This window comes from Antechinus flavipes, chromosome 5, assembly GCF_016432865.1.
Source record: "Antechinus flavipes isolate AdamAnt ecotype Samford, QLD, Australia chromosome 5, AdamAnt_v2, whole genome shotgun sequence".
In the NCBI taxonomy this organism is placed as follows: domain Eukaryota; kingdom Metazoa; phylum Chordata; class Mammalia; order Dasyuromorphia; family Dasyuridae; genus Antechinus; species Antechinus flavipes.
This window is the reverse complement of record NC_067402.1, coordinates 200,271,214-200,415,392: the sequence shown is the minus strand read 5'-3', so window position 1 is coordinate 200,415,392 and position 144,179 is coordinate 200,271,214. Positions and strand designations below refer to the sequence as shown.

At 34.9% G+C, this 144,179-nt stretch overlaps 1 protein-coding gene across 2 annotated transcripts; it reads right to left on the bottom strand.

Annotated features, from left to right (window-relative positions):
* Nucleotides 1–52,442: 52,442 nt before the first annotated feature.
* On the bottom strand, nucleotides 52,443–135,410 carry NET1 (neuroepithelial cell transforming 1). 2 transcript variants are annotated; one of them, XM_051962909.1, is made up of 12 exons: nucleotides 135,117–135,410; nucleotides 107,426–107,492; nucleotides 102,288–102,347; nucleotides 63,321–63,428; nucleotides 61,213–61,380; nucleotides 59,345–59,407; nucleotides 58,991–59,087; nucleotides 58,817–58,893; nucleotides 58,055–58,312; nucleotides 57,653–57,823; nucleotides 55,596–55,782; nucleotides 52,443–54,812 (listed from the first exon to the last, which is right to left on the bottom strand). In XM_051962909.1, the coding sequence occupies exons 1-12, from the start codon at nucleotides 135,275–135,277 to the stop codon at nucleotides 54,409–54,411; spliced, it is 1,821 nt and encodes a 606-aa protein (XP_051818869.1). In that variant the 5' UTR covers nucleotides 135,278–135,410; the 3' UTR covers nucleotides 52,443–54,408. The 2 variants fall into 2 exon arrangements, with proteins under 2 accessions (XP_051818869.1, XP_051818870.1); XM_051962910.1 differs by lacking the exons at nucleotides 102,288–102,347; nucleotides 107,426–107,492; nucleotides 135,117–135,410 and adding an exon at nucleotides 71,804–72,066.
* Between the last annotated feature and the right edge of the window lie 8,769 nt (nucleotides 135,411–144,179).

Below are 144,179 nucleotides of genomic sequence, written 5' to 3'. Positions count from 1 at the left end.
TGACAAGACTAGGGAACCAACCTTTGTGTTAGGGTCTTGCCAGGGACAAGAACAGAGAACTCCACTAAGAAAGCCCCAGGGAATAATAGCAGGGTGTGCTACAGTTTTCAGTCCAAGAGCACCCAAGCCCACAAGCTTTGAAGTCTCTACTACTTTCCTGAGACGCCAGTGAAGGCCCTCAAGATCCAGTCTCTTCATGGCCCAACTGAAGCCGTCTTTCCCTTCACACTCTCCCCAGATAAAAGAGGCTTCTCCATACTATTTTTCAAAGCATAATGCCTTGAATACTCCTTTGTTCTCTTCTCATTCTCCTTTCTATCACAGATATTTTTGTACTTGTCATCCACCCCCGTTCTCCTCCCACTGGATCTTAAGGTACTAGAAAAACAGGATTTGTGTCATTTCTTTGTATCTCTGTGTACAAGACTTGTGTTTATAGTAGGCATTCAGCTGATATTTATTGAATTAAATGTTAGAACTTCAAGTCCTTGAGGAACAGACTTATTTTTTCATCTTTCTCTTTGTATTCCTTATATGTCCGGGATATGGTAGGTCCTTAGTAATTGCTTGTCAGCAGATTTATTGGAAAGACTAGAGCATGTCCTATGCCCCCCGGGGTAAGCCTGGAGACAGAGGGCATCAGAGGGGGCAGATCTTGGAAGCAGCCAGATGAATAAATAGAATATGAGCCGATACCAGACCTCTAAGGGTCAGGGAGTGTCCCTTGAAGATGGAATCAGACCAGAGGCACGAGAAACACAAGAGCAGTGAGAAGAAAGCTGGGTGCTCCACAGTTGTGCCTGGGCTGTGCTCCTGCAGCCCTCTCAAGCTGCCCTTTGAAGCCAGGCTCAACCAGAGTGCTAATAATGACCGTGCCCTCAGCAGAGCCACATACAAAACAGCACAAAGGCAGTAGGTGGTGCTGTGAAGCCCAGAGTGCTGGACGCAGAGTCAGGAAGACTCATCTTTCTAATCAAAATTGGAATCAAACACCTGCCACCTGTGTGACCCTGGTCAAGTCACTTTACCCTGTTTGTCTCCATTTCCTCATCTGCAAAATGAGCTGGAAAAGGAAATGGCAAACTGCTCAGTGTCTTTGATAAGAAAACCCCAAATGGGGTCAAACATGAGTTTAAAAACTACTGAACAGCAATAACAATGGTATTGATCTGTGTGGAAAGAAGCTGATACTGCCTTGTGGAGACTAGTGGCCACATGCTACTAAAAAGCCTGAGGCTGATCTTCCAGTGTGTTTACTAGTTATTTTGTGGAAAATTTAGGGAAAGGCAGAAAGAAGCCAGGGGCAAATGCATTTAAATTACAAAGAGACCTTGGAGATAATGAAAGCTGAAGAAATTTATTGAATAGGAAGGAATATTGACTAGATGGGGACATGGTCTAAAGTGCATGTTCTAGATTACTTACAGAGTATAATGGAGAACGGTTTGGAGTGGGGAGAGAACTGAAATAAAGAAATCAAAAAGGGTACTAGTATAGTTCAGATAAGAGCTGATGGGCTAATGCAACTTGGTAGAAACTGAGTAGAAAGTAAAGGGTATATACCAGAGGTGTTGGGAAGATAGAAACAATAAGATTTGGCAACAGAATGGATTTATGGGATGAGTAAGAACAAGAAGTGGAGGATGACATTGAGTTTGTAAGTCTGGTGACTAGAAGGATGGTTATGACCTTGATATGGAAATATGGAAGAGGAGAAAATTTGTGGGGAAAGATAATGAGTTCAGTTTGAGACATGTTGAGTTTGAGATGTTTAATAGTGATGTGAGACTAGATGTCAGGAAGAGGTAGACCTGGGTAAAGACCTGTGAGAATCATTTGGATAGAGATAATAATTGAACTCTTGGGGACCACCTTGTGAGAGGAAGGAGAGGACAATTCTGACAGTTAATGAGCATGATCTAGAGAAATAGCCTTTAGAAGAGACAGAACACAAACATTGGATATCTCATGAGAAGGAGAACAGGTCTGAGAAGTACCATAAAAAATTAGAGAGGCAAGTGTATCCAGAGCACTTGACAGTGTCAAAGGCTAAGGAGAAGTTAAGAATGATGAAGATTGAGAAAAGGCCTTTAGTTTGGCAATTAAGTGACCAAGAATAACTTTGGAGAATTTGCATAGTGTGTTATATATTAACCTAGGTAAGAAATAAGGGCAGCTTGTCCTTAGAGGTAAGAAGAAAGAAAACTGGAAGAGATGAAGCTAATGTGTCAGACATTTAATAAGTATTTGTCGAATTACATTGAAGGAATGAATCTGCAGGACCTGAAAACTGAATGGAGTTGAGAAGTAAGAGAGGAAAAAAATCAAAAATAGCAATACAGTTTCAGACATGGGTAAATGAATTGTGGTACCACTGAAAGAAATAATAAAATTGAAAAGGAAAGCCGAGTTTAGGTTTTAAATTTGTTGAGTTTGAGGTGTTGTTGATACACCCACATGGAGATAGACTGTAGTAGACAAAGGATTCTTAACCTAGAGTCCATGAATCATAGGTGTTTGGATAGATTTCAGGAAATCCATAAACTTAGATGTGAAAAAAATCACCTCTTTATTTCGATACAATTGGTTTTCTTTGTAATCCTGTGAATTTTATTTTCTGCATTTAAAAACATTCTAAAGGGTTCATAAGGTTGAGCAGACTGTCAAAGGAATCCATTACATGCAAAAACCGGTTAAGGACTTCTGTTATAGCCAGCTGAACATGTGAGGCTAAGGCTCAAAATAAAAAAGATAACGTATAAGGTTTGAGGATCAAGGGCAGAATCTTGGATTCATCCATTGTTCCACCTACCTGCCCCATTATCATCATCATAATCATCACCAATTAATTACCAAATTCAGTTAATTATTTATCCAAAGTGTTTCTTGCTTCCATCCCTTTCTTTTCATTCCAAAAGATTAATGACACAGAAATAACCCACATTAATGACTAAGAAGAAAATAGCAAAAGAGACAGAAAAAGAATACTTAAAAAAAGGAGAACCAAATAGATAAATGTAATGTCTCTGGAGTCAAGGAGAGTATATCCAGAAGGAAGAAGGTGTTCAGCAAAATCAATTATTGCATAGAGGTCAATGAAAATAAAGACCGAAAAACAAAGCTACTGGTTTAATGATTAGGATTTAGGTGACCTTTGAGAAGCTAGTTTCAATAATTAAAAGCCTGGTTGGATGGGATTAAGGCAGATGATAAGGAATTGGAGCTTGTGACTTCTCCCCTCTCCCCCCCCACCCCAAGAAGTTTAGCAATGAAAAATATAAGAAAAACAGAGCTTAATGGAGGAAGGCTTTTTTTTTTTTTTTTAAATAAGAACTAAAGTGATCCCAGCACCTTTATAGTCAGATAGGAAGGAGTCAGTAGAAAGGGAGAGACTGAAGCTAAATGAGAGGGGGATGATGTCTGGAAGAAGATTTTGGAGTAAGCAGAAGAAGGCATGATCAAGGTAGAAGTATTAATCTTTGAAAGGAGTAAGGATACCTTTGAGACAGAAGAAGGGATACTATTATACATCAATACAATTAAATTACATACAGTAAACTTGGGTGAGTAAATAATAGAATTATTAATTGAGTCATTTTAGCTAAAAGACAATATGTTCTTGTGGAAAGAACACAATATTTGAAGTTAAGAAACCTGGATTTGAATTTTAGATTTGTTTACTTAGTAACAAAGTGACTTTGGGAAAATGATTTCATCTCTCTGGAACTCAGTTTTCTCATTTCTACATGAGGGAGTTCCAGATACAGATCCCATAATTCTTTTGCAGACTAGTGTAGCCACATTCTCATCAGTTTTCTTTCCAGTTTCTCATTTCTACAGTTCATCTTCCACACTGCTACCAAAATAGCCTGCTTAATGCACGTCTCATCATGTTACTTCTCTCAAGGAGCTTTATTGAACCTTGAGGCTAAATTCCCCCTTACCTCCCTGCCTTTTGCCTCTGGGTTAAAATGCAATCTTTTTTGCATGGCATTTAAAGCAACTAACTATCTGGCTCTAGGCAACTTTTCTACAATTTTTAAAATATTTCCCTTCTTTTCCCTTCTCTATACATTCTGTATTCCATCTAGCCTGACCTCTTTTCTATTCCCAAATTTGGTCTCTCCCATCTAAATTCCTGGAATGCACATCCTTACCCATTAAAAAGTGAAATTTTCCAAAGCTTTAAACTAGTGATCTCTAATTTATTTTCTCTTTATATACTTACAAAGTTTTTTTTTTTTTTTGGTTTGTTTTTAAAGTAACAAGGTCATCTGGATGATTCAGAATCTCTAAGTAATTCATATCATTCACATTTTCTTCAAGAGCTATTGAAAAGTGTCAGAAATCCCATGTTAGATTTGACTCCCTTTTTCTAAACAGTAGTTCTGCAAAGATCATCAAACATAGCAAATGAACCCATTTATCCAAACTAATAGCAAATAGAAAACAGAGAAGTTATACTGATTAGAAAATTACATAAAATATGCAGAATAAATTAGTTTTCCTACTGGGAAATATATACTTCAACTCAACAAAGAAAAAGCAAAGAAAGAAGGGATGGAGGGAAGGAGAGAGGGAAGAGTGAGAGCAAGAAAGAGACAGAGACAGACACACACGGAGAGAAACAGAGACAGAGAGAGCAGAGCAGAGGAGAGAGAGAAAGACATAGAGATAGAGACAGACGACGTAGACAGAAAGAAAGAGAACCAATCCCTAATTTCACCCAAGGAGAAATTATCCAAAGTTTCTATTGAATTAAATTGAGGAAAAATAATTGAGGCAGCAGATCTTCCACATACTGGCTTCTTTTTTTCCAAGTACCTCCTCTGAAGAGAATGTAGATCCACATTAAATCCCTTCTCCAAGTGGAAAGTCATAAATTCAATCATCTTTCCTTTCCCAAACTCTCACCAGTCCCAACCTTTACATAGGCATAGGTCATTGAATAATCATTCTCTATCTATGAGGAGAGTCTTATGCAAATGAATTTGAACCCAGGATAAACAAGGAATGCTGCAAGTTGACTCTACTGAAATTTGGCAATGGTGGTTAAGACTCTTGCACCAAGGGGTACAGCAAGGTAGGGAAAAGGGATTCTGTCTCTTCCCTTTTTTCATTATCCATGGCATCTGGTCACAGAGCAAGAGACATCTCTTCAAGTACATCAAAAGATGTAATTAAAGGAGCAGAGACACAAGGTCCAGACATTCTGGCATACAGAGAGATATTTATCCAAAAGAGAAAACAGCTTCAAAGGGTACGATCCCTGGTCATTAAGAGTCAAGTCTAAGAGAGAAATAACCCTGAGAATTCAGTATGAGGAATCTACAAAGAGAAAGGACTTCCGATTCTATAATACTAGAAATTGTAAATTTTCTTTGGCATCAGTATATTCTACAGATATTCTTTACTATAACTATTCTCTAAATTTGAGGCTACTCTTCCCATTAACAAGGTATATATTCACAACCCAAGTGTATGGTGAGGGGACTATTTCAGAGGTACCATTTTCATTATACATTTGAATAAATACATTTAATGAGATCTAAACGAATCTCTCACCTAATTGTTCATGGAAAGAATGTTGGTAAGTATTCATGGGCTATAGAATAGGAGTGGTCACCTATAAAATTATACCTAGAACCTGATATAGCAGCTACTCTCTGAGGACTGAGAAAGTTGAGGAACCACTGCGCAAGAGATACTACATTTGTACTACTGTGGAGCTGTGAATTGATCCAACTATTCTGGAAAACAATTTAGTATGATGTGAACAGAATCATGTCCTTTGACTGAGTCATTTCACTAATGAATTTAAATTCCAAAGAAGTAAGAGATAAGAAGAAAGGTGACTTATGTCAAAATATTTATAGTAGCTCTTCCTAGGTAGCAAAAACAAACAAACAAAATATCCCCCAAACCCACAATAAGACAAAATGACAACAAAAATAAGAACAACCAAGAAAACAAAAAACAAATAAAGTAGATATGCATTGACTGGGGAATAGCTAAACAAATAGTAATGTATACATGTGATGGATTATTATTGCATTGTTAAAAAATATGACAAGTATATGGGCTTTAGAAAACCAAGGAGAGATCTATATTAACCGAGAAAACAAAGAAAACAGGAGTATCTCTCTTTTTCTCTTTCTTTCTCTGAAATATCTATATGAAATGTCTATAATAATACATGAAAAAGTTTAAATTTAGCTTAAATCCAATGATTTAGGTCATGTGATCAAGAAGATGGAAATACATAAACTAAGCTACTCAGAGAGCTTAGCTAGAGAACTGAAGAAAAGAGGAAATTGGGACAGAACATGTATTTGGTGAGGATGGGGTTTCTATAATCTTAAGGAAGAGAGCCCAGCAGCTTTCTGGGGCCAGTTCCATACTCTCCCAAGTCACTTAGGATGAAGACTTAAGTTTAGCCAACTGAATTTGTCAGCATTGGAAGAGACTTAGAGAGCTTTAAAGTCAAGCCCCCAGGGAAACCAAACAAAAGTGAAAGAAATCAGATGGAGAATTATAATAGTAAATAATAATACCAAAGACTGAAATGACCAAAATCTCAGGTAAAAGAAAATTCATTTTACATGAACCAATAAATCAATGAGGGAGACAATTAATAACAAAATGGATTATTGATTTCCAAATCAAGCAAAATATTATAAAATGAAGCAAAATCAACACCTGATAAAGTAGAGAACCCTCCCATCTTGTTGATCATATGACCTAAAAATATGTGGTCACTGAATTTAATTTAAATTCAAGTTGCCTTTTTAGAATTTTTTTCATATGTTATTGTAGGTTGTTTCTGAATGGTTTAAAAATAAAAATAAAATTGTGAAAGAAGAATTTAAGTTCTCCATGGCACAAATAATTGAGAAATTAAAAAAAAAATCTAAATCCACAATAGCAAGTCTTATCAAAGAAACTAGAGAGAATAATGGATTGGGAATACAAATACATGGCACTGAAAGATAATCTGAAAAAAGGGGAACAAAAAGTAGTAACATTTTTAAAAAGCATGATCATCATAAAAGCAAAATATATTGATCTCAAAGAACTAATGTGTAGAGACAATTTAAAGTTTATAAATTCCCAGATAAACACATCAAAAACAAAAAAACAAAAACTGAAACTATAATGCAAAAAAAAATTCAAGAAAACTACTCAGAATTTTTTTTAACTTGAAAAATAAAAGATCCACATATTTTCTCTAGAAAAAAATCCCTTTTTTACAAATTTCAAAACATTGAGTGGTTAAATTAAACAATTCCACTGACAAACAACAAGCTGCAAGAGTTTATTGCAGGAAATGGATAGGACACTATGGGGAGAGTGTGTGGACAGCTAACGGAACTATATAGTATTAAAACTAAGCCTTAGTAAAAGTACAGCACTGAGTCAGGATCAATTCTTTTCTCCTAAAAGTCAGTTGGAACAAAGACCTATGTTGGCAAAACATGATTTACTCAGTGTGAGAGAAGACTGAGACACTTTGAGATCCAGTCCCCAGGGAAACCACCATTAGAGAGGAGGGAGTTAGAGAGTGAACAATAGGGGAAAATAAGGGAAAAAAGACTAAAATTGCCAAAGATCTCAAGAGGAAGAAAACTCAAGCAAATAAATCAACAGAGAAAACCTTAACAACAATAGGAAATAGGGTTTCTAAATCAAATAATAGACCAGGTATCTATGAATAAACCCAAGGTTGCAAATTCCAAGACACATAATGGTTAAATTTACAGTTCAGTTCACAAATAATAAATTCTGCAAGCAACTGGGAGAAAAACCTTCTAATACAAAGGAATAAACATTTAAATAATGCAACTATTCTGCACTTATTGGAAAACACAAGAAAGAAAGGAATAATGTGTTCTAAGAGAAATAGAGTTTAGGGTGCAGCTCAAGGTAATTTACCCTACAAATCTGAGCTTAACCATATATGAAAAAAAAAAAGATGTATATAAAGAAGTATGTGAAATAGAGGTATTTGATATCATTAGAAAGAAAATCAAACTGAATAAATTATTTGCTTGTCGAGTACCCCAAATAATAGAAATGAAAGAGGGATGAATGAATGCAACAGCTAAGAACAGCAACAGGAATGAAGAGAGAGAGATAAGAGACAAGAAAAGTACTTTTATACTGAAGGTAAAAGTCAGATGGAGATTGTGGTAGAGAGGCAGGCTTGGGGCATTGTAGACATAACCTTGTAACATTTTGCCTACAAGCAAATTAGTATTTTTATTTTTGTGGGACTACATTACAAAATGGGAGAATGAATGGAAGGGAAAGGGGAAGATAGAAAAGAATATGTGATATTCCTAGGTCAACTTGAGGGTTAGCAATGAAGGAAAGTGTTATGTTCTCTCAGGAATAGAAGAGCTAACATTAGAGTGAATGAGGAGAAAAGGAGTTTGAAAAGGAGCAAAAAAGGATGGAGGCTTTATTTGAGGGAGAGGGTTCTACTGATAAATCTTCTGTAGATGAAAATAGATGTTCTGTGAAGAACAGAGGGATGTTGTACTAGGTGCTATCCGAGGGATGTGGCACATGAAAAGACCATTCATTGTATCTGAGGTATGTATTTTGGGGCAGGAATTTGGAGCTCTTGGGGCCAACTAGTACCTGGAAAAGTCAGAAGGTGTAGACTCAGGGAGGAGATTTTAATACTATAATGTAAGAAATAATAAAACTTTCTGAATATAGAAAATGAAATTCTAATGGAAAGAATTCAGATTGTCTTGAGAAAAACAATCAAAGGCTGCAAACTCCAAGATAGGGGTTAAATTTAACAATTTAATTATGCTAGGATCAGGAGAAAGACCTTCAAATACAAAAGAAAAGAAATTTGAATAATTTAGGATAATTTTGTATTCACCAAAAAACATAGGAAGGGATGGAACAATGTTTTCTGAGGAGCAATAGAGTTCATAATACAATCAGAGTTATCTAGTTTGCAGATCCAAGTTTAATATGAAAACAGATGGACATTCAATAATAAACAGCATTTGAAATGTTTTTTAGAAAAAAAGCTAGAATTGAAGAGACTATTTGTTTCTTCAACATCCCAAACAACAAAACTATAGGAGGAGTTAATAAATGTAACAGGCAAGTACAGCAATAGCAACATAATGATGGCAGAAAGAACAGTAAGAGGTTTGGCTTTTTTTTTTTTTTTTTCTCCGCTAACTATACTTTGGGAGACAAGGGTAAAGGCAGAAAGCTGGTGGTCATAACTGAAGAGATATATAGAGGACATTTATAAACAAAATCTGGTAGTACCCTACCTGCAGGAGAAGCGATGTTTGCTTTTTTTTTTTTTTGGGAGGAGGGGCTGTAAATGAAGGATGAGAAGTGATGCAAGTGGTTGGAAAAGAGTGTGTAATGTGCCAAAACAAAATCAGGATCTAGAAAAGAGGAGGAAATAACTTCTGGAGCCTCAGAAAGAGAATAGCTTTCAGGAGAATGGGTTAGAAAAGGAATAGGATTGAATAGGAGGAGAAAGGAAGAAGACTTTACTTTGGTGGTGGGAAGGGGTTCCACTGATGAGTGTTCCTGTGGGTGAAAAGAGATGGTCTATGAAGAGAAATGGGGACCAAACATTGGATTTGATTTTTGAGGATTTTTTATGACCTAATTAACATTTTTGAGATTAGTTAATTTTTTCTACTTTTGTATTAATTTCTTTTATTTTGCTTTTTATTTTCAAAATACATGCATTGTTTTCAGCATTCACCCTTGCAAAAATCATGTGTTCCAAATTTTTTCTCTCTCTCTTCTCTCCACCCTCTCCCTTAGATAACAAGTAATTCTTCTATACATATTTCCACAATTATCATGCTGCACAAGAATACTCAGATGAAAAAGGGGGAAAAAACCAAGTGAGCAAACAACACATTCAGTTCTCAAAGCTCTCTGTCTGGGTACAGATGGCTCTTTCATCACAAGTCTATTGGAATTAGCCTGAATCACCTCATTCATCACCTGAATTCATTCTGAATCACCTCACATTCATCAGAATTGATCATTGTATAATCTTGTTGCTAGGTGCAATGTTTTCTTGTTTCTACTCACTTCACTTAGCATCAGTTCATATAAGTCTCTCCAGGTCTTTCTGAAATCATCCTGCTGACTGTTTCTTACAGAACAATAATATTCCATAACATTCATATGCCATAATTTATTCAGCTATTCTCCAACTAATGGGCATCCACTCAGTTTCCAGGGAGGATTTAGTTTTTATTCAACCTATTTCAGCATGGGGCAGATGGAATCCCTGGGGTAAACCTGGGTGAAAGGTGAGCTGAGTAATTAGGGGATGTGGTGGGGAAAGAACCTTACATAGAACAATGTTCTCTTTAACATCTGCAATAATTGGCATTGTTCTGGAGTGAGGCACAATGGATCAGGGGAATTCATGGGACAAGCTCTACAAAGCAGTGGCCTCTATAAAACCTCGAGAGGATAGCCTAGAATGGTTTTCTTGGAAGCTTTGATTTCATGAAGAAAACAGAGAAAAGAGAAAGTCTAAATAATTATAAGGGGCATGAATGAGAGAAAGAGGGTCTAGAGTAATAGGAAGAGGGGATGAATAATTAAGAGAGTGAGAGAAATCCTTTTTTAAAAAGGGTGTAAAGAATGAAAAATTTAAAAATAATCAACAGAACTAGTTGAAGGGGAGGAGAAGAAAGGGGCAAATATATTTGAATAACTGAGAAGGAAAAAGGGAAAGGGAAAGAATTATATAACCAGATATAAGCAGCAGAGAAAAAAAAAGAAATAATAAACAAAATCCTAAAGGGAAAGAGATAAAAAAATGATAAGAGTGGATCAGGGATGAGGATAAAAGAACCATTAGGAACCATTAGTTACCTTAAAAACAAAAAAAAGATAAAAGTAATTGAAGTAACATAATACTGTGTTTATAAAGGAAAAAGGGAAAGAATAAGTTAAAAGAATTAGAGACAGATGAAAGAAAATATAAACTCCTATAACTTTAAATGTGAATGGATTAAATAATGCAATAAAATGAAAAAGAGACACTATGAAAACAAAAACTTTAAATCTGTTGCTTACAAAAACATTAAAAAAAAACAAAACAAAGACAACTGACAGAAGGAAGCTATTACTATACAACAAATGAATCTAAAAATAGCAGGAGATGCAATCATTCAATCTGGCAGGCCATTAAAAAAATAAAATAAAAAGGGATAAACAAGTTAACTCTATTATAAGGTCTACTGACTGATTGATAGTGAGGAGAAACATACAAAATGAGAGCTTAAGACAAAGAGTATCTTAGAGTTATCTCTAGAACCATAAAGGGAGCAATTGTCAGTCACCTTTTGGGGACCCCATTTGTCAGTGCAAGTTAGGGTTAGGAGAATGAACTCAGTACTCCATATTTATTTTCTCTTTATTTCCAGGTGCAATGACAGTATCACTTTTATTTCTGTAATTTTCATATAAATGTTCTTGATCATGTTTGCTTCTCTGATCCCTAAATATGAGTATGTCTTCTCAATAAATAATTTTAATTCCCTCCCTCCTTTTTACTTATACTAATCCTTTATACTTCTAGAGCCGTATTCCAGTCATGGGCGTTATCATAGCAAGTGCCAGTGATATTCATGAAAACAAATGTTCTTCCTTGTATCAAGATCTTTAGTTTACTTTGCTTTTTACCTGTACTTGGTAGACTCACCATGCATAAACCTCCAGATTTATAATCAGATTATCAGAAGATTAGAACGGGAAACAAACTTTGAAATACTTTAAGTATAATCTCCACATTCCTGTCTGATGAGAAAAACCAAGATTCAGGAAAATTATAATGTGCCTCAAGATTTCATAAGTAATAAATAACAGAACTGAGATTTGACCCTAGGGTCTTTATCTGCGCAATACTTCATCTACCATTTCCCACTTTTGCTCAGTTTCCTACCTTATGATGAAGGGAAAGTTAGCAAAACTAGGAAAAAACAGAAGAATAAAGCTGCTTGTATAACATATATTGGATTGCTTAGAGGGGGTGAGAGGAAGAAGGGGAAAATTTGGAACACAAGGCTATGCAAAGTCATGTTGAAAAATTATCCATTCATATGTTTTGAAAATAGAAAACTTAAATTTAAAAAAGAATAAAGTTGCTTTCTGTATATAGCAACAAACCTTTCAGGGGATTCACTATATGTTAACAATATGTAGTCTAGTTTCTATTTTCCGAGAAGTACTTTGGGATGCTTGATAATGTTACTGAAAGCCAAGACGCTTTTGGCATATCTTGACATGCATGACGATCATTGTGAAATGGGCATTTGATGGGGAAATCAAATCTTTGGATATATACCTTGGAGCACTATTTCATTTAAGTGATGGAGGTCAAAGGCATAGCTTGAACCACAAATTTATCTCACTAGATTAATAATATTTGGGTAGAAAGATGAATATAATTATAAGCTTGATAATCCTTCTCCAGAGACAGCGAAGCAGCCAGCTTCATAGCTCATCGCTTGCTCTTCTCCTGGCAGGGATTAAGGTTTCTTTTGGAGAAGGTTGGATTAAGGAGCCTAGAAATATCAAATTATGCCCATCTATGTACCCACCCACTCTCTCTCTCTCTCTCTCTAAAAAAAAAAAAAACAAAAAACTGGGGACAAAAAAGATTCTGATGTATTCCTCCAGCTCGCCAATGTGTCCTTACAAGTTCACTGAGAAGCCTGCAGGTGTGTCATAAACTATAAAGGGTTGAGAAATACTTTTCACAATTATGCTAAATAGCCCTGGCACCACTGTGGGCACTAAATAAATACGAAACTACAACAACAACTCTGACTAGTAGGGGAAAATCCTTGTACCACACTCTAAGAATATGTACATCTATCCAACATATGTTTTTTAAAATTTCTATCTGTGATTTCATTGGTTTAGGGAACTCATGGGGAAAAAACTTTCTCTAATAATGTAGATTGGCACCTCCTCTGCAATTTATAGTATTCGAGAATTGTGTAGGAGGTGCTGAGAGGTTAAGCAACTTTTCCCTAAGTGGGTCACACATCTGGTACCCTATGCGTTTTCTGACTCTCCATCCACTGAGGTCAACTTTCCATCCACTACAGAATGCTGCCTTTCTAGGTAAATCTCCTTAAACAAGAGCTCCCCTGGAAAAGGACCCACATTGTTTCCTACCCTTAATGATGTGTCACACTAATCTGTCATCCTTGCACAACTCAGAAAAAATCATAATCACACCCCTTGTGAAAATTGAATTGGATAGAGATCTGCTACCCATCTTGAGAAACTAGTGCTAATTCACTCTGAGCTACTGTGAAAAAGATGATTTCCAAACTGGGATGTTTCAGGATCCTAAAAATATCCCATCAGGGACTGCTTGAAGTCTTAATCATTCTTCAATTACTGACTTCTGTATGGCACCTTCCCTGCCCTGCCCCTGTCTATGTTTTTTATTTTCTATCACAGGATCTCATGTAGCACTTTCTATTTTTCTTCCACATTCATCACATTTTATTTTGCCTTATAGTTATTTATGAATGTTTATACCTGATCTTCCCTCCCCTCCCCTTATACACCTACCCATTTTCACACAAAAACTATAGGAGGATGGAAATCATTTTATCCTTGTTTTACTATGAGATGGTGGAGGCAGCTACTCCCTGATGTCATATGTTGTTAGGATGGAAGCTCTGAGTAAGTGTGATACTTTGGTTTACCAGAGTCTGATTCATTCTTTTCTTAGTCTGCCTTTTACTATGGAACTTCCATGTGCAAAGTCCTATTAACTATGCATAGTGACAGCTCTCTTTTAACTCAGTTTTAAAGTTGTTGAGGCACTGAAAGGTTAAGTTGCCATGGGTCACATAATTAGTAAGTGTCTGAGACCTGATTTGAACTCAGGAAGAGGGAGTTTTCCTGTCTCCAGGCCTGGCATTTTAATCACTGCACCATTTAACTGCTTTTTATCAAGTACCTCCCATGTACCTAACTTTCTGTGGATATAATATTCCTGCCTGTTATTTTCAATTCCATTAATAAACTAGCCTTGGTCCTGCTACTAATGATCTGTGTGACCATGAACAAGCCATTTTTACCTTTAGACTTCAATTTCTGTATCCTTAAAAAGACTAAACTAGACTTGATTCTTTTATGATTCTAAAACTCTGAGTCTGATTTGAATAAACTAATAATGAATGGTTTGTCTGATGCATTTACAAAATTTCATTTATTGAGTATTCCAGAGAGAGGAGAAAATTCCAAGTTTGTTGTATACATGAAGTTATCACTCAGGTATTTCAGGAACCATCTCAACAATGAAAGGAGAGGCTTTCATATGGGTGTGTGAAGTTGTTTCATAAAAATAAACAATGAGATCCTCCTTTGCCCAACACACTAGTTTGAGACTGGTTTGTCTAGTTTCTCAGATAGATGCTATCCACAAAAAGCATTTGTTAGTATGAGTATTGAAGCACAGAGCTTAAATTGATAGGAAGGAAGATTATATTCTTCAGCCATTAGGCCTCCAAATATCTGCATAGGACAGTTAGTCATCTTCTCCTCTCACCTCCAATTTCTAATACATATAAGTGTAATAATACTATTCCACAGAGCAAGCAAAAAAAAAATGTATGTATATACACACATATGGATATATATATAGTCTTTCACTGAGTAGAAAACAGTAGACAAAGAAGTAGCCTACTATATTTATAAACCTTTTACTCCACTGTAACATTTTGGAAGCTTTTCTTAGGGAGGTTATCTGGCTGGGCACCCAATGTTTGCAACAGGCTTTATTTATCTTTAAAAGTTTTATGGGTCACTTTTGTTTTCATATTAGTCATTTGTAGAGTGCTTTGTAAATCTTAAAGAACTATGTAAATTATTAAACTGTGGGTACAAGTTACAAAGGAGGCAGATTTGGGTTTATTTTAAAGGCAAGCTCTCTAATTAGAGATATCAAAATGTGGGTACTTTAGAAGTTCATTGGGTTCCTCTTTCTGGAGGTCTTAAATTATTAAAGCTGTGGTTAAAAGTTATAAAGGAGGCAGATTTGGATTTAATATAAAGACAAACTCCCCAGTTAGAGATGTCAAAATGTGGGGTGCCTTAGCAATTTATTGGTTTCCTCTAACTGGAGGTTTTCAATCGAAGTCTAAATGAACATTTATTGGAATTTCATTCAATTTTATGTTAAACTAAACTAGAGGCCTCTGAAGTTCTTTTCTCATCGCAGAGATTCTGTGATGATCCTGATTAAAGAGGTGAGGATTAAGGCATTTGCCCTATTTGTAGGTTTTTAAATTAGCATCTTTTGTTTTGTAAGTTACAGATATTTTATCAGTAGAATCAAGGAAATTTATAATAAAGAAAAGGAATTAAGTAAAATCAGCTGTTACAGAGATCACATCTGATTGTGTGCATTGCTGTACATAGTTGTACACTGTGGAGTTGTAGTCTGTCCATCTTTCTAGAAAGACTCTGGGACAAAGTGAATAGAATTCTATATTTTGGTTCAAATTCTACTTCAGGCTTTTAACTACTTTGGACCCTGAGCATGTCACTATTCTCTTCCCTTTCTGTCTATTGTAGATTTTTATTCTTCATGACTTATATGCTTATTTGGTCCTTTAGTTTCTCTATTTCTGATGTAATGAAAGCTTCTATAGAACCTGTTTTAGGTTCCTTCTTCCAAACATTTTCTATTTTACTGCCATGTAGGTCTTATGTCCCCAATCCTTTTTCTTTTTTTAAATTAACTTATATTGATATTTTCTTTTTTTCACTGCAATTATCCTAAATATTCCTTCTATTCCTCCACTTAGAGAGCCATCCCATATGACAAATAGTATTTTTAGTGAAAAAAAAAACAATTAGCATAACATCAGTAGATTGAAAAAGTTTGAAAGCGTGTTATTTGAAACACAAAACCTTAATAAATAGGTAGGTTGGGGCATCTTTTTATGTGTCTTCATTTAAGTCCTACTTAATCTTTATAATTTTGTCAGATTTACTTTTGATTGGGGGGGGGGAATGTGTATTTGTTCTTTTCATTTACATTGTTATAGTTACTGTGTATATTGTTTTCTTGGCTCTGCTTACTTTACTTTGTATCAGTTCATATAGATCTTTCCTGATTCTTTCTGTTTTTCACACATGTTATTTCTCACAGCACAGTAACATTCCATTACATTATGTATTATAATTGTTTATCCCTATTACACATTTAAAATTTTTTAACATTAATTTTAAACAAATTCTCTTCCTTCCTCCTACTTTTTCTCCCTCCTTGAGAAGGCAAACAATATGACACTGATTATACATGTAAAGTGATGTAAACATATTGTGGAAGGTACTTCCAGTGTAACAAGTAGTTCAGGGTGGGGTAAGCTTCCAGGCTGAAGAGGTTTCTGTTACATAGTAGAAAAAGTCCTATGGAAATGAGTCAGTAGCGTTGCATGGAGAAAATGTAAAAATATAAGAATACACAAACAAGGAGGAAGAGGAGAGGGAAGCAAGTAACAGATGTTATCTCGTTTATCTGAAATGGACAAAGGAGAGTTAAGCAGACACACACAGAGAACTTGGGAAGCAAGCAGGAATGGGTAAATAGTAAAGCTAATACTAGTGAGGGAGCAGTCACAAACAAAACATATTTCTTGATCCAGATATTTAGATATTGAGTCTAGAAAGGGAAAAAAAATGAAAAGAACTAGAAGCAAAGGGTCACCCATTATTTAGGAAATGGCTAAATAAATTATGGCTCATAAATGTAATCACATTGTCTTTATGAAAGACAACTTCAGAGACTTGGGAAATAGAAACTGATGCAAACTAAAGTGAGAAGAGGAAAACAATTTATGCAAGAACAATGATGTAAAGAAAAACAATTTTGAAAGACTTAAGAATTCTGAACAAGCAGTGACTAAGCATATCTCTAGAAAGCCTATGATGAAGCATCCTACCTATAGACTTTGAAGGAGACATACATGTTTCAATATGGGTGATTTGTTTTCTTTGATTGCTTATTTGTCACACACACAAAAATCTCAGCCTGTGTTTGTAAAATAAGATGGAACAGGAAGTAGAAGGGATATTGATGAAAAAGAGAACAAAAGAACTGGAGGGAAGAGGACACTGTAGAGTTAAACTGGTTTACAATCAGTCAAGACTTGGAAGGAAGGAAAATATAGCCAGTGTAGGATGATAGTCTAGAAAAGAACTCAAGGATGGAGAGATTGAAGGTCAAAGTGAGGACAAAGAATAGGATTTGGGGATGTAAGGCAGAGAGGCAGAAGTGAAACGACAACAAATTGCAATTTGATAAAGAAATTTAAGAATTCATGAACATGGAAGTGAAACTCTTGTTGGGGATGGCAAGATTAAGATAATCATATCTACACATAGCCGAAATGGGGTGAAATAGGTCATGAGTAAGTCAAGAACTGGGAAGTTATAATGTTTGAGGGAGTATTAATAAGTATGTTAAAATCCTCTAAAATGTGAGAGCAAGATTTGGAGATGAAAGATTGTGAATTAGACACTGGATTCATGAGGAAAGATGAGGATTGTACTGGTGGTCATTAGCATACCAGAATTTTGATTGAGTAGTAGATCTAAATTTAATTATTCTCAAAGGAAAATTACTCAATGATGGTAATGGAAGGTGAGCTTGAAAGTGGTTATCGGGAACAAGAATAAATAATAGTGTGTGACTTGTAGCCAAGGAAGCTACAATAAAAGGAGGAAGCCAGATTTCAATGAGGGCAAGAAGTTGGAAGGAGCTGGAAAGGAAAAGATTTAGGATGAAGCCACGTTTGTTACATATAGAGCAAGCATCCTAGAAAGCACAATGGAAGTAGCTTTAAAGAGGGACATTGAAGTATTGGATTAAAAGGAATAGGAATAAAGGAGCAGGAAGTAGGAAACAGAATGGAATTTAAATAATGACAACCAAGTATTTATATAGGATATATAATTTAAATGGATATATAATTATCTACTTATGTATATGTTAATATTAAGGGAAGTAATGTTCTATCTATTTAATCAGAGCAATTTCTGAGAGGGGTATATATCATATACAATATATTATAAAGCGTAATCTTAAATGGTAGTTAACTGAGATCCCTTATTATTTCCAATATTTAGTTTCTCTCATTAGTTCCCTATTCCTCACATTACTGGAAATTCCCTATTTTCTCTTAGATTAAAAAAAAAATCATAGATTGGATATTAGTAAAAAAGACAGAGAGATTTACTTAAAATAACAAGTGTTGTGATGTCAAGGAAAAACATCAGAAGATACATTTCCAACACTTTTCTAAATTCCAATCCAACTCCTCCAACTCCAACTATTTACAAGAACTTTAGCTTAGTCCCATTTCTTTCCTTAAGCTCAGTCCCTCTCCTTACCTCTTGAAGTAAAAGGAAACTGAGTAGTCAATGTTTCCTCAAAAAACCATTAGTCTTAACATAGAGGAAAGAACGAGATTACTCATTGTACTTTTTAATACTGAAAATACTCAATGTATTATCTAATCTAACCCTGAGGAACCCCTACTGGGGCCAAAGGCTGGGGCTCTTGTCCTAATCTGTTCTAAATTCAATGCTGGACCAAGTTTAGTCCTAAAAGAATTTGCTTCTCGGAGGGGGATCCCTTTTCTCAAATTCTTTGGCTCTTTAAGTGCCCCAACCCAGTGTATCCTGAAATGATTTTATTTATTGATACTGCTTAGAGTTTCTCTAAGAAGTGAGGAATAAGGAAGTCATTGTGCAATATGAATTAGGTATGAACAGGTGACTTACTGAACAGTTAAGATATGCTAACCATAAATGACTCATAGTTCCACATTAACAGAACAAGATTCCATAACTTGCTTTATAGCTCCTATGAAAATCTGCAGATACAATATGCTTTATCAAGGAATAAAACAGTTTTCAGGACTGCTAATGAAGCATTTCACATGTCATTTTGGCTCTACATTGTTCAAACAACGCCTTTATTACATCTACCATTCAAAAAGCCAGGCGTGGGTCAGTTATCCTGTTGGTGACTATTTTCTCTGATTCTTCTCTTGTCAGACACCATTGTGCTGATAGACACTACCAGTGCTGTATTCACAGACTTTCAGACTAAACTTCTAAGGATACCCCCCTCTCAAGACTGCTGCTTGGCCACCCACTCAAGAAAAGAAATTCAAAAGACAAAAAAACTAGACAGGGGCCCAAGCACAAGCTTATTTAATTGACTACCTCTGAATTACCTGCCTCGTAGGTATGGTCACCAAGATGCCAAGATGGAAAAAGGTCAGTCTTTCCTCAATCCTCACTGGCTACAGGAGAGTTGAAGACTGAGTTTGAAGCTGTCTCTCTCTTTTTCAACTGATATAGCATCCTGCCCCACCTTTTGCTGTCAGGATAAAGGCAAGATGAGTAACATCCAGGAGCCACTCATAACAAAGCAATGACACCTTTAAATGCTGAATATGGATGAAAGGTCCCAAATTCCAACATGATCCCTTGGAACCAGAAAAGGCACCTCTGAGCATGACCTTCATTTTTGTGTTTGCTGCTACAATGTTCTCTTGGTTCTGCTCATTTCCTTTTTTTCATCACTTCAGATAAGTCAAAAACTACCCTGAGGGTCATTTCTTACAGCACAGTAGTACTCCACAATCCTATACCATAATTTTTTCAATCAGTTGATGGGCACCATAAGTCTCCAATTTTTTGCCACTGTAAAAAGTTGCTGTAGATATTTTTGTACATAGAGATCTTTTTCCTTTTTGTTTGATCTCTCTGGAATACAGATGCTTTTGTCATTTTGAAGTATATTTTTAATGTGGAAAGCATAGTCAAAATCATTCCACTCATTTTAGTTCTGATGCCTTAACTAGCTTAAAATACGTCTCAAACTATTCACATCTATGATCTCTAAGCTTGGGAAAGAATACTTTGTACCTTGTATCACTATAGCAAATACCTCTTTCAAAAAACTACTTAAGTCTAACTGACTGAATAATTCACAAATGATAATTTGGGGGAGTTATACTGGTTGAGCATTAAATTAATGGCTTTAGAGATATACCTCTGAGTCCTCAGAAGTATCCCCTAGAACCATGAATGGAGATGTAGTTATCCAATATTTGGAGTCCCTAGTCTCCAGAGTAAAAGTTGGGATAAGGATCCTCACAACTTACCTGGACTATAAATATTAAATTGATAAAGTTGCTTTTAATTGGATTTTTAAAAATTTAGGAGTGCTTGTTGTATGACAGATCTACAATTTACCGACTGATCATTGAAGAAGTCTTTGAATGTTGGAGTTGGTTGATGGAGAACAAGAAATTTCCCAAATATAGGATAGGGACTAAAAATAGATGCTGCATTCTAAATGTTTCAGAGTTGTAGTTTACCTTTCATTCCCTAGCTTAAATTCAGACCCTAAGCAATAAGTTCTATTTCCTTGAAACCAATAATTTCATTGAATTGGGCCATGTACACATCCCTAGAGAATCTTTGTTTGAGAGGACCACTGTACTGGTGGCTGAGTAGAATGCCTCCTGGTGAACAAAATGATAAACTATCTATATAACCTTGACAGATAATGTTAAGATACTCTGCTTTCTGGAAGTGTACAGCTCCAGCCTGTCCTATTGTTTCTGAACCTGAAGTGTAATCAGTGAAGGAAATCATTTTGAAAAATATAACTCCAGTCAATGCAGTGACAGGCTAAATTAGTGACATGCTTTCTATTCCTTGGCAGGAAGGGGATGGATTAAACAATAGAAAAAAAAAGGGAGGAAGAGAAAGAAAGAAAATAAGGAAGGAAAAAGAAAGAAGGAAGGAAGGGAAAGAAAGACAAAGGAAGAAAATGACACAGTGTGGAAAATCTAATGTTGACAAACAAGTTACATATCTACAAATCTTGATGAATGTCACAGAGTACACTTAATACAAACCAAATTTTCATCACCTTCTTATCTCTAGAGAAGGATTGCAAACAAATTGTAATATTATTTGATCTTCTTGCACTTTGTCCTGGGGTTTGGTATTCCTCTCTTATATTTCTGGACGTGCAGTGCTGAATACAACTCATTTTGCCTAGTCTCAGAATCATTAGTGAAGATAATACTGATTAAATTCTTTGAATGGAGAACCTAATGAATATAGCTCTACTTCCTGGGAGAGGAGGTATCAGAGTCCACTATGACTGGGAAGCAGGAAGGGATCCTTATGTTGAAATGCTTTTGCTCATTTAGATTTTCTTTTCTGTCATACTTTGAGAGAAAAAGATTTAATCTTGTAATATCAAAAAACCTCCCCATCTTTTAAGGAATGCTTTTCTCTTTTGATAGGATCAGTAAAAAGATAAAACTTCATATCATTTATGCCTAAAAATATCTTCCCTGTGTACTGTATCATTGTCTGAAATTCCAGCCCTATAAAGTCACTTCTTCAAGTTAAGGCACTGCATATCTAGAAATGTTCTTCTAAAGGGGAGTAATCTACTAAACCAAGGGTTCTGAAACCTGCAATCCGTGAATTTGAAAGGGGAAAAAAAATTACATTTTTATTTCAGTAAAATTGGTTTCCTTTGTATAAAAAAAAAAAAAAAAAGGAAGGAAGAAAGAAGGAAAGAAATAAAGAAAAAAGGAAGGAAAGAAGGAAGGAAAAAAGAAGGCAAAGGGAAAGGAAAAGAAAAGGATATCAATTTTTTCAAATCTATAAAAACCAGGGGCAACAAAGTGGCACAGTAGATAGCACACCAGCCCTGAGTAAGGATGACCTGAATTCAAATCTGACCTCAGACGCTTAATACTTTCTACCTGTGTGACCCTGGGCAAGTCACTTAACCCAATTGCCTCAGCAAAAGACAAAAACAAACCAAACCAAACATGTGTGTGTGTGTGTGTGTGTGTGTGTGTGTGTGTATGTATACCTCTCGCAAGGGGTTGACTTACTACAGGGACCATGGGATTATAATTCTTCCCACTTTGGGAAGAGGAGACATTTTTGCCTTTGGTCTTATTTTACTGATGGTCATGATGGAACTTTGTGTTGTTGTTCAGTAGTTCAGTCCAACTCTTTGTGACTCCATGGACTTTGCACATCAAGTCCTTCTCTCCTCCACTATCTATTAGAGTCTGTCCGAATTATTTATCCATTTTATCTTCTGCCACCCCACTTTCCTTCTGCTTTCAATCATTCCCAACATCAGAGTTTTTTCCCATTGAGTCCAATCTTCTCATTATGTGGCTAAAGTATCTAAGCTTCAGCTTCACTATTTGACCTTCCAGTGAATAGCTTGGATTAATACTTTAAGTTTTGATTAATTTGACCTCGTTGCTCTTCAAGGAACTCTCAAGAATCTTCTCTAGCACCATAATTCTAAAGGGTTAATTTTGCTGCACTTAACTTTCCTTTTTGTCCTACTCTCACAGCCATTCCTTGATGCTGAGGAAATCATAGTTTTGGGACTCTTAAATAGAAAAATGACAGGCAGCATAAGTATCTGCCATATCTGCAATTTTTCAAGATCATGAGAAATGACTTCTCAATGGACAAAGAGAGATGTATTTGACTGTGTGTGTGTGTGTGTGTGTGTTTGTGTGTGTGTTAAAATTCTGTTGAATAAAACATTTGTCAGATTTAATACTATTTCTCACCCTGTCCTTTTCTTTTTTCTGGTTTTCCTTTATTTGGGACATGAAGGTACAATGGAGATAGTTGTTAAAGAGTTTATTCTTTAACTGGGTACATAAATATAAGTCATATCATAACTACATAAGTGCAGAATTACTATGAATGAAAGTCATAGTTTATAAATCTGCCCAATAGACATGAGTCAGTATTACACTGTGGTAATCTCATCTTGGGATCTAATTTTTTCTTGTTGTTTTTTCCATATTATGCAAGAACCCGTAATACCAACATTACCACGATTTATTTCTCATCTTGATTTTAAGATGAATTTTGTTGTTATATTTTTTATTATTGTTGTCACTATTATTTATCACTTGAATTGGAAGCTAACCTAATTTTGAGGAAAAATTTGTATATCAGTTATCATGAATGCTATGCTGTTTAGATTTTTCTGAGATAATTTTTTTCTTCTGGTTTTGGAATTGATATCTTTTCAGATTTACTTAGTGGGACCCTCATATACTAGTCAATCATTTATAAATATTAATGATTGATATTTGATGTTGCCAATGAGAATGTCATCTGTGTTGTGACTGTCTTTAATATTATAACTGTTAGAATGACACTTGCTTATGACCAAATTATTTCTGCTGCTGAATTATATAAGATTTGTCTAATTGCTTGGTCAACCGTATATTGTTTTTAAGTAAGTCAGCTGTATATTTTTTCTTTAATAAGTGGTTAAATATTGATATTATAGAATGGCATTTTGATTCTCCAAAAGAGTTCTTGGCAAAATATTTCTCCTTAAAAGTATTTACATGTTTTACTGATGTTTGTAATAGGCCATGTATATGAAGTGAAGATTTTATACAAGTTTTAAAATAATTGTAAGTGAATTAGGAGACAAGAGGATAATCAATCCAGGATCTTCCTAGGGTTAGGACAAACTACTATGAATGTACTATATGTAAATAGTCTAAATCATGTGAATATAATAAGTTAGAAAAAATTCAGATAGGGAATGACTACTAGATAGTGATTTGGTATATCCCCACTCCTTCATGCCAGGTAGAGGAGGCCTTTAATAAAACGAATATAACTCTAATGAGCAAAGGGGCAAACAGAACACAAAAATTCAGCATCAAGCTTAAAAATACTGGATTTTTTCCTTGTTCAAGAAGTTAAGGAAAAAGCTTGTCCAGCGTCAATAGAAAACAGATTGGTAGTGATGGTAAGGCTGTATTCCCTCAAATAAAGAGTTTGTTTCTACTTGTATTCAGAAGTCCAAGATAGGATATTTCCCTTGAGAATGATGTCAGTGTGAGATCAAGGGAACAATACAATGCCAGGTCCAGTCAGTCAATGGAAGACAGATGGATGGAACCTGATAGGGGGTAGTGTTGGAGTTGAGCCAGTTCCTTTGAGACCCACAATGAAACCTTTTCTAAAAATAAAAAAATGGAAGAGCCTGCTGGATTAGCCAGAAAAGCTCCTCTGATGGCAGGTATATCATAGCAGAGAAAGGCCAGAGATCCAAGTTAGAAACTTTCTCAGGAGAAGACTCAGACCCTTTTTTGGAGATAATTCAGGTTCAATGTTAGGATAAAAAGAGGCACATCATAAATTTTTGTACATTTACAAAAGATTTACTTTGCATTCACATGGCAAGGACATGCAACAGTGGCAGTTTCTGTAGACCTGGTCCCTGTCATTTCCATATAGAAATGAGCTTCAGAAATCTACAAAATGGGGCTCTAGATTCTGTCTCTGGGACTTTTTTTGCCCTTAGATGACCAGAAAGCTGCATCAGGGAAGCCAGAGATAGCTTTGTCCTAGGTTACTCCATGTTGATTGGGAGGTGAAGACTAGTAGCAATAATAATTACTAAGACTAGTAGCAATAATTAATGATTGGAAAAGAATGGAAGATACTTTCCTTGAATTTGAAGAAAATAGGAGAGATCTAGCAGGGAAAAAGAGATTTAAAGGTTATATAAGAAAAAGCAAGCAAGCGTTGTAATCAACGTTGGAAAATAAGTTCAAGGTTGTTTGGAAAGATACCCTGAATGCCCAATGAAAGATACCTAAAGTAGTCCAGGAATGCATGTTAAAACAAGGACCAAAAGTATGAGCAGAGGAGTGACATGGAAGCTAATAAGAAATCTTCTGAAGGAAAATGCCAGAGACTATATCGTTCTTAGAAGAGTCCGAGCCTGAGGGAATGGAGACCACGAAAGACTGATACACATGCACCATAATCTGGAGAAGTTCTAGGAAGTAGATTCCATTTTTGCCTAGAAAATGACTCTATACAACCTGAATATACTCAAGAAGAGAATGGGACCTTAGAATTACAGAAGCTAAGAATTACAGGACCCGTTTTAAGGAAAACAAAGTAGGACCAGGGAAGGAGTTTGCACCAGACCCACGGAGGACTGACAATGATTTCGTTGGCTATTTCTACTTGCTCTTTTCTATGTGGATTTGTACAACCTTCCACAGAATTGTCTAAAAATTGGAAATGTGGATTATATTGCTATTTGAACAATGGAGATATGGGACCATTATGTTTCAGTCATTCTGTGACAAACAGTTACATACAAGAAGAACCTAGTCAGACCTTGAATTTTTAAGCTTGCAGGAATGACAGGGAGAACTTCATGGTTCTATTTTCTTAGAGAAAAGCTGTTAGTGTCTTTGGGCCCTGATGTGTATGTATGTATAAATGTATATGTTTGTTTATTTGTACATATACCACACACACAGAAACACAAACACACATGACATCTATATATTAATACAGAGAGATTATATATATTTGTGCCATTATGTTCTAGAAGTACAATATGGTAAGTCTGTGAATAGGTGAATCAGGAACCCCAATGCTTGAGAGAAGATGTGAAAGCTGAGGAGAAAAGCACCCACAAAGCCAAGTTCACAATAGGTCACTTTTTTTTTTTAAACCTTATACAATGGATTGTTGCCTGATTAGTCTCTAGGGGGAGCTAAACCCAGTTTTTCACCTAATAGGTAAAAACAAAACCAGATACTCTACTGTGACCCAGCCCAACCACCCATACAGTATCTTTGATTTTCTTGTAATGGGGCATAGGGATTAAACCACTTTACTCCTCTCAAGTTCTCTCTTTCTTCTCTAGAGGTATCTACCTCCTTTCAATGGCTCTATGGTTTTTGGAACTTTCTCTTTGTTACAGATGGCCTCAACTCCCAAGGAAATTGGAATTATTCTCCTCTTCCAATTCCTCCCACTTACACCTTCACAAAAAAACCCAAACCCCAAATCCCAACAGCCATGCCCTCCCCATGAGTTTTAGTCTATATATTTTTTTGTCCTTGAAAATTTTGATATGCCAGATACTCCTCATTCCCATTCTTGTCTCTCTGGGCAGATCAGCAGAGTATTTTAGGGAAATATTCCAGGTGGGTAAGCAAAGAGCTTTCCAGATTTCCACTAGCCTGAGGGAGGAGGTTCTACCATTTGGCCAAGCCCAAATCCTGTTGTTTTGGAGCAAATGATGAAATTATCTGGTTATATGCCAGCCTAGTTTGCCCAACCCTGCCACTCCCTTTGCCTCCTAGAGCTACACTTATCCCAGGAACTGCTCTTCCTAGCACTCACTAGCCTTTTAGCCAGTCTAGCCTTTGAACAAACTAAATTGCCCAGCTGGGTGGCTTATTAGGTTTGGTTTGGTCAAGAAGTCCAATTCTCCCTAAAAATGAATTATAACTTCACTATTCATTTGAGTCTACTATATTTATAATTCAGGGATCATTTTTTATTGATTTTTAAAAAATTTTATTATAACTTCTTATATACAAAACATATGCATGGGTAATGTTTCAACATTTTCCCTTGCAAAACCGTCTGTTTCTACTTTTCCCCTCCTTCCTTCCACCCCTTCCCCTAGATGGCAGGTAGTCTCAGGGATCATTTTTGACACTTCTTTCTCCCTCAATTATAGGTTGCTAGGTGAAACAGTGGAGAGAGTGGTAGACCTGAAGTCAGAAAGACTTATTTTCCTGAGTTCAAATCTGCCTTTACTCACTAGCTGTGTAACCCTAGGGAAATCACTTAATTCTGTTTGCCTCAGTTTCCCATTTGTTTTATGAGATGGAGAAGGAAATGACAAACCACTCCTGTGTCTTTGCCAAGAAAACTCCTAAGTGGAGTCATGAAGTGTCAGACATACCTGAAACCTTTGTACAGACATTCACTCATTCAGTTATTCACTCAGGAAGCACTAGCCTACTAGACTCTAAGCAAATACTATCTCTGTAGAGTTCCATTGTTAGATGAAGACATAGCCTAGTCAAGATTAAGATAACAAAGATATAACATTTGAGACTCTTGTGCCTTATAAGTGATACAGATTATGTTACATGAGCACCCAGTATGGAAGGATAATCAGGAAAGGTATCCTGGAAGAGATGGCATTTGAACTTTTAAAAAAGAGCATCTTCATAAGGACAGATGTTCAGATAGAGGAATGGCATTTTAAGTAAAGAGAATGGCATAAAGAAGAGAATAAAATATATTCTAGAAAAAAATCAATAATCCTATATCACAGGAAAGTTATCTGGGTAGCAGATTGTGAAAGACTTTGAATAATACCTAATAACATTATATATAAAATTATATATAAATAACATTTATATAGCACCAATTGTATGGCAGGCACTTTAAAATTATTATTTTATTTGATCTTCACAACAACCCTGAAAGGTAGGTGCTATTATTATGCACATCACAGTTAAGGAAACTGAGACAAATAGGGTTAAGTGACCTACCCAGGATCACATACCTAGTAAGTGTCTGAGGCCAGAGTTGAATTCAGGTCTTCCTGATTCTAGTTCAAGTTAATTGCTGTGTCACCTAGCCACCCCAAGCTAAAGAGTTAGAACTTTCTTCAGTAGACAATTTATTTATTTATTTTTTTGGAGGAGAGTGACATAATATTAACAAAAATAACTGACTTTTTTTTAGTGTTCTAAATTTATAAAGTGCTTTACAAGCATTATGTCATTTTATCCTCACAACAACCTTATGAAGTAGATATTACAAGTATTATTTACCCCCACTTTATATATGAGCAATTTGAGCTTTAATTTTCTTATGCCATTTGCCTATGTCACACAGCTAGGGAGTGTCAATAGCAATATTCAACCCCTATGGCTGAAGCTCTGCCCCTTTTACTACATCTTGCTGCTCCATGGCTAGACATGAGACATAATTAAACATGACACAATCAGATCACACATTATCTCATGAGGTCAGAACAGCTGTGATTTAGGAAGATTAATCTCAAAGAAGAGTAAAGAATAGATTGGTAAAAGACAAAATAAGACCATAAATTAGAAGTCTTATTTTTATAGTCTAAATATCCTTCTAATGGGTCACCTTTCCTTGATATCCCCTCTAATCCATCCTCCACACATCTGCTAAAGTGATTTTCCTAAAATACAAGTCTGTTTCTCTCTCCTACTCAATAAACAACTTCTAGGATAAAATTAGGCAGTTAAATGGCACAAGTGAATAAAGTCCTGGGCTTGGAGTCAGGAAGCCGAGTTCAAACCAAGCCTCAAACCCTAACTCGCTGTATGACTCCAGGCAAGTCACTTAACCCTGATTGCCTCTGTTTACTCATCTATAAAATGAGCTAGAGAAAGAAATGACAAACTTCCAGCATCTTTGCCAAGAAAACCCCAAAGGGGTCACAAAAAAATTGGATGTATTCTCCCTGTGCAACAAGAGAACTGTTCGGTTCTGCAAACATATGTTGTATCTAGGATATACTGCAACATATTTAACATATATAGGACTGCTTGACATCTAGGAGAGGGGGTGGAGGGAGGGAGGGGAAAAATCGGACCAGAAGTGAGTGCAAGGGATAATGTTGTAAAAAAATTACCCTGGCATGGATTCTGTCAATATAAAGTTATTATAAAATAAAAATAAAAAAAATTGGATGTGACTGAAAACGATTAAACAGCAAGGATAAAATTTAATTGTCTTGTATGGCATTTTAAGCCCTTCATAACTTGGTTCCAATAGGTCTTTTCCCCAAATCCTGCCTCTCTAAACTTCCCTATTATTGTTGAGAGCACCGCCATCTCTTCAGTCCCCAAGGTTCAAAACCTAGATGCCATCTTCAAATTCCTCCTTATTTCTCATCTGCTCCTCCCACCCCCCTCTCCATATCCAATCTGTTGTCAAGACTTTTGCACCATTTCTTGCACATGCCCCCTTCTCTCCTCTTGCTCTGTCACCAGTCTGGGGCATGTCCTCATACCAGGATTACTACAGTATCCTGACAGTGAGTTGCCTGTCTCAAATCTCTTCCAATTCCATTCAGCCAACAAAGTGATCTTCCTAAAGCACAGATCTCACTGTTACCCTCCCTACCTCCCCTCAGTGAAGTCCAAGATCAAAGACAAAATCCTTCAAAGTCCCCCCACCAAGTATCACCTCAACATTTTCAGTTTTCTTGCTCTGGCCTTCCCTATCCCCAAGCATCCTTTGTTTTAGTGACTTTGACTTCTTCATTCTTCCATGAAGAAGACATTTTGTCTTCTTCATGGCCTCTGGCCATTTCCTTTGACTCTATATCTTAGAATCCTTCCCTTTTTAAACTCTGCTTTCTGGCTTCCTAGGTTTCCTTCAGAACCTAACTAAAATTCCCCCCCCCCTTTTTTTTTTTGCTTTTCCCAAATCCTCTAAATTCTAATTCCTTCCATCCTTTAGTTATTTCCTCTTTCTTCTGCATACAGTTTGCTTATAAATATATTCGTTTGCTTCTTATATCCTCTGTTAGACTGTGAGCTCTTTGAGTCATGATTGAAAATGCCTGAACAAAAACTCCTACTTTGTAAAATCACATTTAATATTAAATAGTTAAAGGCCTCATTTCCAAAATATATAGAGAATTGACTCTAATTTATAAGAAATCAAACCATTCTCCAATTGATAAATGGTCAAAGGATGTGAACAGACAATTCTCAGACGAAGAAATTGAAACTATTTATAGACATATGAAAATATGCTCCAAATCATTATTAATCAGAGAAATGCAAATTAAGACAACTCTGAGATACCACTACACACCTGTCAGATTGGCTAAGATGACAGGAAAAAATAATGATGAATGTTGGAGGGAATGTGGGAAAACAGGGACACTGATACATTGTTGGTGGAATTGTGAACACATCCAGCCATTCTGGAGAGCAATTGGGAACTATGCTCAAAAAGTTATCAAACTGTGCATACCCTTTGATCCAGCAGTGTTTCTACTGGGCTTATACCCCAAAGAGATACTAAAGAAGGGAAAGGGACCTGTATGTGCCAAAATGTTTCTGGCAGCCCTGTTTGTAGTAGCTAGAAGCTGGAAAATGAATGGATGCCCATCAGTTGGAGAATGGTTGAGTAAATTGTGGTATATGAATGTTATGGAATATTATTGTTCTGTAAGAAATGACCAGCAGGATGAATACAGAGAGGACTGGTGAGACTTACATGAACTGATGCTAAGTGAAATGAGCAGAACCAGGAGATCATTATATATCTCAACAATGATACTGTTTGAGGATGTATTCTGATGGAAGTGGATCTCTTTGATAAAGAGAGCTAATTCAGTTTCAATTGATCAAAGATGAGCAGAAGCAGCAACACCCAAAGAAAGAACGCTGGGAGATGAATATAAACTGCTGGCATTTTTGTTTTTCTTCCTGGGTTATTTTTACTTTCTGAATCCAATTCTCCCTGTGCAACAAGAAAACTGTTCATATATGTGTTCATCTGCACACATATATTGTATCTAGGATATACTGTAACCTATTCAACATGTAAAGGACTGCTTGCCATCTGGGGGAAGGGGTGGAGGAAGGGAGGGGAAAAATCAGAACAGAAGTGAATGCAAGGGATAATGCTGTAAAAAAATTACCCTGGCATGGGTTCTATCAATAAAAAGTTATTTAAAAAAATAATATTAAATAGTTAAATGAAACTGAAGGTGGTAATCACTGGCTCCTTCACAAATGGGGAAGTTGAGCTAGTAAGGGCTAAAAAAGAGGCTGCCTTTTGCCTTTTTTTTTTGTATCTCCAGTGTTTAGCACAGTGCCTCACATAGTAGGCACTTAATAAATATTTATTGACTGATGGATTGACTTTCCAGACCTTTTAAAAAGTACTACCCTTTGCACACTTTATAGTCTCTCCAAGTTGATTTTCTTGTTTCTCACTCACAATTCTCTGTACTGGATAAACGGTTGGCCTGGAATGAATTTCCTCTTTATTTCTAAGAATCTCTCTCTTTCTTCAAAGCTCCGATTAAGAGTACCTTCTGAATGAGGTTCTGTTCTCCCAACTGCTAATGTCTTTCTCTCCTCTTTCTCCCATTTCCTCATATTAATTTTGTATATAGTTAAGATAAATACATGTAGAATGTAAGCTCCTTGAGAGTAGGAACAATCTCATTTTTGGTTTTGTAACATGACATGCTCCAGTTTGTCAATGTATTTCATAAAAGATAGTACCTATATATAGACAAGGACAGAGTATATAATTCTTATTTTTTCAACAATCTTTCTACCTCAATAATGCAAACATAAGCAAAATGAGTTAATTTTTTTCTGCTTTCTTATCACTCATTATTATTCTATCCACCTTGAACAGCAGTCCTATGCCTTGTTTCCCTGGCATTGCTAAGAACAGACCTCTTGTGTTGTCCTTACTTCATTGCCAGTTTTAGCTCTTTATAACACTATTCTTTTTTTTTTGTCTTAGTTTTTTTTTAAATTTAAATGACCTTTGGTTACGTAGTACATAGAATATTGTTTTTTTTTTTAATTATAGCTTTTTATTTATAAGATATATGCATGGGCAATTTTTCAGCACCGACAATTGCAAAACCTTTTGTTCCAACTTTTCCCCTCCTTCCCCCCATCCCTTCCCCCAGATGGCAAGTTGACAATACTTGTTAAATATGTTAAAGTATAAGTTAAATACAATATATGTATACATGTCCAAACAGTATAACACTATTCTTAAGGGATAATGTTCCTCTTTTTTCTTCCTTTGCTTCTCACCTTTGCTTTTGCCATCTGATATTTTTGTATCTGGGTTGGCTAAGGAATAGAGAATCTAGGAATGATTCCTACTTTTCTTCTGTAATGGAGGTTTTCCATCTCCCCATATAGATATGATGGGATCCCTGATTCCTACTTCTGGGAGAAATGTAAGGAAAATATCTTCAAGAAGACTACAGACTACACATTCTAGCCTGGTTCTGATAAGGGAACCACATGGTAAGGAGGAGCCCCTTTCACTGTATGAAGAATCATTCATAAAAGGCCTGTCAACTTAAGCCTCATTTTCTGACTCAGCACTCTTGGGGGAGTTTGGCAAGTGATGAAGGGGGTGGAATCTAAGACCTTGTGGGTTTGAAAGGTCTAAAGGGATCTTTGTTATCCTGGTATTCCAGGATCTGGGTTTCACAACTGGCTCAGAACTGAAACCATGAAGAGCAAGGAAGGATTTGGGGAGTGACTTTTGACATCCTATGGCAGCAGTAAGTGAGATCCAGGATCATTCATCAATCTTGCCTCATTGGGACATGAATTTGTTGAAAACAAATGCCATGAAGGAAATGAGCAGCATTTCAAGTTTACTCTCCCAGAGACTGAAGTAGTATAGGGGAAATTATGCCCCTAACATGTCAGGGGAAGAGATAATGCTCATATGCTTATATTTTTGATGTTAAAAAAGAAATCACTTTGTAATATGGGAAAGCTAGTTGGTGCAGAGGACAGAGTGCCAGCATAGGAATCAAGACTATCATCTTTCTGAATTCAAATCTGGTCTCAGACACTTCCTAGCTGTGTGATCTGGACAAATCACTTAATCCTATTTGCCTAATTTTCTCATCTCCTAAATGAACTGAAGAAGGGAAACCATTTTAGTGTCTTTGCCAAGAAAACTCCAAATGGGGTCATGTCTGATTCTAACATGATTGAAAATGACTGAACAAAAACTCCTACTTTGTAAAAACACGAGCTAATATTAAATAGCCAAATGAAACTGAGGGTGGTAATCACTGGCCCCTTCACAAATGGGGAAGTTTAGCTAGTAAGGACTAAAATGATATTATTAGAGAAGTTCTCCAACCACAACAAGGATACAAAAACCTGGAAATGGGTTGGAGACAAACACAAAATAGTGGCTTGGTCCTGAGAGATTAAGGCCAGAATACACTTGTTAGTTCCTTATTTGAATTTTTGTATTTGTGTGATCATGATTTATACTTTTCAGTATGACTTTTCCTGTAGAACTTTAGGGAACAGTAAATCAGGCCAGGACCATGAGTTCTACAGGGAGGAGAAAAGTCTCATTCAGACATAGATGATTTTTAAAAAGTCTGGTGTCCCAAATAAAGTGCTTCCAATCAGCAAGGTTACATGGGTCATGAGGTTTTTCATCAATGAAGAGTTCAAGCAGAGAAAATTCCAGAAAACAAAGGGACAAGTTCTGGACACAATAAACAGACATATTTAGAACTATGGAAGAAATACAAAGCCAAGAAAACCAGAGAGATTTTCTGCATCTCTATAACTAGTATCAGAAAAATAATGATGATCTATTTGCAAAGAGCCCAGTTCTGGGCCAAAAGACAAGTTCACAACAGATGTCTGGATATGGGGTGAAAGCTCAGTCTTTTTTCACTGATCTTAGACAGTATCTGATTTGGTAAGCGTTACAGCCTCAGGGAGTGAAATGAAGAACGAGACAAGCTGTTCCCTCCACCACTACCACCAACCTAGAAGAGCTGATGTTACTTTTTGCCTCACTCACTTCCAGGAAGGAAAAGTGATGTCAGTCCCATCATGTGCAGGCACACTCAGTTCGATCTTGGTCTTTCTGAGTCATTCGGTTTTCTAGGCTCTGAAGGCACTTAGAAGACTTTTCTAAGTCTTGTAGCAATAGCTCTTAATAATCATGGAGTGAGAACAACTCCCTAAAGTTTCCACATGGATTAGTGGGAGAGAAAGAAAATTTGAACATGACGCTACAAGAACTGGGTCTTCATTGGCCAGATCCTGCCTATTACATAAGGAAAAGCAACAGGCTCTATTTTATATATGATCAGTAGTGGGAAATGAAGATTGGGAAGCTTTGTGTGTTAGGAAGAGGGATTGCTTGGGAAAATATCAGGGAGCAGGGAAGGGATAGAATGATGGATAAATCAGTATTTCAATAAAATTAGTCCTTTCCCCCCAAATATTTGACATATCTTTGTCTTTTTCATAGACATACACTTAGATTTATAGATTATTAGATCTGAAAGAATTTTTTAAATTCCCAGATATAGAAACTGAGACTCTTTTCCATTCAATATCATTATTTAATATTGCTAATAAGTTCCTATAATTTTATCTATATAACATATATTGTATATAATACATATCTATATAATCCACATATATAATCATATATATATATAATATTAGACATGGACAAAAGGAAGATTAATCATAATATAATAATGAAAAAATGGCTAACATTTATATAGCAACAACTATGTTACTTGATCCTCACAACTCTGGGAGGTAGAGGCTATTATTATTATTATTTTCATTTTAAAGAGGAAGAAACCAAGGCAAACAAAACCTTTTCAAAGTCATACTAGTGTCTGAGTTATTCCTAATCCCACCTCTAAAGTTCTATCATCTGTATGATTTAGTTGCCCCCAACCTATCCCAGAAGAGAGTCCTTCACTTTATTCTGGTTTGGTGACTGAATCAATCTGAGTTTCTGCAACTTTGGTAATTTTTGAGAAAATTCTAGTATATGATATATATTTTGAGAAAATTCTAATCTGCTTTTGTACCTATAACAAGACAACTAATAAGGATAAAAGCCAGTAGTGAAGAGCTAATGAACTTGTCTCTAGATTGCACCCCAATGACCATCTCCCTATTTGCTTACAATATAATATACTTTAAAAAACCTTAGTGAATCAGTAAAGAATCTCATTGAGACAATTTTTTAAACAAAATTGAAAGTTACAAAATATGTACAAATACAACAATTGCAATATTTTAATATAATAAACCCAAGAAAGAAAAAATCTTGTTCAAAATAGCTAGAAAATATTTGGGAATAAATCTATCAAAGCACACTCAATACTTGGATAGATTCAATTACAAAATACTCTTTAAAGAAATAAAGAACAACTAAATAGCAGAAAAAATATTCAGTGCTCAAAGTTAGGTCTTCCTAATGTAATAAAAATGATAATACTACCAAAATTAATTTCAGTCATTTATTTAACCAATTAGTAAGTACCTACTCTTGCCAGGAATTATGCTAAGTTCTGGGGATACCGAGAAAGGCTGTCAAATGAGGGAAGCAAACACATATAAATAAGCTGAAAGGAAGAAAAACCACCACAAACTTATGGAAAATGACTGCTGTCAAATTATAAATAATAAATATTGTTCTAAAGAAAAGCTATGAGAAGACACTTCCCCCAACTACTTCATGAGGTAAAATAAACATGATGTGAACACCGCATCTAATTTTTTTAAAATGTACTTATTAGTTTTGATGATTTTTCCCCTTTTCTTTTATTTATTTTTTTTATTAATTTTTTTATTTAATAATTACATTATATTGACACTCGTTTCTGTTCCGATTTTTTTTTTCCCCTCCCTCCCTCCACCCCCTCCCCTAGATGGCAAGCAGTCCTTTATATGTTGGATATGTTGCAGTATATCCTAGATACAATATATGTTTGCAGAACCGAACAGTTCTCTTGTTGCGTAGGGAGAATTGGATTCAGAAGGTATAAATAATCCGGGAAGAAAAACAAAAATGCAGATAGTTTACATTCGTTTCCCAGTGTTCTTTCTTTGGGTGTAGCTGCTTTTGTCCGTCATTTATCAATTGAAACTCAGGTCTCTTTGTCAAAGAAATCCACTTCCATCAAAATATGTCCTCATACAATATCGTTGTCAAAGGGTATAATGATCTCCTGGTTCTGCTCATTTCACTTAGCATCAGTTCATGTAAGTCTCGCCAGTCCTCTCTGTATTCATCCTGCTGGTCATTTCTTACAGAACAATAATATTCCATAACATTCATATACCACAATTTACCCAGCCATTCTCCAATTGATGGGCATCCATTCATTTTCCAGTTTCTAGCCACTACAAACAGGGCTGCTACAAACATTTTGGCACATACAGGTCCCTTTCCCTTCTTTAGTATTTCTTTGGGATATAAGCCCAATAGAAACACTGCTGGATCAAAGGGTATGCACAATTTGATAATTTTTTGGGCATAATTTCAGATTGCTCTCCAGAATGGTTGGATTCGTTCACAACTCCACCAACAATGCATTAGTGTCCCCGTTTTCCCACATCCCCTCCAACATTCATCATTATTTTTTCCTGTCATCTTAGCCAATCTGACAGGTGTGTAGTGGTATCTCAGAGTTGTCTTAATTTGCATTTCTCTGATCAATAATGATTTGGAACACTCTTTCATATGAGTGGTAATAGTTTCAATCTCATCCTCTGAAAATTGTCTGTTCATATCCTTTGACCATTTATCAATTGGAGAATGGCTTGATTTCTTATAAATTTGGGTCAGTTCTCTATATATTTTGGAAATGAGGCCTTTATCAGAACCTTTAACTGTGAAAATGTTTTCCCAGTTTGTTGCTTCCCTTCTAATCTTGTTTGCATTAGTTTTATTTGTACAAAGGCTTTTTAATTTGATGTAATCGAAATTTTCTATTCTGTGATCAGTAATGGTCTCTAGTTCATCTTTGGTCACAAATTTCTTTCTCCTCCACAAGTCTGAGAGATAAACTATTCTATGTTCCTCTAATTTATTTATAATCTCGTTCTTTATGCCTAGGTCATAGACCCATTTTGATCTTATCTTGGTATATGGTGTTAAGTGTGGGTCCATGCCTAATTTTCCCTTTTCTTTTAAAAAATTCTTTCTTATAATTTGTGGCTCTCTGGGAGAAGGAGGAAAAGAGATACCTGGGGAAATGCAGGCAATCTAAAAATTAATGTATCAGTAAGAATCTGTTTCTAAAAAGTATGGATTATACTCCTCAAGAAAAACTGCTGATAACCTCTGCAGCTGTATTTGCTCTCTTATTTGTGATTATTCCTCAAGAGCAATAGTCAATTCTGTTTTGGTCTTTGTACCTTCAGCACTTAACACAGTGCCTGCAAATAGATTCAGTTAATACTTGTTGCATGGAATGGAAGTGAACAAGTCACTAGAAAGCTATCTCCCCTCTCCCTTAATTGTGATACTCGAGCCAAACTTTTCTTATCCATTAGAAGCCTGATCAACATGACCTTAGGAAAAGATAAGCGAAATCTTCCAGTGAGATTTAGAGAAATTCTTGAAGAGCCTTGGTAAGAATTTCTGACCTAGGAATCTATCACCACCCTCACCATTGTTTTGAATTTCTTTTTAAAAACAAATTACAAGCATTTTTTCCTTCTACTCTCCCTATCCAATTGAACAACTTTAAAAAGAATGCATTATATAATTAAACAAATACCCATATTGCCCATATTCAAAAATGCATGTCTCATTCTTCATTTTAATTCTTTAGCAAGAGGTGAGTAGTAATGTGCTTCATCTTCAGTCCTCTGGAATCAATTTTATTATTGCACTGATCAAAGGCTTTTTTAAATCCCCTTTTATAATTTTATCATTGTATAAATTGTTCTCCTAGTTATGCTTGCTTCACTCTACATAAATTCATAGAGGTCTTTCAAATTTCTTTTGAAATCGTTTCATCATTTCTTATGTTGCAACAATAATATTCTATTACATTCACATAGTGTAATTGTTTAGCCATTATGCAGTGGGCACTTCCTTTGTTTCCAGTGTTATGTTACTATGACAAAAGCTGCTATAAATATTTTCATATATAGGGGTTCTTTTCTTCTTTTTAAAAAAAATCTTTTTAGAGACATATCCTAGTCATGGTCTTGTTGGGTCAAAGGATATGGACAGTTTAATATTTTTGGGGAAGTAGTTACAAACTGCTATTTAGAATCTCATTATCCTTGACTATTTGCCTTATAAATTTTAATCTGTATATACACATATATGTAGATATATGTAGCTATCTACATATACATATATAACACCTTTTTTGAGACCTTTATCAGAGAAACTTGTTGTTAGATACTTTTATTTCAGTTACAGAGTTCATTTTCTACTTCTACATCTCTCAATCAATCAATAACCATTTATTAAGTGCCTACTATGTGCCAGACACTATGCAAAGTACTGAAGATATAGAAAGGAGGACAAAGACCGTCCCTGCCCTTAATGAGCTTATAGCCTAATATAGGGGCAAAAAAAAAATGCAAATATGTACACATTAACTATATACAGGATAAATAGAAAATACTCAACAGAGAAAAGGCATTAGAATAAAGAGAGATTGGGAAAGACTTTCTATAAAAGATGGGATTTTAGTTGGGACTTAAAGGAAGCAAGGAAGGAGTGTAGTTGAAGCAGAAGATGGAGATCATTTCAGGCCTGAGGGACAGCCAGGGAAAATGCTGTGAGCTGAGAGATAAATGTGGAACAGCCAGGAAAGAGTTTTGAGAAGAAAGGGGCAGAGTAAGGTTTGAGAAGTCTGGAAAGATAGGAGGGGACTAGGTGACGAAGGGCTTCTAATGCAAACTAAGACATTTTGTATTTGATCCCAGAAGCAATAGGAACCACTGGAGTTTGAGGAGAGGGAATACATGATTGCACTTAAACTTTAGAACAATCATTTTAGTGGCTGAATAGAGTATGGATTGGAGTGGGGAGAGAAGTGAGATAAGCAGACCCACAGCAGGCTATTGTATTAAACCAGGTGTGAAGAGACGAGGGCTTCTACCTGAGTGATGGCAGTGTCTAAGGTGGTATATTTGAGAGGTATTACAAAGGTCAAATAGCTTGGATAAAGGGGTCACCGTAGTAAGGAATCCAGGATGGCTCCTAGGCTGTTCTGGAGCATCAGGGAGGATGGCGTTACCCTCGATAGTAATACAAAAGGTAAGAGTAGAGCAGAGTTTAAGGGAAAAGAGTTCTGGCTTGAATATATTGAGTTTTAGATACTTATTGGACATCCAATTCAGGATGCCCTAAAGGCATTTGGAGATGTGAGACTGGAATTCGGAGAAAGATGAGGGCAGGACAGGTAGACAAGAGTCATCAGCATAAAGATGATAAATAAATAAATCCCCAAGAGGTGATAAAATCACCAAATGAAGTAATATATATATATATATAGAGAGAGAGAAGAAAGGCTGGGACAGAACTCTGAGGGATACATAGAGCTTATCCAAGGGGGATTCCAAAGAAAAGACTGAGATTTAACATTTTGAGTGGAAATTTGGGGGAAAACAGAAGAAATAGAAGAACTATTCACTAGCCTCTACTCTCCCCAACAATCACAACTGCCAGTTTGGCCAAATCTCAGCTTCTAGCTACTTCTTACTCTGCTTACATCTTTCCTCTTCTAGCTCTCTGACTAGAAGATGGTTTGTTATATTTCTACTGGTTATGACCTCTTAGCCTTCCCTAACTGGCACCCCCAAATTTGGACAGAAAGCTCTTCCAGGATCCCAAAATGAACTGGGTTTTCCTGTATGTCTGTGACTAGTCCAATCCAAAGATTCACTCTTATCTTGGCAAAGTCCTTTAGAGGCTCTGAGGCCTTCCATTTCAACATTCCAACTGACATGAGAGTTGACTGTATATCTCAGAAATTGGCAAATACTACAAATCAGACCTTGATTTATTGTTCTGTTTAGTGCCTAGACTTTAAAAAATATTGGAGAAAAATCTAATAAAGCAAATTTAACATAAAAATGGTTTATAAGTAATTCATGTTTCTCTATCCTAGTCAATTGTTATTTACCAGCATATCCCTTGTTACATAATTATATACAAAGTAAATGTAATGAAACAAGGGGGAAAGGCTGCCAAAAAACTGATGACCAGTTTAGCATAGGGATCATCATTTAAGCAGAGCCATAAAGTGAGATAGGAGTTGCAATACTTTTAAAACTCCAAAGCTCTCAGATTTTGTTGAAATGTGTTCTTCCCCAACTAACATAGCTATTAAACTGTCTTTTTTTATTTTTTGGGAAGAAATTGGGGTTCAGTGACTTGCCCAGGCTCACAAGTTAGGAAGTGTTAAATGTCTGAGGCTGCATTTGAAATCAGGTCCTCCTGACTCCAGGGTCACTGCTCTATCCACTGCACCATCTAACAAACTAACAAGTTATCTAGTTCAACAAGTTTGAAGTTATCTAGTGGAGTGAGCCAGCTATACACTAAGATGAAGATGGCTCTTGGGGGAGGTATAAATAAGCCTCGGGACCATAAGAGTTTAGTTCTGATTCTGATAATGAATAGAGTTGGCTTGTTAGTAACCCAGCTCCTATGTATTTGTGATGAAGTATAAGGTGACATTTGAATATATATCTGTTATATTCTTTCCTATATATTTTGAGTGTGTGAAATATAGAGAATTAGTGTTTAATTTTAGTGACAGTGTGAGAGAGACTTGATTCAAAGAGTTTATGGGAACAGATCCTTGGGGAATCTGAGGGTACATTGTAAAGAGTCCCCAAATTTATATTTAGAGTGAGTTGGGTTGTATGTGCATAGGATGGTTAGAGGTAGGCTTTTTCACCCATGTAGCTGGCTGGAGTGGTTGTAGGGCTCTGGGGTTCCAGTGCCAGTTGCCATAGAGCTAGTATGACCAATCCAAGATAATGGCAGGTATCTGATCAATACAATTTTGAGCCCCTGGTATTGGACCAGGTTCAACGAGGCAGACAGTTAAATAGTCTATCATCAGGCCCATACTAGATGAAGCTTGCTTCTTATCTAAGGAATTGGAAAAAAAAAATCTACGTGCTGACTTGTGTTTGTTACTATGTTTATGTTCTATTCCAATGCCTCACCATGGTGTGGAAAATGGCTTTGGGTGTTCATAAGTTATGATAATGGCATGCAGACTCTTAACAGATTTACTTACATGGAAACGGTGGCAAAAGTAAGCTGGTACTTTATCCAGCACTTTTAAGTTTGAAAATCACTTAATCTATGTGATCACATTTGATTTTCACAATACCTGAGAAACAAGTATTATTTTTATTTTACAAATAAAGAAAATGAGATTCAAAGAAGTTAGTTGATTTGGAAATATTATGCCCAAAAGATCTAAACTATATACATTACCCTTTGATCCAGCAATATCATTACAAGGTCTTGAAGAGATCATAAAAAAGGAAAAGGACCTGTATATACAAAAATATTTATAGCAGTTTTTTTTATTGGTGGCAAATAATTGGAGACTGAGGGGTTGCCTATCAATAGGGGAATGGCTGAGCAAGTTGTATAAGATTGTGATGGGATACTATTTTGCTAAAAGAAATGATGAGCAGATGGATTTCAGAAAAAACCTGGAAAAATTTACATGAACTGATGCTGAGTAAAGTGAATGAGGAGAAGATTGTACACAGTAACAACAAAGATTATGTGATGATCAACTATGATAGACTTACTTCTTCTCAGCAATTTGACGATCCAAACGATTCCAAAAGGCTTGTGAGGGAAAGTGCTATCCACCTAAAGAGAAAGAACCATGAGTCTGAATACAGATTGAAGCATACTATTTTTACTTTATTTTTTCTCATGGTTTTTCTCTTTTATTCTTGTTCTTATTTCACAGTATGACTATTGTGGAAATGTGTTTAATATGAGTTTAACATGTATAATAACTATTTAAGATTGCTTGCTGTCTTAGGAAGAAGGGACAGGAGGGAGAAAAATTTGGAACTTAAAATCTTATAAAAAGAATATTGAAAACTATCTTTAACATGTAATTGGGAAAAATACTAGTAAGAGGGGAAAAAAGCCTCAAAAAATTATTTGACTTGTTCATGGTCACAGAGTTAATAAATTTAGGAGATAAGATTTGAACCCAGATATTTTCACCATTATTACTCACCTTTCAAAAGGTTTCAATTATGAGTCCAGTGATAGATCAATCACATGTTTGCTAAATATAGACAGAGTTATTAGTAAGTTGGTCTTTAGGTCATGCATTCTATGGCCATGGCAACCAATGAAACAAAGTAAAACACAATATGGCACTTAATACTATATGGTTGTCTTGTGCTACTGCAATGACGATGGCAGATTGAAAAGGAGGATGAAAGAATTAAGAACCACTGTTTTTAGATGATCTACAACTTTACTTATTTTTCTTACTTATTTATTTTTTATTTTTATTTATTTTTAACTTACTTATTCTAAATATGAGATCCAACAAATTGACATGTTATTAGAGGAATTAAGCCATATCAATACTGCCATTCCTGCTAGAAAAGAGAAGAAAAAGATATAAGGAAATTCCAGCTGAATTGTAGTCATAGTGTTTTCTTTTAGGGACAAATCAAGAGACCTACCTGAATTGGTTTAGGTGTTAGATAAATTTTTTTTTAAATGAAGTTTTTATTCTCTGAATCAGAAAGGCAACAAGATTAACTGTGCCAAAAATTGTCTGTGCCTTGGGGTTTTAAACAGTTAGGTTTGGAGGCAGTTCCACAGTACAGAGCAGTTAAAGCAAGAGATAACAGTCTGTAATTAAAAAAAACAACAACAACTCTATCTCGTGGGGGAAAAGAGAGAATTTCTCTACTGAAAAGTCAGCTTCAGAATGCTGGAGGCATAGTTGGGGGAGCAGGGAGTAGAGGCATGTTCTCCAAAGATATGCCCATAGAAAGGCAACTAGTTGTGGCAAGAAGTAGCTTTAAGGAACATGATTCTGCAAGCAAAGGAAAGGGTTAGCTCTACATTTAAGTGAAAATGAACAGAGAGTTGAGCTTTATGAGGACTCCACTAGGAAAGAAAGGACTTTGAGACAATGTAGTACTAGATGAGGGAGTAGTTTTGGCCATGTATTTCCCATGTTTATTTTGCTACCATCGTATTTTAAGGTTATAATCACTCAGCTCCCTAGAACACTGTGTATTTGTGGGAAATGTGCCCCAAGTTTATGGGAGGGATGTTTTATAGTTACTGTTTTCATGCTTTAGTAAATGCCTTTACTAAAAAGTAATTGTGTCTACTGACTTACTTTTAATTGAAAACACACACTAACAGGAGTGGTGAGCAATAGTTTCAAGAACCTGGACCACAGGATATCCTAGAATAGGATTTCTTTAACTTTTTTCATTCATAATTTTGCACATCCAGTTACAGGATCCAACATGGAGTCATGAACCACAGCTCAAGAAGCTGGGACTTAAAATGCTAAATCAATTAAAACCCAAGAACTCATCTTGCAAAGTTGTAAGCATTGAGTTGGGGAGGTAGCTCAAAGGTGGAAATAAAGTGTTGGTGTGGATTATCATTATTTCTTTAAAAAAAAAAAGAAATTGCTATAAAACAATTGTCACACAAAGAGAATCAAGAGACTTGAAATGGATGTCCTTGCCAAGCAGAGACATTACTATTAGAAAGATCATATGCAGTCTCATTTAACCCACTCTCACCACACCCATAACAACCTTGACTTTCTCTTCCCAAAATAAAGTTAGAAGAGGTAACCAAAAAGACTTGTCTACACTTACCTGGGAAAGATGAGCGCTTCCAAGCCACCCAACCACTCTAGACACTGTCTTTGACCTCCTACAACTCCACAATAGTTGTCTTGACCTCGCTCAGGAACTCTGTACTTCTTTCCCTTTCCCTTGTTTTACAGTTATACATAGCTTCTTGACACTCAGAAACAATTCTGCTCTGAAGCTGAATCCCAATGGACAATGATAACCTTTTAAAATTAAGTCCTCATTGATTAACATACTTCTACCTCATCATCCCTTCCCATCTCATCCTATAACCCTATTGTCATTGTTGAGACCTCATTCGCTCCTACTGCACGTTTCCCTATTCTTTCCCTCCTCAATGCACCCCCTTCCCTCATCTCATACTTAAAAACTACCCATCCTTTCCATTGGGTTCTCTGGAGCATCTGCTCGATAGGTTGCAAACTAATTTTCATCTTAAATTTTTTTTTCCTTCCTATTCATTCCTTTGTCTCTCACTTGAATTTGGATTGTCCTCCATAGCTTCCTTTTCTATAACTAACTGGGTTATTCTTTCATTCATGCCGAACCTCCTAACTTATTGTTCCCCACTGTCATTTCCAGACTCTCCATTTACCACCATCACTCAGAAACCACTCCTTTGAAGGTCATCCAGTCCAAAATTCTCACGTCATCATGTTACTCTTTTCCTTAACTAATTATAATTAAGTGTCCAGCTCACTCTCCTTTTGGTCCCTTTCCTCCACAAATCCTATCCTTTTACTAGAGGACTTCAAAATATATAATGATATTCCCTCCCCAAACACCCAGTTTTTCAATTTACTTATCATTTACTACTCTTCCACCCCACTCCATTAATATACAGACGTGATCAGACCACTGATCATTAATCAAAGCTTTACCTCCAAGTTCATGAACTCTGAAATTCCTTCATCTGATCATTTGTTGCCCAGCTGTTTTTCAGTTTGTCAACGCATTTGGGTTCTTCATAGCAGAGATAGTGGAGTGTTTTTCCATTTCCTTTTCATCATCACAATCTGTTGTCATTCTACCTTCCCCTCTATCTTGTACCTCCAAGAACTGGTTCCTCACTGGAGTAAGGCAATCTTTGTATATCTCTCTAATGATTCATTACCCCTCTCACCACAATGGCTTTTCTGAACCTTTTATCCCTCTTCAAATCTATAGCTTCTCATTCATCATGCCACAGTGGAGAACTTTGTCTCTTACTTCACTGAAAAAAAATTGAGGCCATTTGGGGAAAGTTCCCTTTTCTCCTTTCATTTTCTCAAACTACCCAGATGTCTTTATTTACTATCTCCTACTTCATCCCTTTTTCACATAAAGAAATGGCCTTTCCCTTTGCAAACTCATTTAAATATACTAGTGATCCCATTTCATCTCATCTTCCAGCAGATTGCTCTTTCATCCCCACCCTCTTGCTTATCCTTAATCTTTTCTTACCCACAACAGTCATTTATTCTCAAAAAATGATCACTTAATATGTCCATCTCTGCTAACTATTATCTTATATTTCTCTTCTCTTTCATGGCTAAAGTCTTTAAAAAGGACCTTTGGTACTTCTACTTCCTTTCACTTTTTTTGTAATTCTCTACATTCTGGTTTTCAATATCATTCATTTGAAACTGCTCTGTCCAAAGTTACCAGTCTATCTTAATGGCCCAAGGAGTCTTTTCTTAAACCTTATCTTTCTTGGGCTTTTTGTAGCTTTTAAAATTGTCGATTACCTTTCCCTCAATATTTTCTATTTTGTAGCCTTTAAAATTGTTGATTACCTTTTCTTCAATATTCTCTAAGGAGACCCTTTGGTCTCCTTTGCATGAATAGCACATAGATCTGTCTTGACTCTTCTATTTTACTTGGTTACCTCATCTACTCCAGTGGATTTAGTTGCCATCTATATACATCCATGAAGATGATTCTATAATGTAGTTATCTCTATACTTTCTTCTTATCTCCACTAAGGAGGTTAGAAAAACTGGAGGTAGTCTTTAACTGCCTAGTGGAAACCTTGAACTGTAGTCCTACAGATATCCTAATCTCAATATGTTTAGAACTAAAAGAATTATCTGTCTCCCCTTTCCTGGAAAAAAACAAAAAAAACAAAAAAAAAAAACAACTTTCTTCTTCTTATCTTCCCTACTGCTATCTTTATTTGAGTGAAAATTGTTGCATAATTGTTCTCATATAGCTTCTGGGTGTATCAATTGCTAAATGCATCAGATTGCTATTGCACCATAAGAAATGATGAAAGGGACTATGTCAAAGTATCTTGAGGGGCTTGATCTGATGCAGAGTGAAGCAAGCAGACCCAGGGGAACAATTTGCCCAAGAATAATATTATAAAGAAAACAATTTTAAAAGACTTAAGAATGCTGATCAGTGCAAAACCCAACAATATCTCCAGAGAATCTTTGGTGAAGCATCTTATCTATCTCCTGACAGAGAGAATAGTCTCAAAGGGAAGAAAAACATTTTGGAATGGCCAATGCATGAACTTACATGAATACATCAATACATGAATTTGAGTATGCTTATTTGTTAGGAAGTTCTCTCCTCTTCCCCACATGATAAAAACAACAAAAAAAGGGCCTAACGTTAAAAAAAAAAAAATGCACAAATGGGAACAAAATAGTTCAGAAGGAAGCACAGATAAGCCAGATACTTTTGAAAGTAATTTGTAGAATTTATTACATATATTTATATATATATATATAAAGCAAACAGTATGAAATGGAACTTCACAGTTTCATATATAATCTAAAGACAAACTTAAGAATCGATAAATGTAGCAATGGAATAAGCAACCACATCTTCACAGGACTTGTGATAAAGCATGGTATCCATCTCATGACACGTAAATGCACACATGGTACAGACACACATGGCAACTGGTTGGATTTGTCTTTAATTCGGTAGGAAGAAGGGATTTACAATAGTGATATTCTCCCACAGAATTTCCGCAGAGAAGGAAGTTCAGAAGGAAAGACAGATAAGCATAAATTTTGGAAATAACATGTAGAGTTTATTTTGTTTGGCGCTGTCCTTCCCCCCTGCCTTCCCTCCAAAGGAAGGAGTATAAAATGGAAATTCAGTATCTTGTAGAATTTTTTTTTTCTATTCTGCTTCATGAATGGAATATTCCTTTTTGAATGTTTAAACTCAGAATAAAAGATGTAGAGAGAACTAATACAAATACATAACACCAAAACTTATTGCCAAATGCAAACTAACAATCACATGAGAGATTATTCCAAATCATCAATAATAAAAAATTCAAATCCAAACAACTCTGAGGATTCACTTCACAATCTGCATATTGGCAAAGATGATAAGAGATGGGAATAATTAATACTGAAGAGGGTGATAGTAAACTACTGCATTCTTGGTGGAACTGAGAATTGAAATTTTGCTTGCAGAAAGGATGTGCTCCATATCCTTTGGTCCAGAGAGCTCATTATGAGGTTACCCAAGCAGATCAAAGATAGAAAGGAATGAAATGCATCCAGATATTTATAGCAGCAATTTTTGTAATAATGAAATAAAAACAAAGTAGATGCTCATAACTGGGGAATGACTCAACGATGTGGCATGTGAATATGGTAGTACATTACCATGCCATAAGAAATAAATATGAAGAACATAGGAAAGACTTACTTGAACTGGTGTGAAGTTTAGCAAATAATTTAAGCAAACAATACGACAACAATGTAAATGGATAGAATAACAAAAGTCAAAACTGAATGCGGTGTAAAAATATAAACCAAGGTTGGTTCTCTCCTCTTCTCTGCAGAGATGGGTGATTATTGCTAAGGAACACTGCATATAGAGTTGGATTTGATTTGCTGTATTGGTTAGTTTTACTCACCTTTCAAAAATTCTTTGCTATAAAATTAGAATGTTTCTCTGTGTGGGAAAGGGGGAAAGATCTATTGAGAACTGAAAGTAAAATAAAGTCAAAGAAGAGATAAAAAATCTTAAATGTCACCTTGTTAAATGTGGCCATTATTTGTAAAAAAAAAAAAAATATCTTCTGGTTAGCATACCAGGGTATTTTAAAAGCTCAACAACAATTTTAAACTCTTTGCTGAGAGATAACTGTGAAATATTCATGTGGAGAAAATGCCAAGTGTAAGTAATCTTTTTAGCTTAAAAGTTCTTTGGAGGTTTTTGGTTTGTTTTGGTAACCTTTCAAATACTACACAGTAAAGGGTTTGTGCTTTTCTTAATACACGAGCCTAGAACTCTGAAAATGTTTTTGTGGTATATTGCATATATCTCCTCTCAAATGTTTTTCAAATACATATCTTAGTGTTCAAATATCAAATACAAGTCATGACTTGTTTCATGAATTTGGGGATAGTTCAATTTGGAGGTATTGAAACCAAGCCAGTAATCTCTCTAATATTAGAACGAATCTGCAATGTCATTATTTTGGAAGTTGCCTCAAAAGATTTCAAACATTCATTAAGTACTTACCATATGAAAGTTACTATGGAGGCATGAAGGATACAAAGAAAAAAACAAAAAAGAGCCAATTCCTGCTCCCAAGGAGCTAATATTCCCATTGAGGGAGACAAAAGGAACATAAATATACCCAGAATACATTAAAAAAAATTCATAAATGAAGTAAAAAGGACCTTCAACCAAGAGTCAGAAGATCTGAATTGTTGTTTTATGTCAATCTCCAAGGAACTGGGTGATCTTGGGCAGTGTCCTTATCTGTTAATATTACCCTCTTCCCCGACACTGTCAACATCCTGATGCAGCAGGGAACTTATTCATACTAGGATGATTGCAATAGGTTGCCAGCTTGGTCTACCTGCCACATATCTCTTCCCACACCAGTCCATCCTCCATTTCACTACTAAAGTGATTTATAGGTCCAATCACATTACCCATAATATACTCAGTGGTTCCCTGTGACCTCTAAGATCAAATACAATTATCCTCTATTAGGCATTGAAAGCCCATTATAACTGACTGGGTCATAGCCCCAACTTGCCTTATCAGTCTCCTTACATCTTATTTTCTACCACACATTCTTTGATCTGGTGGCCCTGGCATTCTAGCTGTTCCATGAAAAAGACCTCCATCTTTTGACTTGCTTCAGGTTTTTCTTCCATCTTCTAGGTTTAGAATGCTCTTTCATGTCAGCCTTTTAGCTTCCTTCCTTCCCAGATAAAATCCCATCTTCTACAGGAAGCCTTTCCAAATCTTTCTGAATTCTAATGGCCTTCCTTTGTTGCTCATTTCCAATTTACTGTACATAGATCTTGTTTATAATTATTTGCATATTGTGTCCCCCATTAGATGGTGAGCTCCTTGAGGGCAGGAAATGTCTTTTGTATTTTTGGTTTTGTAATTCTCAAAGCTTAGCACAGTACCTTGCACATAGTAAGCACTTAATAAATGCTTATCGATTGAATGGAAATAAAGTCCAAGTCCCTACTTTATTAGCTTCTGTAAATAAAATTAAGGGGATGTGAAAGTGCTTTAAATATTATATATTAAATGCCATAGGTAAAAAGTGAAATCATAAAAATATAGTTGGAGAATCAATGGGATTCTCAACCTTAATACTTGGGGACTGTGATTGAAATAGTTCTGATACAAACAACTTTGGGTTCCAGCTGCTTTTGACTTTGTGGGAAGGAAGGTTGAAGTTTCTTAGACTGAGAGATTCATGTGAGCTCCTTTCCATAGGAATTTAGACTGTTATAGAACAATTACTTTTCCCATCCTCTTTTTAAAAGGCAAAAACTTGTTTCTTAAAAAAGGAACAAAAAACAAACAACCTCCAGACTTTTTTATTCTTCAAATGCTTATCAACAAAAAGAGGATCTTTTTGGTATCTAGAAGAGACCTTATGGTAAAAGAGGAAGGAGTATTAGCTCAGAAGCCAAGAGAAATAGACTAGGAGAATAACAATATAAAAGTCATTTAATATTTTTGGATTTTAGGTTTTTCACTTATAAAATAAGGATGTTGGGTTAGGTGGTATTTATTTTTTTAGCTCCCAAATTCTGATTTAGGATGAAAGCGTAATACAAATATATTCAACATTAGCCACTAAAGAAATGAGACTTTCTAGAAAATAGTTCTTATGAATCCATACAACTGGGTCTTTATATTTTGTTTCATTTGAAATGTTATCACCAGGTGATAAAACTCCTCTTTACTAACTGCTCAGCTGAAATTTTGAAATTAATGGATGCCACATAATAACTGGAAGTATGTTATAGTATAGTATTGGTGGAGCTATGAATTGGTCCAATCAGTCTAAGAAACAACTTGGAATTAGATTCAACACATGACTAAGATATCTATTCCAACATATTAAAATTTTAAAATGCACTAAGACCTTTGGGATATATTGTATATAAGGTCCTATGATTGGCATCAGTTTTTTTGGCTTCATTTTTTTTTTCCAGTGGGGTAAATAAGCCAACTTGGGCTTACCATAGTATTTTGTGGAGTTTACAGATCTAGTCTGAAGCTAATGACTAGGAAAATTTGATTTTAATTTTCCTTTGTTGAAACATCTTCTTGTCTACAATTATTTCAAGAAGTATAACAATGTATAAGAGCAAAAGTGAAAAAGGGGAACGAGGAGTGGGAGATAATTTTTAAAGATTAACATTGCCTTCAGATCAGATTGCTATAGGGTGTTTTAAAATATAATGACAAATATTAAGCAATTGGGTTGTAGAAACTGTGCTAGGTACTGAACACGTAAAGCCCCAAATATCCTGACCCTGAAGGAGCTTATATTCTATTGGGTGGAAAAAGACACATGTAGAAAATTAAATCCCATTGGGAAGCACATATATAAAAATATGTGTATGTGTGAATACATGTCATAAGGGCTAGCTTTAATTGAATCTTATGGAAATATGGAGGGAATTTATTTCTACATATTCATATGACTGAAGGGCTTGTATTGGGAGATGGTGAAGAGTACCCTGATTAGCTGGTTAGCCACAAGATTCAGGGTATCTGTGAAAAGACAAGTTTCTGGTTGAGGTCTCTTCCTTATGGCTCTGCAGGTGAGTTGATGACTCCAGAAACGACAGGGCAACAGCAACCCCATCCATGAAGCAGGATTTAATTAGGAATATTTTGCGGGTGCCTGGGGGCTTTCACATCTCTGTTCTTGATGTCATGTAAATGAATGACCCAGGATGGAAGATCTTGTGAGTTTCAGAAGATCTAGAGGAAGTGGTGCTGGGCGATGGCAGGGGAAGGTGCTGCCATTGGCGAGTTTGGTTGAACGTGAGATACCCCTCTCCCTCCAAAAAAACCACATTGAGCTGTTTGACTGCAAAGTATCCAGCACCACTATGAAATGTGAAATGCTCAATTACCAGTATTGCACAATTGCTGGATGTTCAGGAGATGCTCAGAACAGTTCCTCTGTTTGACATACTAAGTAATTTCTAAGGGCAGGACAACCACAACCGGGGAAGATTGATTCAGTTTTCTATTGGAGGCGCACCCAAGCTAAACTTTGAAGGAGCTTGGGATTCTTTGAGGGGGAAAACTGCATCAGATGTCCAGTGAAGGGGGATAGACTGTCAAGTACAGGGAGCTAATAAGTAAGGTACATGAGGTAAGTCTTGAAAGCCAGTTTGGAATCAGATCATGAGGAGCCAAAGAGAGCTATCTGTATTTTATCCTGAAGGTAAGAGGGGGCTACTAAAGATTCTCAAGCAGCAGTGACATGGTTACATCTTTGTTTTGTAAATATCAAGTTGGCAGCAGTATAGTGGGTGGGAAAAACAGATCGATTAGTCCAACAGTCTAGGCAAGAAATGAGAAGGTCTAGTATAGAGATCAAGTGAGAAGAAAAAAAAAAGAAAAAAAAAAAAAAGAGGCCTGACAGGAGATATACATCATGAAGATGGAATCAATAAGATTTGGCCATTTTTGAGAGTGAAGGTTAAGATGGAAAAACTATGGATGACTCCAAGGTTGAGAAGGAAGATGGAAGAATAACGCTCTCACAAGAAATAAGGGCATTAAGAACAATAAAGGACTGGGAGGGGATGGAGAGGAAACAGAAGGTGAGTTCTGTTTTGAGCACGCTGAGTTGGGGATGACTACGGAATCCCAGCTGGAGATGGAGATGAGGGTTGGATATGTGGACCTAGGAGACACCTGCGTAGAGAAGACAGCTGAACCCACTGGATTAGGAATGGATCCAATGGGACTATAGTGAGAAGGCAGCCCAAGACAGAGCCTTCTGGTACACTCATGGAGGCAGAACAAGAATGACAGAAACCTGGATCAAGAAGGCCAAAGTTGTCAATTAAAGCAATCACTGCTAACCTCAGGTGATTGATGAGTTCAGAAGCCAGATTTCAAGAAATTGAGGAGTAGGTGAAAAAATAGAGAAAAACAGCATAAAAAGGAATTTTTCTAGAAGTTTGACTGTGAAAGAAAAGAGAATAGAAATAAAGGTTCACTTCAAGGGAATAAAGTAAAGGTTTTTTAAAGGATGGGAAATATTTGGACATTGAGGAACTTATGACCAAGAAGAATTGAGAGAGAAGAGAGAAGACAATGGAAAAGAAAAACCCCCAGAAGAGATAGGAGGGAATGGAATCAAGAACACAGTAGAAAAGACAGCATCTGTAAGAAAAGTGCAACCTGGGAGCAGCTAGTTGGCGCAGTGGATAGAGCACCAGCCCTGAAGTCAGTAGGACCCTAGTTCAAATGTGGCCTCGGACACTGAACACTTCCCAGCTGTGTGACCCTGGGCAGGTCACTTAACCCCAATTGCCTCAGCAAAAGGGAAAAAAAAAAAAAGAAGATGCAACCTTTCCTATGAAGAGAGTGAGAGATGATGCTGAGAGGATTTGGAGTACAGAGTTGTAGGAAAAAGAGGGCTTGGGATAGAGAACCTCATTTTTTCCCCAAAGAATTATTTGTTAAAATCTTCTGCTGAGACGGAGAGGATGGAGTGATGCAGGCAATTTGAAAAGAAGTAAACTTTTTCAATACATTACACAACATATCTATATATATATAAATATATAAATATACACATATACAAGAAACTTTTGGGGCGAGTTTGTGGTTTTTTTAATAGTATAATTCATTTATACAGACACCCCCTCACTTGGTTTCATGTATTTACAAAATTTTCCAACTCTTTTTTCCATTGCAAAAGCTGTGATTAAAATTTTAGCCAATGTAGAGATGTGCCAGACATGTTTTTTCAACAGATGGAAAGCAAAACTCTAATTACTTTTTAGATACTTTAATCTGGAAACATTCTGGAAAGACATCCCAAGTCTATTCCCTGTAATATTAAACCACTAAAATAATATCACTAGCTAACTTTGTCAAGATTTAATTTTCTTGTCACTTCTTTTCTTATTTACTGTTCTTAACACCTTGCAAATAAAGTTCATCTCCCTCTAACCCTCTTCAACTTGCTTTAGACCTGCTTTGGTTTGTCTCAATACTTTATTCTTTCACATTCTGCAGAGACCAGCTATTTTACTTTGAGACAAAACCACTCCCTTCTTCCTTTTTGAAACTTATCGATCTGACCTTCTCCTCTCCTCTTTTTTTATATTAAGACTTTCTTTGTGCATTACAGCAATCCTCTTTCAGTAGTGTGGAACATAATCAAGAATTTTTACTCCCCAACTGCTACATTTAAAAGATCCCACCTTTTGTACTGGCTCAAGAAATAGTATGGCTAAAATTATTTAAAATATATATATATATATGTATACACTCACATATATACACATATTTTAAGACATGGAAAGTCAAACTTTAAAGAAACTCCAACTTGAAACACCATGAAGTATTTTTAAAAATAAAGAAAATCCTTAGCAGTACTCTACTGTACAATGGGAAAAAAAAAAAAAGTAAATAATTGGCAGGTTATGTGAATGAAAAATGAAGAATGTGCAGTAAAAAAAAAAAAAACAAAACTCCAAGAGTTCCAGTTAAATAGAAACTATCGAAATACTTGGTCTGTTTTCCAAAGAATTTCTACTTCAATTCAGATTTTAGAATTTCTATAGTATAGAAATATACTATACAGATTTTAAATGCCTGTGTAAAAAACTCAAATTTTAAGAAAAGGTCAGTTGCAAGGTTTGTGGAAAAAATACTGGTAAAGAAATAGTATAGGGACAACTAGGTAGTGCAGTGGATAGAGCACCAGGTATGAAGTCAGAAGGACCCGAGTTCAAATCTGGCCTCAGACACGTAACACATCCTAGATGTGTGACCCTGGGCAAATCACTTAACCCCAATTGCTTTGGGGGGAGAGGGGGAAAGTAGTAGTACCTGCAGCGCAAGCTAGATGATGCAGTGGAAAAGAACACTAGCCCTGTAGTTGAGTTCAAACCCTGCCTTGGACATGTAACACTTCCTAGCTATATAACCTCGGACAGATCACATAATCCTAATTGCCTCCCAAAAATAAAAACAAAAAAATTAGTATTTGCAAAGTTCTGAATTTTGCTGACATTTCAAATATCACTGTTGGTATCAAGAAGCCATAGCAGATTTTTAAAAATGTATTTTTCTTGTTTTTCCCTCCCCTTAGTCTATGTTTTCTTTCACAACAATTCTTTCTATTACAAAAATGTTTTGCTTGACTGCACATGTATAACATATCAAATTGCCTGCCTTCTCACTGGGGGTAAAAAGATATAGAATAATAATTTGGGACTCAATTTTTAAAAACAAATGCTAAAAATTGTTTTTACATGTAACTGAGAAAAATAACAGGAAAAAATAAGCCACAGGAGATTGGAACTCATTAACAATCTATCTTTTAAATTTCTAATCTAATTATACCAAACTTTAAAAATGTCTGATTTTTGGACAAATTAAGAAATTCTAAATTCCATATTCTTTAAAAAACAGACCTTAGTTTAACAAAGTTATTATGATACCAGTAGCTGCCATTAAAAAAAGTCATTCTAACATGTTCACATTGAATGAAAGGAAAATATACATATTTATAGTCTTTTCTTCAGTTGGTACATGGTCCCATTTATACCAAAGTCTCTTTCCTTTTATCATTCAGTTGGGCCTTCTCTTGTGCTTTTTGGGACCCAGATTGTATTCGGTATGGTTTTATACCTGTGGAGTCTTCATTTATAGCTACACTGGAAGCATATTCTGGAGAATTTTCATCCACTTCTAGAGGAATGAGACCAGAAAGTGTTGATGACTTCCTTTGAGCCTTGATGTGTGATGCCAAAGTGTTCTTTTCACATCCCTTATTGAGCTCTGACAAACCCTTAAATTCTGTTGGGCTGGTGGTCTGATGAAAGGGGGCAATGGCGGTTCGGATACAATTGAACCACTGTTGCTTATGGAACACATCGTTAGCTTGTAAAGTGTGGGACTGCCCTGGCAAAGGATCTCGGAAACGAACTCTGAAGATATTTTTAGCTGGAAAAAATTTAAAAAAAGGAAAGGAAATTTTATTTTTAAAAAAGAGATTATACCAGTAAAAAAAGTCAGATTGTGAACTAAGGGAACAGAATTCCCTTAAAAGATTTTATAGGCACACAAGGAAATTTGGAGACTTAAACTTTCTGCCCTTTTCACATTTATCAACATCAAAACATTGATGGATCCTGGATATGCATTCATTATAAATCTCAAAAAATACAAACACACAAATTTTTACAGTCTTTAATTAACTACTTGCTCCTACTTGAAGTCAGGCTTAATTTCTGTAATATCTAATTTTTTTTTTTTTTTTAAAGATCTGATGAAGCAACTTCTACTAAAGCAGACTTAATACTTCATCTGAAATATAGGCTTCCCAGTATGTGTCAGGAGCAGGATTTTAACATAGTTCTCTTCCTGATGCCAAAGCCAATTCTCCCTTTCACTTTTGAAATGTTACGCCATTTAAAAGAATTCTTATACAAAATGGTTTTATTTTGAACATTGAGGGGGAAAATGTTTTTCTAGAACAAAGAAACTTTGGGTCATGCTTTGATGAACTGCAAGAAAAGATGCTACACTACATCTCAGCACCGGATCCAATTTAGAATGATTTACAGTTAATTAGCTCAGTTATCTTTAGTCAGCAGGATTTGTCTACAATTAATGATCTAACAACTTATGCTTACAAAAGAAACCCAGGGATTTAATTTATTTAAATCTCTAAAAAACTCATCCATATATTAACAAAATGAAATATCTAAAACTTTATTTTTTTACCTTTGTCTGAGTTGCTAAAAGCACCTCTAAATGAACCTCCCATTCTCACATCACCATCCTGCAGGTCCTCTAAAACCAACTCCTGGACAGGAATAGGCTGGCGGTAAACTTGGTAAGAGTGGCGTTCATTGCGTATGACAGGACGAGTCAAAACAAGGATGTCTTGAAACAAGAAAACATAGAGTTTCTGGGGAAATGAGAGGGGGAAAAAATCATAAGACAAAACTATTATTTTTGAAGACTAGCACCACATTGTTAGGGGCAGCTAAATGGCTCAATAGATACAGTGCTGGGTCTGGAATCAGGAAAATCTGAATTCAGATGGGGCCTCAAACCTTACGAACTGTGTGATCTTGGGCAAGTTAGTTAACCTTTGTCTGAAATGGCAAATCACTTTGCAAGGGATAATGTTGTGTAAAAATTATCCTGGCATGGATTCTGTCAATACAAAGTTATTATTAAATAAAATTAAATTTAAAAAAATAAATTAAAAAAAAAAAGAAAGAAACATCTCAAACATAGAAAAAAAAAAAAATGAAATGGCAAATCACTCCAGTATTTCTGCCAAGAAAATCCTGTAGGCAGCATGATCCAGAGGTCAAGATAAGTCAACCATGACTAAACTACCATGTCCACCTCCACAACTAAGCTGCTAATAATAAGTTGATTCAACAATACTATTTGTCTCAATAAATTATTCTTTTGAAAACCGTTTTCATTATCCAAGGAAAATATTCAAAAAATGGTCTAGTTTGCTAGGTATAAATGGTTTTCTTTAGAAAATGTCTAATATCAAACTGTGACTCCTGTTCTCAATAGCAATATGTGATAAGACCACAAACATTAAATTAATTTGTACACTTCATTTTTGAGATGCAAATGATAACTCAATTCAATTAAGTGTAATTTTATTAAGTACCTTCAATCTTCAAGACACTATGGTAGGTGCTAGAAATGTGAAGACAAAAACAAGACAGTCCCTGTCCTCAAAACACTATAGATATAAAAAAATACTAATAGATTCACAACAGTGAGCCTGATAATCAATCATTCAATGAGATAGCATATTTTAAGCCTCTGGTACATACCTAGCTCTGAAATCACAAAGAGCTTACATTGTGAAGGACAACTGCTACATATATAAGTATAAAAAAAAAAATAAAGTAATTAGGGATGGAGGGCAATAGCAGCTGATAATTTCTATTGCTACTTTAACAGAGATGAAAATTGCTTTATTTACATGATCAGTTATAATGTAAATTCTTCAAAGTAAATCTGGGATAGTCCAATTCAAAGATCAGATATCCTTTTTGCTATCTCTGTATAATGATTTGAAGAGAAACAATAAGAATCTAAGTTAAGAAAATGCTACAATCTGTGGGACTTTTACAAAAAGTTAGTTCAATTTAGGCTTCAATCTTCTAGTCCAAAAAATGAGAAGTTAGAAATAGATGATCAAGTCATCTCAATAAGCATTTATTAAGTTCCTATTATGTGCCAGACACTTATCTAAACTGAGGATACAAAGGCAAAAAACAGTCCATGTTCTCAAGGAGTTCATAATCTAATGAGATGGGTGTGGAGACAACATGCAAACAACTATGTTCAAACAAGATACATACAGAATGAATTGGGGGAATAGTTTTAGAAGGAAGGCACTAAGATTAAGGACTAGGAAAACCTTTTGGCAAAAGGCAAAATTTTAGCTGAGACTTGAAGGAAGCCAGGGAAGCTTGGAGGCAGAAATGAGGAAGAGAGTCCCACAAATGGGGGATAATTAGTGAAAATGACCTAACTGTCCCTTCTAGTTCAGAAAATTCCATGATTTAAATAAAAGTATTTAGAAAATAGTTTTGACTATCTTATCAAATATTTGAAATTTACTTAGAAGTTGATTCCAGAAAGGAAAGAAATAATGATCCTTTTTAATATGATGGCTATCTTTCAAAATATATCTCTAGTTATATAAGATATAAAAAAGTAGTGAAAGAAAACAATATTAAAACCAAATGATAATTGTTTCATATTATTTTATATCAGTAAGAAAATAAGCTCACATGTCCATTTTTATTCTTTAGTTCTCCATGGCAAAGCAACACCTTGCTAGCATCAATCCTGGGATCCTTCTGCTTATCATCCAGATATTCCAATTTGTCAATGTAATATTGGCATTCTGATTCTCCTTTCTTCAAGTTAATATCAGAGAGTACCCCTTGCATTACCAACAGCTAAAAACAAAAAACAGTGACAATGTTAGCAAAAATTGTAACATATTTCACTTGCCCCACTATATTAAAAGGCAGAATTTGCTATCTCCCTGTGTGCAGAAGCACAGTACATAATGCAGAGGGTATACATTAAAGGTTAATGTTGATGATTAACTTGAAGGTACCACTTTACATCATTACTAATAAAATAGTTCTAAAAATGTACATGATTAAATTGCTATTATTACTTACAGCTTCTTCTAGAAGTTTTATGTCAGTGTGGTCTTTGGGTGTATGTCTGAGAATCTCTTTTAATAACAAAGGGTATTTGACGAGGCGACTTCGGGGAATATCCAGAAAGCTCCAGAGGTCTAATTTTCTACTAAAAGGAGACTCAAGACATCGTTGAAGGAAATCTTGAACTCTTGCATCTTGTTTTTTCTGATCAAGAAGAGCTTTCGCTGCAAGCTGGTTACTGCAGTATCCTCTATAAGCATTTAAACCTGGCAACTAAAAGATTGTAAAACAAAATTTAAAATCATTTTGAGATAAAACTGAAAGCCATTTATACACATAATAATTTTCATAGTAAAATTTAAAAACAATTTACAATTTATAATTGTGTTTGGGAAGTACTAAATTCACATCATGAATTTTGTTTGGGGACAGTTTCCCCAACTCAAACTAAATAATTAGTTTTCCTCTCTGGACTAGAAAAAAACAAACATGGATATAAGTTCCTGATCTGTCATTTAATAATTGTGTGATACTGGATAAAGTACCTAATCCCTGTAAGATTTAATGTACTCATTTGTTTAAAAAAGAAAAAGGGGTAGGATGAAGATTATTGTGTCTCCTTTTAATGAAGATTAAATGATGTAACACATTAGGCATTTTGCAAATGTGTCTTATTTGTAGCTAGTTCAATGATTAAGCTCTTTCAAAAATTTGCCAATAAATTTCAATAAACTATCCCTTCAACAAATTAATTGAATTAAACAACTCATTACATACCCAGTTCACAAGAATATGACCAATTTGCTCTACTGTCCCATCTGGCTTTGTTGCTTCTCCTAATCTTGCCAAGAGATCTGAAATTTTTAAAAGGCAAAACATTGTAAAGTTGTTTTTAAAATGACATGCTATAGATCTTCATTTGCAATTGAAAATTAAATAACAGATTTTTACCTTCATGTAGTGGTATGTAGGCATCTAAATCTCCAAATATGTGTGTGAGTTCCTCCTCTGACATAATAGATAACTTCAACATGGGGTCATGGTAGGCCTATTGATAGAGGAGGAAACTTGTCAAATGCCAAACTAGCTAATTACATTAAGATTACTACCATAAGTTACTATTCACATGTACAGGTGATAATCGTGTAAGATGATTTTATTTCAAAATATAGAAGTAGATATTTTTCACTTCCAATTATAAATATTAAACATTTTAAAGACTTTTTAAAAAAGTGGTGGTAAAGTTGAGGAGAGAGGTGGTAGAAATTGAGGAAATAGTATTCTTAACAAAAACTACTTACGGACCTTTCTGGCAAGTTTAAGATCCTCAATTAAGTCCTGTTCTCCTCGGAGCATTTCATATATTGCCTGAAAAGGAAACGTATTACATAAATTAATTCTTAGTTGCCTCTCTCAAAATTACTGAAAATCTCTTTAAAATTCAAAGCACAAAATCAAAATGATAGTTTAAAAGTCCTGTGTCCTTAAATTTTTTTGTTTGTTTGGCAGTTAGACAATATGATGTATAGAATGCTGGGCCTGAAGTCAGGAAGATCTCAATTCAAATCCAATCTTAGTCAGTTACTAGTTATATGACCCTGGGGCAAGTGACATAATCTCAGTTTTCCTCAATTTCCTCAACTGTAAAATGAGGATAATAATAAGCATCAACCTCCAAGGATTATTGTGAGGATCAAATTACATAATATTAATAAAGTGCTTATCACAATGCCTGACATTTAATAAGTGCTACATAAATGCTAGTTATGATAATCATCATTATTATTTTATTTACACACACATATATATATTATACTTTTTATACATAAGCAATGCAATACATAATACAAATTATTATTCAGTATTTGATATAATAATAAGAGTACCAAGGTACAGGCATTGGGGAACCACTTACATGATTTGAAATAATATAAGGCCATCTAGAATTATTTGAAAATGGCAAATTCTTTAATAACATAACTACCAGACCTTTTTAAAATGGCAATCCCATCTAAAAAAAAAGCTAAATTTGTCAAGAAACAGTTATTAAGCTGCTTTTTACTAATGTTATAGGCATTGGAGGAAAAAAACTGAAAAAAATCTCATCACACAGAATTTATAATCTAATGGAGGAAAGGTGGTGAAGTAGATAACTTCATATAGAGATGTGTGCAGAACAAACAAGACAATAAACAAAGGAGCTAAATATGAGGTTGTTTGGAGGAGATCACTAAAAATTGGGAAAAGGTATCATGAAAGACTCCACATAGTCAGCAGTGTTTAAGCTTTGTTTTGAAGGAAAGAAGCATTTTGAGGCAGAGCAAGTGGCCAGGACAAGGATATGGAGTTGGAGTGTCATATATGAGGTATAGAATAAAAGCCAGTGTGGCTGGATCACAAAGTGTAGGGGAGGGTTAGAAGATGATGGGCTTTAAAAAACAAACAGATGACTTCATATTTTATCCTAGAAACAATATAAGGCATTGGCATTTACTGAGTAGGGCTAGGATACAGTCAAATCTGTACTCAGGGGAACAATTTCTTTAGCAGTAGTGTCAACAACAGACTGGAATGAAGAAAGTCAAGGACACCAATTAGAAGACTGTTGAAATAACATAGGCAAGATGGTAGACATGAGAGATATTTACTTTAAAGCTATACTTTGGTAATTTACAACCTATACTTCAGGGCTTCAAGTATTAGCGATTTTTTGGTAAGTATAATTGTTCCCTTTACCAACAAAAACCACAATTCCAATATGCAATACGGTAGAACTTTTGAAAATGAGTTGCTGAGGCTGAAAGAATCATAACTTAAATGACTAAGCCTACTGATAAGTCTCTCAGCTTACTTAGGTTATTTCATGGATTAGAGATGTCTAATCCACTGCTCTTTCCGTCACTAATTTCATTTTCAAATGAAAACATCATATGTATTTTAGGGTATATGGAATCACTATGGTTAACATGTAAGCTAAAGCTAATTAGAAGTATTAGATTCAACATTCTGTTGTTACTATTTCGTAGCTATTTTGCTAGTCTTGCAAATGAAATTGAGAAATTTAAAGAAATGCACTTACATATAGTAACTTCCTAAAATTCTAACAGGGTTTTTTCCTTCATCAAATGCCATACATCAATGAATTTGCTTCTATTTTTGGATATACAACTTACCTCTTGACGCTTGATTTCTTTGGTGGTTAAAGATTCTTTCATATTGATATCTAACATTTCTGACCATCTTACACTGTTTCTTCTTTTAGAAGGAGTTGGGACAGTAGCCCTGTTAAATGGTTTCTGGGCAGAAGCAGGAGATCTGTTGTCACCACGAAGTGTAAATGACTATCAAAAGAGCAGGGAACAAAAAAACCCTCAATAATCAGAAAATATTTTAGAATTTAGTAATTTATTTTTTAAAATATAAAAACAAAAAAAAAGAGATTAAGACATTCTCTCACCATGTAGTATATTACTATAATTTTGGGGTACTTGACCATTCAAAAAAAATTCTTGTTACAAAGTGAATTATGATTTTTATTTGTGTTGACAACAATGTTATTTAGCTACTTAATTTTTCCAAGATATTTTAGTACATTTCCATTTCTCATTAAAGTTGGCAGTATAGCAAATAAAGTCAGAATCAATAAGAATTGGTTTCAAGTATCTGTGACACTCAATATGCCCTCAATAACTGGTTAAGAATGTAAGTTAAAAACCAGTTATCTACCAAGAAAAAGCTTTTACAATGGAAAGGAAGAGAGGGAGGGGAAGGGGAGTGAATTTTACTCTTATAAAAATTGGCTCAAAGCCATCTGCATACAGAGAGAGAGGGCTGTAGGGACTGAGTGTGGATCACAGCATAGTATTCACTTTTTTTTGATGTAGTTGGTTTGCATTTTGTTTTCTTTTTCATTTCTCCCCCCTTTTTGATCTGATTTTTCTTGTGCAGCATGATAATTGTGGAAATATATTTAAAATATATTGAATTGATTGCCAAGTAGGGAAGGGGATGAACAGGTTTTGCAAGGGTGAGTTGTGAAAATTATTTATGTATATATTTTGAAAATAAAAGCTTTAATTAAAAAAAAGAAATTTCATAGCTCAAAAGGGAAATAACATATATACTCAATATGCATATAGAAATCTATCTTATCCTGCAGGAAAGTAGGAGGAAAAAGGAATATGATAAGGGGAAGCAGGTAGGGTGATAGAAGAGAGGGTATGTTGGAGTGGTCAGAAGCAAAACAGTTTTAAGGAAGGACAGGGTGAAAAGAGAGAAAGAGAACTGTTTTTAGATAAAGTAATGAAACCAATCTATAGCCTTATAAAATGTTCTAAAATCACCATTGATTGCAGAAATGTAAATTTAAACAATTCTGAACTAGTCACAAATTTATTAGATTGGGTAACGGGTCAGAAAAGAAAAATGACAAATGCTGGAGAGAATGTGGGAAAAATAAGACATTTATACATTGTTGGTGGAATTGTGAACTGATTCAACTATTCTGTAGAGCCATTTGGAACTATGCTCAAAAGACTATAAAATCATACCTACCCCATTAAACCTAATAATATCATTAACTAGACATGTATCTCAAAAGAGATGCTTTCAGAAAAACCTGAAAAGACACGAGCTGATACAAAGTGAAATGTACTGTGTACAAAGTAAAAGCAATGTTGTAAGACAGTTGGCTGTGAATGACTTTGCTATTTTCAGAAATATAATGATCGAAAGCTATTCTGAAAAAATGAGAAGGAAAACAAAATGCATAGTTCTGAAGAACTTATATGATAAAAAATGCTATCCATACCCAGAGAAAAAACTAATTGCATCTGAATACAGATTGAAATATAATTAAAAAACAAAAACAAAAACAAAACAACTATTTTTCTTGAGAATTTTTTTTTGGGGGAAGAGAATGGAGATCTAGGTTTTCTTTTGCCACATGACTTATGAAAATGTTTTGTACAACTACACATGTGCCTTCTCAGTGGGGATGGAGTAGGGATGAAGGGAGAATCTGAACTTGAAAATTTTAAAAACAAATGCTAATTTATCATATGTGTAACTGGAGAAAGCAAAATATTAAATATAAATTAGAAAAATTAGAAAAACAAAAACCTCCACAATTGCCAGTTTCCTCAACAGCTATTAATTCCCCTGTGAATGAAATCACAGACCAAAAATAAAGCAAAACAACAAATTCTACCAAAAGAAAAAAAAAGAAAAAAAAAAAAAAAAAGCATAGTCCCATTTCTTCAAGATGAAACTTTTTCCTTACTTGTATTGTTTGACCAAAACGTTTGACTGCTCCATTTCTCACAGGAGAAATTAAATTTGCCAATGATGAGACCCGGGCCAGAGATCGAACTCTTTTATTGCTTGGTTCCTGTGAAAGCAAAAACAGATTATACTAAACATGGGATAGTCACACTCATGTTTTGCAAACAAGCTAAGACAATATCGAAGCAATAATAACTGTGTATTATAAAGAACAGAAATGTGACTTTCTGAAATAGTTACGGTGTACTTAGCTGAAAAAGTCCAAAAATCACTTTTAGAACACAACATTCAGTATTAAGGATATATCAAAGTATCTACTGTTCTGATTCCACTTGAATATTGACAAATACAATGTAAAATTTGCATCAGTTTTAAAACAGAATAAAAATAAAAAATATTTTCTTTTGGTATCTTAGGTATATATTTTGATTTTAATTTCTTTAATCAAGTGTTGTTCCTTAATATCTAGAAATGGATTGTGATGAAATATCTGAGGGAGAGAAAAAAATAACAACATTTGTCCTTCAAGGAGTAAACATTCTAATGGAGAAAATAATATATGTAAATAACTATGTATATAAACAAGCCATATAAGAGTATGTGGAAAATAATCTCAGTGAAGGTAATAGGGAGATAGGTCAATGGCTATGCCCAACATATGTATATCCCTATATATTTTGCCAATTGTTTTCTTGTGATGAGTTGAGTACTATGCTTCATTGTAGAAACTCTGGGGATATGGTTTGTCATTTCATTGATCACTTAAGTTTTTAAGGCTCTCAAAAGTTTTTTTATCTCTATCAGGTTGCTGTTCTTACAGAAATGGTTCTCTCACTTCACTCTTCATTGATTCATATTACCTAAGATTTTTTTAATCAACCCTGTTATTTCTTAAGGAGAAACAATTCTCTACCAAAAAAGTAGTACACTGCAATGTGTTTAGCCAATTTAGTTCTTTGCTTCCCATTACCTCACCTCACCTCACTTCCCCTTTTTACTACTACCTTTTGGGATTAAATATTTGCTTTACTTTCAGTTATTTTCTCAGTACTACTATCATTCCATTTTACCATTCCCATTTGTTTCCCTGTTAATTGTATTTCAGTAATTATGGAGATCACCTAACATGGATGGAGATGTCTCTCAGAGAGGACATTGTAGCAGCCCTCTTGGTGTGTGTTCTTCCTAATTTCAAATTTAACACTCTATCCATGGTAGCCATCTAAATGTTTTTGAATACAATATTGTTGTAGCTATTCTATGCTACATTATGAATAATCTTTTGAAGCAAGATTAGAATAATTAGAATTTATCTGTAAGGAGCCTTAGACATCACCTTGTCATTAAATGAAGAATTGGAAGGACCTTCAAAGAGAATCTAGCTCAACTTTATCCCTTTTTTAGAAGAAACTGTGGTCCAGAATGCTAAGTGATTTGCCTAGGGTTATATAGGAAGTAAATAAAGACAGGATCTAAAATTCTCCATTCAAAACCCTCATTTTATATAAGAAAACTGAAGCATTAAACGGTTGTTTCTGAGATCAGACTGATAAGAAGCAGTTTGATGCAGAAATGGTAGAGATGGAATATTCTTTGTTCTCTATGGCAGCTTCTGGATTCTGCCTCTTGCAGCCATCATTCAGCAAACTTTACTCCTTTGAAATTTATTTAATCCAATTTAGATTCCAATCACTTTGGTAGCCATTTGGCATCTAAATTATTCTCCCTTTCTCAGTATCTAGATCATTCCACTCCACTTCTCTTTTTCTTATTCTATAGGGCTTCATCATTCATTTTAATATTTCCTCAAATACCCTATTTTCCTGTTCATGAACAGATCAACTGTCAAGACCTCTACTCCAAAAAGGGGATAACTATACCCTGAAACTTGACATCACTTACAAGGTTTACTTCCATGTCTCAAATAGTTAATTTCCTTTGTGTGATCACAATCATTTATCTCTCCACCTCACCCAAAGCTTTTCTACTTCTCTCCTGAATTTATTCTTTGATTTGTCTTGCATGACTTCTAATCTCCCCATGCTTCAGTAGTAACTCAGGCCATTAATCCTACTATTCTCAATCTCCTGATGAACCAACTCCACACTATACTCCATTCTTGAATTAGCTATTTCCAAAATTCCCTCCTACTACCTACCTTTTTTGCAAGATGACCCTATCAGTTTTCCCTTATTGATTTCCTATTCCACCAGAGGGTTCCAAATCTTTTCTTTTCTCCTTAAGCATTCCATGATAATCTCTCCCTACCTACCTCTTCCAAGGACCTCACTTTATACTTTGCCTCCAAAACTGATGGCATTCACAGTAAACTCCTCCTTTGTGACTTTGTTTTCTCTTAGTTTATCTACCTGTATCTGAGTGTCTGACCACTTCTTTTTGGTCTCTTGTTGGATCTTCATCTGTCATAACTATTATGTGGTATGTTCCCCCCTCCCTCCCCCCTGCCTCAAGTCCTTTATCTCTAGAGGTTTATGCTTTTTCATGTGTATTTCACCACTCTTATGAGTTCAATTGTCATCTCTATACAGATGATTATAAAATATATTTATCTAGTCTAGTCTCTCTCCCTAATTCTAGTCCTGAGTTATTAAACTCTTTGACTGTTACAAGGACTTTCAAAATGAACATGTCCAAAATAACTTTCCCTCTAAATCTTCTTTTCCCTCAATTTCCCTATTATTGTTGAGAATATCAATATATTTCTAGTCACCTTGGTTGGCAAATTCAGTGCTATCCATGACTCCTTTTCCTTGGAACACTTTACATATCCAATCAATTATCAAATCTTGTAATTTTAAAAAAATATCCCTCATATATATATTTACTTCTCTTTACTCACACAGTCATTCTCATAGAGTTCAGGACCCCTCACCTGAACTACTACAATAGCCTTCAAATAGGCAGCTAGGAGACAGAGGGGATAGAGCACCAGGCCTGGAGGCAGGAAGACCTAAATTCAAATCCAACCTCAGAAATTTACTAATGTAAGGACCTGAGCAGGTCACTTAACCTTTATTTGCCTCCATTTCCTCAACTGTAAAATAGGAATAATAGCATCCACCATGCAGGGTTGTTGTGCTGTCATATAAGATAATATTTGTAAAGCACCCAGACTGGCACACAGTAGGCACTATATAAATGTTTATTCCCTTCCCCCTTACCTGACTCCGAAATCTGCTTCAATTTATCCTTCAATCAGCTGTCCAAATTACTAGGTCTGAGGATGCTACCAGGACCCTATTTAATAAATTCCAGTGGCTCCTTATTACCTCCAAGATCAAATCCTGTTTAGCAAGTAAAACTCTTTTTAACCTTTCCAATCTTTTTCCATCCTAATCTCCTCCCTGAAATTCTACGATCAAGTCATGTCCACTTATTTGCTGTTTCTTGCTTTACCTTTTATGTTTAAAGTTTTGAACAGGCTGTTCCTTATGCTTGGGATGCTCCTTCCTTATAATCTTGGCCTCTTGAATTCCTAGTTCCTTTAAGATTTAGCTCAAGAACCACATCTTTCCAGAGACTTTTCCTGATTCCCTCAGATCTAGTGCCATCTTTTCTCTAAGAGTTTTTTTCATCACTTCTATATTTAATCTTCTACATTGACTTCCCTTTGGAAATGTAAACTCCTTGAGAGCAGGGCTTGCTTCTAATATTTCTCACACAGTAAATGTTTTATAAAAGTCAGTATTTGAAAACTTCATTAATTTGTCAATTATATTCCCATATCAAATACTGTTTTTATTAATGCAACATACTAAAAAAGGAGTAAGTAGAGATAAAGGATATTACAGTACATATATAATCCTTTTTTCTTCCATTACATATGTGAAATAGAAACCTCAACCCCTTGAACATAATTAAGTACCTCCAGAATTGAATGTTACCTTTAATCCTGGGATTACAAAGCATCTATTTAATAATATTTTCAAACTATTTAATAATCATTATTATTATTTTAGTTTTACTAATGCTTGGAATTTGATGATGCTTCTATTTTAAGAGGAAGAGAGGTTCAGTCATGAACAAATTCATTCTCTTTTTATAATGTATCTACTTAAAGGTTACTGTTTTTATTACTATATTCTACAATTCTGGAGTGTTCATGTAAACCAATGATTTTAATATTCTAAAAGTTGATCATAATCAGATGTGATTATTGAATTTTAAGCTCAAGAATATCAAGCAGATTATTTTTTGCCCGTTTCCTATGGCCTTAATCTCTAAAAGAAAAGGTAATGACTGACATCACATCAATGTTTTACATGTTTTACTTTAAAAGAACCAAAACAGAATAATCATATATTTAATGCTTAGAATTAATCAAGAAATAGGAGGAACAGGGAAAAGATATCAGAAGAAACAAAGTGTATAATATTAGTATATTTTATCTTCTTTAAGATAAGAATTTAACAAATGGGCCCAAATTTCAAATGACCATAACTTATATTTAGTAAAGTTTCTGAACTTCATTTCATAGTAAATACTAGAATATGTAATGAAACTTTGTTATAATTAAAAACAGCAATATTAATTCCAAGAGCATATTATAGTTAAAAAATAATTCCAACTTAAAGAATATTAAACAAATGGAGCAAATGATAAGTGGATTAAAAAATAAGAGGCCTTCCAGATATGTGGTTAATTGACACATAGTAGTAAAGGACATATGTGACTCTCTTTAAACTACACATCTGTGCAAGATGAAAGTGACACATGCATGTGCAAAAGGTTCAGCATAAGGCATTCCTTTCCATTTAGTAAAAACAGTACAAAGGGATTTTTGTTAGAATGGATACATAGCTACCATTCCCCTAGAACAAACTAAGATTCATATTAAGATAAGCTAATATTAAGTAGAAACAGAACAGGTGTCAGTTTAGTTCTTTTTTGGGAACTAAATTAACTCCCTTAAGACAAAAGAGGATTTGGCTTTCCTAGGTGTTCTAGTGAATTTAAAAGAGAAAAGAAATTTGGCTAGGAGAAAAGGAAAATTTCTTGATATTATCTACAACTTAAGTACCATATGACTATATAGTAAATCACTTTAAGTAACAAAAAATTATTTCCTTACAATAAAAATAAATGCTGAATAAATATTACAGAAATATCATAGAAAAAAATTTTTTTCAGGCAGCAATGGGTATAGTATTTTTCTCTTGGAAATCTGAAGAGTTATAAAAATAACTATTGATATTTGTAAAAAGTTAGGACTATGCAAAGTATAAATAAACATCAAATATATTTCATGAGTATGAACCATTATTAAAATTATATAATTTCTATGAAAGTTGTAGGTTTGGCTATTACCCAAATAGTTTTATTAAACAGAAAGAGTTTGGGTTAGCTTTAGGATCAGGGTTGAAGTCTTGGGTGGGGAGGGAGTTGATTTTGATGTCTTAAGCCATCTTTTAAAGTACCAACATGCATACAACAGATGTTCAAATAACCAGGTGGCAATTATTTATTTCTAAGTACCAAAGGTAACTTATATGACCATTATACTAATCAGATCAATGCAACCAAAGCCACGGTACATCCACATGATACAGTGAGCTGGCTTATATTGGGGATCAATTTGTGATCCAAAAGAAGTATGATTTCTAGTCAAAGACAACCTAGTGTTATCACTTTTTCCATTTAATCGCATTTTCATCCGTACAACTTATTATTAACTATTCAATTCTGGACCAGAATATTTTATCCTGTTAAATATAAAAGTTTCTAAAATGAATTTATAATGTTTAAAAGATTTCTTTTAGGGATGAATTATCATTTGAAGCAGTTTGTCTGTTTGTTTGTTTTTTTGGGGGTAAGAAGCTTTTAGAGTGCTTCTATTTCCTTTAAAACAATCTTGCTTCTTTGCAAATTACCACTTATTACTCTTTGTAGGTTTACATGAACCTTTCTGATATATTTGATTTTATTGTTACAAACTGCTAAGTCTAAGCTGGCAGCAATGATTGATATGTGATTTTGTGTAAATGTATGTACATACATACCTATACCTACCCTCTACACACACACACACACACACACACACACACACACACACGTGTGTTTTGTTCCCTTCTCCCCATTACTGGGATGAAAGGCATGTGAGTTCTTGTGATTGGGTTTTTATTGTTTTGCTTTTTGCCTTTTTTTTTTTTGGTATCCCTAGCACTTACAGTGCCTGAAACATAGTAGGCTCTTGATAAATTCTAGTTTTCTGACAAACTGAATAATCCTTCTTCTCCTACCCAAGCAATTGCTGGCAAAAGATTTTATGTGGGGTTAAGATGGGATTACATATGAAAAACACAAAAGAAATGGAGGAGAAAAATCTTCTACTTCAAGAAGCTTTCATTACAGTACAAAGAACAGCAATGTATATTTCATGTGTAAAAGGACTTTCTCCTATAAGCAACCTTTAACCAAGAATAAAGGTCACTCATAGAGGACGGCAAACAAAACAAAACTCTGCAATTTAAATTTCGATTATTAGTACTGCTACATCTTTCCTCAGTATACCTTTCTTTCTACTCACATAGCCACCTCCCTAATTCTGTCCTTTATCCTAATTATAGAGAGACTAGACAATTGCAGTTGCTCACTAATTTGTCTAGTTTTCCTGTCTCAAGCCTCTTTCCATTGCAGTCTATTTTTTGTAGAAATTAAAAGATATTCCTGAAATGTAGGTCTGACCATATCAATGTGACACTTTTTCAATCTCTCCCCTTCCTCACCCTAATAAACTCCAGTGGTTCCCTATCAATTCTTGGAACAAATATAAACTTCATTATTTGGCATTTAAATCTTTTCACAACTTAGTCCTCTCTTACCTTCTCATCTACATCAAATACTACTCTATTTCACACACACTAATAGTCAGCAAGGCTGGCCTTATTATTTCTCACAAACAATACTCCATTTCTAGCACCTGGGCCTTTGTATTGGCTATCCTCCAGGCCAGATTTATGTCAAAACTCATTTCAAATATCATTTTCTATATGAGGCCATTTGTGGTGGTGACAGCCAGCGCCGCCTCCTTCAGGCATTTATATGTACTCTGTACCTTTATGTATGCATGTTGAACCCCTCAATAGAATGTAAGCTTCTAGAGAGCAGGAATTATTTAGTTTAGGTCTTTATGTCTCTATCACCTGGCATTTCATAGATGTATGATTGAATTGATTGCCAATTCAACCAACATCTTCTCTTCACCTAGATGTTAATATGAGAAATTGATTTTTTAAACTTTTGCTTATTATAAAAATGAATTTAGAATTAAGATATAATTATATTCAAATATAAAATTATCAAAGAGTACAGGATTTTTAAGAGTGTTTTATTTGAAATCACTATAATTAAGATAAATCTTTGGCTAAATATATTCTCTGACCTTTTAAAATGTTTAAATAACTTTTTGCTTTGCATTAAGCTATGGTACCTGAGGCCACATATAATCAGAGAATAAATCTGTTAACAAAAGACAAGGCTATAAAACTCACAGAAGGACTTACTTTTTAAAAAAGTGAATATGGCTTACATTATTTCCAGAGACAACTTAAAATTATGAAATAACCTTCATCTTTATTATTTAAAAGAAGGATAAAAAATGTGTTGTGGCCATATATAACATTTCTCTCCTTTTTTTTAATAGGAAAATGAGAGCTACAGAAATTCAGTTTAGCTACTTGGTTCTAAAAGTTGATCTTTAATTATTGAAATAAACTTATAGTTAAAAAAAGCAGGTATTTAAAATCTTAATAGGGAAAAAAAATCCCCCCCAACAAAACTAGTTGATAATTGAGAACAAAATTATCAAGTATTGTTATTGCTAAATTCCTCATCAAACACTATTGATAAAAAGCCCTTCATTTATTTATTTATATTTATGCATGGCGATTAAACACAAGTAAAACATACCAAACAAAAACTGATCTATAAAGGAAGGAAGCAATTTTAAACACCAATAGGTATGTTTAAATGCAAAAAGCAGTTTATCAGAGTTCATAATCTGCCTTTCTAAAAACAAATGGAGAACGACTAACACATATATCTCGCTTTAAAAATTGTCCGATAAAACACCCACCAATTTGTTTACAGATATGTTTATAATAAAGAATTTTACAAATGACTACTTCAGACAACTAACAAGAGTGAAAAGACTGGGCTTTCCATAGTCTAACACACTGCTTTCCTTTTGAGGAAGGACAACATAAAACAGAACCTGACAAGTTGAGAATGCAAAAAGCTAAGACAGCAGTCAACTTTTTACTTCCAATTCCTGCTACGACACAAATTCTTTATATTTCTTAATTAACAGACTGACTATAAAGTAATGGACATATTTTAAACTATGTTGGTAAAAATATACAGTAATTAATGTTACATTTGAATCTGTTTCAAATATTCATTATAACCTGACTGTAACATTTTAAACTGAGAAAAGCACCAAAACCATTTTCAAAGGCTTACCTCTTGTAAGGACGGATTATTTATATCTAGGACACGAATAGTCCTTTTAATAGGCAGGAAACTTCCAATTTCATCATGAGCCACCATGCTTTACCAAATTTCACTTACAATCTTTTGAAATAATCCACATGAGATCCGGGTCTACAAAGAATGACTATGGAATCAGGAGTGGTTTCCACCTAAGCGTTCAGCCACCCTTATCTGCCATTTGCCCAAGCTTCTGGCTATGCTAATGATCACAGCTTCTCTGACTTCAGGGAGTTCAAAGCACAGGAACCTTAGGAGGAGGGGCGGCGGTAGCGGCCCCAGCAAACTAGCTTAATAGGCTGGCTCCAGGAATCACATGACATGAGTTAACTGACAGCTGCTGGCACACCTAGCCTGCTCAGTTTTCTCTGTAGGAGAAAATCCTTTAAACCAGACGTTTGGAATGTCTATAGTTATTTCAATGAATATTTTCTTATTCTGTAGAAGTTACTAGACTTGGGTAGGGTGGATGCATAACTAAAAATGCTCCAGTATAGTTGCATTATAATGAAGGATTTTAAAATGCTTTCAATGTAACTCATCACCTTTCAGGCCCTTCCACATCTTCTGAATTATTAGTTTCTTCCCCACTGTAGGTATTTTATTTAACTTGAGAAACATAAAAACAAAAAAAGAACCTTTCTAGGGTTCAAAGAACATTAAAAAGAGATTTGTATATGAAAATATCTACTGGCTATCTTGGAATGCTCAGCTCTGTATGTTAATTTTTTAAAAAAAGAATATAAACTTGTGTACCTTTCAGAATTTTCTTATACTTTTTCATATATAAATGTTTCATTATATTTATTTTCCCTTTAACCTTATACTTACTAATAAGTAAATGAGAAGCACTTATTAGGTACTGCAGTGAAAGTGACAAACATTTCTCTCAATCTCTGGAGATACAAATACTTAAACTAGAAAAGATTTGCCTTCAAGGAACTTGCATTCTATTGGGGAGAGACAAAATATTTTTGCTCAGTCCTCAAGGAATTTGCATTCTAATAGGAGTGGTGGTGGCTTGGGAAGTCACAACAATAATTAAGTGGGATAAGGCAATCCACAACACACCCTTTGATAGCAATGATTATAGTTCTTAGGAAGAGGAGTGGAAAGGGGTGGAATACTCATGTGGCAGAAAAAGGCCAGTGTGAAAATGAGTTTCAGATACAGGGAGTACAAAGTCTATCGGCTTGGCTTTCTCCCAGACATGACCTCAAGTGGTCTGGTTCTGAGCAACACATCACAGAGCTTGTCTGTAAATTGCATATCCCACCAGAAGAGTGTTAACTCTTGAATTTAGGAGGTTGAATTTTTACATTATATTTGTAATATATACACAATACACTGTAACGAGTAGGTTTTTACTAGCTGCTGGCTAATTGTTACTCAAGATGAGAGAGGATATTGAAGGAACCGAAAGAAAAATTGATGCACTTTTTCTTCTCTGATACTGCCCCCATCCGGTCTTGTTGTTCTCCTTGCTCTATGGCCTTTCTTCACGGTAAATACTTTCCATTCTGCTAATCAAACCAATGTTTCTAAAGCACAAGTCTCACTATGTCATTCTTCGTAGTCTAAAGTCCAGTGGCTCCCTCCAGTGGCCTAACTCTAAAATAAATAGAAAATCCTTGGCTTTTTAAAGATTGGTTTCTTCCTACCTTTTTTAGTCTTCCATCTTATTCCATTCCTGATACTCTACAAATTAGTTACTCTGATATTACAAAAGATATTCTACCTCCTGATTCCATGTATTTACAATGGCTATCCTGCCACACATGGCTGTCCTGACCGGAATTCTCTCCTTTTTTATCTCCATTTCTGGGGTTATTTCAGGTCTCAATTTATGTTAGTTCCTTTCCCTCTAGGATTATCTCCAATTTATCCTATATATTTCCTCTTTATACAAATTGTTTGCATGTTGCCTTCTCCATTAGATTATTAACTCCTTGGGAGCAGATACTATTTTTGTCTTTCTCAATATCCAGAGGGATAAGCATAGCATTTGTCACACAGGTGTTTAATTAGTTGTTTAACTGTCTATACTACACACTAAGGATATAAACCTTTAACTAGACAGAAAGAACATATATACAAATAAGTATAATACAAGGGAAGGAGTGACAGACACTGCTGTATTATCACGGATCAGACGAATAACAATATCTGATATTGGGATATTGCAGAAGGTTTCATGTTGATAATTGTTGTAATAAAGTTAATAGCCCCTATAATAGAGGAGATCCCTGCTAGATGGAGTAAGAAAACGGCTAGATCTATGGATGCTCCTGCGTGGGCAAAATTGCCCGCTAGAGGTGGGTAGACTATTCATCCTGTTCCAGCGCCTGCTTCAACTGCTAAAGATGCCAGAAGAAGAAGGAATGATGATGGGAGCAGTCAGAAACTCATGTTGTTCATTTGGGGAAATGCTATATCTGGGGCTCCAATTATTAGTGGTACTAATCAGTTACCAAAGCCTCCAATTATAATAGGTATTATTATGAAGAAAATTATTACAAAGGCATGGCTGTGATGATTACGTTGTAGATTTGATCATCACTGATCAGAGTTCCAGATTGGCCAAGCTCTGTTCGGATGAGAAGACTTAGGGTTGTACCAATTATGCCTGCTCAGGCACTGAATAGTAGGTAGAGAGTTCTGATGTCTTTGTGGTTAGTAGAAAAAAGTCGAGTAAAGAAATCAAAGAAAGAAAATCTGAGAAAAAAAACTGGAAAATGAGGGGGAGGGGGGACGGGAGGTGTTAGAGAAGCCTTTCAAGAAAGAAATAGTATTTGAACTGATTCCTAAAGGAAGATTCTGAAAGGCTAAGGAAGAGATGAAGAGGGAAGTACATTTTGTCAAGAATGTATAACAGGTAAAATGAAGATATGTGAGAAAGGGCTGGAAAGGTAGATGAGAGTCAGGTGGTAGAGATCTTAAATCCATAACAAACAATTTATATTTGATTTTAGAGGCAACATTGTGCCACTGTTCTAGGTCCTAGGAAGTTCTGTGCCTTAGGAAGATAATTTGAAGGTTGTTGAATTAGGATATGGCATCAGGAAGATTACTTTAGTAGTTTTGTAGAGGATAGACTGGAAATGGGAAGACTGGAGTTTACAAAAAATATAATCAAAAAACAAACAAACAAAAATGAACAGTCTACCCATCTCTAGCGGGCAATCTTGCCCATGCAGAAGCATCCATAGATCTAGCTGTTTTCTCACTCCATCTAGCAGGGATCCTCTGTCATAGGGGCTATTAACTTTATTACAACAATTATCAACATGAAACCCCTGCAATATCCCAATATCAGATACTGTTCCTTCTGATCCGTGATAATACAGCAGTGGCTGTCACTCCTTCCCTTGTATTATACTTATTGTATATATGTTCTTTCTATCTAGTAAAAGGTTTATATCCTTAGTGTGTAGTATAGACAGTTCAACAACTAACTAAACACCTACTGTGTGATTGATGAAGGCTTTGAGTGGGTATACAAATATGTGAATGGAAAAAAGGAAATAAATGTGAGACATACCCTTTATGGAAAATTAATCACTGACGGGAGAAATGGAGGTTCATATCCTACCACTTAGCATCCCATGGGGGCAAGATTTTGTGGAACTTACAAAGGACCTTCTCACATTTAACTGTTTTCAATTTTTGTTTGTTTTTAATTAACTAAACAATCTTCCTGATATAGACAGTATTAACAGAAAAAATGGGGAAAAAATACACTATTCTCAGTGACTACTCTCTCTCTTCCCTCAAAAGTAGTATTCCTATGCTTTCTATATTAGCATGGGAGCGTTTGTGAAACCATTGTTATATAACTATTGTAGGTGTGTATTTACTCAGAAGAAAGGGGATTCCCTTAGCTGATCTGGTGATAATTCTGACTCCCTGAATGTGAGAGTCCTTATTTAGCCCCTGTAGAAGAAAGGGGCAGTCCCTTCACAGAGGCCTCAAAGTGGACAGGTTTTATATGATTTCCTTGGTGTATTTTTAAGGGAAGGAAGAGTTTTGGCAATGGGCTAGGGAATATTGTATGTATGGTGATATAAGGAAAGCACTGGTAGCAACTTAGATCCTGGGACTGATTACATACCAAAGGCTTAATGAGTTCTTAGCCATTTTGCTACAGATGACCCTGATGTGTGATTAGGATTAGTTGACTCTGCCAGAAGTATCATCATTTGCGCTATGGCTCTGATGTTACTGGTGCTGTTCCAGCTAATCATTATCACCGAACATTTGGAGATCTATTCTGAACCTCAAAAATGTGGTAACACACACCACATGGGCTAGATTGAGATTGTAACTTGATTATTTAGTCTGAATGATGGGAGTGGGAAGAATAATAACTTTGGAGCTTCTGAATTTGGGGGAGCTTTTTGGCTGTTTTTTTAAAATACAATTTTTCTTCTTTTCTTTATGGTGATTCTTTCAGGGGAGAGAAGTGCTATGATCTTTTTTTCTTCTTACTACTACCTATACCAGGAGGATTGTCTAGTTAAAAACCTTAAAAGCATTCAAATGGTGGAAGATTCTCCAAGGGCCTCAAAGAGGATTTGGACATAATGGCGTGGTATATGAGGATCAATTCCTTCCTTTCTCCTCCAGCATGGATTAGGTTCTATTTACCCTAAGTGGTCACAAAGCCATGATTTTATTGGAACAAGTTTCAAATCTATGCCTTTCTTTTTCTTTTGTTTGCTTTTTTGAGCTTTTTTTTTTTTTTTTTTTTTAATGGCAATTGGGGTTAAGTGACTTGCCCAAGATGACAGCCAGGAAGTGTTAAGTGTCTGAAATCAAATTTGAACTCAGGTCTTCCTGACTTCAGGGCTGGTGCTCTATCTACTACACCAACTAGCTGCCCTATATGCCTTCCTTAAGAAAGTATCCTGGTGATTTCTGGCTTTGTTGATGTAGTTTTCTGATCACCTGAGGGATATCCATCTACATTCTACAAACTTAGGTGGATTCTTGATGACACCATGAGTCACCACACCCAGAGATGACCAGATACATTTCCTCCAACCTAAGTTCGATGGCATATTCTTGTTATGTTAGGGCTAAGTAAAACTTTTGTTAACTGTTCAATGACCTATGATGACCTCATTTTGCTCCTAGATTGAATGTTAACCCAAAGGGCACTGTTGTCAAATCAATTCTTATAGTTCATTACATATTCTCTTCTTCCCCAACACATACATATACACACAGATACCTCTGAGGAATATACTGTTTCTCTTCACTATCAATGTTTGTGAATTCTATCTTATCTTTCTTGAGCCCCAATTCCCACACTTATTTTTCCTATCAAGCTACCTCAGGCCAAGTCCCGGGTGAGGCCAAGGTAGCTGGAAAGGAAAGAGTAACATCCTTCCTCCTACCATTGGACTGGTACTTTGGAACAGAAGAGTCAAACACTTGCCCACAATAGTTCAGAATGTATCAGGAACCAGATTAAAATATTGTTGGAAAATATTATAAATAATACAATAAAACATATATAATGTTAATATGTTTTTTTCTAAGTGAATATATCCTTTCCTGCCTTACTGTGATAGAAGAGATGAATAATTTAATGAATCTATATAAACTGTGCCATACAAAGTCATCCAAGATGGACAGATCATGGTAGAAAGTTCAGATGAAAGGTAATCCCACTGGAGAAGGAAATGGTAAACCATTCTTTTTTTTTTTTTTTTTTTTTTTTTGCTAAGAAAACTCCATAGACAGTATTAAAATGATAAAAAGACATGATATCTGAAGGTAAATCCCTGAGATCAGAAGGAGTCCAACACATTACTAGGGGAGGAGCAAAAGTCAACTACAACTACAGAAAGAATAATGCAGCTTGGCCAAAGCCAAAGGGAAACTCAGCTGTGGGTGTGTCTGGTGATGAAAGAAAAGTCCAGTACTGTGAAGATCAACATTCCACAGGATCCATGAACCAAGCAAGATAAATTGGATATGGTAAAGTAGGATTCGAAAAAGATTAAACATTGACATCTTGGACATGAATACATTTAAATGGATGGGAAGAGATAAATTTAATTCAAGCAATTATTACATATGTTAAGTGTGGGTAAGAATCTCTTATAAGAAATGCAGCAACCATCATAGTAAACAAAATAATGAAAAAAGCACTACCAGGTTATAATCTCAAAATAACAAAATGATATTTGTTTCAGTCCGAGGCAAACCATTTAACATCAAAGTAATACAAATATATGCTCTGACCACTGATATTGAAAAAGCCCAAACTGCTCAGTTCTATGAAGATCTATAACATCATCTAGTAGAAACATCCCCAATAAACAAACTGTCACATTCAACATAGGGGATTGGAATGCTAAAATAAGAAATTAAAAAAAATTGGAATAACAGATACTTTGGCCTTGAAGTACAAAATGCAACACGTCATTGCAAACACTCTTTTTCCTTTTTTCTTTTTTTTAAATAGTTTTTTATTTTTTCAAATACAAAGATAATTTTCAACATTCACCTTTGCAAAACCTTGCGTTCCAAATTTTTCTCCCTTCCATCCCTTACCAAACAGCAAGCAATATAATTAGGTTAAACATGTGCAATGCTTCTAAACATATTTCCATATTCATCATGCTGAACAAGAAAAATCAGATAAAAAAGTAAAAGAAAAAAATGAGAAAAAAAACAAGCAAACAACCAACAACAAAAAAGGTGAAAATACTATGACTGGTGCACATTCAGTTTCAATAGTCCTCTCTTTGGATGTGGATGGCTCCATCACAAGTCTATTGGAATAGCCTTGAATCACCTCATTGTTGAAAAGAGAAAAGTCCATCACAGTTGATCATCACATAATCTTGTTGCTGTATACAATGTTCTCTTGGTTCTACTCACTTCACTTAGCATCACATGCAAGTCTTTCCAGGTTTTTCTGAAATCAGCCTGCTCATCATTTCTTACACAACAATAATATTCCATTACATTTGTATGCCATAACTTATTCAGTCATTTCCCAATTGAGAGGCATCCACTCAATTTCCAGTTCCTTTCCACTACAAAAAGGGCTGTTATAAATACTTTTGTACATATGAGTTCTTTTCCACTTTTTGGAATTCTTTGAGGTTAAGACCTGGTAGAGAGAGTAGTGGATTAAAGGGTATGCACAATTTGATAGCCTTTTGGGCGTAGTTCCAAATTGTTCTCTAGAATAGTTGGATCAATTCACAATTCCATCAACAATGCATTAGTGTTCCAGTTTTCCCACATCCCCATCAACATTTATCATTATCTTTTCCTGTCATCTTAATCAATCTGAGATATAAAATGGTACTTCAGAGTTGTCTTAATTTGTATTTCTCTATGATCAGAAATGCTTTAATTTCATCATCTGAAAATTGTCCATATCCTTTAACCATTTATCAATTGGGGAATGGCTTGTGTTCTTATAAATTTGAATTAATTCTCTATATGTTTTAAAATTGAGGCCTTTATCAGAAATACCGGGTGTAAAATTTCCCCCCCAATTCTCTGCTTCCTTTCTAATCTTGGCTGCTTTGATGTTGTTTGTACAAACCCTTTTTAATTTAATTTACTCAAAATTATTCATTTTGCATTTCATAATGTTCTCTAGTTTTTCTTTCACCATAAATTCCTTCCTTCTCCACAGATCTGACAGGTAGACTATCTCTTGTTCTAATTTAGAGTAGTGGACAATACTGAAATAAGACTCATTATACAGGTTGTAGCCAAAGGTGGAAAAGCTCTATACAGTCAATTAAAAAATTCAAGATTCTATTCAAAAGCCAGAATTTAAGGCTACTGGGAGAAATACCCACAATTTCAGATATGCAGGTGATGCCACTTTGCTGGCAGAAAGTAATGAAAAATTAAGAAGCTTTTTGATGAGAGTGGAAAAGGAGAGTGCAAAAGCTGGTTTGAAGCTCAACATTAAAAAAAAATAAGATTATAGCAAGTGATCTCATCACTTCCTGAAACATAGAGGGAGAAGAACTGGAAGCAGTGTTAGAATCTCTATTCTTGGGCTCAAAGATCATTCAGATGGCAGCTGCAGTCATGAAATCAAAAGATTCTTGTTTCTTGGAAGAAAAGCTATGGCAAATCTCTGTAGCACACTAAAAAGCAGAGACATCATCCTGCTGTCTATATAGTCTTATAGCTATGTTTTTTCCAGTAGTCATGTATGACTGTGAGAGTTGGACTGATAAGGAAAACTGAACACTGAAAAATCAATGCTGCCAAATTGTGGTACTTAGAGAAGACTTTGCAAGTCCCTCAGAGAGTTGGACTGATAAGGAAAACTGAACACTGAAAAATCAATGCTGCCAAATTGTGGTATTTAGAGAAGACTTTGCAAGTCCCTCAGACATCAAGTAGATCAAATCAGTCAATAATTGAAAAAAGTTAATTCAGAGTATTCATTTTAAAGGGCAGCTAGATAGTGCAATGGATGAAGTACAGCGCTTGGAACCAGACTTATCTTCAGTTCAAATTCAATCTCAGACAAGTCATTTAACCCTATTTACCCTCATTTCCTTATCTGTAAAATGAACTAGAGAAGAAAATGGCAAACCATTTCAGTATTTTTGTCAAGAAAACCCCAACATGGGGTTATGAAGAGTCAGACACAACTAAAACAATGCAATAGCAACAATATTCATTGGAAGAACAAATGCTGAAGCTGAAATACCATGACCACATAAGTGTGGCTGAATTCAGTGGAGTCTAGGACTCTTTGGAAAAGATCCTTAAGTTGAGAAAGAGTGAAGGCAAAAAAAAAAAAAAAAAAAAAAAAAGGGAGGGGGGACAGCAGAGAATGAGATGGATAGATAATGTTGTCAAGGAAACAAAGAATATGAGGTTGGACAGACTTCAGGAGATACTATGGGGCCTGGTGTACTATGAGTTATGGAGTCTGGAAGAGTTGGACATAGCTGAACAAGAAAATGAATATACAGCTCATAGGGATCCTTATGTATAATTTAGTGATCCATTTCTGTCTGAGTTTGACATCTTTGCTCTGGAGCATGTTCCTGATCTCCAATCTATATCACAATTTTGATCTTTATACCATCTTTAGATTCCCAAATGAGTTAAAAAGGCTTCTGTGCGATTACTAGGGAACTGAATCACTTAGGTAATAACAATTGAAATTTATAAAGAACTTTCTTATGACCATCCCATAATTATTCCCATTTTATAACAAAGACATCAAGAGAAGCAAAGACTCAAAGAAGGCAATGATTTATTAAATCATACCAATTAATAGTAGTTTTAAGCATCTATGATGCACCAGGCATTTCACTAAACATTGGTGATAGTCTATCACAGGAGACATGCAAACATAAAAGTACATGATGAGAGGAGCATTAGCAAATTGGGGAAGACCAGGAAAGACCTCATGGAGTTAGAGCATTTGTGCTGAATTTTAAATAAGCGAGGGATTCTAAGAAGTGGAAAGGAGCAGATTCCAGACATGAAGTATACTTGTGCAAAGGACAAGACAGGAAATGGATTGTCCTCTCTGAGGAGGACACTTTGTCTAGGCTTTGAAGTGTGTCAAAGAGCTGTAAGTAGGAGCCAGGTTTTAAATATCAGACAAGTATTTTATTTTTGATTCTGGAGGCAATAGGGAGCCATTTGAGTTTACTGAGTAGCCAAGGTGACATGATCAGACCTAAATTTTGGAGTGTGGAGAGACTTGAGGCACACTGACCCACCAGCAGGCTACTGGCATGAGGTGCTAAGGGCCTGTACTAGAGTATCAGAGGGGAAAAAAGGGGATATATTTAAGAGATATGGCAAAAGTGAAATTGGTCAACCTTGGGAACAGATTGGATATGAGGGTGCTTAACAATGGGGAATCCAAGATGATCCTAGATTGTGAGTCTGAAGAACTGGGTAGATTATCCTCTACAATAATAGAGAAGGCAGAAGGGAGAAGATTTAGGAAGGAAGATGAGTTCAGTTTTGGACATCCACTTGGATTAGAGATGTGTGCTGGATATCCAGTTTGAGATGAAAAGTCAGAAGTGATTGGGGCAGAAAAGGCAGCTTTGAGCCATGAGCATAGAGATGGTAATTAAATCCATGGGAGCTGATGAAATCATCAAATTAAATAATTTATAGGGAGAAGAGAGTACTCAGAATAGATACTTGAAGGGACACCTATAGTTAGAAGTTGTGATATGAATCAATCAACAAGCATTTATTTATTAATTACCTATTATATGCCAAGGGATACAAAGACAAAAATGAAAAAGTTCTTACTTCCAAGAAGTTTTCATTCTACCGGAGAAGACAGACATATAAGTCGATATACAATATACACAAAATCAAGACAAAATAATATTAGGAAGCACCATGAGGGAGAAATAGATCAAGAAAAGGTGGAGCTTTTAAATTTTTGTCAGTATATCCAGTGCCTAGCATATAGTAGGTGGTTGATAAATGCTTAATAATTCTTTATTGACGCTTCCAGTTTTAACTTCTATGATATCCCAAGTTAGGTTATTTCAAAGGGAAGGGGCAAACCTAATAGAACAAACTACAAAAAGCACAATCAGCTGAGGATCTTTCTTGGATGGCTTATCCCCACACCTTCACTATTACATTCTCCATTACATCACTGTTCCAAGAGAGTCTGCCTATAACCCAAGATGTTTTCTTTAAAAATAACACATGCCTATATAAGATTCTTGATCTTCTTACTAAGAATGATAAAGCTTCTAGGGCAACCCTATTTTTTTTTTTAATTGAAGTTTTTTATTTTCAGCAACCCTAATTTCTAATGACAAAGTTTTGCAAGACAGAGACAAACTTGGCTCTTACTTACAGTGAAGAACTCTCCCTTGCTCCCTACCAAATATTGTATTCATTCATTTGTAAATCACTCATATGCAGTTCTGAACCCCACTTAGTGTCTTACAGCGCCTACCCAACTTCATTATTACAGAAATTGTATGGTGTAGACTTCTCTTTTCAGCAATGAGGTGATTCAGGCCAATTCTGACAGACAGGTGATAAAGAGAGCCAGGTACATCCAGAAAGAGTACTATGGGGACTGAATGTGGGTCACAATATGGTATCTTTCATCTTTTTTATTTGCTTGATTTTTTGTTTTCTTATTTTTTCCCCCTTTTTGATCTGGTTTTTCTTGGGCAGCTTGATAAATGTGGAAATATGTATAGAAGAATTGCACATATTTAACATATATTGGATTGCTTGCTGTCTAAGGGGGGGGGGAAGGAAGGGAGAGAAATTTGGAACACGAGGTTTTGTAGGGATGAATGTTGAGGACTGTCTTTGCATGTATTTTGAAATGAGAAATTGCGTGGTGATAGCACTGGGCACTGTCTCCAACATTTTTGAGTCTCACTATCTTCTATCAGTGAAAGGTTTAGATGCAGTGACATGTAAGACCCCTTCTAGCTCCAGCTTTGTATTTTGCAAAACCTGACATGCCAAATCCTATTTTCATTCGTGAGGATATGATTTAAGGTTCACAAAGGACCTGGCTTTAAAGTCCAATTTAATTCTTTCATTAAACTGTCACTGATCACTCCAACTATACTCTAAGACTCTTATAATACTAGTCACATACCTCAATTTGGCACTTAACCTTCTACAGATTTACTGTACATAATATTACCCTAACCAAGATCATAATGGGAAAGATATGGGGTCTAGGTTCAACTTCTGACTCAATTTATGCTCACTGGGTTGATGGAAAAATCTCACTCTACTATTCTGGGTTTTATTTTTTTTCCTCTGTAAAACTGGGAGAGAGGGGAGGAATTGGACTAGAAAAGATAAGAGACTCCTTTTTTGGGGGGGCTGTCCTTTAATAATAATTAATAATATTAATTATATATTAATACATATAATATATATATATGTTATATATTTTATAATATATTATATATTAATAATAATAATATCTTATTTCTTTTATTATTGATTTGTTTTCCCTTTATTTTCTAAAATGCTTTTAAAGTCTATATGTATGACTCAACCATATTATGGAAAGTGGTATAAAACAGCAGATAAAAGACTGACTTTAGAGTAAGAAAGAGGCTGGGTTCAGTTCTACCTGTCACATACTAGTTATGTAACCATGAATGAATTACTTAAAACTCAGAGAGCACCAGAAAACTAAGAATATAAAGTATAGGCAAAATGACACACATCAGTATAAGGAATTTCCATACCAGAGTCTCTCCATAGCATTTAAATCAGAGATCTTGACCAAATAATACTATGCCATTTCACATTGATCACATGTCATTAGTATTTGTCAATGTTTTTGCAAGAAAACACCAATATAAAGTTATTAGCAAGATGCAAATTTGACCAATAATATGGGCTATTTGCTTCCTATAGAACTATTTCATGTAATACCATGTTTTGTTAGAATCTAATAACCACATTGGCAGGAATAAATCTGTACCATCTTATTTTATTATTAATTGATTTGTGTATTATCTCCAGAACTAGACTACGAGTACTTTGAAGGCAATAAGTACAATAAAGGAATCATCCTTTTTTTATTCTTGATGTTTATTAAACTTGGACTTTTCTGATTATTATCTTAGATGCTTATATAAAGAGGAGTAAGAAAACCTATTCAATTGGTGAGAAAAGGACTGAAGAAATTTGTAAAGAGTCAAAAGTAAACTTATTTTAAGGTTATTCAAATAGTATTTTCCAAAAAAAAAAAAAAAAAAAAAAAGGACAATTATAACACCCATTAAAATAAATAATTGATTTTTAATTAAGAAACTGCTATATATCTGGCACTGAAGGAAAAGGAAATTCTTTTTTTGTAATCACAAGATAATACATTAGTTGTGTGCTCCTGGGCAAGTGAATTAAGCTCTATTTGCTTCACTTCCTCACTTAGATGAAAGTGATATCACTGGGGAAGCCTAGAAATTAAAGTACATTTCGTAGGAATAGGCTTCTAGAAGAGAGTCAAAAAGTGCTGTTCATAGTAAGCTGAATATCAAGAAAATAGAAACTATGTCTTTAAAAAATTTTTTTATTTATTTCATTAAATATTTCCTAATGACATGTAAAAAATTAACAACCAAATTTTAATATTAAAAGTTCTAAATTCTCTTCCTCCCTCCTCCTTGAAAAGGTAAATAATTTGATTTCATTTATACATGAAATCATGTTAAAAACATTTCCACATTAGTCATGTTGCAAAAGGAAAAACAAGCAAAATAAAAGAACAAAAAAAGTTTAAAAAGTATGTTTCAATCTTCATTCAGAGTTCACCATCTCTTCTATGTTTTGTTGCATGATTACGTATGTATAACCTATGTCAAGTTGCTTATCATTTTAAGGAGGGGATAAAAGAAGGGATGATTTATGTAACTCAAAATTTTTAAAAATAGATATTAACATAACAGAAAAAATAAAATATCATTCAGAGTATATCACCTCTCTATAGCATTTTTCATGATGGATCCTGTGGATGTCTTGGATGACTGTCTTAATCAGAGTAGCTAAGTCTTTCACAATTGCTCATTATATAACATTGCTATCATGTACAATGTTTTCCTAGTTCTGCTCACTTCATTTTGCATGAGTTTGTATAAGTCTGAAATCATCCTGACAGATATTTCTTCGGGCATAGTAACATTTCATCACAATCATATATTACTTCTTGCCCAGCCATTCCTTAACTGACAGGCATCTCCTTAAATTTCAATTCTTGGGCACCACAAAAAAAGAGCTGTCATAATTATTTTTGAACAAATAGGCACGTTTTCCTCTTCTCACATACCGTGAGTTGTTGGCCCATGCCTAATTTCTGCCCAAACTGCTTCTCTTAGCAATTTTTTAAATCAACTGTTGATTTAAAAAATTCTCAGATCTTTGGGTTTATCAAATATTAGATTACTATGGCAATCTATTACTGTGTATTGTGTACTGAAAATGATTATTTTCTATTATATAATAACCCATTATTAATTAGGATCCAGGCTTCTTATTTCCTGTTTTAGGGCCAAGCCCCTGTAGGTCAATAAGCCAGTCTCTGAGGAACATGGCTGATTGATGAGATTGTCCTATTCTTTGAAGAACATACTTCCTCCAATATGGGCAGAAACCTAATAGGTTGAGAATATAAATGTAATCTAATCTAGTTAAATCCTTGCCTTTAAGGAATAAGCCCATGGCCCTGTACCCCCTTGGAGTTTAGGGTGATTCTGCTCATGAAAATAAAACCAATCAGAATTATAAGTGGCAATGGATTCTTCTATCCACACTGCTGGAGGCATCGGAGTCTCATGATCAAGTTAGACTCTCAGCCAGAAGAGTGGAAGAGTTTTAGGCTGCCTCCTCATTTAAATACCCACCAATCAAGGTTGATTTTTTCTGGCAGGAGCATTTTTTTGCCAAAAAAAAAAAAAAAAAAAAAAAGTTTAAAGTATTCAGTGTCTCCAACAGGCATTTTTGGTCACTAAGAGAAATCAATGACCATCAAATTAGCTAGCTTAATAAATTATTAATTACTCAGAAATTTCTCAGGATCTTTATTCAACACAGTACCTCGTCTATTTCAATGATTCACTAGTATGATTGTTTTGATGATCACTGCTTTGTAATATAATTTGAAACTTGGTGTTGCTGGGCTGCTTTTTCTTCTTCTTCTTCTTCATTGATCCCATTGATATTCTTGATCTTTTGTTCTCAGAGAAGATTTTTAAAAAAAAATTTTTCTAGCTCTATAAACTTTTTAGTAGTTTAATTGGTATAGTACTTAGGTAAAATTATCATTATTACATTGGCTGAAGTAGTTCAAACCTCATATTTTAACTGTGAATTTGTTTCAAATGTGTCTCTTGGAAACAACACATTGTTGGAGTCTGGTTTTTAATTCACTGTGCTATCAGTTTCCATTTTATGGGTGTATTAATCCCACTGGTTTCCCTAACTATGATATCTAACTACATTTCCCTCCATCCAATTTTTCTTCTACTTGTCCTTTTTTTTTATTCTGTCTCTCCTCTTAGGTCTGTTTGGATTCTGACCACTGCCTTCTTCTATCTGCTCTCTCTTTTATCACCTCCTCCTGGATCCCATTCTCTTCCCCTCCTAATTCCCTGTTGGGGAAGACAGATTTCTATCATCAGTTGAATATAAAGATGTTTCCTTTTTTGAACCATTTTGGTTTAAATGAGGCTCAAACAACCACCCACCATGTTCACCTCCATTGTAAAACCTTTATGTATCTCTTTTATCTGAGATAATTTCCCCCATTTTCCCTCTTCCTTCCCCCTTCTTCCAAGGCATCCCTTTCTTGCTTATCCATTAAAAAAAAAAAAAATCCTAACATAACTGACTTAATTTCACACCCTCTTTCTATGTAGAATTCTTCTAACTGCCTTAATAATAAAATTCTTAGAAGATACATATATCATCTTCCCATATAGAAAAGTAAACAGTTTAGCCTCATTGAGTGTCTTATTTCTCTTTCATTGTTTACTTTTTTATGCTTGAGCCTTATATTTAAAAGCCTTTTTTTTTTTTTTTTAATTCAACTCAAGTCTTTTCAACAGGAATGCTTGAAAGTCCTCTATTTCAGTAAATATCCATTTTTTCTTTCTCAAAGGATTATATTTAGTTTTGCTGGGTAGGCTATTCTTGGTTATTATCCCAACTCTTGCCTTCTAGAATATCATATCCCAAGCCTTCCACTCTTCATTGGGGTAGCTATTAAATCTTATGTGATCTTGAGTACAGCTCCACATTATTTGGTTTCTTTCTAGCTACTTGAATTTTCTCTTTGTCCTAGGAATCCTGGAATTTGGCTATAATAATGCTGGGAGTTTTCATTTTGGGATCCCTTTCAGGTAATGATCAGTGGATTTTTTTCAATTTCTATTTTATCCTTTGGTCCTAGGATATTGAGGGGGTTTATTTCTTAAAATATGATGTTTAATTTCTATCTCTGACCTCATGATCAGATCAAATAATCCAATAATTCTTAAATTATCTCTCCTGGAGATAATCTTTTTTTTCTAGGTCAATTATTTTTCAAATGAGATTTTTTTACATTTTCTTCTATTTTTTGTTCTTCTGACTTTGTTTCTTGATAAATCTAAATTTTAATGAATCATTTTCTTTACTGAGCTTTTGTACCTCCTTTCTCAAATTTGATTAATTCTGCTTTTTAAGAAATTATCTGTCAGTAAAGGTTTGTACTTTTTTTCCCTATGAGGACAATTTTGTTTTTTAAGGTGTTATTTTTTCCAGTATTTTTTGTGTGTCTTTTATTGCTGAATCATTTCAGTCATCTTTGACTCATCAGAACCCTATTTGGGGTTTTCTTGGCAACAAGTGGTGTTCTTTGCTATTTCCTTCTCCAGCTCTTTTTAGAGATGAGAAATCAAAGCAAACAGGGTAAACGCTACACAGCTAGTAAACATCTGAGACCAGATTTAAACTCATAAAAATGAGTCTTCCTGACTTTAGGTTCATCACTTAATCTACTATGCAAGAATTGGACGTTAAGAGAAAGCCCAAGAATGCCATCAATTGGGGATGGCTGAAGGAGTTGTGCTATATGAAGGTAAGGGAATATCATTGTGCTATAAGAAATGAGCAGGGGGAAATCAGAAAAACCTGGAAAGACTTACATGAACTGGAACAAAGTGAAATGAGTAGAACAAGGAAAACATTATATATAGTAAAAGCAACACTATGTGATGATAAACTAGAAATGGCTTAGCTCTTCTCAGCAATATCCAAAAGACTCATTTTGGAAAATTCTATCCACATTCAGGAAATAAAAACTATGGAGTCTGAATACAGATTCAAATATACTTTTCTCACCTTTTTTTGGTAATTCTTTTTTTTGGCTTGTTTCTTTTTTCATAATATGATTAATATGGAAATAAGCAAATTACTTATTGTCTTAAGAAGGGGGAGAGGAGGAAAAGGAGAGAAAATATGCAACTCAAAACTATAAAAAAAGATTGTTAAAAATTGTCTTTACTTGTAATTGAAAAAAAAAACCTATCCAAAAAAATAAATAAATAAAAAGGAAAAAAGATCATTGAACTATAGTCTTATGCCTAGGCAAACGGCATGTTAAACAGCACTATTTATCTTGTCAATTATGAGCCATCTTCTTGGTCTCCCTGCCTTGTGTCTCACCACTTCAATCCAATTGTCCTTAAGTTACATAAGTCTGATTATATCATTTCCTATTCAATCAACTCAAATGGCTTCCTGTTGCTTACAGGACAAAATAAAACTCAGGTCTAATACTCAGGTCTAATATATATATATATATATATATATATATTATATATATATATATATATATATATATATATATATATATATATATATATATATGCTCTTTCCTTTCCTTTGTCTCAAAAAATTCCTTTCTTCTATCTCAAATGCTATGTTCTCACTACTTTGAACTATCTTGTATATATTTGTAGTAACTTCATATTTGTTACACAATTTTTTAATTTATATGTGCTTGTCAAACTCCTTGTAAGTTTGATTTATTTAATTCTACTTGTTTTTCCAGTGGCCAACACAGTACTTGGCACATGGTTAACTGCTTAACTTGAGTTAAGTTAACATGGTTAATTTGAATGACTGATAACTCCCAGATAAAAGGGCTCATATCAAACCTCTATTTTAGCCAACAAATTGAAACAAAATCCCTTATCTTCTTACCTCCTCTATGTATGTTCCCTTTTCTATCATTTCACATCACTACTCCATTTAATTCTTCCTTATGATGAAAAAATCCTGACAAATATACAAAACCATCTCTTTCAGTGACCATGTCTGGTTGTTGTTTGTTTTTTTTTTTTCCTGGTCATTTCCCCCATTAATCTGCCATAAGGATTTTTCAGTCATTTCTTTTTTAGGACCTTCACTGGTTTTTCCCACTGATCAGAACTGTTTATCATCTCTTACTCTCTCTACATAAAGGAATCTAATAACAGTCTTGGTCAACTAATCTCACTTGCTTTTGTTTTTATTATAAAAGTTAATAATAATCCAATTAGAATTTGGGGATATGTAAAAAATTGACTTACCTTAAAACAATGGACTGTATCTTTTAAATGATTATTTATATATTTTGTTCTTCCTCTATATAACCCTTTCCCCTAGTTTTTCATATCCAGAAAGCCATCTCTGATGAAGAAAGGAGTGGGTGGGAGAAGCAATTTAGCAAAACTAATCAACACTTATATGGAATCTTGTCAATATGTGAAATGTTTCATACTCATAATCCAAAAAAGGGAGGAAGGTATATTTATGTATTTATTCTTCTGGGCCAAATTTCCTCATTAAAATTATATAGATTTAAATTTCATTTTTTGTTTCATTATTTCCAATGACAATGATAGCCATTGTGAACATTATTTTTACTATCAGTTCATCTAAATATCATTATTCAAATTCAGCATTTTTTTACCATGTGGTGATTATATATAAAACAGTAATGATACATAATTTATTCATTCCTCAATCACTGTGCATTTGTTTCCATGTGTTGCTATGAATATTTGGAGCTTTGTTTCTGTTTTTTTTTAACTTTGTTGGGGTTTATGCCTTGTTATGCATCAGAACTCTGAAACAAGCATTCTTTTTTTTTTTTTTAAATAGCTTTTTATTTATAAGTTATATGCATGGGTAATTTTACAGCATTGACAATTGACAAACCTCTTGTTTCAATTTTTCCCCTCCTTTCCCCCACCCCTTTCCCCTTCCCCTAGATGGCAGGATGACCAGTAGATGTTAAATATATTCAAATATAAATTAAAGACAAAATAAGTATACATGACCAAACTGTTATTTTGCTGTACAAAAAGAATCGGACTCTGAAATATTGTACAGTTAGCCTGTGAAGGAAATCCAAAATGCCGGCAGGCAAAAATATAGGGATTGGGAATTCAAATGTAATGGTTCTTAGTCATCTCCCAGAGTTCTTTCGCTAGATGTAGCTGGTTCAGTTCATTATTGCTCCATTGGAACTGGTTTGGTTCATCTCGTTGCTGAGGATGGCCAGGTCCATCAGAATTGATCATCATATAGTATTATTGTTGAAGTATATAATGATCTCCTGGCCCTGCTCATGAAACAAGCATTCTTACAAGGAATGGAATTGATAAAGACAATGGTTATCTAGTTTAGCATGGTGCTTAATAATTCTCTAGTTCAGTACATGTACTTAGTACCTAACATAGTTCTACAAGATTCACACCTATGATAATGAAATTATAAGAGAGCATATAAGCTGGGAGCCTCAGCCAGAGTCAGAGCCAGAGAAGACAAAGGACTGGAGGAAGGAGTTCAAGTTCTCGGAGCCAAGGAGAGAGATTCATTCCATCTTTGGTCAGGCTCTCCTGGGGGACTCAGACTCAGAGCCAGATTCATTCAATCCATCTCACAACACTGTGGTGGCAGGCTCTCCTCCTTCATTTTTCCACTGAGACCAAGGCTTGTCAGAGCCAGAGACAGACTCAGTAGGCTTGGAAAGAGATTCAGAAGGGCCAGACACAGACTCAGAAGGGACGCAGAGACAGGTTGCATCATCTACCTTTGTGGTGGCTGGAGGCTGAAAGAGCACAAGCACTCGGACTCAGAGAGATTCATTCTATCTTCATCAGTCTTGTGGTGCCTGGCCAGTCCTCCTACTCCCCCCACTGAGACCAAGGCCAGTCTGAAAGGCTCCAGAAAGCTGGCCCTGGCCCCAGCCAAGGATACTAGATTGTGAAAGAGATAATAAAAGACTTTGGACTTTAACATCTGGCTATTTTTGTGGTGATTACTGAACTGAAACAAAGGCTGCTCTGAGACCTCCAGAAAACCAAACAAGAACTCTACAATGCATTAAGAATGTGATTTCTCAGTTAAAGAGTTCAAATATTTTAGTTGTAAAAAAGAAAAAAAATAATTTCAAATTGCTTTTGAGAATGGAAAGCTCCATTTATAGTTTACTTTTCTGGAGCCTCCCCAACATTGCCTATTTTTATCATTTTTCTATCATTCTGTCATTCTTTTATTGCAGGTGAAATGAAATTTTCAGATTGTTTTACTTTTCATTTATCTTATTATTAGTAATGTGGAATAATCTTTCATTTGGTTGTTAATTAAGAACTGTTTGTTTACAAGATATATGATGATCAACTAGGATGGACTTGGCTCTTTTCAATAATGAGATGATTCAGGAAAATTCCAATAAACTTGTGATAGAGGCCATCTGCATCTAGAAAGGGCTATGGGACTGAATGTGGATCACAACATAGTATTTTCACTTTTTTGTTGTTGTTTGATTGCTTGTTTTTTCTTTCTCATTTTTCCCCTTTTGATCTGATTTTTTTTTTTTTTTTGCAGCATGATAAAAGTGGAAATATATTTAGGAAAATTGCACATGTTTAAACTATACTGGATTACTTGCTGTCTAGGGAAGAGGGGAAGGGAGGGAGGGAAATCCGGAACATAGGGTTTTGCTAGGGTGAGTGTTGAAAATTACCTTTACATGTATTTTGAAAAATAAAAAGCTATTTTTTTCAGAGGGAGAAAGAGAGAGAGAGAATTGTTTGTTTATATTCTTTGACCACTAAACCATTGGAGATCAGCTCTCGGTCTTATATTCTATTCCGTGTATAGCTTAGATATCAGACCCTTACCAGAAATAGCTAATATCAAGATATCAATTGCCCCGACTCCTATCCTTCCTCATTTTCCTTCTTTTTCTAGATATACTGAATTTTGAACAGGAATACTTTAAATGTACTACCTAGCTTAAAAAAAAAAAAAAAAAGATGAAATCACTTTTCCTAACTATTCAGAAAAAGAAGTGTTAAATCGTATAACTTGCATCTTGGAACTTATTATTTCAAAAAAGCAAAAAACTTGGGATTGTATCCAAGAATAGCTTATTCAGCAAAGTTAAGTAGAATCATGAATAAAAAATAATGGATATTTTATTAACTGAAAGACTTTGAATTATTTGTAACAAAAAGAATAAGAACTCAATGGAAAAATCAACATCAGGAGAAATATAAGGAAATAATTAAAGACTAATAAGGGACTGATTAAAGTCAAACTGTTTACTTAAAATATATGAATATATTATTAATAATAGTAATTATTAGGTATTATTAGCAATCATAGTCTTAAAACTCATTAGGGAAGTAGTTTGAAAGAAAGGTTGGAACTCAGTTGAGTATGATGAGGTAATTCTAAAAAACAAAATTGGGTAAGAAAAAAATTAAAAGAAATTATTTCATGAAAATGGGGAATGAAAGGAAGAGCCAGTACAGAGGAAACAATACATCTGAAGAGGTTTAGAAGTCTTCTAAACTTCTAGAGAGATGAAGAAACTGAGGGAATTTGTAGGGAAGGGACTTTTAGAAGGGCACATAGGTTAAGATTAAGAGGGCAGGATGAATAGATAAGATAATATAGGTAGGGAGGGACTTTTAGAGGATAGGTAAAATAAAAGCAAAGGGTAAAAGGTAAAGGCAAGAGAAAAGATAATAGGGATAGGATTAAAAGAGAGGTTGAGAGGAAAAGAGTGAGTAAAAATAATTGGGTATAGACCAATATTTAACACATTTACCAAGATAAGGTCAAAATGGATATATGAACTAGATATAAGAGAGATTTTACAAAAAAATTAGATGATTATAGAACATTATTATTTATCAGTTTTATGCACAAAAGAAAAAATTATGAATAAACAAGACAATTTTGATTACATGAAATTAAAAAGGTTTTATGCAAATAAAAAAAGGTAGCCAAGATCAGAAGGAAAGCAGAAAAAAAAAAAATTTTTTTTTGGGGGGGTTCTATCAGAAAAAGTTGTCATATCTAAAAAAAAAAAAAGTAAAATCTTTAAGAATACAAGTCATTCCTTGTTTTCTGATGAAGAAAATCTTTAAGAATACAAGTCATTCCTAACAGATAAATGACCAAAAGACATAAACAGGCAGTTTTCTGATGAAGAAATTTTATAGGCATATGAAAAAATGCTCTAATTATTACTGATTAGAGAAATACAAATTAAAATAAGCTTGAGATATCATTTTACATCAATCAGATAGGCTTAAATGATACAAAGACAAAGTGATCAATGTTGGCGGGGATGTGAAAAACTTGGAAGATTAATTCATTGTTGGTGGAATTGTGAAATGACCTAATCATTTCAAAGTACAATCTGGAATTGTGCCCAAAGAGTTATTAAACTAATAATATACCCTTTGACTCAATAATACTTTTACTTGGGCCACTTTCAAAGATAATTAGGGAAAAGTGAAAAGAAATATATGTTCCAAAATATGTGGTAGCAAAGAACTGGATGCTCATCAATTAGGGAATGACTTAACAAATAGCTGGATATGATTTTATGGAATACTACTGTGTTATAAGAAATAATGAGTTCAATGATTTTAGAAAAACATGGAAGGGCTGGCATAAAAATAACTCAGTGTGAAATGAGCAGAATCAAGAGAACACTGTATATAACAGTAATATTGTTTTAAGAACAATTATGAACAAATACATTAATTTGAATATTATAAATACCCAAATTAGCTAAAGGGCATATGAAAAAAGATACTATCTGTATCCAGAGAAAGAACTGATAAATAGAAGTATATATAGAATAAAATAGTTTTACATAAAAACACATGTGTATATATACATATACATATACACATATTTACACAAACACATATACATACACACGCATCTATCTGAATCTAATGATAGCCAATTCTACAGGTAGGAGGGAAGGAAAAAGAAATTTAAGTAATTTTATTGTTATTTGAAGGCAAAAGCAAATTGTGCATAGTAGATTTGCAATTTTGTGAGTAACCATATTTTTATTATACCATGTGAATGGTGATGCTTTTCTTATTTCATAAATTTAAAATGCTATCAGGTATTAGGGTTTATAAGAAAGCCAAGCTGACAACTGACAAACACTGATGAAGAACTTTGGTCAAAAAACAACCTGACTCAGTATTTCTTAACGTATCATTTTACTTCCTGAAGGTAAACATTCCCCTTTGTGTTTTCTTTAAGATAATAATGGCAATAAGGACACACCTTGAGAAAGACAAACATTATGTTCTTTTTAAAATGAATCATTTAAAACCTAATAAAATAGTAAAGGTGAATTTACAACTGAGTATAATAAAACTTTAAGAAAAAAAATGAAACAATTATAGTAAATGGTGATTGCCATTTAAAGAGGAATATTAAATTACAATAAAATAAAATGTTTAATTTCTTGTTATATGGTTTCTAAATAATACACAAAAATAAATAGATCATGTTTCATTGTTTACTCAAAATAGTCAACATTTTTCTTACATGCTATTTCAGTGTAATAATTATTCAATGTAATGTTTACGTTATTATAGTTAGACTGAAAACTGCAAGCTCTTTTCACCTTTTTGGCTTTTAAACAATTACAATAGGTAGGTGATATAGCAGATAGAGTATCTGAGAGTTAGGAAGACCAAGTTAAAATCTAGCCTCAGATTCTTACTTATAGTGAGGTCATGAAGAGTTGGACACAACTGAAAATGACTGACCAATTGTAATAATACATTTTTTTCCTTTCATTACTGGAGGTACCTTTTCCTGTCTTGCCTCTCTCTTCTTTAACCCTGAGGGAGTCAGAGGAAGAAAGCATCCAGGAAAATCAGGACTTTCCATTTGGCCTGGAGATGAACTTTCCTTTATGTGTTATCTCCTTCAGAGTAATAGTTTTTAAGAGCATGACCTGTCCCTCTCTGTTTATATATTGTTGAGTCATTTCACTCTTGTCTGACTTTTTATGACCCCACATGTGTTTTTCTTGCCAGAAAAACTGGAGTGGTTTGCCTTTTCCTTTTTCAGTTCATTTTATAGATGAGAAAACAGGATTAAGTAACTTGACCAGGATCATAAGGCTAATAAGTGTCTGAGGGCAGATTTGAACTGAGGAAGATGAATCTTCCTGATTCTAGGCCAGGCATTCTATCTATTGTGCCACCTAGCTGCTATTTATATTTCTATCTATATATATCTCTGTTATGAGTTCAAATGTTGGGGTTCTTGTTTTTCTCAAAACACAGCCAGTTTAGCTTAGAGCCCTCCGAATGTCTCCAAATCCAAGGGTTTTATCCTTTAGCCTCCAACCAGCACAGAGATGAAATGAATCTCTTGTCTCCTTCACTTGGGGCTTGGCTAGCTTTCTGGTGAGTCTTTCAGACCAGCTTGGTCTCAGTGGTGGGCGTGCAGGAGCCCAGCCACCAGCTACAGTGGTGTGAGATGAAGATGAATCTGGTTGTCCACTGAACTCTCCACTCATAGCTTTATCCTCTGAAAACTCTTCGTCTGCCACCAGCCAGCCAAGTGGAATATATTCTGCCTTGCCTCGGAGAGAGGGCTTCTGGCGTAATTCCGCTGAAATCCGTCAAAGTGCTCTCTGCACCAGAGTCTCTCCTCTTAAGTCCAGCTGAACTCTCCTCTGCGACCAGCCAGCCAAGAGGAAAAATGTATTCTGCCATAGATCTCTCATCTCTGGCCTTATATCTGACTCTTCTGAGAGAATGGGATTATGGGTTTTCTCCCATAGTGCTCTCTGGCACAAAGAGCTTTAAGGGAGGTGTGAACTCCCTTGAAGTTAGAAAGTTTACTTTGTGAAGCTGGCATACTTGTGAACTCCAATGAGTAAAGGTGTGAACACAAGCCTTTTCCTGTCTTGCCTCTCTCTTCTTTAACCCTGAGGGAGTCAGAGGAAGAAAGCATCCAGGAAAATCAGGACTTTCCATTTGGCCTGGAGATGAACTTTTCTTTATGTGCCCAAAACATCTTCTTGTAAGATTAGATCAACTCTAATTAGTTAGCAGTTTGTAAAGATTCCAACATATCTCCTCTTTTTAATTCCCTAACTCTCTTCATTTTCTTCCTTTCTTTCCTCCCTTCCTTCTCTTTTTTCCACTGTATAGAGGTGAGCCTGGTGTTCGGAACTTCTTGACCCTAGCTACAGAATCTTAACTGTTCTATACTTCATTTTCCTAATCTGTGAAATGATAGGGGTTAAATTTGATGGCCTCTAAGGTTTCCTACACCTCTAAAACTTATGACCTTATATGTGTGAAGTCCCACATTGAGTTCCATATGCAAACAAAATCACAGATCTTTCACTCCCATATTTTTTCTTTCATGGAACTCAAAATTTTGTAAATTGAATGCTAACAATGGTTTTGACATGTAATAAAATAGTATTGAAAATAAAAAATAAAATACTATTAAAAGAAAAAATAATTCTATATTACTTTCAGCTGAAAATTTGATGTCAAAATTTTTGATTCACCAGTTGCAATACTACAATAATGTAAAATATATCAAGAGATGAATTATCACTGTAGGAACAGAGATTTCAATTCTTCAAATGTAATAGGCTAAAAATTGCAAAAAAGCCCACGATTAAGAATGCTGACTCATATAGAACAGAATTAATCATTGCATTGAAGAGTAACTTTACCCTGAAAATAACTGAACAATTCTGGAAAAATAAAAAAAAAAACTCAACTAGTTTTAGCTAAGTCTGAAAAGATTCGTCTTTGCCTGTGGCCATTGAGCTTACAATGAAAATAACAAATGAGGTAACTTGATTTATGTTTTTTCTACAAAAGGCTTTCATGAAATATTTTTTAAAGTTTTTTTTGTTTTTGCTGTAAGCAGAACTGTAATTTTATCAATGTAGGATCTCCTCTACTTGAAAAGCAGAATTGTCCAGATAGAAAAAGACAGAAATTCACTGAAGAGATGAGCTCCTTAAAGAGTTGGCCAAATGGAAAAGGAGGTACAAAAGCTCACAGAAGAAAATCATTCCTTAAAAATTAGATTGGGGGGGGGAGGGGGACAGCTAGTTGGTATAGTAGATAGAATACCACCTAAAGTCAGGAGGACCTAAGTTCAAATCTGGCTTGAGACACTTAACACTTTCTAGCTGTGTGACCCTGGACAAGTCACTTAACCCCAATTGCCTCAGCAAAAAACAACAACCAAAAAAACGCAATAAAATCAAAAATGAAAAAAAAAAAAAAAGACAATTGGCTTTTGTCTCCTTTACCAACTTATAGCCTTTAAGTTGAGTTTAAATGACTTCTCTAAAATCACAATAGTCAGTTATGTCAGAGGCAACAGTTTAATCCTAATTTTTCTGACTCTGAAGACTAACTCTCTTTCCACTAGGGCAAATTTATTCTTACAACTAAAAAAGTGTTATAAAATTTCCAGGTCTGTCTCTGTCTGTCTGTCTTTACAAAAACACACACACACACACACACACACACACACACACACACACACACACACACACACACACATACACACACTTTTAAAATTATATCAGGTAGTTATAATATGAAAAATGAAAAAGAGATCTGATAAATTACCCCAAGCCCAGAAGGGTATAAAGGTAAAATTGTGGTGTTCTCTTCTTTTTTATAATATAATGGTTCTCTCTGGGAGAGCGGGTTTTTTGGGGAGGTTCTTTGGAGGCAGCCTTAGTTTCGGTTCCAAGTAATAATCACTCCAAACGCAGCTAGGTGATACAAGTTCAAATGTTTATTTTCTCCTTCCTTGGGTCCAGGTAGCTTTCTTAGAGGCCTCAGCTTTCCTTAGTTCCGAGAGCTCTCTTTGCTAGTTTTTTGCCTCTAGCTCAACTCCGAATGTCTCCAAATCCAAAGGTTTGTCCTTCAGCCTCCAGCCAGCACAAAGGTGGAAAATGGAATGAATCTGACTCCACTTCCGAGAGTGGGCTTGTGGGCTTCCTCCCAGAGTGCCTCTGTGTCTGTCCCAAAGTGCTCCCTGGCCCTAAGAGCTTCTTGTTTATATGAGCTCTCTAAGTGAACACAAGCATTGTTTCTATCAGTTCCACTTAGTACCTTGTTTCACGTTCTGGCCCATAACATCTCCTTGTAATATCAGATCAATCATACTGAACCATGCTAAATTAGATAATTATTGTCTCTATCAATTCTAATGACTTAATAGTTTGTAAAGATTCCAACATAAAATCATATGTTTTTAAAAAAAATTAATATATTTTTTTTCCAGTTACATGATAAAAATAATTTTTTTTTTTAATTTTAGTCCCAAGTTCTCTCTCTCCCCCTCTATCTCTTGCCTCTGCCCCACTGAGAAGGAAAGCAATTTGACAAAGTAAAAAATATGCTTTAATCTGTATTCAGACTCAATTAATTCTTTCTTTAGATGGATAACATTTTCCCTCAAAAGTCCTTCGGAATTGTATTGGAGCATACTGCTGAGAATGACTAAGTCACAGCTGATCATGTAGTATTGCTGTTACTATATACAATGCTCTCCAGGTTCTGCTCATTTCACTTTACCTCAGTTCATATAAGTTTTTCCAGGTTTTTCTGAAAATCCTGCTTATTATTCTTTATAGCACAACAGTATCCTATCACAATTATATACAACTTGTTCGGCCATTCCCAAATGATGGATATGTCCTCAATTTCTAATTCTTTGCCACCACTAAAAGAGTTGCCATAAAAATATATATATTTACACACACACCTTTTTCCTTTTTGTTTTTTATCTCTGGTATACAGACTTAGAAGTGGTATTGCTTGGTAAAGATTATGCATGCCCTATGGATATAGTTCCAAATTATTCTACAGAATAGTTGAATCGATATATACATTCAAACAACAGTGCACGTGTCTTAATTTTCCCATATTTCTTCCAACATTTGTCATTTTCTTTTTCTGTCAAAATAGCCAATCTGACAGGTATAGGGTAGTACTTCAGAGTTATTTTAATTTGTGCTTTTCTAATCAATAGTGATTTAGAACATTTCTAATAATTATATTATATATAGTTATGATTACTTTGTCTGAAAACTGCCCATTCATAACCTTTGACCATTTAAATATATATAATTGTATTTTATCTATTTTTTGCTGAGGCAATTGGGGTTAAGTGACTTGCCCAGGGTCACACAGCTAGAAAGTGTTAAGTGTGTGAGACCAGATTTGAACTCAAGTCATCCTGACTTCAGGGCTGGTGCTCTATTCACTATACCAACTAGCTGCCCCCCTCTGATCATTTATAAACTGAATGGCTCTTACTTTTATAAATTTAACTTAGTTCTCTATATATTTGAGAAATAAGACTTTTATCAAACAAACTTGCTATAAAACTTTTTTTTCCCAGTTACACTAATGTATTTCCCTCTATACTATATCTCCCCCATTTATTCTACTCTCTCTCCTTTCACTCTGTCTATTCTTAAAATTATTTTATTTCTGATTTTTACCTCTCTTAATCTGCTTTCCTTTCTATGAACAACTACCTTTGCCTTCTCTGCACCCCCAACCTTCTATCTCCTTTCCCACCTACTTTCCTGTATGGTATGATATATTTCTGTATGTATGATATATTACACCAAGAGAGGGTGTTATTACTCTTTGAGCCAATTCCTATGAGAATAAGGATCTCATGCACCTGCTCTCCATCTCTCCCATCTTCTTCTTACTGCAAAAGTTCTTTCATGTATCTTTTATGTCAGATAACTTTCCCCATTCTATTTCTTCCTTTCTCCTTTTCTCAGGGTATTCCCCTTACTCACCACTTAATTTTTTTTTTTTTTAATAATCATACCCTCATATTCAACTCATACCTGTATCCCCTATCTAGGCATATATTCTAATTGCCCTAATTAACATGAAAGTTTTCAGAAGTTACAATTATCATCTTCCCCATGTAGGAATGTAAATATTGAATCCCTTATGACTTTTCTCCCGTTTACCTTTTCAGACTTCTCTTGAGTCTTGTATTTGAAAGTCTATTGAAATGTTCTATTTAGCTCTAATCTTTTCATCAAGTAGGGTTAAAGTTCTCTTATTTCAATGAATATCCATTATCCCTCGCCCCCTGAAGAATTATACTTAAGTTTTTCTGGGTAGGTGATTCTTGATAGTAATTCTAGCTCTTTTGCCCCTAGAATATTATATTGTAAATGCTTTGATTCTCTAATGTAAAAACTTCCATATTTTGTGTTATCCTGATTGTGGCTCTACAATATTTGAACTGTTTCTTTCTGGATGCTTATATTTTCTCCTTGACCTGAGAGCTCTAGAATTTGGCTATATCAAAGTTTTCATTTTGGGATCTCCTTCAAGAGGCGATTAGTAGATTTTTCAATTTCTGTTTTAGCTTCTGGTTCTAGAATATCAGGGCAGATGTCCTTGATAATTTATTGAAAGTTAATGTCTAAGCTTTTTTTTTTTTTTTTTGATCATGGCTTTCAGGTAGTCCCATAATTCTTAAGTTATATATCTTGAATCTATTTTCTAGATCAATTATTTTTCCAATGAAATTGTTCATACTGTCTTCTATTTTTTCATTCTTTTGACTTATTGTTTCTTGATGTCTCATGAAATAATTAGCATTCCCTGGCCCAATTTTCATTTTTAAGGAATGATTTTCTTCTGTGTGCTTTTGTACCTCCTTTCCCATGTGGTCAGTCCTCTTTAAGAAGTTCATCTCCTCAGTAAATTTTTGTCTTTTTCTATCTGGACAATTCTGTGTTTCAAGGCATTCTTCTCTTCCTAGGATTTTTATGTCTCTTTTCTTTTACAATTTGGCCTACCCTGTTTTTTAAGGTGTTGTTTCTTCATTCGTGTGTGTGTGTGTGTGTGTGCGCGCGTATGTGTCTCCTTTACCAAACTGTTGTCGTTTTTTCCATGACTTTCCTCACTCCCATTTGTCCTCTCAATTTTTTCTCTATTCCTCTTTCTTGACTTTTAAAATCTTTTTGGAGCTTATCCATGATCTGAAGAAATTCATATTTTTCTTTGAGGCTTTTAGATGTAGCAGTTTTGACTTTATTATCTTCTTCTGAGTTTGTATTTTAATCTTCCCTATCAACACATTAACTCTGTATAGTAATTTTTCCCCCTGCTATTTGCTCATTTTTCCAGCCTATTTCTTGACTTTTTACTCTAAAGTGTGTCTGTCCACTCTGAAGTGAAGGGGTCACTGTCCCAAGCTTCAGGTTTTTTGTGTAGATGTTTTCAGAGAGAATTCTGGGGACCAATAAGTTTTTGGTTTTTCCAAGATGGAATGGTCTAGGGAAAGTGTATTTACTTCTCTTCTGGCCTGTGCTCTGGTCTATAAACAACTACAAGCACTCTTTTCTACAATGGAATTATGAACAGAGCTTGATACTGCAGGGGATCCTGTTCAAATATTCAGATATAATCATTAAGACCATAAATTATAGAAAAAATTGTTAAACTGCTTTGGTTAAAGAGTTTCTTCACTGTGAGATCCTGAAAACTACAGATCTGGACAGGATTTATATTTTTATATTCCTTTGCCTTGGCAGAGACACATAAACGAGAAAATCAGTTACCTTAAGATCCAGACTGCTAAGACTTACAACATCATCATCTTTTTCTTTTCGTTTTCTTTTCTATAAAAAGAGAAAAATTTATTTAGGTTCTCAAATTTCATAATCTTTTAATAAATAATAAATCACTTAAAAACAAACAATTCCACATAACCTGAAAAGTCATATTAAAAAAAGAGTGAAGTTGCACAATTACAAATGTACTCTTACATATAAAAATTTGGGAAGCAAGTCATAAGAAAATATGGTTTTCTAAAATAAAAGCTAAAATGGCAGGATGGTTTAGTGAACAGAAAGCTCAGAATCAGGAAGGCCTTGATTTCAGTTCTTTGATTCAAGTTGACGGTGTAACCATGAGTAATCCCCTTATCTCTCAGTCTTCTAGGATTATGCAACTCTATGACTATAGCTTGCAGGAGAGCTTAACTTGCATTGAAACTAGAGGTTTAGTGTTTATATCGTAATAACAAAAAGCAGAAAGAGGAAAAAAAATGGCAGGCTTAATTTATTTACCTGGATAAATATTACTTTTTTTTTTTTTTTGCTACCACCCACCTGAATAAGCTGAATACACACACACACACACACACACACACACACACACACACACACACACAGTATTTTGTCATTTTGTACAATGTTTTGTTTAGAGAGTTATATATGTTAAGGCTAGGAAAAACCTTGAAGATCATCTAATCAAAATATATTTTAAAATCAGGAAATAAAAGTTAAAATCCAAAATACATCTTTATTTTTAGTTATATGGAAAAAAATCATTTTCTAAAGGGAATAAAGCAAATGCCTCTATACCTAACCATCTTTGCTCTTTGAGGATACTACTTCGTTTATCTTTCTTAATCAAATGGTCTCTTATTAAGCATGGTAAGCAGGATTATAAGTAAAATTACCTCTCTAAAAGAGAAAGAAGGGAACATCTCTTATTAAATTTATCAAAACAGATTATTTAAATAGAACTAAAATTCTTAAACAAGAGAAGGATTAGTAAAATTTTTTTGTAGACAAGTCTGGTTGAGTTCAACTAATTTACAAAGCTATTGTATTCAATATTTTCCCTTAGGGAAAACTAAACATATTACTTCACATATTCACCAAAGGATTAAGAACTACTTTTAAAATAACAGATAAATGTATCTGTGAGTCAATTAACTTGATAATATGTGTAATTATTCATTTATTAAAAGTGAGGAAATTAACACCCCCCAAATTAAAAAATTTAAAATGAAAGTTCTTATCCATGTATGTATGCATGTATGAGTATATAGTCCTCTCTTCTTGTTTCTCTATACAACTTCACTTAATGATCTCATGAACTCCCATGTAATTACCATTTCCATGCTGATGATTCTGAAATCTATCTATCCTGCCCCAACATTTCAACTGATCTTCAATCTTCAATCAGTTCAATGTCCAGAACTTACTATCTTTTCCCCTAAACCCTTCTGTTACTGTTAGGGACAACATTATCTTCCCAGATATTTAGATTGGCAATCTTAAGAGTCATCCTCAATTCTTCACCATCTTTCACCTCCCAAATCTAGGCAATTGCAAAGGTCCGTTGATTTTATCTTTGCAATATCTCTTGAATATGATCCCTTTTCTTCTCTAATATTGGAATTACTCTAGGAGAGACCTCATCTCTTCATACCTGACCTATTCCAATAGGATGTCAGTGGGTCTGCCTGTCTTAAGTCTCTCTCCACTTCAATCCATCCTCCATTCAGCCATCAAAGTGATTTTCCTAAAGTGCAGGTAAGAACATGTCAAACCCCACTCCACTCTCACTCAATAAAGTCCAAATGATGTCTTCTCGCATCAAGGATAAATACAAAGTAAGCTATTTGTTATTCAAAGTCCTTCTAAACCTAGGCCTCTCTTATCTATCCAGTCTTCTACTCTGTGGTCTGTGGGCAATTCCAAGAATAAGACACCCTACCTCTCAACTACAGGCATTTTCTCTGGCTATCTCCCAAGCCTGAAATGGACTCTCCTCTGCTCTGCCTACTGACTTTCCTGGCTTCAAGTTCCAACCTCAAATCCCAAACCTCTTTAATTCTAGTGCCTTTACCTGCATTAATTATTTCCTATTTATTCTGTAGATAGCTTGTTTTGCATGTTATTTGTATACAGGTTGTTTTCTGATTAGATAGTAATTTCCTTAAGGACAGAAACTACCTTGCTTTTTTTTTTTTTTTGTATCCTCAGCTCCTAGCACAGTGCCTGGATAAAGAGTAGGCACTTAATAAATGTTTAATGATTGACTGATGTATATAGGAAGATCTTGAACATATGGCAGTGGGACCATTCCCAATCTGAAGTAATCAGGTGTATTTTAAAACTAGATAGATTTGGTTTAAAAATATGTTTCTGAACAGAACTAACCAGAGTTCATTTTTAATGCACAATCTTGCAAAATTTTGATTTTAGACAATAAGGTCACATGCACTAATCATGAAGAAGAAAACTGTAACATGAAAATTTGGTGATCCTTAAGAGATTCCTTAATGTTAGAAGAAACAACTATACAGGTAAATTTCTTATGAAACAACATCATTTACATATAGTTCTGATAAGCACAATTTGTCATTTATCGAAGCTCAAGTGGTATGATATGTTAAATCTTTAGAGACAAAAAAATCAAGCAAAAAGGTACATAAAAATTAAAAAAAAAACATATATATGAAACATGAAGTTTGACATGTTAAATTTAAGATCCAATGCAAGAAAATGGAACTACAAAGAATCAATAAATATTATAAACAATTTCCCCCCATTTTCTTTTTATTTCTCCTTTTGTTGGGGTTTTTTTGCTCTTACAATTTTTTTCTTACATACACATAAAGTACTAACTGAACTGTTATGTCATTTAAGTTTTTATTATCTTAAAGAATGGTAAATATTATATAAAATGAAAATAATGAAGAAAGAAGTATAGATTTTTCAGTGGCACATTTGATTCACTGATTACCCTCCCTCCTGCTGATGAAAGTATTTAAAGATAAAAATTTCTCCAAGAACTACTTTAGCTATGTGTAGTAAACTGTTTCATCATAGTCATTTTCTTTAATGAAATGGTTTATTTTTTCCATAATTTGTTCTCTGACACACCAATTCTTTAGAAATAAATGATTTAGTTTTAATGTGTAAACGTTTTGCTGAATTGTTCACATAAAATCTATATCAAACTACATACCATCTAAGTAAAGAGGTAAGGATGGGAAGAAGGGAGAGAATCTAGAACTGTGGGCGACTGGTAATCCTTAATAAGAACAGGAAAATTCAGAAGAAGGTTTTGGGGGAAAATAAGAATTTTGTTTTAGACAAGCTAGTTTAATGTGTTTATATGATATCCAGTTTGAAATTCCCAATACAAAGTTGAAGATCATAGCTAGATAAATATATCAGAGAATGATCTGCACCAAGATAATAATTGAATACATAGAAGCTGAAGAGATTACTAGAACCAAGAGAAGGAGAATACAAAAAGACCCATCATGAAGTCTTAGGGACACCCATGGTTAACAGCTAAAATCTGGATAAAAATTCATCAAATTAGACTGAAGAAAAAGGAAGAGAATCAGGAAAGAGTAAGGTCACAAAAAATTAAAGAGACAAGAAGAAGGTGTTTGATCAGGTCAAAGGTTACAGAAAGATAAACTAAGAAGAGGATTAAAAAAAAAAGTCATTAAATAGTATTAGTAACTTTGGAGAAAGGTAATTCAATTGAATGGTGAGAGGAAAGGAAATGGAGCAGCCATCCTTCATTCTCTGAATTTCTCCACTTCTTTCTTCTATACCTCCTGCTTTTCAGCTTCCCTTTTATGTAGCCTTTCCTTAGTAGAATTAAGCTCCTTGCGAATAAAAACTGTCTTCATTTTACTTGTACTTGTATCCCCACAGTGTAAATACTTAACTCAATGGAGACAGTTTTCTTTAAGGAGTTTTAACTATAAATGAGAGGAATGACATAGGACAGACAACTCTACAAGAGATAGAGCAAATGCAGGATTTTTTTTAGAATAGAGGAGACAAGGACATGTTTGTTAACAGTAGAAAAAACTGACAACAGACAGGGTGAAACTGAAGACAAAGGAGGAGAAGAATAATAGATGAAGCAGTCTGTTGGAGAAGACAAGTTTGAATGGAATCAAGAATGCATGCAGAGGGTTTGGCTTAGCAAGAACAGAGTTACTTCTTTATGTAAATGTGTGAAGAAAGAGGAAATAACAGAAAGCACACAGGGGATATGAGATGAGGAGGAAAGGAAAGTAGGGCCAATCCACTGTTGGTCTCAACTTTACAATGAAATATGTGACAAGATTCTCAGCTAAGAGGGTGGAGAAGGAAGAGCTATAAAAGAAGCATGAAATAGGCATTTATTAAGCGCCTATCATATGCCAAACATTTTTCAAATATTTGATCTAAACAACTTCAGGGGAAGAGAATGATTTTGGGTACTATTATTATCCCCTCTTTACAGTTGAGGAAACTAAGGTAATTGGAGGCTAAACAGGGTTGCCCAATGTTACACATCCAAGTAAGCTGTCTGAGGTAGAATTTGAATTCAGTTATTCCTTATTCCAGAACTAGAACTCTCAAGGTTTAAAGAGAGATAAAATGATCCAGAAAGGTCACTGTGGTGAGAAAGTGAATCAATTAGGCAGGCACAGAAGGATTGCCCTGCTGCAGTTATGTAACAAATATGTAATAGAACCAGTGAAGCATTTTCCTGTTCTCTAGCATGTGAGCAGGAACAATGGCAGTGGAGGGTAGGAGTAATCCAAGGCTAAGGCTTGGTAGGGGAAGATCTTTAAGAGGAAAAGGAGGAATGGGACTGACAAAGCAGACTGTGTAAGGTTAAAGTGATTTTAGAGAGTCATAAAACCTACAACTGATTTTTAAAATTTATTATTTGGGTTTCTGGAATTATTGTTTCTTAATCTAAATGGGCCTCTCAGTTCTTTCTACATGCCAATTAAGCTTATTTGACATTGTTGCTATTTTTACTCAAAATTATGCTATAGCAATTGAAATAATACATCAGTATGTACTATATGAAGAATGTTAAATCTATAGGATTCCAACTGCTAAATTTTAAAGAACTTTGTTAAATATATACTCACCAAAGTGAAATCCCAGTGTGGCCCAGGTGTTAGAAATGTGAAGGAACTGCCTCTTCGAAGGGAGTATCTATTAGTAGAAAATACATAAAATAAATTTATGAGATACTAAGTTACAGTGGCAGCTAAAAATAAAGTTGATTATAATTTTAAGGATACTTTTAAAGTAGTCTGAAGAAACAGTTAAGATATTTAACAACAGAATTAAAACCTCAGCTCCATTTATTCTCTTGCCCTCTTCCCCCATTGGCTAATACATTTTCAGCAGTAAGATTAATGTTATTTTTTTTTAAAAGCACATTAAATAGAGTTTCTTACTATGATTTTTTTTTAACTGGCAGGAATCACAAGTAGTTATTTAATTTATTCTCCTCCTATTTTTATCATCTAAAATCTGAAAAAGTCAAGTGTCTGTATTTATAATTAGATTATCTTTGAGAAATTCTATAGTATTTTTTAATGACTCCAAGCTTCTCCTGAAAGAAAGGTTGATCACTTTAATATCAATATTCATCCAAGGATACTATATGATTATAAGTCATGGAATATCACAATCTCTAAAAATTAAAAGATTAAGATCATAGAACATCAGCATTTCTAAAGAATTAAAAGTCGAACATCACCCAAAGAATAATGAAGAAATGCATGGTAGGTATGAATGCATTGTAATATATTACTAATTTAAGAACTTATAAAGGAATAGCATGAGGGATATTACAACAACAAACAAAAAGTATGATAGGAAAAAGTAAACTAGCCACATAGCAAAAGCAACTAACTTATGGACAGCTCAGAGAATCACAGTATTTTAGAGGTGAAAGAGACTCTATCAGCCATTTAGTCTAACTTATCCAAGAAAGAAATCCTGCTATAATACAGTTGAAAAGTGCTCAGCTCCTTGAAGTTCCCCAATGAGGGGAAATGCACTACATATTCTAGTTTGGAACAGTTTAAATTGTTGGGATCCTTTCCTCTACATTAAATTTAAATATGCTTCTTCGTCACTGCCATTTACTGTGGCTAAGTATATGATCCTTTAACTGATTCTCAAATGATTACATGAACAAAAATATTCAATGTTTATCATGCACTGTGATAAGTACTGGACATACAAATGTAAAAAGTAAAATGGTCTCTGCCCTCATAGAGCATATAATCTAATAGAGGAAAAAAAAACACCGAAAAGAATGGTAGCCAGAGAGGAATATTTTTGGTCAGGGATATTATAGGGATGGTGAATGTATTCATAAGACAACTGATTGACATGCTCTTTTCTAGGAATGGCATTATTCATTTTATTACTATTCACAGAACTAGAGGTGGAAAGTAAGTAGAATGAAATGGTATGAAGATGACTGGGAAGCAGCAATGTGGTGGGTATGAATTTGGCCAACTATAGTGAATATTCACCAATCAGAAGTCAGGGATCCCAGGGCATTGGTATTGGAAAAGAGATTGAATAACAGAACATAATCATATGGCACCGGATCGCAAAAAGACTCTGATAGTAGTATCCCTTCCTATTTTTCAAACAGTTTATGTAATGTTGAAAGGAATTGTTCTTTAACCATTTAAAAGAATTCACTTGTGGGAACAAAGCGAAGATGGCTGAGAGTAGACAAGTCTTCATCTGAGCTTCATCTGAGCTTCCTCAGATCAAGCCTCTGAAATATTCGTTTTGGGATGACAGAACCCACAAATATTTGAAGTGTAACAAATTTCCAGAAGAAGATACTTTGGAAGAACTTCAGAAAGGGTCTGTTACAATCAGGCAGGGGGAGAGGCTGCTGTGGGGAGTCAGAGGCAGAGAGCCAGGGCTTTGCAGTATCCCACACTGGGGAGTCTACTGGGAGGCTCTTATGCTGCTCTGTCTTGGTTGCAGGCCAATGGATCAGCAGATTGTCTGTGAGACACCCCAAGTAGTTGCAGCGGGCAGTGAGCTTCTGAACCCTAGGAAAAACGTCTACCCAGCCCCAGTGGTCATTGTCCCTCTGCCTTAAGAGCAGACCTCAATCTTTAAAAAAAAAAAAAAAAAAAAAAAAAAAAAAAAAAAAAAAAAAAAAAGAAAGAAAAAAAAAAGAAAAGAAAGAGAGAGAGAGAGAGAGAGAGAGAGAGAGAGAGAGAGAAGAAAAAGCAAAAAGAATTCTAACCATAGGCAGCTTTTAAGGGGAAAGAGAAGAACAGACCTCAAACCCTGAGAATCCTAAAAGCAAATCATCTCCAGATGAAGCCTCAAAGGTATATGAGTTGGTCCTCATTTCACAAAGATTTCTGGGAAGAATTAAAAAAGAATCTTAAAAGAGAAAGAAAAATAAGGAAGGAAATAAGAACTTGGCAAAAGAGTTTGGAAAAGAAAACACAAATTATCTGTAAGACGACTCTTAAAAAAAAAGACTTGATGGGGCAGCTAGGTGGCACAGTAAGTAGAGCATCAAGCCTGAAGTCAAAAGGACCTGAGTTCAAATCTGCTCTCAGACACTTAACACTTCCTAGCTGTTATGACCCTGGGCAAGTCACTTAATCCCAATTGCCTGGGGGGGGAGGGGGGAGGAAGAAGATGCAAAGGAAAAAGCATATGATTCCTTAACAAAACAGATTTAATTAAATGGAAAAGGCAAATAACTCCTTACAAAATAGATATGAAAAAGAAACAGAATTTGTGAAATGGAAAAAAAAATGCAATGAACAAAACACCTCATTTAAAAGTTCAATTGGCCAAATGCAAAAGGGGATTAAAAAAAGTTAACTGAAGAAAATAATTAGAATTGAACAAATAGAAGTAAATGACTCAATTAGACTTCAAGAATCAGTCAAACAAAATAAAAATAAACAAACAAACAAATACAAATAAATAAATAAAATGAAAAAACAGAAGAAAATATAAAATACCTCATTGGGAAAAACAACTGACCTAGAAAATAGATCTAGGAGAGAAAAATCTAAGAATTATTGGACTTCCTGAAAACCATGAAAAAAAGAATCTAGACATCATCTTTCAGGAAATCATCAAGGAAAACTGCTCAGATGTCTTAGAACTAGGGGATAAAATAGCCATTGAAAGAATTCACTGATCACTTCCTGAAAGTGACCCCAAAATGAAAACTCTAAGAAACACTATAGCTAAATTTCAGAATTATCAAATCAAGGAGAAAATATTGCAAGCAGCCAGAAGGAAACAATTCAAATATGGAAGAGTCACAATCAGGATTATCCAAGACCTAGTAGTTTCCATTTTAAAGATCAAAGGGCCTAGAATCTGATATTCCAAAAGGCAAAGGAACTTGGATCACACACAGCCTAGAATCAATTATCCAGCAAAATTGAGCATTTTTTTTGTTGTTGTTGAGACAATTGAGATTAAGTGATTTGCCCAGGGTCACACAACTAGGAAGTATTAAGTGTCTGAGGTCACATTTGAACTCAGGTCCTTCTGACTTCAGGGCTGGTACTCTATCTACTGTGCCACCTAGCTTCCCTGAGCATTATCTTCCAGGGGAAAAGATGGACAGTCAATGAAACAGGTGAATTTTATTTATTTCTGATGAAAAGACCAGAGCTGAATAGAAAATTTGATCTTTAAATGTAGCACTCAAAAGAAACATAAAAAGGTAAAAAAGAAAAGAAAAAAAATGTCTTTTTAAAAAAGTTAAAAAGCTTATATCCCATATCCCTATATGGAAAGACAATATGTTTAACTCTTGAGATCTGTAACTCAGTTATGGGTATACTTAAAAGGTGCAAATATAATTTGATTTTATTGTGATGATATAAAAAAGAAACTAGGGGAGGAAAAGTGATTCTACTGGAAGAAGAGGAAGAGGAACTTAAAATGGAGTAAATTGCATCTTATGAAGAGGCAAAAAAAACCAAAACCCAATTATAATTTTTTTAAAAAGACCATTACAATTGAGGGAAAAAAGGAAAGGGGATAAGCATTGTGTAAATCTTACTCTCAACAAATTTGGCTCAAAGAGAGAACATCAGACACATTTAGCTTCACAAAACAGTCTCACCCTATAGGGAAGTAGGAGGGGAAAGGGGAAAAGAAAGGGGGAAGCTAAGAGAAGAGAGAATAGAAGTAGAAGGGGAAAGTGATAAGAAAGGGGAGGGACTGTAAAAGAGAGCTGTTTGAGGGAAGAAGTGATCAGAAGCAAAATACTGGGGAGGAGGAAAAGGGAGAAAGAAAAGAAAAAGTATAACTGGAGGTAGACAAGATGGCAAGAAATACAGTTAGTAATTTTATCTATGAATGTAAATGGGATTGAATGAGACTAATTGGGCAAGACTAGGCCTAAGTCACATGATCCCTATTCCCAGAGCAGGAAGATCAGGCTTTGGGCCTCAGGTTGCAGTAAAGCACATGATCTCTATGCCTAGAGGTTAAAACCCTAGATCAGCTACAGGAAGTGACATAATCTACAGGAGACAGACAATTATTGATGACCACTGGTCAAGGATGGTTACTTCCTTTTAGTCTATCCAATAAAAAGGCTTGGGTCTTTTGCTATTTAAATCCTGACAAGCTTCTGGCTTGTCAGGTTGATGAGCACATGGTGGGAGCTAAGATGGCTTTCCGATATGCTTGGGCCTCTTCTTGCAGTAACTAACTAAATGCTTTCTCTTTGTCCCTGAAGATGTCTCTGATTAGTTAATTTGGGAAAGAGGGTCCAGCACCTGTCCCACACAGTTTATGGGGGCTTGTCCAGGATCTGTGGCTTCCCAGAGAAATGGATGGGATCCTGATTCAAAGTAAGTGCCAGGTTGGGTCCTTGAGATCAGACTCTCAACCTTCCTTTCTGTGAAGAATGGGCGTAGAAGAGACACTCAGATACAAACAAAAGCACACAAGTCTTCAAAGATGAAGAAGCCCAGGTGAAGGTGAGCCACATAACTCAAGCATGTATAATCTACCAGGGCACTGTCTGTTAATGTCCTTGGCTGTCCTTAAGCATCGTGGGCCCTGGGAAGGAGTGGGCCAGGAAGGAGGGTCTATAAACTATAAACTAGTGCTCTGCTGTTGGCTTTGGAAGCTAAGGAACCTACTTCTGAGCTTGGTCGGCCGAGTTGCTGAGGAATTGATGCTGTGTTTTACAAGGGATTAAGTTATGAAATTGGATACTCTGAAGAGAGGGAGCAGTTCAACTTAAATCTTTGGAGCTAAAAGGAAAAAAAGTGCACTTGATGGGATATTTCTGTTATGTGTGGGGAAGAGATGGTTCTTTTCCATGTAATTTTTCTTTGTCATGTATATTCTGTTAGAGCTAGAATTTGTTAAAAAGGGAAAGTCTGTTGAGAGTAATAACTGGAGAATTTGACAACTGGTCATTTCAAGATTCCAAAGTGCTGAGCATAAAGCAAATGCTATATGGGTGTTAAATTGGGGCCTCTTGGAGGATAGTGCATAGAATAAAGAAAATGTCTTTCTTTCCCTTCCCCCATTCCCTGACTGCAGCAGGGATACATGGAGCTGGAGGGAGAGAAAGAAACTATGCTTAATCAGATCGATGAAATTTGTTATTCGGGATGATAGTCAAAGCAATTTTATATTACTAGAAATTTAAAGCTGTATTTGATTTGATTTTAAGTTAAAATATATGTTATAAAAATAAAGTTCTAGTACTTTACCTTAGGGGAGGTCACATGTTTGTATCCCCTTAATTAGATGGTATGTTGTTTTCTAAACTGTATACTGGGTAATTTATAAAATTATGAGTTATGCCTTAAAATTTTGTCAGCTCTGTTGTTGAAATTTGGTCCAAAGTAATTTAATTATGAATCTTGAAGTTTTTTTTTTTTTTTAAAGGTGACTCAGCAAAAGAACTCTGGGAGATGACTATGAACTACTACATAGAATTCCCAATCCCTCTATTTTTGTCCACCTACATTTTTTTATTTCCTTCACAGGCTAATTGTACACTATTTCAAAGTCCAATTCTTTTTGTACAGCAAAATAACTATTTGGTCATGTATACTAATATTGTATTTAATTTATACTTTAACATATTTAACATTATTGGTCAACCTGCCATCTGGGGGAGGGGGTGGGGACAAGAAGAGGAAAAATTGGAACAAAAGGTTTGGCAACTGTTAATACTGTAAAATTACCCATGCATATTACTTGTAAATAAAAAGCTATTTTTTTTTTTGAAAAAAAGGGTGATAACCTAAGAAAAATTGATTTACAAAAGTAATTAATAATTTTTATGGTGCATTTAGTTAGAAGGGTTACTGGTTTGGGAACATGTTAGAGAAAGGCAAAGAGTATGCTGGAAAAGGAGGAGAGAGAGTATGTTGGAAGCGGGAGGAGAGAAATGGGATGTTATAGGGGGAGAGATGGCATGAGAGAGAAAAAAGGAGAAAGAAAGAGGAAGGAAAATGAATGATGTTTTGGAAATAGGGGGAAAAGAGGGAGAGAAAAGCACAGCATGTTGGAAAAGGAGAGAAGAGTTAAGTTGGATAGGAAGGAGCAAGCTCCTAATGCAACTTGCCATTTGCCAGGGAAAAGGAAATACCTCATGAGGCTGGGGCATGTCTTTGTCTGGCAGGCTGGATCCTGGGGGACTTGTCATCCCAAAAAGTTAGCTGTGAGAAGTGGGGTCAAGCAGCATGGTAGAGTTGGAAGAAATGCCATGTGGAGTGAAAGGAGTAAGAGAACCTTGTCAGGTTAGATTGTTAAGTGACAATCTAATGGCTGCTCTTTAACAAAATGCAACTCTTTGGAGTTCCCTTTCCCCTTGCTGGTTGAAACATTAGTTGTTTAAAGGAACAGTCTACATTTACATGGTGTTAATAACTGAATGTTTTATTTTTATTTTTCAAGTCTATGCTGCTCTAAGAAGTTTGTTGGAACTGCAAGTTTTCTGAAAGCGATTTATTTCTACATAGGTGTCCATCTGTCTTCAGCAAATTATTTAATATTTATCTAAGTGCATCATGGTCTCCTTGTTAAATGTGATCTATCACTTTTTTGAAGCTATATTAGAGCAGAATTTTAACCTGATTTGATAAGTTAATAGGGCTATTTCCAAAAGTTTATAGGGACTCCTTAATTGGAGGAAGTTGACATAACACTTTTTTTTTTAAGAATGAAGATGTTATCTGGGCTTATATCCCAAAGAAATAGTAAAGAAGGGAAAGGGACCTATATGTGCCAAAATGTTTGTGGCAGCCCTGTTTGTAGTGGCTAGAAACTGGAAATTGAAATGGATGCCCATCAATTGGAGAATGGCTGGGTAAATTGTGGTATATGAATGTTATGGAATATTATTGTTCTGTAAGAAATGACCAGCAAGATGAATACAGAGAGGCTTGGAGAGACTTGCATGAACTGATGCTAAGGAAATGAGCAGAACCAGGAGATCATCATACACTTCAACAACGATATTGTATGAGGATATTCTGATGGAAGTGGATTTCTTTGACAAAGAGACCTAACTCAGTTTCAATTGATCAAGGATGGACAGAAGCAGCTACACCCAAAGAAAGAACACTGGGAAATGAATGTGAACTATTTGCATTTTTATTTTTCTTCCTGGGTTATTTTTACCTTCTGAATCCAATTCTCCCTGTGCAACAAGAGAACTGTTCGGTTCTGCAAACATATATTGTATCTAAGATATACTGCAACATATTTAACATATATAGGACTGCTTGCCATCTAGGGGAGGGGGTGGAGGGAGGGAGGGGAAAAATCGGAACAGAAGTGAGTGCAAGGGATAATATTTTTTTAAATTAATATTTTATTTTATAATAACTTTATATTGACAGAATCCATGCCAGGGTAATTTTTTTTACAACATTATCCCTTGCACTCGTTTCTGTTCCGATTTTTCCCCTCCCTCCCTCCACCCCCTCCCCTAGATGGCAAGTAGTCCTATATATGTAAGGGATAATATTGTAAAAATATTACAATAAAAAGTTATTACAAAAGCTAAAAAAAAAAAATGAAGAAGTTATTCATGTTAATTCCGATAAGGTTCTTTTATGTGAAATTAGGATAATCTATATAAATTTTAATTGATTATAAATTATCTTAAAGTTGTATCCATTATTTAAAGGGACTCTGAAAATAATAGTTTTTGCCTTTGTCCCTTTGAACATGTTTCTGTTATGGACAATATGCAATTTAGAATTTTTCTATGTATTGGGCATTTTATTTTATTTTTTAAATTTTTTTATTATAGCTTTGTATTTACAAGATATATGCATGGTTAAATTTTCAGCATTGACAATTGCAAAACCTTTTGTTACAATTTTTCCCCTCCTTCCCCCCACACCCTCCTCCAGATGGCAGGTTGACCAATACATGTTACATATGTTAAAGTGTATGTTAAATACAATACACACACACACACACACACACACACACACACACACGTCCATATAGTTATTTTGCTGTACACAAAGAATCAGACTTTGAAATAGTGTACAATTAGCCTGTGAAGGAAATAAAAAATGTAGGCGGACAAAAATAGAGGGATTGGGAATTTTATGTAGTGGTTCATTCTCATTTCCCAGAGTTCTTTCGCTGGGAGTAGCTGGTTCTCTTCGTTATTGAACAAATGGAACTGCTTTGAATCTTCTCATTGTTGAAAGGGCCACATCCAAAAGAATTGATCATTATATAGTATTGTTGTTGAACTATATAATGATCTTCTGAGCCTGCTCATTTCACTCAGCATCAGTTCATGTAAGTCTCATGTAAGTCTTTCCGAAATCATCCTGTTGGTCATTTTTTACAGAACAATAATATTCCATAATATTCATATACCACAATTTATTCAACCATTCTCCAATTGATGGGCATCCACTCAGTTTCCAATTTCTGGCCATTACAAAGAAGGCTGCCACAAACATTCTTGCACATATAGATCCTTTCCTTTCTTTAAGATCTCTTTGGGATGTAAGCCTAGTAGTAACACTGCTGGATCAAAGGGTATGCACAGTATTTTTGGGCATAGTTCCAAATCACTCTCTAGAATGGCTGGATGTATTCACAATTTCACCAATAATGTGTCCCAGTTTTCTCACATCCCCTCCAACATTCCGCATTATCTTTCCCTGTTATTCTAGCCATGTATTGGGCATTTTAAAAGCAAAATGATTTGTATAATACTGAACTTAAAATCTTTAATTTTAGATATGAAAGATAAGCTGTGAACTTCCTAAGATGAATCTCTTACTGTGATCCTCGAGCTAGATTCATTTGAAGCTTTGATTAATGAGAATTAATAAAATCTCTTGGGACTGCAGCTGATATTTTTTTGAAGTTTTAAATTCAGGTATAACTCTGATCATCAAGCCAGTGATCCAACATCTGAAAAGAATATGCCACATGCTACTCAGAAGAAATTGTTACAGGTGGAAGTTAGTATTTGGGAACGAAGGTAGGATCCTCCTGACTCAATTTCCCAGTGATGTTCTTTTTGAATAAGAACCCACCTGATTATTCCTGAGTCTGGCTTATGGTGGAATTGTTAAAAACTAGAGAATTACTTAAATAAAACTGAGTTAAAGATGCTTTATCTTGTATGTGCTCTCAGGTCAAGACTTGAAGGACCAGTTTGGATGTTATTTAAATCATGTCCCTGATTTTTCCTTTTATAGCAAATTTCTATAATCAGAGCAAGTAATCAGTAGAAGATATGAGACACAAGACACATATACAGATGATATTTTGATTTGTAGCCCACCCCTGGAGAATTCTCTGGTTGCTGCTATAAAATCTTTATCTCTTTTGCTTCCTGGAACTAGAGTTTCTTTGTCTGAAGGCCCAATTTGCCTAAATATTTGGAGCCACATCCCACATTCCCTTTTGCTAACCGGGAGAGGAGGCAGACAATCTTAGCACATCCTGATTAGACCAAAGTTTTTAGGACCCTGAAAGCTAAACTAATTTTCTTAGAGCCTTTTACATTGTGCATTGATGGAAGGCCAGGCTAGATCGTAGGGGTCTCTGGAACCCTATCCTAGACCTCTTGCTTACTTCTCAAAGATCTATATATTGACTTCAAATGAGTTTTTCATGTTTTGCATGATGGGGGGAGGGGTGCTATATGGAAAGAAAGGGGATTTTTGACAGCCAAACAATTTCCCATCAAATATGCCAAGAAAACAATTACTGCAAACTGTCCATTGGCCTAGAGGTTTCTGTTGTTTCCTAAAGGAAGGGGAATTCACTTAAGATCAAGGGAAACAAGCTTACAGATCAGTTGCTTGTGTTGCTGATTGTTTGCTCCTGGCCATGGCAAATTTAGTTCCCCAATTCCTGACTCTGGTATTCCCTCATATAGTTCCCAGGCAAGAAAATTCTGAAAGGACTGCACATGTGCCTCTTTTAGGGGCTTCAAACTGTTTTCAATTTTGTTAACACCTGTACTAATTGGTAAAAGCCTCACCTTGTAAAGCTCTAGGGTTTTTGCTGGGAGATATCATACTCACTGAAGGGCACAATGTTCCACGCATTGCCCCTACTCCTTTGAGGAAAAAAAAGCAAGAATTTGGGGAAAACATTCTTTGGTATCTATCCTAAGAAAAGCTATTTGAAGGAGAGACATTTATGATAGCCTCATCTTCCCCCCAGCCTTCCTCTGGGTGGAGTTCCTGGTTACTTTTACTGTCCTTAGTAACCTCCCTATTAACTTCACTTTTGCTTATTGTTTCTTTTTTGTTCATATTTAGTCCTTGTATTTGTAATAAACTTGTGAGAGCTGCTTCTTCCAGACTCTGAGCCTTGAAATTCCAACAACTTGATCAACCTGAAATCAACCAAGACCTGATTCTGACACTCAGCATCGGACACCTCTGCTGCCGCAGCCTATAACTCACTCATCTCCCCTCTTCAGTGCGGACTGCAATGGGTAGGGCCAGCTCTATGCCCCTTGTCAGTGAAGCAGCTCCAGAATGAGACCTTTCTTTCTTTGTCCCAAATGAATCTGGGTCTGAACTGCTTGAGGTGGGAAGGATGTGAAATGGCCCCAAGACCCTCGGACCTCCACAGTGCGGTAGTTCTTTGGCTGCCAGATGCCAATCTGTTCTGTGATGACTGGGTCTCTAAGCTAGATAGTGGAAGTTGGTAGAAGTGAGGTTTCTGATTCCTATTTATTGTTTTAAGCAGCAATATCTTGTTACCACTTGCTTATACACTTAATCATTAGAATAGTTCAAGATTTAGCCAAGTTCAGGAGTAGCTAAAGTGGTTCCTGTAAACTCCCACTGATGTGATATAGGTTCTAAATGGTAGAGGGCAGATTATAGTCAGTACTGAAGAAGGACCAGTCTGAAGGCCTAGGTCACAAAGATGCCCTAGCGGAAGATGTATCTATTGGGGTGAGAAATCTTCAAACAGATGAAAAAGAGTGGGGACTGAATGGGACTGAGTCCCATTTCTCAAGTCTGAGTCTAGGCCTAAGTCGTGTGATCCCTATTCCCAGAACCAGAAGATCAGATCTTGGGCCAAGGTTGCAGGAAATCACATGATCTCTGGACTTAGAGATCTCTAAAAGATTAAAGATTTTAGGTGAGCTACAGGAAGTTGCAGGAAGTCAATGACCCACAAGAGGCAGACAACATTGGTGATCGTTGGTCAAGGATGGTTATTTCCTCTTAGTCTATCCAATGAAAAAGCTTAGGTCTTTTGCTATTTAAATCCTGATAAGCTTCCCACTTGGCTGAGGAACACATGGCAAGAGCTGAGTGGCTCCCCGGTGTGCTTGGGGCTCTCCCTAAGGGAGTAAATAAATGCTTTCTCTTTGTACCTTTTCATCTTTGTAAGATGTCTCTGATTAGTTAATTTGGAAAAGAGGGTCTAAGCACCCTTCCCACACAGGATGAACTCTCCCATAAAACAGAAGTAGATAGCAGACTGTATTAAAGCCAGAATCTGGTTTACAAGAAACATTTTAAAGCAGAACGATACATACAGAATAAAGCTAAGAAAGCTAGAGCAGAATCTGTTGTGCTTCAGCTGAAGTAAAAAAAAAAAAAAAAAGAAAAACCAGGGGTAGCCAAACTGATCTCAGATGAAGCAAAAGCAAAAATAGATCTAATTAAATGAGATAAAAAAGGAAAGTATATTTTGCTAAAAGGTACCATAGATAATGAAGTATAATATCAATACTAAACATGTATGCACCAAGTGGTATAGCATTCTAATTCCTATAAGAGAAGTTAAGAAAGCTGCAAGAAGAATTAGATAGTAACACTATACTAGTGAGGAATTTCAAACTTGCTCTCTCGGAACTAAATAAATTGAACCCCAAAATAAATAAGAAGTTAAGGAGGGAAATAGAATTCTGGAAAAGTTAGGTATGAATAGACTTTTGGAGAAAATTGAATGGAGACAGAAAGGAATATATATTTTTTTCCGCCAGCAGTACATGGAACCTATACAAAAATTGACCATGTATTAGGGCAAAAAACCTCAAAATCAAATGCAGAAAGACAGAAATAGTAAATGCATTTTATTACATTCACGATCTAATAAAAATTACATGCAATAAAAGGCCAGGGGAAAATAGACCAAAAATTAATTGGAAACTCTATAATTTAACTCTAAAGAATGAGTGGGTAAAACAACAAATCATAGCCACAATTGATAATTTCATCCAAGAGAATGACAATAATGAGACAACATACCAAAATTTATGGGATGCAGCCAAAGTGGTTATTAGGTGAAATTTTATATCTCTATATGCTTACTTACATAAAATAGAGAAAGAAAAAAATCAATGAACTGGGCTTACAACTAAAAAAGCTAGAAAAAGAACAAATTTAAAACCTTCAATTAAATTTGAAATTCTGAAAATAAAAGGGGAGATCAATAAAATTGAAAGAAAACTTTTGAACTAATAAACAAAAGAGTTGATTTTATTAAAAAAAAACAAAATAGATAAATCTTTAGTTAATTTGATTTTAAAAAAAGGAAAGAAAAAAACCAAATTCTTAGTATCAAAAGTGAAAAGGGAGAACTTTCCACCAATGAGGAGGAAATTAGAGCAATAATTAGGAGTTATTTTGCCCAACTATATGTCTAATAAACTTGAAAATCTAAGTGAAATGGACGAATATTTAAATATATATATAGGATGCCCAGATTAATAGAAGAGGAAATCAATTACTTAAATAGTACCATTTTAGATAAAGAAATAGAACAAGCTATTAATCAACTCCCTAAGAAAAAATCTCCAGAGCCAGATGAGTTTACATGTGAATTCTACCAAATATTTAAAGAACAACTAATTCCAATACTATACAAACTACTTGAAAAAATAGGGAAAGGAGTCCTACCAAATTCCTTTTATGACACAGATATAGTATTGATACTGAAATCAGGTAGAGTCAAAACAGAGAAAGAAAATTACAGACCAATTTCCCTAATGAATATTGATGCAAAAATCTTAAATGAAACATTAACAAAGAGATTGCAGCAAGTCATCCCCAGGATAATACACCATGATCAAGTAGGATATATACTAGAAATGCAGGGCTGGTTAAATATTAGAAAAACTATTAGCATAATTGACTATATCAATAACCAAACTAACAAAAATCATATGATTATCTCAGCAGATACAGAAAAAGCATTTGACAAAATCCAACACCCATTCCTATTAAAAACATTAGTGAGTATAGGAATAAATGGAGTTTTCCTTAAAATTATCAGTAGCATCTATTTAAAACATGCAGCAAGTATCATATGTAATGGGGACAAACTAGGACCATTCCCAATAAGATCAGGGGTGAAGCAAGGTTGCCCACTATCACCATTATTATTCAATATTGATTAGAAATGTTAGCTCTGGCAATAAGAGAAGAAAAAGATATTAAAGGAATTAAAGTAGGTAATGAGGAAACCAAATTATCATTCTTTTGCAGATGATATGATAGTATACTTAAAGAATACTGCAGAATCAACTAAAAAAAAATTACTAGAAACGTCCAGTCATTCTGGAGAGCAACTTGGAATTATGTTCAAAAAGTTAGAACATGAAGAACTGAGCTTCAGACTAGTTAAATGACATTGATTCTGTAACAGAGATTTAGAACAAATCCTGATGGAGTTCTCCTAAAATGGAGGCTAGAGAAATGCCAGGGAATTGCTGCTGGGAGAAAACATTCTGAGGTTGCTTATTCACATGAGCAACAATCTCTTTCCATTGGCTAAGCAGCTCAAACTGCCTGAATCTAAATCTACCTGACAGAGGCAGAGTAGTTATTTCTGGTAGCATCAAGGAGTAAAGGTTTCATTTATTCACATCATGGACACTATGGTTGACACCTTCCTTTTCTCCTTAGGTCCTGTGGGGCCAAAAAGGTTGGAGTACTGTACATACTCTTTGATCCAGCAGTGGCTCATATCCCAAAGAGATGGACCTATGTGTTGAAATGTTTGTGGCAGCCCTTTTTGTAGTGGCTAGAAACTGGAAATTGAATGGATGCCCATCAATTGGAGAATGATTGGGTAAATTGTGGTATACGAATATTATGGAATATTATTGTTCTGTAAGAAATGACCAGCAGGATGAATACAGAGAGGCTTGGAGAGACATACGTGAACTGATACTGAGTGAAATGAGTAGAACCGGAAGATCATTATACACTTCAACAACAATACTTGTATGAGGATGTATTCTGATGGAAGTGGATATCTTCGACAAAAAGAAGATCCAATTCAGTTCCAATTTATCAATGATGGACAGAATCAGCTACACCCAGAGAAAGAACACTGGGAAGTGAATGTGGACTACTTGCATTTTTGTTTTTCTTCCCAGGTTATTTTTACCTTCTGAATCCAATTTTTCTTGTGCAACAAGAGAACTGTACGGATCTGCACACATATTATATCTAAGATATGCTTTAACATGTTTAACATGTATGAGACTGCCTGCTATCTAGGGGAGGGGATGGAGGAAAGGAAGGGAAAAGTTGGAACAGAAGTGAGTGCAAGGGACAATGTTGAAAAATTATCCATGCATATGTTCTGTCAATAAAAAGCTATGATAAAAAAATTACTAGAAACAATTCACAACTTTAACAAAGTTGGAGGAAACAAAATAAATCCATACAAATCATCAGCATTTTTATATATTACCAACAAAGTCCAGCAGCAAGAGATACAAAGAGAAATTCCATTCAAAATAATTGTCGATAATAAAAATATTTGGGAATCTGTCAAAAGAAAGTCAGGAACTATATGAACACAACTACAAAATACTTTCTATACAAATAATCAATTGGAAAAATATTAAGTGCTCATGGGTAAGCCAAGTGAATATAATAAAAATGACAAGACTAAATAAATTTACTTATTTGTGCCATACCAAACTTCCAAGAAATTATTTTACAGATCCAGAAAAAATAATAACAAAGTTCATCTAGAAGAACAAAAGGTCAAGAATCTCAAAGCAATTAATGAAAAAAAAAAATGCAAACGAAGGTGGCCTAGCTGTTATCAGACCTAAAACTACAATATAAAGCAGCAGCCATCAAGACCATTTGGTACTGGTAAGAAATAGAGTAGTTGATCAGTGGAGTAGGTTAGGTTTCCAGAACACAATAGTCAATGACTACAGCAAGACTATAGAGAACTGGGATTCACATAAATTCATATAAATTGATGCTAAGTGAAGTGAGTATTTGTACACAGCAACAAGATTATGTGATGATCAATTCTGATGCATATAGCTCTTTTCCATAATGAACTGATCCAGTAGACTTTGTGGAGAGAGCCATCTAAATCTAGAAATAGGACTGTGGGGACTGAATGTGGATCACTATATATATAGTATTTTCACCTTTTTTGTTGTTGTTTGCTTGCATTTTGTTTTCTTTCTTCTTTTTTCCCTTTTTGATCTGATCTTTCTTGTGCAGCAAGATAATTGTAGAAATATGTATAGAAGAACTGCACATTTAACATAAAAAAAAAGTTAATGAAAGAAACCACTCAAATGCCAAGTACCTGATAATATATTTTATAGGTTAATGTATGTTTTCTTTTTAAACTCAGGAAGAAAGGAAGGAAAGAAGAAAGAAAGCTGCTTTCTCATACACTATAAAGGAAAAAACCAGTAACAAAATCTAGGAGCTTCTCAACTTTGATTTCATTTAAAATATAAAATTAACTTCTAGTGCCACCTAGAGGAAGATAGTCTAAACTATTCTATAAATCATAAACATTATTGCTCAATTTTAAAGTAAGTTTAGGCTAGACTCTGAGATGATAATCTCGTCTGGCCCTGGGATCAACCATGAATCCATTGGTCCCAGTATTTCTCTCCATTTAATAAACTATTGAATTGGTCTTGTGTGGTTCAGAAATAGTGAGGGATCACCATTAAAAAAAATAAATAAATAAATTTAGAAGGAATATTCTGTTTTTTAAAATTAGCTTTTATACTTTGCTAGAGATTAAAGAAATTCTTTTAATAACTACAAATGTACAGCAAAGTATTTTTTCTCATGTGGCTTTTTTTTTTTTTGGACTTGAGGTTGTAATTTAAATAAGTTAAATAGGTTACTTAGAAAATCTCTAGAGAAATAATGCAGAATTTTTATCTTTAAGGCAAGACATGAAAATAAAATAGTACATTATATATGATAACTCTATAGTATCTTAAGATTTGTAAAAGTGTATTCTCCTAACAACTTTATGCAAAAAATTCTGTAACAGAGATTTAGAACAAATCCTGATGGAGTTCTCCTAAAATGGAGGCTAGAGAAATGCCAGGGAATTGCTGCTGGGAGAAAACATTCTGAGGTTGCTTATTCACATGAGCAACAATCTCTTTCCATTGGCTAAGCAGCTCAAACTGCCTGAATCTAAATCTACCTGACAGAGGCAGGTAGCATCAAGGAGTAAAGGTTTCATTTATTCACATCATGGACACTATGGTTGACACCTTCCTTTTCTCCTTAGGTCCTGTGGGGCCAAAAAGGTTGGAGTATTAATCTGTTTCACTTGTTCTTTTCAGTTTTAGATGCAAAAGATGGAATTCCTGAACCTGAAAGCTGAAACTATGATAACCTTAGAGCATAAGATTCCAACCTAGATGTTGTAGACAGGCCAGCAGAGAAGCCAGGGTGCTGGAATACAAAGCCCAAGAGGTCAGAGTTTGGACCTGTAACCTGATTGGGTTAATGTTATATAGAAATGGAATAAATTTAACCCCATCTCTACTCTCCAGAGTAAGAAGGGATTAAGATGACAAGGTGTGGAGGGGAAAGGAAGGAATATTTCTATGTTTATTCTTGCTATACCTCTGAAGTAAATATTTCTTTGTCAAAGCTAATCTGTTAGTTGGATAAGTGAAACTCAAGTAAATGGACTCTTAAGATTGAGGAACATAATAAGTGGGGACTTGAGCTGATGACAGGAGACTAGATACTGCAGAACCAGGATAAAGAGATGAAATATAACAGACCTGACTTAGGCAGTGAGGGCATTGTCCTCTGGGAAGATAAGCAGATTAGGTTCACAAGTTAACTCAGTTCAGTAAAGCACAAGTTGGCAAACTACTTACCTCTTCTATATGACCTCTATGCTAAGAATAATTTACCAAACTGTTATATAGTTAACATCTGACCCAGAATCTTTGATTCCATGAATATCATGGGGCCACAGGGCCTAAGAGGAAAGGAAAAATTCTCCCATCAACTTAGTACAAGGTGTCCATGATATGAGAGAAAAAGACCTTCATCCATATACCTACTTTAGATATATTTAAAGATGTATCCAGTTCTGATGATGCAGTCAAAGGACACTGAAATGCAATATATCTTCTACCAGAAGAATGTCCATCTTCCACATGGGAATACCCATTTGAAGCGAGTTAGGCATATATCAAAGTCATGCCACAATTTATATATTCATTAGACAAGCAGTGATCTTCTATATATTCCTTCTATGTATTCTAGGCACTAAGGACATAAAAAATATTCCTAAGAGTATATAAAGCCTAAGAATATAGGGAGTATACACAAAAATAAGAGTCTCTATATTAAAAAAGCTTACATTTGATCAGGGGAAAACAACATATAGCTAAGTAAAAAAATAAAATATGTGTGAAATAAATGCAAAATGTTTGTGAGGAGTTGAAAAAGGAACCTAATAAAGGGAGAAAATCAAGAAAAGTCTTTTGAGAAAAATAGCTTTAACTGATCCTTAAAGAAGGTTAGGAATTCCAAGAAATGGAAGGGAGGGAATCAGAGTGTTCTAGAAATGGGGAATAGCCTGTAAAATATAAAAAAGACAGAAAATGGAATGTTAAGATCAAGAATGAGCAAACAGGCTTGCCCTTGTGGAACCAAACTGAAAGAGAAAAAATAATATCTTACTATCCTGGAAAGACAGTTTACAACCAGAATATGAAGGTTTAAAATGGCAAACCGAAGAGTTTGTAATCTCTAAAGCTTTTATTAAAAACAAACAAACAAAAAACCACTTATTCATGTCTTTTGTTTTTACATTGCAATCATTCTTTCATTCAAATATGATTTTAGGACAAATAGAATCAATTAAGCAAAAATATCAGATACAGAAATCTTGAAAATAATGTATACAATAGTATGGCGTAATTTCCATACTTCTGATAGAAGGGGAAAAGGAATAAGCAATTATGTCACTTAGCAGACCCTACCAAGCACTTAGTAGGTGCTTATTGGTAGGAATTGTTTGCCATGTCCTTCTCTAGTTCATTTTACAGATGAGGAGAATGAGGCAAACAAGTAACACATTTAATCCTTGCAATTTGTCTCTGCAAAATAGATGCTGTTATTATTCCTACTTATAGCTGAGGAAACCTGAGCCTGAGAGAAGTAAAATGATTTTGAATTTTTCTATTAAGTTCAGGTCTTTCTGCAATGAAATCCTGAAAGTCTGATAAATTCATTAAACATATTCTATTACCATAAAATTAAATATTCATTAGTGAAATTAGTTTGTAATTTGCTCTATTTTAGTTCTTCTCAGTTTATCTGATGAAACTCTATTTGTGTTACAGAAGAAATATGATAGAACTCACCTATTCTTCCAAGTAGTTTATATAATATGGGAATTGTTCTTTAAATGTTTGATTGAATTTACTTGTAAATCCATCTTATCCTGAGAGTTTTTTCTTAGGGAGCTCATTTTTGTTTTCTCCAATTTCTTTTCTAAGATAATTACTTAAGTATTCTATTTCTTCTTCTGTTAACTTGTACAGTGTATATTTTTGTAAATATTCATCCATTTTATTTAGAATACTACTTTGACCACATAATTGGGCAAAATAACTTCTAATAATTATTTTAATTTCATCTTGTGCATTCATCCTTCTTAATTTTTGATACTGGTATTTGATTTTCTTTCTGTTTATTATCTCCTCCCATAAAACCAGATCCTATTTTTATTTACTAGTTCAATGGTTTGGGTTTTTTTTTTTTTTTTCAATTTTTATTATGCTGTATTTAGTTGTTTTCAGTCATATACAACTCTTTGTGACCCTATTGGGGGTTTTCTTGGCAAAGATACTGGAATCATTTGCCATGTCCTTCTCTAGTTCATTTTACAGATGAGAATGAGGCAAACAAGGATAAGTGACTTGCCAGGGATCACACAACTCCTAAATGTCAAGTATCTGAGGCTGGATTTGAACTCAGGTCTTCCTGACTACAGGTCTAGTGTTCTATTCACTGTAATACCTAGCTGCCCAGTTTTTAATAATTTATTTCTTCTTCATTTAATATCAATTCTCCTTTTTCAGTTCTGATACTGGTAATTTGGTTTTCCCCATCTTTAAAGAATCAAATCAGCTGGTTTTATGGAATAAAAAAGGAACAACATCTTTATGTATTTCCTTGCATTTATTCAAAAGGATTTTACTTTTAATTTTGTTGGTCTCTTTATGTGGTTATGCAAAATTTCCTCCTTTGGTGTTTGTTTTAAAAAAATATTAGTTTTATAGGATTTTTTTAAAAGTTGCAGTGGTAATTGATTTGTTCTTTCTTTTGTTAAAAGTGTTTAAAGATGTGAATTTTTTCCAAAGCATGGCTTTGTGTTAATGTTGACATTATCTTTAATGAAACTTATTTCTATGAATTTGTTCTTTGGCTTTCTTAATGATTTAAGATATTCTTAATAATTAATTTAGTAGCTCCTTACTGAACAAAAATTTTATGGCATAGAATTTTAATGAATTTGTCAGACTTTCAACATTTCATTGCAAAAACACCTGCACTTAATAGAAAATTTGACAAACAAAATCTAAGAGAAATATATGGTAAACATCAAAGACTAATTAGAAGAGATTCAATAAAGACAAACTTTTTTCTTTTAGTATGTAGAAATGTAAATCATTATGTCTAAGATTGTGATTAGTAATTAGGTAGTTTGAGAGAAAGGAATAGAACTGGGAATGTGATTCTAAAAAGCAAAACCAAGTAGGAAAAGGTAAAAAGGAGTAATTATCTTATTAAAATAAGGTGTGAAAGGAAGAAATGACAAAGGAATTAAGATAGGGGACCAAGACAGGCAGTTTTGGAATCTTACCCTCTTCAGGAATGATTTAAAAATGGGAACAATACATATATATGTAGAATAGTTAAAAAAAAAGAAAAGAAAAAGAAAAAAGAAAAAGACATCTTCTAAATTCAGAAAAAAGTAAGTCTGAGTGAAGTGGGTTGTGGTCCCTTTAAGAAACTAGTCCTTTCAGATTGATTTATTCCTTTCTAATTCCCAATCTCTCCTGGCTGATGCATTATCAATTCAAGAAGCTAGGATCTTTGATTCACAAATACTGGTCAAAAGCATCCCTTTGAATTCCAATAGGAAATCAGGACTTGTCCCAGCCCCCACCCAATCTGAGCCAACTTGGGCTCTCACAACCCCCATGGGATCTAAGCCAACTTGGGACTCCACCCACGGGTCCCTTTAAGCTAAATCTCTCATTATAAAAGAGCCAAACTGGAGCCCTCTTTGCAGAGGTTCCAAACATGCCAGCCTTATGCCTGGCATGCCAAGGATATCTGCCTACTGGAATAATATTTCCAGTGCCCTCTACTCTTTACCTAACACCTTTTACTAACTAGAATTTAACCTTACTTCCCATGCCCATAATAAACCTCCTTTATCAATCTAGTTTTTCAGGTCTGTAAATTCCTTTACAGGGGACTCTTATACCGCCACTAGACCTCATTTAACTCTCTACTCTTGCTCTGAATCCAAAGGGGCTGCAGGGGAGCTCTATTTGACTCCCTGTACCCTGAACCTGCCACTAGACCTCATTTTCATTTGGGTACCCCAAATCTATATCTCATTATGAGGGGATGGGGAGAGGATAAGGGAAATATTTTTAGAGGGAACCCTTTCGCATCAGATCTGGGTAAAAGAAAGATCAAGATATATATTTAGAAGGGAATAAAAGTCTTCTAAGTTTATAAAGAAACAAAATTTGAAGGAATGAGATAAGGTGTAGTGTACAGAAGGATAGGGAGAATAATGGGAATGGGATAAAAAGGGAGTAACATGGAAGACAAAAAAAATCTTTATTTAGACAGAAACAAGGAAAGTGTGGAGGAAGAAAAAGGAGGAATCTTTGAAGATAGGATAGATCAAATATAGGAACATAAAGTAGAAGCAAAATAGTGGAGTCAGGAGGAATAGGAAATATGAAACACAGACACACATACAATAAAGTTCAGGAGTAGCATTTGTTATCTAAAAACAGCAGGGATAATAATCATGATCTCAAACAAAGTTAAAGTTAACAGATTTAATCAAAAGAGAAAAAGAAGGAAATTATACTATATGTTAGCCATATTCATCATATTGTTTTAGGTTATTTAAAATAATTACCCAGTATACTATTTGAATATCGTTTTGGTATAGGAAATGATAAGCTGGTAAAGTTAAAAAGATGGAGATTTAGACTTATGAAAGAACATACTATCCACCTTCAGAAAAACAGAAGATAAACAAGCATAGTACAGTCTTACATAACTGCATATGAATGTATATATGTAAGATAGATATTTATGTATATGCATGTATGTTTATTTGTGTGTGTGTGTATATATATATATGTGTGTGTGTATGTATGTATGTGTGTGTGTGTATATATATATATATATATATATATATATATATATATATATATATATGTGCATCTGTCTAAATCAATATATCTGTACTTAATTGTACCCTTTGTGAGGGCATGGGAAAAAAGAATAAAGGAAAAAGTGCACAGCAGAGAACAAAAGAAAACCTACAAGGAATCAAAGAAAAGATAAACAACTGTGAACATAATCTGTATTATTTATTAAATAGGCTTTCTGGAAATAGAAATTTACTTCTTTGCTTATTATTGAAAATTATTTAGTATTGGAATTAATTGCTCTTTAAATGTTGGTAGAAAAAAGCTATATTCCTTTGTATTCTCATTTTCTCTCCAGATATTTATCATATCTTGGTTGTCTAAGACTCTGGTCATCTTCTTGATTTCTTTCTTTACATCCTCAGAAAATCATCACATCACCTTTGATCAAGACTCACTGTGGGCCCTCCCTCCCTGGATTGAGAGAGGACAGAAGGTAAAGAAGAGAGAACTCCTTTCAGATCTTACAGTTTTTCATTTCCCACATGACTACACTGGGCCAAACTTTATTAGGATCCATCCCAACTATCCTAGCCCCTCTTCAACTTCTTTTTTATGTGTAGTCAAGTAAAAGTAGAAAATGCCTTGAGGGGAGGAACTCTCTCATATGGCCTTTCTTTTGCATCACCAAAACTTAGCACTTAAAAAATGTTTATTGACTATTAACATAAGAGTTAGTAAAGTAAGCACTTAATAAATGTTTATTGACTATTAACATAAGAAGAAAACCAACTATTATCACCTCAATAACTACCAATTAATTTGACTACTTTCTCATATTTATAAAAATTTTATCCAAAATCATGCATAACCAATCAATCTTGAGGTTATGCAATCTTAGTAAGGAACAAGCAGACTTTCTCAAGTGTTTCATTTCCTTAATAGTATGTCATTACCATCAGTGAACTAGATTAGCTATACATAACATAATAATCAAGGCCTGTAATAATCTAGTATTTGATAAATTCCCCAAACTCCAGCTTCTGGTATAAGAATCACTTTTTGATGAAAATTGCAGAGAAATCTGGAAAATAATATGTCAGAAATTTGGTAGAGACCTACATCTCACATCCCATACCAAAATAAGGTCAAAATGGATACATGATTTGGGGTTCTCACCTCCTTGAGAAGTCAGGGAAGTCATGACCACCTATGTTCTAAATCACAAGAAAGTGGGAGATGTTAGAATCCTAGTGTTAATTCAATGGAACTGATACAATGCTTATTGGTTCACACATTAAGCAAATCCTTACAAGATGTTAAGTCACCAGTATCGGTAGAAACAATGCTTGAGTTTATACTTTTGAGAATTCATACACTGGCTCATACATTGGAGTTCACAAGTATGGGAGATATACAGTTAACTTTGTAACTTTGTGAATTCACACCTCCCATAATCCCACTCTTGGAGGAGGAGTCAACCTTTCACACCTCTAAAAGAGCAAAAAGGAGCTGAGTTAGTCAGTTAATCAATTTGGAAGATTGCCAGGAATCAGAGTTGAGCTAGAGGCAAAAGATTAGCAACAAGAGCTCTCAGAACCAAAGAAAGCTCAAGTGAGTTCAGTTAAGGAGATTGACAAACTAGATACTGCAGTTGGGCAGAAATGGGGATTCGGGAGAGGCTTCTAAGAAAGCTAACCGGACCCAAGGAAAGAGACAAGACTTGGAAGGAGAAAATAAACATTTGGATTTTATCACCTGGCTGTATTTGAGGTGATTGTTACTTTGAACCAAAACTAAGGCTACCTTCAGAAAACCTCCCCAAGAAACCCGCTCCCACAGAGAACCATTTTATATTATATAAAAGAGAACACCACAAATCCTAATAAACTTTGGATGGAAAATGCCATTCTCATCCAGAGAGAACACTATGGAGACTGAATATAAATCAGCACATCTTATCTTTGATTTTATTTTCTTTTTCTCTCATGGGTTTTTTCTTTTGTTATGATTTTTCTCTCCCAATATAATTTATAAGGAAATATATGTTGGAATCTTTACAAACTGCTAACTCATTAGAGTTGATAGATTATTGATCTGACCTTACAAGAAGATGTTTGGGGCCAGAACCTGAAACAAGGTACTAAGCAGAATTAATTGATACAATGCTTGTGTTCACACCTTTACTCATTGGAGTTCATACATTTGGGAGACTTCAGGGTTTAGTATAAGATATCCGAAGTCACACCTCCCTTGAAGCTCTTAGGGCCAGAGAGCACTATCGGAGAAAACCCATAATCCCGCTCTCTGATATATAAGAAAGCAGAGGCCTAGTGAGGAGAGATCAGCTGAATTAGATTGAAGAGGAGCATGCTGGGATAGAAGCAGAGCACTCTGGGAGATTGAGAGCCAGAAGCCCTCTCTTGGAGGCAAGAAAGATTCATTACAACTTCTATCTTGGTGCTGGCTGGAGGCAGAGACAGAAGCAAAGGACAAAGCTGCAGGGGTTTAGCTGAATTTAGATTGAGAGGGGAGCGTCAAGTGAGTTCAGCCAGAAGCCCTCTCTCAGAGGCAAGACAGATTCACCTTTGTGCTGGCTGAAGGTCAAACCTTTGGGTTTGGAGACATGTGGAGGGAGCTCTTGGAACCAAGAGGCTGAAGGACAAACCTTTAGATTTGGAGACATTCGGAGGGAGCTCTTGGAACCAAGCAGAGAAATAGGCCTCAACTAACCGGCTATTTTGGAAAGAGAATATAAACGTTTGCATTTTTACCAGCTGGCTGCATTTTGGGTGATTATTACCTTTAACTGAAACTAAGACTGCCTCCAGAAAACCTCCCTGAGAAACCTGCCCTCACCCAGAGAGAACTATTATTATATTTCAAAAGAAGAAAATCACCACAAATATATGTTAAAAAAAGTATACATATAACGAAGAAAAAAAACACTCACATAATTTTTACATGTAACTGGGGAAAATAAAAATTAAAAAATAAAGAAATGCTAGCCATTGCAATAAGACCAGAAAAAAGAAATGGGAGGAATAAAAGTAGGCAACAAAGAAACAAAACACAACTCTTTGCAAATATTTTACAGCACTTAAAGAATACTGGAAAATCAACCGAAAAACTAGTTGAAATAACAATTAGTAGAGTTACAAGACACATAATAAATGTATGTTACCAATATTTCTATATATTACCAACAAAACCCAGCTGAGAGAGAAATTCTCTTTAAAAATAACTGCAAACAATATAAAATACTTGGGAGTCTAACTGCTAAGACACACTCAGAAACTATAGGAACAATTATGAAACATTTCTCAAAGTTTAAACAACTAGAGAAATATTAATTGCTTACGAGTAGACAGCCAATAAAATAAAAACAAGTATCAATACTAGCTAAATTAATTTACTTATTTAGTGCCATATCAATCAAACTACCAAAGAATCTTTTTATAGAGCTAGACAAATTAACAAAATTCATCTGGATGAACAAAAACTCAAAAATATCAAGGGAAAAATGAAAAAGAAGTGACAGAATATAACCTAGCAGTACCAGATTTCCCACTATATTACAAGGTAGCAGCCATCAAAACAATCTGGTACTAAGAGAAAAAATGGTGGGATAAGTGAAATACATCAAGTACACAATATACAGTAGTGAACGGTTGTGGTAATATTGTTCAGTTATGTCATATTTTTCAAGACCCCATATGGAATTTTCTTGGCAAAGATCTTTAAGTGGTTCTATATTTTGTTCTCCAGAGAATTAAGACAAACAGGGCTAATGACTTGCCCAGGGTCACATAGCAAATGAATACCTGAAATTTCATTTTGACTCAGTTCTTCCTGAACACAGGCCCAGTCCTCTGTCCACTGAGTTATCTAGCTGCTTCCTTTATAGTAATCTAGTCTTTGATAAACCCAGAGATCCAAGCCTTGGGGGGCAAGAACTCAATATCTGACAAAAATTGCTAGACAGTTTGGCAAAGTTGGGCACATGTTACATCATATACCAAAATAAGGTCAAAATGGTAGATGATTTAGATATTAAAGATAATACCATAATCAAAATTTTGCTTGTCAGATCTATGGATAAATGAAAAGTTTATGGATAAATAGAGTTTATGAACAAATGAGAGAGGGAGAAAATCACAGAAAATAAAGTATATACTTTCAGCAACAAAATATTAAAAAGCTGGTGCCAAAATTAGAAGGAAAACAAAACTGCAGAAAATTTTTTCACCAAAGTTTCTCTAATAAAGGTCTCATTTCTCATATACATATGGAACTAAGCTGAATATATAAGAACCATTCATTCACCATTGATAAAAAAAGGACAAAGTATAGGAATGAGCAATTTTCAGAAGAAATCAGATCTATTAATATCATATAAAAGTGCTCTAAATCATTGTGGTTTAGAGATATGCAACTCTGATGTATAACCTCATATCTATCAGGTTGACTAACATGCCAGAAAAGGAAATTGAGAAGTGCTAGAGGGGAATGTGGAAAAATAGGAACAATAATGCACTACTGGTGAAGTTGTGAACTAGCACAACCATTCTGGAGAACAATCTGGAATTATTCCAAAGGGTTATAAAACTGTACAATCCTTTAAGCCAATACTACTACTACTACTAGGTGTGTATACCAAAGAGATAAAGAAAAGAGGAAAAGATTTATATGTACAAAAATATTTATAGCAAAATATTTTTTTTTGTGGTGGCAAAGAATTGGAAACTGAGTGGATGCCCATCAATTGGAGAACAGCTGAATAAATTATGGTATATGACTGATTGGAATACAATTGTGCTAAGAAATGATGAAGGGGATGCTTTCAAAAAAAAGTCTGAGATTTACATGAATTGATGCAAAGTGAAGTGAGCAGGAGCAGGAAAACACTGTATATAGCAACAGCAATAGTTTAATAAATGATCAATTGCAAAGGATTTGGCCATTCTGATCAATACAATGAATCAAGGCAGTTCCAAGACACAACGAATTCTGAGTTCATACTTTTCTCATTTTCCTTATTTTTCTTGCAATATAGTTAATAAGGCCATATATTTTGCATGATTTCATTGTGTACAAATGATATATTGCTTGCCTTCCCAATGAGTGGGGGGAGAAAGGGAGAATTTGGAACCCCAATTTTTTAAAATGAGTGTTTATTGTGTCATCAAAAAGGGGATAGTGGACAGGATAAAAGACATGCAAGGTTCTATTCTGCTCCAAGTTTTCTACTTCATCTTATGATCATGGGATCACAGAGCTGGAAATAACCTCACAATTCAAGTTCAACCTTTCATTTTACAGATGAGAAAACTGAGGCTAAGAAAAGGCCAGTAAGAATCTCACAGCTACTATGTGTCTCTGGCAGGATCCGAACCCAGGTGCGGACAATGGCCTGCTCGGCAAGTTGCCCGCTCCTCCCCGCTGCTCCTGCGATGGGCTCTTCGCATTGGTGGGTGCCCCCTTGCCCTCAAGCTCTTCAGGAGGACAGGGGGGCCGGAGAAGACTGTCCGCTAGGGGTCCCGCCCTAAATGTAAACAAGCATTCCCTTCCCTCAGTCAGCCCGGGACCACCCTCTGCCCCACCCACCCTCAACTTCACTAACTCACCTTCTCCGCGGTTCCGGCCCCGACAGGGGATTTTCCAGCCGGGCCTCGGGCTCGTCCTCACTGGACGCCCGGGACGCAGTCAATCGGCCGCTGCGCCTGCGAGGCTGGGGTTGCTCGGCCTCCGGAGCCGGGCTCTCCACTGCCGCCGGCTCCAGCTCCATGACCGTGAGAGAAGGGCAGAGGTCTCGGGGAGGGGGCTCTTCAGAGGCTGGGAGAGCGGAAGAAGCTAGGGGCCGGCCCAAAGCCTCCGCGGAGGTAAAGGGGTTCCTGTCAGGAAGGAGCTGCCATAGTCAACATTAAGGCGTTTGAAAAATGGCGGCAGGGGAGCCGCCGGCGAATCAGCGAGGCCCTGTAAAGCGTTGCTAGGAGACGCAGGAGTCCCCGCCTTCCTTTGAGTTGAGTATAACAGGGGGCGGGGCCGTGGCTCCTTCAGGAACCCTTTAAGTGGGGGGAAGGGAGAAACCGGAGGGGGAGGGGAGAACTAGGATTAAAAAAAGGAAAGGGAAACTGAGGGAGAGGAAGGCTTAGTAGGTAGAATAAAGGAAGAGAAGGGAGGGCTGGGTTCATTTAATTAGTTTGTATGTTTTTTAAAATTAAGTTGACAATGGGATTCCTTTTTTATGGAACTTATTCCTGACTTCATCACCAGCTTCTCCAAGAATTTCAGAGTAGGAAGATATCTTTTTAGTTCAATCCATACCTAAACAAGAATTTCCTGCGCAGAAAAACTGATAAAACTCCAGTGAAGGCCAACTCCCTGCCTCCTAAACAACTCTTTCCACTTTGGGGTAACTAACTAATTGCTGCAAAATTCTTCCTTACATCCAGGAGATGTTTGTTATTTAAAAAAAAAAAAAAAAAAAAAAAAGACCTGAAGCTTAAGAGTCCGTGATCCAGGGTTTGAATATGAATTTCAGAGCTTAATGCCTGCATGACTTAGAAGAAAAAAACAACGGTCCTAAGTTTCGGTTTTCAAGAGGAGAAATTGAGACGAGCATGGGCGTAGTGGCTTTAAGTTACTAAACCCCTAGCTTTCTCTTAGCTCCCGGATCAAATATAAAAACCCCAGACTTTCAAAACCCTTCACAACCTAACCGTTTCCTACTTTTCTAGTCTTATTTAAAAAATAAAATAAAATAATGTTTTTACACATCGTGCAAATTTGGAGAACTAATCCCATATTTTATTAATTTGTTCCTTCTATAACCTCCCCCTCCACACACACAAAGAGTTATTTTTTAAAACATTTTTAATCCTGAAATATAATGCTCTCAAAATCTAGATGACTAGTAATCTGTTCCTTCTATTAGTTCCTCCTCCACACACACACAAAACATTTTTTAAAAATTTTTTTCTTTTGTTTTAATCCTGAAACATAATGTCCTCAATACCTAGATAATTGGTCTGGCAAAACAAATTCCCACATTGGACAACTCTTCATTTACAACACTATGATATTTTCTAATACCCATATTATACTATACCTATATTAATAGCTATAATATAATATTCTCATATGACACAATTTGTTTAGCCATTACCCCATAAAACAACCTCCTTAGTTTCCAGTTCTGAATCATCACAAAAAGAACTACTATAAATAGTTTTCTACATATTTGTCTTTTTCCTCTTTGGGGGGAATCACTTTAGATCACTCTTGCTATTTTTAAGCCAAAAGATATGCACAGTATATACTTGCTTTCGAGGATGACTGGAACAACTTCACCCACAAGCACTAATATGTACTTGTTTTCCCACAGTCCCTCACAGCAGTGTTTGCCATTTTCCCCTTTTATCATCTTTGCTAATCTAATGAATGTGAGATAGACCCTCAAAATTGCTTTAATTAGCATTTCTCTAATTATTAATGATTTAGGGCATTTTTTTTTCTTATAGTTCTTGATAGCTTAGATTTCTTCACTTGAAAACTACCTACTCATATCCTTTCATTACAAATTTGAATCAGTTTCTTATAAATCTTGAATATGAAACCTGCTACAAAATTTTTTACCCAGTTACTTATTTTCCTTCTAAATTTAACTACATTAGATTTATTTTGCACAAACGTTTTATAATTCAAATTATCCATTTTATCTTCATGATCTTTTCCCCTATTCATAGATCCTAAAGATAATTTCTTCCTTGTTCCTATAATTTATGTTGTAATCTTTTTAAAAAGCCTAGGTTATGTATCCATTTTTTGTCTTTTTTATGAGTTTTTTTGTTTTTTAATTTTATTTTTACTTTCCATTCCAATTTTTTTCCTTCCTTCAGCCTTACTCTCCTCCCTTTTGTCCCCCAATTGAGAGGGCAAGAAATGTAATGCTTATTGCATATATGAAGTCATGCAAAACATATTTCTGCCTTGGCCATGTTCCCCATTTCCCAGCACTCTTCCCCTCAAAAAAGTAAAAAAGATAAAGAAAGTAGGAAAAAAAAACTGTTTCAATCTGTATTTTCTTGGTCTATCAATTCTGTATTTAGAGTGGATAACATTTTTTATTGAGTTCTTTAAATACTTGTAATGCATAATTGTATGGATCAGTTACTAAAGTCTAGAAGGAAATGGCAAACCTCTCCATTATCTCTGCCAAGAAAATCTCAAATGGGGTCACAAAAAATCATATATAACAAAATAATAACAAAATTGCTTTTAATGGTTAAATAAAAGAAAAGAAAAGAAAAAATAAAATAGAAGAAACTATTTATTTTCTAATTTCAGAGCTTATACTAATCAATTTTTTTATTCCTTCCAACTTATTTTTATTATTATTCTTGAAATTGTTTCACCTTTGAATCTTCTAAATAAATTTTATCATTTTTCTATCTCCATAAAATATTCCTTTGGTAGTTTGGTATAGGCCTGAATAAATAAATTAATTGAAATATGAACACAAAAAGCCAGAGAAATCCAGAAAAGCATTTGTTCAATTAAGAGGAACTGTATAATAATATAATATTAACAGTTGAACATAATGAAACAGAAGAAACAAGTGTCCCTTCAGAACTTTAATACAATCAAAGAGTATTAAGTGAATTAAATAAGAAAAATAGTGAATCTAAAGAATGATTCTTTCTGTTTCTGTTTGTGGAGTCCAGAATGGCCCAACCTACAATAAAGTAGCTGAAGCAGAGCTCTGTGCCAATATCATTTTTATTAAAATATCTATGACCCCTCTAATGAAATAGATCTCAGTTCTTCCTTATGATTTGAGATGCCCCCTTCTTCTTGGGGCCTTATTTTATAGTGCTTGGCACCCTGATACAAAATTAAATACAAAAGACCCTGCAGAAGTGCTTACATAAAAGGCAAAATCCCATTGGTTGACAAATGAGCAGACTTCATAAGCAGACCTGTGGGCTGGGCTGAAAAACAGGTATCAAAACATCTACATGGGCTGATGGGCTGGTAGAAAGCTAGGCCACAGGCTGACAAACAGGCTCACTTATTGGCCAAATGCACATGAGCATCTCCCCATGTTGAGCAATAAAAAAGTGATGAAGGATGGAGGGGCAACAAAAATAGCTGGGGGACTTTCCATATAATTGAGTCACCTTTGTCATCTTAGGCTTGGTCACGATAACAAAGTAAAAACAAAGATGTTGGTTCTCTAGTTAGCTTCCTATAATTAAGAAAGTAAATTAATAATCTGAACTTCACAGCTCCAGGGCCTAATATTTAAAATTTGTAATCACTATTCCTATGGAATCATAACAAACTGATTAATACTTATTAGAATAAAATGGGTGTCCAATTAAGCATCTATCACACTTTGCTACAGATATTATTTATTTAAAAAATATTTTCCCTAATTACATGTAAAGCAATTTTTTACATTTGTTTTTAAAACTTTGAATTCCAGATTCTCCCCCTTCCTCCCAATCCCAACCCCTATAAGAAGGCACATGTGAAATTATGCAAAACATTTCCAAAAAATTCATGTTGTAATACTGCAACATATCTAACATATATAGGATTGCTTGCCATCTAGGGGAGGGGGTGGAGGGAGGGAGGGGAAAAATCGGAACAGAAACAAGTGCAAGGGATAATGTTGTAAAAAAAAAAAAAAATTACCCTGGCATGGATTCTGTCAATATAAAGTTATTATTAAATAAAATAAAATAAAATATTAAAAAAAAAAAAAAGAAAACACAGATCTCTGTCCTACTTCAAAATCCTCAATAAAAATAAAGGAAAAAAAAAAAGTATGTTTCAATTTGTATTCAGACACAATTTCATCTTTCAGAGTAGTCATGGATCATTGTATTGCTGAGAATGCCAAAGTCATTCATAGCTAATCCACAAGATTGCTATTACTCTGTGCAAAGTACCTTTCACTTTGCTTGAATTCATGGAGGACATTCTATGTTTTTCTGAGAGCATCTTGCTCATCATTTCCCATAGAAAAATAATATTTCATCATAATCACATACTACAATTTATTCAGCCATCCCCCCAATTGATGGACATCCTCCCAATGTCCAATTCTTTGCCCTGACAAGAAAGCTGCTAAAAATATTTTTGTTCATATAGGACCTTTTTCTTTAAAAAAAAAAAAAAAATCTCTTGGGATTCATGCCTAATAACGGTATTGTCAGGTTAAAGAATATACGTGATTTTATAGCCCTTTGGGCATATCTCATATGTTTTGATCACTTATCAATTAAGTAATGGCTCATTTTAAAAAAATAAATTTGACTCAGCTCCCTATACATTGAAAAATGAGGCCTTCATCAGAGAAACTTGCTTCAAAATTCTTTTCCCAATTACTATTGCTAACTGTATTTTCCCCACCCCCATTTATTCTATTCTCTTTTTCCTTTCACCTTGTTGTGCCACAGTTCTCTTTGATTGTCCTGCCTCAGTTTCCCTAAACGGTCCTGCCTCAATTTCCCTAACTGTTCTGCTTCAGTTCCTTGAATTGTTCTGCCTCAATCCCCCTGGTTGCAATCCCACTTTTCTGTTCATTAGGCTGGTTACGCTAAGGTTATATATTGTAAATGTGTAAACTCAGATAAGAGGGAGTTCAGACTTCCTGGCTTTACTCCTCCTAAGTTATCAAGAATTTATGGTCCTACTCCACAACCTGTCAGAACCAGATTGATGGTCCCTTCTTCGAAATTCCCGCTCACCAGAGTTTGGACTCCATCCCCCCTGCCTTTGTCTACCTGAGCTTAGAGCCATATATATTTCCTGGGAAACTCACATGCGCTGCTGGATATCTTGAGGCTTATTCAGCCCTGGGGGCAACATGGATCTTGTTTTGCCCCCAGCACAATCTCTCCCTCTCAAATAAAATATGAAAAACTCTCTAATTTCTATCTTGCCTCAGTTTCTCCAGCATTACATTTGGAGGCCCCAGTGAGCTATGAGAGCAGGATTAGAGATTAGAGACCTTTGGGTCTCTGCCTTGGGCCTTTGTTGGAAAGGCTGGCCTTCTGGATTACTCCAGAGTCATCGGGAAGAGAGCAGTTTTTCAGCCTCAGGAAAGCCCGATGGTGGACGCCTCCATTTTGGCCACAGGAGAGTAAGTAAGCCTTTTTTTGGCACTATCTGGTTATATGTGTTAAATGTTTTGTTGAAAGTTGCAATTGTGCAGTGTATATTTGTGTGATTATTGTTCTGTGTTTTGTGTGACTTGTCTGTCTGTTTTGTTGATTTAAGAGCTCTGTTAAAGTTTTAAGAAAAAAATTGCTTGTGATTCTTAATTTCTTAACCTGTTGTACTAATTTGTAAGTAAAAGGGAACTGTGGCACAACAACCTTAACCCTCCTCAAAAATGTCAAAAATGATTCCTCCAATATGCCTTCTTTTCTATCATCCTCCCTCCTTCTCATACACTTTTCCCTACTACTTTCCTGTAAGGGTAAGATATATTTATATACTCATATATATTATTTTCTCCTTGAGTCAATTCTGATGAGAATAAGGCTCACTCACTTCTCTTCTTCCCTTCTATTGTAAAAGCCTTTTTATGGCAGATAACTTATACCATTCCATTTCTCCCTTTCCCATTCTTCCAGTACATTCCTCTCTCCTTAATTTTATTTTATTTTTTTAGATATTATCCCTTCATATTCAACTCATACCTGTGCCCTCTTGTCTCCTTCTATATTCTTTCTAATTGACATAATAATGAGAAAATTATGAAGCATTTCAAGTATCATCCATCCTGCCATGTAGGAATATAAACTACAAACTTAAATCCCTTATGATATCCCTTTTCTGATTACTTTCTTGTACTTCTCCAGAAGTGTGTATTTGAAAATCACATTTTCTATTCAGCTCCGTCTTTTCACCATGAATGCTTGAAAGTCCATAATTTCACTGAATATCCATCTTTTTTTCTGAAGGATTATAGTCAGTGATTCTTGGTTGCAATCCTAGCTCCATTGCTTTTTGGAATATCACATTCCAAGCCTCAGATCTTTTAATGTAGAAGCTGCTAAATCTTGTATTATCTGACTGTGGCCCCACTATATTGGAATTGTTTCTTTCTGAATGCTTGCAATATTTTCTCCTTGACCTCAGAGTTACAGAATTTAGGTATAATATTCCTGGGAGTTTTTATTTTAGAGTCTCTTTCAGGAGGTGATTGGTGGATTCTTTCCATTTCTATTTTTAACCTTCTGGTTCTAGAAAATCAAGACAGTTTTCCTTGATAATTTCTCAAAAGATGATGTCTACATTCTTTTTTTTTTTTTTTTTTTTGAACCTGGTTTCAGGTAGACCAAAATTTTTAAAAATTTTTTATTATAGCTTTTTATTTATAAAATATATGCATGGGCAATTTTTCAGCATTGACCCTTGTAAAACCTTCTGTTCCAACTTTTCCTCTCTTTCCCCCTACCCCTTCTTTTAGATGACAGGTAGACCGATACATGTTAAATATGTTAAAGTATATGTTAAATACAATATATGTATACATATCCATACAGTTATTTTGCTGCACAAGAAAAATTGGACTTAGAAATAAGGTAAAATTAACCTGAGAAGGAAATCAAAAATGCAAGCAAACAAAAACAGAGGAAGTGGAAATGCTATGTTGTGGTTCACACTCATTTCCCAGAGTTCTTTCGCTGGGTATAGCTGGTTCTCTTCATCATTGAACAAATGGAACTAATTTGGTTCATCTCATTGTTGAAGAGAGCCACATCCATCAGACTTAATCATCATATAGTATTGTTGTTGAAGTATATAATAATCTTCTGGTCATGTAAGTCTCTCCAGGCCTTTCTGAAATCATCCTGCTGGTCGTTTCTTACAGAACAATAATATTCCATAACATTCATATACCACAATTTATTCAACCATTCTCCAATTGATGGGCATCCTTTCAATTTCCAGTTTCTAGTCACTACAAAAAGGGCTGCCACAAACATTTTCGCACTTTCCCTTCTTTAAGATCTCTTTGGAAGATAAGCCCAATAATAATACTGCTGGATCAAAAATTTTTGTATGTACAGTTTAATAATTTTTTGAGCATAGTTCCAAATTGCTCTCTAGAATGACTGGATGCATTCACAATTCCACCAACAATATATCAGTGTCCCAGTTTTCCCACATCCCCTCCAACATTCAGCATTATCTTTTTCTGTCATCCTAGCCAATCTGACAGGTGTGTGGTGGTATCTCAGAGTTGTCTTAATTTGGATTTCTCTGATTAATAATGACTTGGAGCATCTTTTCATATAGCTAGAAATAATTTCCATTTCTTCATCTGAAAATTGTCTATTCATATCTTTTGACCATTTATCAATTGGAGAATGGTTTGATTTCTTATAAATTAGAGTCAATTCTCTATATGTTTTGGAAATGAGGCCTTTATCAAAACCTTTGACTGTAAAAATGTTTTCCCAGTTTATTGCTTCCCTTCTAATCTTGTCTGCATTGGTTTTGTTTGTATAAAAGCTTTTTAATTTGATATAATTAAAATTTTCTATTTTGTGATCAATAATGATCTTTAGTTCTTCTTTGGTCACAAATTCCTTCTTCCTCCACAGGTCTGAGAGGTAAACTATCCTATTTTCTTCTACTTTATTTATAATCTCATTCTTTATGCCTAGATTACGAACCCATTTTGACCTCATCTTGGTGTACAGTGTTAAGTGTGGTAGACCAATAATTTTGAAAATCATTTCCTCTGGATCTGTTTTCCAGATCATTTGTTTTTCCAATGAGATAGTTCATATTGTTTTCTATTTTTTGGGTTATTTTTTATTGTTTCTTGAATTCTCATAAAGTCATTAGCTTCTATTTGCTCAATTCTAATTTTCACTTAATTCTTTTTTTAAAAATTTTATTTTTTGGTGAGACAGTTGGGGTTAAATGACTTAGCTAGGGTCACACAACAAGGAAATGTTAAGTATCTGAGGCTGGATTTGAATTTATGTCCTCCTGACTTCAGGGCCAGTGCTCTGTCCATTCCCTCAGCTAGCTTCCCCTCAATTCTAGTTTTTAAGGAATTATTTTTTTTCGATGAGCTTTTTATATCTTCTTTTCCATATGGCTAATTTTGCTTTTTAGGGCATTCTTCTCAATAGCTTTTTTGTATTTCCTTTTGCACCACTCTCAATTCTCTTCCCAATTTTCCATTTCTTTCTCTTACTTGATTTTCAAAATCCATTTTGAGATCTCCCATGGTCTAAGACCAAATCTTATTTTTCTTGGAAGCTTTGAATGTAGAACTTTTGAGTGTGGGTTTAGATCTTCCTTGTCACAATTGTAACTTTCTATAGTCAGAATATTTTTTTGTTGTCTCATTTTCCTAGCTTATTACTTGGCTTTTAGCTCTTTGTTACTCCTAATTTCCCAAGCCTCTCACTCTATTGACAAACTTTTCTATTCCCATTCAGTATTCTCCAGAGAATGAGTATAGCACATTTTTCTCAAATTCTGTTCTTCTCCTAACTTCTTTCTTTTTTACTTTATGGTTAAGTTTATCCAGATCTGAGTGGGATGAATTTGAGGTCTCCTACTATTATATTTTTATTGTTTATTTCCTCCTATAACTCATTTAACTTTTTTCATTAAGAATCTAGATTTGGTTTATATAGTTTCAA

Bases quoted from the DNA above. Each gene is read 5' to 3' on its own strand.
- NET1 (XM_051962909.1), bottom strand. From the start codon at position 135,277: ATGGAGCTGGAGCCGGCGGCAGTGGAGAGCCCGGCTCCGGAGGCCGAG. The intron at 59,408-61,212 runs GTAAGTTGTATA...TTTCCTTTTCAG, and splicing joins AAGAAATCAAGCGTCAAGAG to GCAATATATGAAATGCTCCG. The intron at 58,313-58,816 runs GTATGTAATGAG...ACAATCTTTTAG, and splicing joins GTCATATTCTTGTGAACTGG to TTGCCAGGTTTAAATGCTTA.